The sequence below is a fragment of the Lupinus angustifolius genome, chromosome LG08 (assembly GCF_001865875.1).
Source record: "Lupinus angustifolius cultivar Tanjil chromosome LG08, LupAngTanjil_v1.0, whole genome shotgun sequence".
NCBI classification, from domain to species: Eukaryota; Viridiplantae; Streptophyta; class Magnoliopsida; order Fabales; family Fabaceae; genus Lupinus; species Lupinus angustifolius.
In genome coordinates this window covers 8170736-8281703 of record NC_032016.1, presented here as the reverse complement: position 1 = coordinate 8281703, position 110968 = coordinate 8170736, and the positions used below count along the sequence as shown (strand labels likewise).

Here is a 110968-nt window from a genome sequence, read left to right as displayed (position 1 = left end):
TACTTTTTATTTTTTTATTCATTTTAAAAAAAGCTGAAATATAATGATGTGTCATTACCTAATTGGTGTAAGGAGAGAAGTTATCTCCTTACACCAGGAGATACTTCATCCTCTTTGAAAAATGAATGGGGTGTTTAATTTAAAATATGAGGCTAAAAACTATTATCTCCTATCCTCATACTTTTTTAAATAAATTTCAAATCAAATAATAAATATTTAATTTAGTTAACTCTCCTGATATTCAATAAAAAAACTATTCAGGGACGTCACTTAATCCAACTTTAAGTTTTTTAAACTTATTTTTCATCATACCCATTAATTTTATGGACATTTAGTGGTTTAAATGTACCTACTAATTCAAACTATTAGATTTCTATATAATGATGACTAGGATGAGAAACTTACTCTTGAAGTAGGTGGATCCCTCCCCAAAACTATACAAGGTTATATTCAATAGCGTTTTTTGAGCGAGGTAAAAAGTGTGCATTTAATTGTACTCACTAAAGCAAACTTTGTTAAATATATACTTTCTAACTAAGACAATATATCTCATATACATTATATCAAACACATGAGAAACATGTTAAACTCCACTACATTTACAATAGATTTGTTAAATCACCAATGATCTCAATTACGTTCAATCGTTAAATATTAATTAATAACGTATTAGTAACGAGATCTTAAGCAAATTAGTAACGAGATCTTAAGCAAATTGTTCATTCTTTCTCCTCTCCTCCAATGTGCAAGTCTTTACAGAGTGTTCTTTTGTTCCTCAATGATCAATACAAGTTGTAAATACAAATAAAAAATGATATCTGTAAACAAAATATAAAAGTTATGAAAAAAAATACAAAATTAGCGTCAATTGAGAAATAAAATTTATCATTGTACTCAAACCATGTGTTCTAAACCAGTGAACCATATCCAAAAACCTAGAACATCATAGCTGTATAAGTTCACAACAAATAAAGATCAAACTATTAGTGAAGAGAAAAATAAATGAGCTAAAATAAGATAACGATTTATCTTATGCCTAAGGAGAAAAATCAAAAATTGATAATTTGCTTGAAGAGTGAAACTAAAAACAAAAGAGAAAAAAAAATGGAACTTAGGGAGAAGAATAAAAGTAAGAGAAATAATAAAACGAGTGATATGCATATTATTATGTGAGGTTTTGGTTTCGAATTTGAAAAGATTCATACTCACTAAAATAAGTGTTTAACCGCACTTAAGAAGTGATGTTAAAGATAACACCTTTTTACAATGTTTATTGTTGAAAAATTGATGTTAAATATACGAAGTATGACATTTAACTGCGCTTGTTTCAACAAACAGTGTTAAAACTAACACCTTTAACACCACTTGCTTCAATAAACACCATCAATGATCGTACATTTAACCGCACTCACCGAAGAAGTGTTGTTAAATATATGAAGTATAACCTTTAACATCGTTTGCTTTAATGAGTGTTGTTAAAGATAACACATTTAACATTACTTGTTTTAATAAGTAGTATTAAATATAACACATTTAATAGTGTTTGCTTCAATAAGTAGTAATAATTCTCTTCCACATCACATTTAACAACATTCAATGCATGACCTTTTGAATCGTTGTTAAATATTAATTATGGTATAGTGATTTACCTCTTCATTTAACATTATGATATTCTTCAAAATAACAAAATTTTAATTCAATTCCAATATGTATGAGTTAATGATTTATCAAGACAAAAAAGAAAGAGTGAGTTAAAGTGTCTAATAAAGACAAATAAAAAGCACAATGATAAATTAATCGTAAAAATAAGAAATTATCTTATAAAAATGATGAATAAAACATTTACTTTATGATAAAGAAAATACCTCACGTCTTTATAATATAAAAACTCATTACATTTAATTCATTCAAACCTTCATTATCCGTAAGGTAAAAACATGTCTGGCAAGGAAGTATTATCTGACCTATAATAGGTTAAGTCAGATTAGATTTTTTTCATGAACATGCAAGACTCATACTTTTTGAAAAGCCTAATTACTTTATCAGGTCAGACTTTAGGCTATCCAAAAGGCCTATTAAGCCTAACAGACTGACCTATTTAATTATATTATGCAATATATTTATATTATACAATTTTAATATAAGAAATATCATAATATATATATTTTTATTATAAAAATGTATACAAAAATATAATTTAATTGTTAGAGTTAGAAAAGTCTAATTAAAAGTATGAATATTAGCATATTTAAATGTGTATACGATGACATGTTTTAAAATTATATATTACTAGTGTGTACAGGCACTTCGTGCCTGCCGAACAATATTGCGTGGTATTATATATTTCATTTTTTATAATTAGAATATATTTGTTCAGTGTATTGTATATTATAATTTTTGCGTGTTTATGATAATGTATAGTTTAAGGTGAGAGATGTGATTACTTAATATGTTAGTGATGATTAATTATGATTATATGGTTTTTTTGTAAAAATTAAATAATGTGAATGGCAAAATAGGAAGTAAAAATCATACCATGTGGGAGTTACATCATGTTTTGACTTTATATATATTATAAACGAGTTTTTAAAAATACCATAGTATGTATGTAATATATATAGTGGGTACAAATATTATGGTATCCGTGCCCGTGGGTCCATTATTTATATGATTAATATATTATATTTAATTAAAATAAAAATACATTATTTTAACATTCATTACTTTATTACATTATGTATATTTTTTCCTTTTATTTTGTTTACATATTTTATTGAGTTTGGTGGTGAAACACCTACAAATATTATTACATGTGTAGAAATACACATATTTTATAAAGAAAATACATATTTTTTGTTAAGAAAATGAGAACAAAAATCACACAAATAGAAAACACCAATAAAAATGTACAAAAATAATTAAGTTCCATCTCATTTTAAACATAATAGAAATTAAAAATTCATTTATAAGATAGTAAACCCGCTGGTACGCGTTGTACCCGCGGGTACCCAGAAATACTTGCAAATACTCGCACACGGGTGAGTATGAGTAATGCTCTCCTATTTTGAAACGGGTAGCTACTACCCGTGCCCGTTGCCATCCTTAGTTTGGCCATGCACGAGGAATCAACATCTAGGCACAAAACTGATGATAATGTTCAAGATGGAGCTGTTCCTGCATACCCTTTTGATCGTGAGAATACGACCAGAGCAAAGGTATTCATACGTGCAGTAGTGAAAATGTTTATCTTAACCGATATGGTACAAAAAATGTTTCTTTTAAGTACTAGTAATATTACATGATTAACATTTCTTAACCTTCCTTCAAAATGTTTTTCATACATATACACATCTCTTTGCATGAATAAAATTAGGGGCCTGCATTTTTGTGGCTGGCTAATTTGTAACAGTAATTTCTTAAAGTATGGCTATGTGATTTTCTTTCTTGTTTCCAAAGCTATCTTATATTCTCTGTTTCTAGTGTCTTAGTTCTTTGAAAGCACTTTAAGGGGTGTTAGACAGTTATGTAATGATCATTGCCAAAAATTGATAATATATGCATTGCCACTTTGCAGCCAAGCAATGGAAGAGGATGGTCACAAAAGCTATTTATATTTCCGGCTCTTTAAATTCAGGGTTATGCTCATGTTCAAAAATTTGATGCATCTCACTTTTTATATGCTGATATGTACTCAAGTACAAGTATATTGTACTCCCTCTTATGTCCACTTTCTTTTGTCCAATATTATGTTCATATGCTCTACTAATATTGTGCATTTCAGTGAAGGATGGTCCAGTCTATTAAATTAATTGTTCATACAATCGTGAATTAGGGGAATGGTATGAACTTTATGAAGATGTTATTGTTTCTTATTTTATCTTGCTCTAATTTCAGGTGAATTTCAAGTAATGTGTGGGGTAAGATTGTTTGTGTTTCAATTTCAAGTAATTTTAACTGAAATTGATGTGTGGGTTCTTTGTGATAAATGCAGGTAAATATGCCCAAGTTACCAATAACCCAGAAAATGATGGTTGTGTAAATGCAGTTTTGCTTGTTTAAGATCACAAGCATATATAACAAGGATTGGACTATTCTAACTTCACTTCAAGAGCTGTGGTGTAAGTCTCTGCTACGATGTTCGCGGTCACGTTATCTGATGACTGTATTTCCATCCCAATGTTTGAGGCAAGGTTAAAAGTGAAGCATTTTTTGGGTATCAGATTGGAAAATTGTAATGTTCTTATTCAATCTCATTTGAATTGTTAGTTAAGTGTATTTCATTGAAATCCAAAGGAACTCATGTGAAGATGCAGGTATTTTATCTTGATGTTTGCTATTACAGTCAATACCCAAATGTAACTCCTTTTGTTTAGAATGTGAGAACTGATTAACCACAACACGATTATGTCAAACTATTCTTTGATGAATATTAATGCTTTTAAGATTCTCTGAAATTATTAGATCCGCATTCAAAATTCTTAAAAATCAAGTATCAAGTCATTTTTCAGTGTTTTGGACACCAAAAATGTCAAATAAAAATAAATGAATAAGAATGTTCAATGACATCTTTAAAAAACAATAAAGATGAAATCACAAACCTCAGTAGAGATTTGATGTAATCATACTTTAGGACTATTAGACCAAGTTCTTGTTATCAATTCTTTTCTATCAAAAACTTATGTCAGAATAAAAAATATTTTAATAAAACCAGTAGATAATTTATCTCTTTAAATCTATTAAGTATTTGACATTTGTTTTATTTTTTAGTTTTATAATAGATTTTAAAACGATTTTTTTAAAAGAAGAAAAATAAGACATATATTAAATACTGAATAAATTTAAGGAAATAAGTTCTCTCAATAATATACTTTATACTCAATTCATATTATCATCTTTATCTAAATATTTTTGGGTTTATGATATATTTGTAATATCCAATAATTTTAAAACTTTAGATAATAGTTAAAGTTTCATTCCAATAGGTGAACAACACTATAATGTTTTATTATAAAAACTTTATACTTGAAGATTTAGTAAAAAGTTAATAGATTTTCAACTATGTTAGATTAGATTTTGAAAGGAGAATAGATTTGGGATCTTTTAAGTATCTAATGATATTTGATGTTGTACTAGATGGTTTGTTGACTTTGTTCGAGGGAAGGATGTTTAACAATTAATATTTAATACTTAACAATTTAATTGATTCATTGGTAAATATTTTCAGGTAGAAAATGAGAATTTAAGAAAATAAGGGATTCAATGTCAATTAATATTTGGTACAAAAGAAAATAAATAAAGCCTAAGAAATGTTATTAAACCTTATGAAGTAACTGTAACAAGTGACAACCCTACTCTCTATCTTACCGGCGGCGACACCACTTCCACCACCCTGAAACCGCCGTAACTCTTGAAATGAACAACTTGAAGCTTTTCTCCGAAGTCTCTTTATCTCTTAAATTTGACTCCGACACCGTAACCATTCGTTTCTCCGCCTTCGATATCGAGCGTAACCGCATCTTCTTCCTCTCTTCTCACAATCACATTTACTCCTCTCCTCTCTCTTCCTTCCATGTCCGTACTCAACTATTCTATTTCTATTATTTCAATTTATATTTAATATTATGTGATTTGTTTCTAACATTATTTCAATTTTGCAGGAAAAAGGAGCTTTGAGCAAACGGTTATTTTCTAGTGATGAACATGGTGATGTTGTTGGAACCGTTGATTTGGAAAATGATGATCATGTTACTGCGTTTGATTATCTAATGGAGAAAGAATCACTTATTATTGGAACTTCAGAGGGACTTTTGTTATTATATAGTGTTGAAACTAATGTTACAGAAATTGTTGGGAATGTGAATGGTGGTGTTAAATGTATATCACCTAGTCCTGATGGTGAATTGCTTGCTGTTATAACTGGTTTTGGCAACATATTGGTTATGACACCTGATTGGGATTTGTTGTATGAAATGCCACTCCATGACGAAGGCTGCGACTTCGTAAGTAAGGACTTTGCACCCTTTTCCACATAGTTAATCTTCCATGTTTTAGTAGGATGTGTGTGTGAGTGTGTGTTGAGCAAAACCTCAATTGAGTTCTGAAAAGTTTAGTTGCTAGATAGGCCCTTGAAATAGTTGTCCTTGAAAGATTTGGAACAGACTTAACTTAAATTGACATTTTTTGTCATCAACTAATTCTGTAACATTTTGAATTTTTAATGGTTAGTGTCTAAATAAAAACTGAGTACTTATCTGGCGATACCATAATCTTTGGAGGATTGAATTAAGCTTTTACTCTATAAAAAATGGCATTGGATCCATACAAAATGCTAATTCCTACACTAACTCTTTATAAACTCATCATCTCACATCTCTGCATAGTTTTTACCATCTCATTTTAGTTTTTTAAACACTTATATTCGATTCTGCCATTTAAGCCTCACGGTGATGTGCACTGATATGACGTGTACCAAGCATGATCCTAATTCCTATTGCCTCTTACCATTATTATTCAGGGGAAATAACTCCCCTAAGATTTAACTTAATCACCCCGGAAACCCCTTATTTTTTAAATAGCTAAGGGGAGGTTAGTGTAATTACAATGACCTCCCCCGGAGGGAAGGTAAATGTAATGAAAACTGAATCTCAAGGGATATGAGAGATGTCAAGCCTAATTAAGTCTTATTATTTTTATATATCTGCTCATATAAATTCTATTTGTATGTGGAGACAATTCAAAATAGTGATCAGACTCCATTTTTAGGTAAAGGGCCAGAGCAGCACCATCTCTCTTGGCGTGGAGATGGCAAATACTTTTCTACAATGAGCAATGTGCAGGGTTCTGATTCACTGCATAAGAAAATTAAGGTTTGGGAACGAGATTCAGGGGTGTTGCTTGCCTCTTCAGAGCCAAAATATTTTTCTGGGGCAGTTTTGGAGTGGATGCCTAGTGGTGCGAAAATTGCAGCTGTTTATGATAGAAAAGCTGAAAATGAATGTCCCTCAATTGCTTTGTTCGAGAGAAATGGGTTAGAAAGAAGCAATTTTACCATCAATGAAGGAATTAATGCAGAAGTAAAAGTTCTGAAGTGGAATTGCAGTTCTGATCTTCTTGCAGGTGTTGTTGAATGTGAAAATTATGATGCTATAAAGATATGGTATTTTAGCAACAACCACTGGTTCCTGAAGCAGGAAATCAGATACTTGAAGCAAGATGAAGTCAGCTTCATCTGGAATCCAGCAAGGCCTTTGCAGTTAATTTGTTGGACTCTTGGTGGTCAGATCACAGTTTACAACTTTGTCTGGATCACGGCTGTTACAGAGAGTTCCACTGCACTGGTCATTGATGGCTCCAATATTCAAGTAACCCCACTGTCTTTATTCTTAATGCCGCCTCCTATGTATTTATTTAGCCTGAAGTTTTCTTCTCATGTCCGGGAAATGGCTGTATATAGTAAAAATTCTAAGAACCAGTTAGCTGCATTTCTTTCAAATGGTTGTGTATGTGTTGTAGAGCTTCCATCAATTGAAACCTGGGAAGAACTAGAGGGGAAAGAATTCAATGTGGAAGCCTGTCATACTGAAACGGTGTTTGGGTCCATTTTACATCTTGCATGGTTGGATTCCCATACACTATTAGCTGTTTCACATTATGGTTTCAGTCACAGTAGCGACTTGTTTCAAACCTCACCAAGCGAGGGCGGACTTCGAGGCTTCTATTTGCAGGAAATGGAACTAAAATGTTCAGAGGATCTTGTTCCAGGATTACTGACATGCTCAGGCTGGCATGCAACAGTTTCAAACCGGAATTCCCTTGATGAGCTTGTTATCGATATTGCACCGAATCCTGCTAGTAAATGTTCTGCTTATTTGCAGTTTTCCGGGGGGGAAATCCAGGAGTATGTATCAAAAATTGGCAACAGTAGAGGATCTTTAGAACAAGAACATCAAGGTTTTTCATCAACTTGCCCTTGGATGAATGTAGCCCTTATTGGCAGTGGTGGTCCTCCAAAACTAGTGTTTTTTGGACTGGATGAGACTGGCAGACTGCATGCTAATGGTGCGATAGTCTGCTACAACTGCAGCAGTTTCTCATTATACTCAAATTTGGATGACCAAGTTATCACCCATTTAGTTTTTACAACTAAACAAGATTTGCTTTTTATTGTTGACGTTGTTGATATACTTAATGGGGAGTTGGACTTGAAGTATGGGAACTTCGTCCAGCTTAATAGCAGAAAAAGAGAGGAAAAGGAGAACTACATAAATATATGGGAGAGAGGTGCTAAAATTGCTGGAGTCCTACATGGGGATGAAGCTGCCATCATATTGCAAACTACTAGGGGAAACCTAGAATGTACATATCCTAGAAAATTGGTTTTGGTTTCTATCATTAATGCCTTGGTTCAAAAGCGCTTTAGGGATGCATTACTTATGGTTAGGCGGCATAGGATAGATTTCAACGTGGTTGTTGATTACTGTGGTTGGCAAGCATTTTCACAATCAGCTTCTGAATTTGTAAGGCAGGTTGACAATCTGAGTTACATAACTGAATTTGTCTGTTCTGTAAAGAATGAAAATATCATTGAAAAACTTTACAAAAATCATGTATCTGTTCCCTGCCCAGTGGATACTAATGCTATGCCAGTTGGAGGACTCCAGCATTTTCCTGCTGGTAACAAGGTTTCTTCCATTCTGTTGGCCATAAGGAACGCACTTGAGGATCACTTAACAGAAAGTCCCGCTCGGGAGCTTTGTATTTTGACCACTCTGGCACGGAGTGATCCTCCATTACTTGAAGATGCTCTAAAGAGAATAAAAATTATCCGTGAAATGGAATTGTCTCATGCTGATGACCAGAGGAGAATATCTTATCCTTCTGCTGAAGAAGCTTTGAAGCATCTTTTGTGGTTAGCTGATTCTGATGCTGTCTATGAAGCTGCTTTGGGTCTTTATGATTTACATCTTGCAGCTATTGTGGCATTGAATGCTCAGAAAGATCCCAAGGAATTTCTTCCTTTCTTACAAGAATTGGAGTCTATGCCTACTCTCTTAATGCAATATAATATCGACCTTAGGCTGCAAAGGTTTGAAAAGGCTCTCAGACACATTGCTTCTGCTGGAGATTCTTATTATGATGTCTCTATGACACTCGTGAAAAAAAACCCTCAACTTTTTCCGCTGGCTCTTCAACTTTTTACTGATCCTGCTAAGAGGATGCCATTCCTTGAGGCATGGGGGGATTTTCTTAGTGATGAAAAATGCTTTGAAGATGCTGCAACAATTTACTTGTCCTGTTTCAGTCTAGATAAGGCCCTGAAGTCTTATCGTGCTATTAGTAACTGGAGTGGGGTGCTTAGAGTTGCTGGGCTCCTTAATCTGGGAAAAGATGAGGTACTGCATCTAGCTAGTGATCTTTGCGAAGAACTTCAAGCCCTTGGTAAACCTGGTGAAGCAGCAAAGATTGCCCTGGACTACTGTGACGATGTTAACAATGGTGTGAATTTGTTGATTAGTGCAAGGGACTGGGAGGAGGCATTGAGGGTTGCTTTTATACATAGAAGAGAGGACTTGATTAAGGCAGTGAAGAGTGCATCTGTGGAATGTGCAAGCACACTTATCAGTGAATATGAGGAAGGCTTAGAGAAAGTAGGGAAGTACTTGGCCCGCTACTTGGCTGTTCGAAAAAGAAGATTACTTCTTGCGGCAAAGCTCCGGTCAGAGGAACGTGCAGCGAGTGATGTTGATGATGACGCGGCTTCAGAAGCTAGCAGTAATTTCAGTGGAATGAGTGCATACACCACAGGGTAAGTATTTTTCATTGATCTTATAGATTTGCCTATATAACTTGCCATATGCAGAGCATCGATTTAATATGTTTGTGTATATAACTATGTATTCTGAATCATTTTTCTCACTATGAGAATGGTTTCAGCCTGATGACATGTTATAATAAACTCACCAATCAGACATGAAGATGCTCTTATATACAAAACTATTAGGGATTAAATATACAAAACTGTGTGTTTTTTATGAGAAGGCTCTTATACCTCAGTTTCTTCAATGTGAAAATAAATAAAGCCTCCTTATTTTGTCGAATAATAATTTAGTTCTAGAGAAAGAAAGACATTTAAGCAATATTATTGAATGGTACTTATTTTTCTTTTCCATAAAATAATATCAAATGTAATTTTTTACTCTCCATGTTATTGGTTGTATATTTATTTGTTCTGCTATACTTTGAAGTGTTGAAATCATTTCTTTTTTCCATTTCAACAACAGGACCAGGAGAAGTTCTGCTGCTTCTTTTAGCTCAACTGCAACCAGTAAAGCAAGAGACGCTAGGCGTCAGAGGAAAAGAGGAAAAATCCGTCCTGGAAGGTATACTGACATAAGATTTTCTTGTGCCCACACCCTTCATATACTGTTGTTTTCTTGGTCAGTGTTTTACAGATAGAATAATTGTGTTTTACTCGCCAATGTAGTGCTGATGAGGAGATGGCCTTGGTGGACCATTTGAAAGGCATGTCCCTGACAGTGGAAGCTAGACATGAGCTGAAATCATTATTGGTTACCCTCATGATGTTTGGTGAGGGTGAAACAGCTAGGAAGCTACAACAAATGGCGGAGAACTTTCAACTGTCGCAGATCGCAGCTGTCAGATTAGCTGAAGAGACAGTGTCTAATGATATCATCGATGAGTATGCACACACTTTGGAGCAATATACACGAAAAGTAAGGGACGACTTGCACAAGTCTGAGGCTTTCTCATGGCGGCTTAAAATTTTCTTATCCTAGGAGTGAGTGTAGCAAATTAACTTAAAGATCTTAATTCCTTAGTTTATCTTGGTTGTATCTGGATGCAATTTGAAGATGTTGCCATTTTTCCTCTAGGGCTTGAATCCATTCAGAACTATGAATGTAAAATTCCTCTAAATGATGTTCCTTTTGAGTTTGGACATATACATTAGCCATTAGTGTTGGCTAGTACCCAAGGAGAGTGGTTGTAACCAAATGTTTCTGATATCCCTAATGGTTTATGGCTTTTTTACTGCCAAAGTAATTGTAACCATTATAAGTAATTAGAGGTGAAGGCTTGTTTATTTTTGGATTTGCAAAGAATGTATGAATTATAACAAATTTTCGTTTTTTTAAACAAAAAACTTTTATAGATCAATCTTTTATTTCTACTGTCACAAATATTTCAATATTGGTCTCTCTTTAGGGTGTTTATGTCTGTTGAGTATAACTAATAATAGTTGAAGGTAAGTTTAAAATAATTTAGTAAGAGCTTTATCATCCTTTTAGTTAAAGTTATGACAAAAAGCATCGAGTCCGTACAAAATTTAAATTTTTACCACAACTCAAATAAGAACAAACATATAAAAGCACAGCATGTTATTGTTAGAGATGTTAAAGCTTAATGAATGAGTGTGAATGTATTTTCGTGTTTCATAATGAGTATTTTGTTTTTACACTATCAAGCTTTTATCAATATCAGTTTTACGAAAAACTCTGTATTTCTTTGGTTATTAAAAAGGTTACTGATTGATCTTTCTTTGTATGAGATGAACATCTCTTATACTCAATTTAATAAATTATTTCTTTATAAAAAATTGGAAATAAAAACAAAATATTTTCATAAACCTAACAAACCATAACAAAATATTTTCAATCGGTTGATGAAACAAACCTTAACTTTGTTAATACATATAAACTTTTAAAAAATAAAAATAAAAATATCTTCTTAAAATTTAGAATATATTATTTTATACATAATCATTATATCATCTATTATTTATTTATATATATATATTTTTTTGAAGAATCATATATCAACGATAAAAAGTTAATTTATAAAAAATGGACAATGAGTCACACGTTGCACCGCATAAAATAGCATCAATGTATAATGTAGGTGGTGTCTTGTCTGTATTCTCGTTCTTTCTCTTTTTTTCTTTTCTTTCTCACAAACCAATGTGCTGACTTTCTCTCTCTTCTCTCTCTCTCTCTCTTATCATTGAGTCATATACAGAATGGTGAACATGATGGAATGGCAGAAACAGTTGCAGAGTTTGCAGAAAAATGGAGAAATGATGTATGTTAAGGTGATGACAGATGAACAATTGGAAACTCTAAGGAAACAGATTGCAGTTTATGCCATCATCTCTGAACAACTTATTCAGATGCATTCTACACTTTCAGCTCACCATGATCTTGCAGGTTCTTTCATCTATATCTTCTTTTTCTTCTTTTCCTTTTTCTATTTTCAAGATTTCTTTATTTATGTGTTCATCATGTATGTCTAATATGTGTTCCTTTAAGTCTAATTGTTGTATTTCATTATTCCCGATCATTTATGATTTGTCAAAAATGAGATTATTTCGAGTAATGAGAAGCAAAAAAATTTAATTTAAATGTAATTAAAAATCTGTACTATTGAATTTTTTTGGTAGTCAACAATTCTATCAGATATTATCGGACTAAGACAAATATTTAACAAATATATTATTGTATTATACTTAAAAGGATAAATATGTTATTACATGTTAGATTTTCTTTTATTTTGAAGGATTTGTCTTCTTCATTAATGAAGAGGCTAAGTGAATAGTGGATCACAATCTACACTAGATTTGTGGAGTGTAATTGAGTTTCTCTGGTCCATTCGTTTAGTCAATAATCATTAGATTCGTCAAAGGACATTTATTTCAATTAGTTAAGCCAGCTTGATTCCAGAAATCAGAAAATGACAGTGCAAAATATCAACCATACTTTATTTCCCAAACATTATAAGGCACGTTGGATTTCAATAATGGACCTTGAAATCTTGTTGTAATTATGGCGATTAATCATTTGAGTAAATAGTAAATACCATTTTGCTTTTGCTTTCAAGAAAAACTAAACTTGATTGATTTTCCCCTTGCATTCTGCTTTTCTTACTCTTGTGTGAAGCATAGCTTTTAATTAAGTTATCCAATACATTTTCAACCGATTTTTTTGCTATTTTTTGTGGGACAAATACTAAATAGGAAAGAAGTTAGTACTCTAAATTGTTAAGGACACAAAATATGAGAAATTTTATTGGAAGCTATAACTTTCACATTCTAATATATTAAAAGTTAAGGACACAAAATATCAGAACTTCTCAGAATTAAATACACCCTTGAAAGTTAAGATTGTAAAGATTATATAGAACCTACAATGGAGAAATTTGTTTCCTTTATTAAGACCCATCATTGAAAAGATTGATGTTTTCTTTACCAGGGGTTAGGCTAGGAAACATGTACTGTGATCCATTGATAACATCTTCTGGCCACAAAATAACATCAAGACAAAGATGGACACCTACACCAATGCAACTTCAGATTCTTGAACGTATATTTGATGAAGGGAATGGTACTCCAAGCAAGGAAAAAATCAAGGACATTACTACTGAACTAAGCCAACATGGTCAAATTTCTGAAACAAATGTCTATAATTGGTTCCAGAATAGGCGTGCTAGATCAAAAAGAAAACTACAGAATGTGGCACCTGAATCAGAATTAGAGACTGAGGTTGATTCTAAGGATAAAAAATCAAAGCCAGAGGAAATTCAGTCACAACATATTGTAACTGAAAAGTTGTGCTTCCAAAATCCTGAAATATGCTCTGATTTGCACTACTTGAATACAGATTCTAATAAACCAGATTGCATGGTTCCATCAGATAGATACACAGGAAATTTCAACCGTGTGTCTCTTTATAATGAGGTGCTTTCAAACTCAAGTATGTAACTTTTTGTGCTTTCTTCCTGCACATGCATCTTCATTAGTAAAACAATGTATTGGGTAATTTAGTATATAGTATTTAGTAAAGTTCAATTTTCTAGTTCAAGTAAAAAAAATTATGGTATGTGGTTTTTTTCCTATTGTGTGGTTGTGAGCATCTATTAGGTAATGCAAAGAAACTAAGTTTTCACTAGGAATTGCAATATATTTATTATTTAAAAAGCTAACATTTATTGAATTCCTAAACCAGTGTCTAAGGACACAAATAGAAGAAAACCCTTGTTATTAGTTGTACCAAGACTTATTATTGTAAAAGGAAATGCTTGATTTTGCCATGTACTTTGTGTTCTTTGATAATGTGAAAATAACCTTGGACAACTAATTTGTAGATTCAAAAAGGGATTATATTTTCATATAGATGAGCCTATATCTGTTTTATATTTTGACCATGAAGATTGGTGTGATTTATAGCTCAAATTTTTGCAGGAAGTGATTATCTAGATGGAAAAATAGATCTACCTGAGAGCTACAATTTATACCAGCAAGGAGGAGACTACATTTAGTGTAATTTTTGTTTGAGCTTGTGTTGATGAGAAATCTATTGAACCTCTTTCTATAAACATATTTTATAATAGTTACTAAACATTTATCCAGAGAGTGGCATATAAATGTTACTTTATATTATGAAGTTGATTTATTGGTTGCACTATTTTCTACTTGTAAGTGTTGATAAAGATAAATATCTTCTTGCAGAGTCTCATTTGAGGATGTCCTAATAAAGTTTTGCAGATGTTAAATTTCAACTAAGTAATTGTATAACATGGTAATTAGTGATGTGATTAAATGTAAATTTAAGAAAATGGGGATCAGATACAAAGTGTAAAGTGCATCATCCTAATATACAATGTTAAAAAAGCTAAATTTTTGCAATTGATATTAACTCAAAATGTTTTATATATTTTACAAGCGATTTCTGGTAAAATCTATGAGAATGGGTCTTACATGCATTATCATTTTATTAAGGATTTAATAAACTGTACAATGAATTGGACTTAAAAAAGCAAGGGAGCATTGCCTGAGCTTTAACACAAATTTAAGGCCGGGACAATTTAAAGAGAAAAAACTATATGCGTATAAGTTTTATACATTTTGAATGTATCATTTACTATTAATATTTAATTACGATTGACTTTTTGAAAATGTAATCCAAATTAATGATGAATGATGAAGTTTATATATATAAATCTTTATACTGACAATATATAGATTTTACACTCTAATTTAAATAGATGAATATTTTAGTTTGAGTGTAATATTTATGAATTTCTTAATAGTTAACGATAATAAAAATAAATGGTATGAATGATAGACTCATAATATATAAAACTATTACAATTTCAGTACATATTTGTTTTTCTCTCTTGTAATGTATAATTTTGTTTAGTTGATGATTAGAATTTTAATTTAAATACTTACTCCATATCTTATCCATACATTTTATTTTGATTTAAGGATTGCCATTCAGTCCTTACTTCTACCATTCATTTGGGATTTGATCAATATTTTCTGTCTTTTTCAACTGTTGGATTATTTTTAGGGATGAAATTCCCAATAAGTTTCATAGTGGAATACTATGTATATACTTGTCCTAATACAACCTTGATACTGTCATAAATTTTACATATATAAGCATTAATTATTTGTGTATTAAACCATAGAGTTCATGCTTAGCTGACCCAGTTCCCTTAAACTTAATTCAACACATATTAATATGACTAATCCTATATATCAAGTTACTTATTTTAGATATTTCATGTAACTCTACTAGTTTTTGTTTATTATTTTTAAACCAGGGTTGTAACATTTTATGTGTGACAGAAAGATATGGCATGCCATTCTATTTCTGAAATGTCCAAGTTATATGGCATTAATCATCATGTTCAATTTAATCATCTATATCAACTCATTAATTCACTTTTTTATAGAGAACATACATATCCTACTATATATAAGAGTTACATCATACATGCCAAAAAACTATGTGAACCCAAATTATTTTTTAAATTGAACAATATTCTAATAATTCTTATCAACCAAAGAATAATTTTCAAATTAAGCATGATGGGTACTCTCCAAATACAGAAAATTACCTTCTAACTAATTAGCCTGAATAGACTTTAATATAAAAATAGGACTTATATAACAATTATCATTTTTTGTCACTTATTTTTTGCCTCTGAACACACTTAATTAAGCAGTGAAGCCACATTTTTTGTGCATAGTATAGGCTCCTTTCACACCAAACAAACTAGTCAAAGGATAATACAACGCATCAATTGAACTTTTTAAAGCAAAATGTTTGTTGTAACATCCAAATATGTATATACATATACAACAACAAAATTTGTAAGTAAGAATAGATATATAATTATATAGCATGTGTCAAAGACACAAAGTCTAGTGTGGCAATACGTTTGCACATACACATTCAGAAATGGTCAAGTATTATTACATTATCACTCTAATCTCAAACTAGCCATAACCATATTATAAATATCACATTTCTCAAAGTCATATACAACTCCATTTCACATCTTAAAAGCTTTCTTTCTTTCTTTCCAAACCCTAAACAAAAAACAAAATTTCACTTTTTTTCCTCTATAATAGTATTGATTATTAATTACAGTGATGAAGAGAGAAAGAGAACTTGATAACACAACCATGGCCAACTATTTGATGCTTCTTTCTTGTGGTGGTGAATTTGAGACAACCTATTCCAACTCTTCCAACAACAACAACAACAACAATCGTGTGTTTGAGTGCAAGACATGTAACAGACAATTTCCTTCATTTCAAGCACTAGGTGGCCACCGTGCTAGCCACAAAAAACTAAGGTTGATGGGAGAAGAAGGAAATCAAATAATGGTTCATGGTGATTCACCTCCAAAGCCTAAAATCCATGAATGTTCCATTTGTGGTTTGGAATTTTCAATAGGGCAAGCTTTGGGTGGCCACATGAGGCGTCATAGAGTGCCAATAAACTCAAATGGAAACATTCAAAGTTCTACTACAATGGTGATTACTAGTAGTAGTAGTAGTGTTGATACAAAGATAAACAAGGCTAATAATAGCAAGAAGCTTTTGTTTTTGGACTTGAATTTAACTCCACTAGAGAATGATGTGGAGATTTTAATTCCTCTAGTGGATTGTCATAATTGAAATAATGAATGATCCATAAAGCTTAAGATAAGTAATTCAATTTTCTTATATATTTAATGACAAAAATATTATTTTATTACATGTTATATTTTCTTTTGATTTTCAAGGATTTCCATCTCCATTAATAAAGAGGATCTATACTCGTAACTAATGTACAATATATATAATACATACACTTATGTTTCCTATTTGTATTTTTCTTATCGTTGATCTATCACACTATATTGTAAATCTAGTTGTTCATTTGTTGAGTATAATAAGAAATTCATGTTATTTCTGATGAGTAAACTCAATGTTATTCGGGTTTAACATCTCACATTATGTCATGAAGTTTTAGCAATTGAGCTAAGTCTTATAAACTATTTCTAACAAAATAAAGTACACATGCTAATTACTTGGCATATATCAACCCATCCATTATCTAATTTGAACAAATTGATCACTAACCAATGATTCATTTACCTATATTCAATACAAGCTGGCCTAATCCTTGACGCATTTAACAACTCATGTTGGATGCATTTACTTTAATATGTCATATTTTATTATTTTATATAGTTTTTGCTATAAAATATATGTTTTCTATGTGTTTGGCAAAATTCTCAAGTGTCAAATTTAAAAAAAAACTGTTTAGACTTTCAAAATAAATAAAAAAATTGTGTTTAGCGTATGTGTCATGCTGCTTAATTCTTCCAATGAGTTCTAATGGAAACTCACATGCTTTGGAAAAAGAACTATAAGGTAGTGTTCAGAATATTAGGAAAATTTAAATAATGTCTAAACGAAAGGCTTGATTTTAAAGTAAATGCATCCAACATGAGTTATAAGGTAGTGTTCAGAATCTGAACATGTTAAGGAGAGAGAAAAGTGGAACCAGGAAAGACAAATTTAGGGTAAGTAGAATGATTTAGCCTTTTTTCTTTTACCCTATTATTTATTGTTTTTTATTTAATATATTTTTAAAATATTGATCATATTCTTACAAAAGTATTTTATATCATATAAATATGTACTTAAAAACTAATATGTTATTCTTCAGAAAATTCGTTAGTCACCAAAGTATTGGAATTTGAGAAGTAACCAAACATAGAAATGCAATTTATTAATACATTATAGTTTTCTAATATATCATTTTCTAAAGAAAAATGACACCTTAAGAGTTCTCTTCTCCTATAACTGTATCCTCTTCGATAATGGAGGGTTCAATATTGGACGAAATTATGATATGTGACCTTATAAATTAGAGTTTATAATTTATATTGAATGAAATGTGAGTCTTTTGCTTATTGGCTTTGAATTGCTTTCTTAATACAAGCTACATTCTTATGTTTTTTTATTGCTTAACATTCTTCTGTACAAACGTTTATTTATATTATTGTATATCATAACTATAAATTCTATACAACTATCTTTTCAACTAAGCATGTATTGGATCCTGATATAGGATTACTTGTAGCAACTAAGCTTGTATTGGTTCCTGATTTTGGTCAAATGTAAGTGTTGTTTTTAGTGACTCATAACTTATCCAGTTTTCAGAGCATTATGGTGTCATTCCAGGCCGACTCCACCTAGTAGTATAAAGGTTTGGTTGTTATTATTTACAACTTATCCCATTTTTGGTCCCCGATTTCCATGTCATATGAAATCATATTGATGTTATATTGCAATTTGAGAAGAATTTCCTCTGTTCTTCCTCTGTTATATCCCATGACAATTTCCCAACATATGTGATATGTGCTATTGTATCCCTCCAAAATTTCTGGAGTGGAATCTGGTGCCTCATTGGCCCTATTAGATTTATATGGTTGGATTTTTCCAAAGAGTCATCCCTTGTTACCATATTAAATTTTTGAATACAAACTTACATTTTTAGCACCTATAAATAAGACAGTTGTCACATTCTTAATAAATTGAGAAGATAACTTATCTTCTAACACGAGGATATATTATTCTGATGTCGTAGAGTTTATATGTAATATTAAAAATTTACAAAAAAAAAAAAACATAATGGGTAATGTGCAATTCATTAAATTATGCTGTCTCCTTGAAGACCAGATAACTCCAAAATAGATAAAAACAACACAAGAGTCTCCTAAACATAAAGTGACAAATTCATCTTAGTAACTATTTTGTTCATATCATTTTCCTTTCTTACACATAAATATCCAAGCAACTACCATCTGAAGTTTCAATCCTTGGAGGCTTTCCCTTCACTAGCTGAATTACACTTTTTGCCACTGAGATTTCATTCACTTGACTTGTAAAACCAATAAATTTTATCAGTTTTAGATGCTCCAATTCTGTATATTTAACTGCTTGAATCAAGCATGATTTGGACCTTGGAGTTGAATAACTTATAGGATCAATCTGCACCCAACCAGTGATAGAAATGTCACAAAAAATAAAGCAATAAAGAGCATCAATTACTCCTAAGAAGAAACCTTACTTCTAAAAAAAGTTGCTCCAAGTCAGGGCATAATTTCAAGAAGAAGACCAAGGCATCAATGTTGTTTTGATCCTTATAGTTGTCAATCCACCATAGCTCTCTTAACTTATAGAATATAAAGTTCCCACTTGATAGAGAAATTGATGGCCATATCATTTCCTGCAACAAATTATGCATAAGAAAAATAAGAGACATCCTTAGTTCATGTTGTGGGGTACTACTTTTTTTACACATATTATTTAACTACTTATTTAATAGACTTTTGCTTTGAAAACAACAATGAATATATGTATAAGATTAAGATTTATGTGTATAAGGTTTCAGAATAAAAAAAGTGAGATAATCCTTCTGTCCAAAAATTACAATTAAGCAAGATAAGTGCATAAAACCAGCAACAGTAGATGGAAAATAATAGAAATAGCATACCTCAAAAGTCCATTCACATAAAGTAAGAATTTGAGAATTCTTTATTGTTAAAAGTGTTATATTAAAATCTTGAGACTTGAAGTTACTGCAGTTGGGGCCTAGTCTAAAATCAAGCATGCCATCATTCAGGTTGAAATGAGATTCTGGCCAAATCCAAGGAAGCGGTCCGCGAAATCGAAATGATTTAAGTTTAGAAGTTCTAAGATGCAATGACTTCAACTGCAAGCAATCTAAGATGGTTAACTTCTTAAGCTTTGATTCAGATTCAATGAACAAAGCCTGCAACCCATTGCACTCAATGATTGTCAAGTTTTGAAGATGGTCCAAGTTTGAAACTATAGAGAAAGCTACCTCACTTGTGAAATAGCTAACTGATTTCAAATAAAGTGTTTTGACTAAGAAACTTGGTTGAACAAGGTGATGAATGATATGATCCTTATTGAGCTTGAACTTCAATTCATATCTCCTTTCATTTTCATTCTTTCCATTTGAGAATTCAAGAAGCAATTTACTATTAGTTGCAATAGTTGCAAAAAGTGCATTGCTTTTATCAAAGTGAACTTGAAGCTTCCTTGGATGCTTTAATGGATCAAGCTCTTCAAAACAAGCCAAGAATTCAGCAACAACAACACTAATATCTTCTATAGCACCATATTTAACAACAACTTGGTTCCATAGGAATCTCCACCTAGTAGAAATGAGGCTGGTTTCTAGTGCAGATTCATTTGGCAGAAAAGAAACTATGCAGGCAAGAATTTCATCTGGTAACTTGCTAAACAAATCATGTACAATAGTATCTTCCATGGAATCTATAGTTTCAAGAAAAATGGATTAGGATTTATTCCACAAGGTGTGGAAGAGAATGGTAGCTAGCTTTGTTAGGAAGATAGAAAACATAGAATGGTGGTTGGTGGCTTCTCTTTATGGGAATTTATGAGCACAACTTCCATTCTATATTTGTCGGTCTTAGAGTTTATTCATTATGTTTACCAATTCAATGCTTTTCACATTATTCATTTGTTATTTCAATATATATGGTATATTTTATACCACTGAATTTGTTTGAACAATTATATTTATATTTGTTTTGACAAATGATGTCATTGGAACAATGTATTAGTTTAGTGATATAAGTCACTATTAGATTCTCAAAAAAATTAAAAAATAAAAAATTCGATTTCAGGAAGTAACACTTATTAGGAGGAGCAGTCACATACTTTGAAAGAGATTAATTATTTACCTATAAGGTTGAAGGAATATAAAAAACAACATTATTTCATGTATCTTCTTTTTGGGCATTTCATTTTTTTTACCTGCCCACTTTAAAAATCATTTTTTTACCATGAAAAAAGGAATTATCTTAGGAAAAATAAAGATCATTATTGGTGTTTTCTTCTTTAAGCTATTTTATGGCCATCTTCACATTAAAAGAATCTGACTTATGCTTATATAAGTTTAAATTATTGAGCTAAAACAACATGCTATAACAATATTATTAAACGAGTAATAATATATAGTACATGTAATAAATACTAAATACATATTGCAGATAAGTATTAGAGGTTGTAAATGCAACTTGAAACGATCTTAATTAATTAAATAATGACACTTATGGTTATATAAATGAGACCAAATCCTCTGTATTTGGGCGGCTTTTAAATAAGTAGTTTGTAACTTGGTCATATTTATAAATCATATTTAACACTTTTGACCTATCCTTTTTTTTCTTATGATTCACACGCCAAGGTTTTTCTTAGGAAAATTAATAATGATATTTAACACAATATTTATGATACAATGGTTAAGTTATTCTATTATTATATGTCCAAAGAAGATAGTAACAACAGCAAAAGACTCCACGCAATGAAGGAAAAAAATGATAGTTACCTAATCTTTTTATATTTGAGTGTGTATTGGAAGACTTGAGAGTTTATTAGGAAAAACGGCAAGAGCATGCATGCCGAATATGACCACATGGCATGGTCCATGCATGTCCAATCATATAATTTACTATTATAAATTTCAATATCATATGATATAAATGGTCTAAATTCAATAAGAAATTATGTGACTGTTGGACATGTGAAGCACGGATTCGCCAAACACCCTCACGTGTCAGTGTCCGACACGTATCCGACACGGATACGTTCGGATTCGTGAAAGATATGTAACTATAGAGTATCCAAAAATTAAAAAAATAAAATAAAATAAATAAATATTAAGACATGTATCCGATTCGTTTTCAATAAAATATAGGATATATGGATTCGTTTTAGGTAAAGTATAGGATATATAGATTCGTTTGCAATAAAATAGCATAAGATAGATTCGTTTCCAATAAAACAGGATAAATTCGTTTCCAATAAAACATGATAACATATATTCGTTTTCATTAAAATAAGATAAAATATATTTGTTATGGAGGGCAATGATTTTAGGATAGATTCGTTTTCATTAAAATAGAATAAGATAGATTTGTTACGGAGGATAGTGATTTTAAATTTCCATTATATTTTTTACTTTGAATATTTTGATTTACACTTATAATTTTATCATATTTTATGTGTTTTTATTATTTTATACGCGTATCCCTGAGCGTATTGTATCCTGTATTTTGGAAAAAATACGTATCGACGTATCAGATACGTATCGTATCCGACACACGTATCAGTATCCGTGCTTCATAGCTTTGGCATATATATGCATATTGTTATAAATCAACGGTGGATGATAGGTTGTACACAATTTTGTACACTGTTAATTCATAGATTTTAAATTCTTAAATTTATAAGTATTTCCACCTACATTTTGTTCAATTTGTCCTATTCTATCTGATTGGGAAGTTCTTTATTTGAAAACATCCATTTCTATATATTTTATAATTACTGATTAAAAATAAAAACAAAAAATATTAAATGGTTACAAATTGTATTAAAAAAGTATAACAAAAATGATGTGATTATGTTAGGAGTCCCACATTGAATGGAATAACATATTTAATATGGTACTTAAGTTATAAGACTCTTCCACCTAATAAACTAGTTATTTGGATTAAATTCTCCTCATATTCTTAAGTCCTAACTAATTATCATTGCGATAACAAAATTTACTCATAGCATGAGCTTCATCAATACTCCACATTTTACTTTCTTAGCTGTTTGGCTCCACCAAACAAACCAAACAAAAAAATTGCTATGTTGATTGGTTCAACAAGTAAAAGTTAAATCTAAAGTCTCCTACATATCATGAAGGGATAAAAAAAAACAATTCTTACTATAAAATTACAGAGAACTTAAAATGGAGTTGTGATCTTCATTCATTTTATTCATTCCAAAATATGGAGTCATTATTTGGAAGATATCCATGACCAACATCACCAAAAAAGCAGAAAAAAATAATCCTAGAAGTCAGTATTTGAAAGGGGTTGATGAGCATCATCGCCAATAAAGATATTATCATAAATAATAGCTGCAGCTGCTGAACCAATGAATGGGCCAAGCCAATAAACCCAATGATGAGTCCATGACCAACTAACTAAAGCAGGACCAAATGACACAGCTGGGTTCATTGATGCCCCATCAAATGCACCACCAACCAAAATGTTAGCACCTACAATCAAACCAATTGCTATTGGAGCAACAACACCAATATTACCCTTTTTTGGGTCTACTGCTGTTGCATAAACTGTATATACCAACCCAAAAGTCATCACAATTTCAAAAACAAGTGCATTCCATACAGACACACCAGATGATAGAGAGAAAGCTGTTGTTTCCTGCATCATACAAACCAATAAATAATTACTTTCAAAATTAAATTTAGTCCACAAAAATTGTGCATTTTTTATGTCACCATTGCTAACATTAGCACCAGTAATTACTAATGTAGCTAGTAATAGTGTTGACCCATTATCACCTAAATGATTAAAATCAAATGTTTTAAATTTTTTAGGACTCAAAAATTTTTTTTTAAACAATAGCCAACTATGATTAACAGCAGAGCGTTGGTCTAATGGTGTAAGGCCTTACTATATCTCCAATGTCAATTTTTCGAATTTGTTGGGAGGGACAGCTACGAACCCCAAAAGTGATTAGTTCCTTACTCAAAAAAGATGAAAAGATACTCTTGGTAGTAACAAAAGATAGTAAACTATGATTAATGTTTAAAGGTGAAGAATGAGTTGGGTAGTTAATGGTTACCATTCCACCAGTGGCAAAATTGAGAAGAATGCAAGCAACAACTGAGCCAAACAACTGTGCAATCCAATACAAAATACTTCTTAATAGTGTTATGTTTCCTCCTACAAATGCACCAAATGTGACTGCAGGGTTCACATGGCCACCAGAAATGTTAGCCCCAACAGAAACAGCCACAAATAGCCCAAATGCATGAGATAATGATGCAACTATGAGACCATCAGGAGTTGCAGGTCCATTGTTGGTAAGTTTGGCTGCCACAATAACCACCAACAATCATTAGAAAAAACAAATAGAGGATAAAAAAGTACACCGCAACCATGTGTCATGAATTCTGATTGGTCCAAAAATATCAGTTAACCCATCAGAATTCACGATTTTCACTCGGACGTGAGACACTTTGTGAGACAACATATAGTAAAATGAATTATTTAGTGTGCTCACTGTAAGCCATTCCAGAGCCTTGGCCAGCAAAAACAAAAATGAGCATTGAAAAGAACTCTGCAAATGCTGCTCTAATTGCAGCAGGGTGGCTAGCTTCTCTTGGAGATCCAATTGCAATTCTATAAACTGCCATTACCTCAGAAAAAAGAGAGAAAAAAAAGCCCTATGTGTCTTTTGATTTTGTTTATACTATTTTGGTTAAAGAGTGAGTGTGAGCATAAACTGTAAGAACTTTGTTTCCTCTTTAAATAACAGAATTAACGGCTAGTGAAACGGTCCAATTGTTTACCGGTAAAACAGTTGAACAACGAGGTTGTTCAGCCTACATGTTTGGAACCTGAAATCTATAATTGACTTTATGCTTTTGCCACATTTATGGCTGTCATGTCATATGCAGATGCCACTGCATGGTAGAAATTATTCAACCTTATAATTGTTAGACTCTAAAATAAACAATCATACATATTAAACCTATTGGACCAGACTGCGACCAGGGAGCCTTCAAGAGGCGTCACAAGTGAGACACCACATATTGAACCAAAATCTTAAAGCATTAGTTCTATGAGCCTTTCCTTCTTATAAACCCTTTCACTCCTCCCAACAAAATCCATTAAGAATTATGTTCACACAATCACTCATATAACTTCACATAATTTAATTTAATTGAGGTCAAATCACTTAAACATATGGCTTATAAAATTGAATAATGTTACTCTCACTGTTAAGGATAAAATTACAATAAAGAATATAATTAAAATAATAATAAATATTGAATGATATTATAAAATAACAATTAAAATATAACAAGACTCAAGATTAAAAGGTGTCAAATTACTCAAATATGTAAGAGGGAATATATATATTCAGCTTGGCAATGAATCTATTATCCCATTGACATTATCCAATGAAAAAACATGTTTCATTGTCATATTGTTATGACCACATGCTCTTCCTTACCACATCAAAATATATCAACTATTCCATATCACTAGTTAACCTCTACACCATTCTCAACTATGGTAGTTTCTTCTTGCTCTTTCACCTGGATTTCTCCATGCTTATCTCACAAGGTTTGTGTTCATGAGTTTTTTCATTACATTTATTTCACTAAGACCATGTTCTTTATACACTAACACAACTCATCTACTTAATTAATAATACACTCTTTCAGATAAAAAATTTGCTGCATTCAAATGATTTGCCTAGAAACACTGCAACCTCATACTCCAAGAATATCTTTTGTGCAATGGATGCAACTTCCAGTGAAGAAAGTAATAATCTCAGCCAAAATTCCTTTTGCAAAAGTGCTTAAATATATGCCTATGTTAACTATATCATAGTTATTATTGATAATCAAGTCTCTTGGACACCCTCATTAGTTTTACTTTGACTTTTCAACAAGTGTTTTAGTGTCAATGTTAGACATGTCAGAATAAGATGGAAGAGAACTTATGTTCAGAAATCCATATCATTTCTAGTTTTTTTATGATAGATAAGAATTGGATATTAATGTTATAGTTTAGGTGACACATTGAAGTAAGAACTTAATTTTTTGCTGTAGTAGTACCTAAGAATTTCTCATAATGTTGTCTAGTTATAGTTTATATTGAAAAATTAACATTTTTTCTAACATTTAGGCCACTGCCAGAGAAGACCACTATTGTTAGGTATTGGAGCTTTAACTGTAAATTTACAACCAACAACTTCACTCTTTGCTCAAGGTATATTCTTTGATAAAAGGAACATTGTTTATATGTAAAAATGTAAAGTGTCATAATAATAATACTCATTGTTGTGTAGAAATACCAAACAAATATCGAGCTTTTGTGGACTACACAGATGGGTATTCTTACATATATCCCTCAGATTGGAAGGTATGAAAACAATTATACTAATCCCATAGAAATGCTAGTTTCAGCCATAGACAACTTTCTAAAAGTCTGAACAATCTTCTTAGGAATTTGACTTCAGGGCTCATGATTCTGCATTCAAAGATGTACTTCTACAGTTACAAAATGTAAGGGTGAGATTTATACCAACTGAGAAGAAAGATATCAGAGATTTGGGTCCAGTAGAAGAGGTAATTGATGCTGCTGCAAATTATGTTCTAATATACTAGAGTCTAATTTGTACTTAAAACTAGTTCATATCTTATGCAGGTTATACCCTATTTGGTGAAACATAGATTTGCTGCACCAAATCAAAGACCAACAATATATGACATGCAAGAGGTATTTGTGCTCTAAATGAATACAATTTATTAGGCCTTGATGCAATGATGAAATAATAACTATTTCTGAATTCTGAATACAGAGATCAGTAGATGGAAAACATTACTACACAGTTGAATATGTACTTGCATCACAAAATTACTCCAGTGCCTCCTTTGCAACAATTGCTATAGGAAATGGTAAGTAACATACCCAATATATATCATGTCCTGTTATGCCACACAACAAGGAAATGAGATTGCAATTGTTTATCTATAATTTTCTGGTAGGTATGCAATATAGAATCATATACAAGTTTAGCTTCATTTTCCTTATTGCAATATGTGTTAAGTTACCAAAAAGGTGGTCGTCTAGTGGTGTAAGGTTGCGCTAGATCTCTATGATGACCAAAAGGTTAAGGGTTCGATTCTTGGGAGCGACACTTATTACAAGGGACAATCACGCATCCCAAAATGGATTAGTTCCCTACCCAAAAGGGTGAGAGGATACCCTTAATAGTACTAATCAAATATGTGCTAAGGGATGACAACGAGCACGAGCTGGCGCGGGTAGTGTTTTCCCGTTCCCAAACTCGTAATATTTGCGGGTACCCGTGCGGATATCGGACATTTACAGGTATCCAACTGGTTTTTTATTTTAATTATAGATTTATATAATTTGTAATAATTAATATGTAAAAATAATTATTATATGAATAATGTGTTATATATTTGATAAATTTGTGATAATAGTCAAATAGGTGAAATTTATTATGAAATAACAATAAAATATATGATATATAATCTTAAAATAATAATAAATATATATAAAAATTTAATTAAATATTAAATTCATGAGTACCATCATAAAACTCGTTCTCACCCATTAGTTATTTTTGCGGGTACCCGTTACGGGTATTTCCACGAGTACCCATGCGTCTCCACCGTTAAGTTAAAGTAGAAGTGTTGATTCTATATATATAATGGCAACATGTGATGGCCCTAATGCTAACTATTAACATGTACCTTGTGTAGGAAGGTATTACACATTAATTGTGGGAGCGGTTGAAAGGCGATGGAAAAGAGTACGAGATAAACTTAAAGTGGTAGCAGACTCCTTCAAATTACTTGACATTTGAAATTATATAAGGCAATGTGAGACATGTTCCAATTTCACTATGGTACAAGTTTGAAATGTTATGTATATCAAGAGCAAAATAAATTGAATGATATCATATATCACATCAATCGAAAACTTCTGTCATCTCATTCTTACATTGTATATAGAAGTGTTATATAAACTTATAATTATGACAATACACTATGAAAGTTAACCAGACATAATGTATAAAGAAAACTAAGAATGTAGTAACACAAGTAAAATACGTGTGGAAGCCTTCTAAACTATAAGCTATTTTTATTTACAGATGTTAAAACCATGTTGGTCTAATAGTATAAGGTTTCATTATATCCTCAAGGTTAATGGTTCAATTTCTGGGAGCAACACTTGTTGGGAAAAACAATAATATTACATCTGATTTACACATTCTACTATTGTTTTAACCAAAATCATTTTCTGGACACGCTACCACACTTGCCTTTTAAAAAAATATTTAGCTTTTTTCATGAAAGAATATATCACACACTACCAAAGATTCAAAACAGAGACAAATATCTTTATATCTTTTTATAATTTACTTGGTAAAAAAATATCTTTTTTATTCGATTCAAACGAAAAAGATTACTTATATTAGATAACCAAACATTAAAAGATTCAGAAAGATTGAGAAATAAGTGAGCAGATACTATTTATTGAACATCATATCAGAACTATACTTATCAGTCAGACATAGCAGATAAATATGAGTTCCTTTCACAAAAGTATAGACTTGGACATATTTAAACAACATAAGATTATTGCTCATAGCATGAGCCAGGGCCATTAGGAGCAGTTCTAGCATAAAAATTTGTGACAGGAGCAGCTGGAATCCCTCTTCTATTCAACAAACATCTGAAGTATTGCAACCGAGACAACGCAGTTTTGTTTATATTTCCTCCAGGACTAGAATCTATCTGACTCCACAAGCGTTCTGTTGGAAACAAGTATTACTTAAATCGCCAATCACACAACCCTTAAAACAAGTATGCATCGTTAGTGTAAAAAGTTTTACCCCGAGATCCACCCGTATATTGGTATCTTTGCATTTGTCAAAATATTGGTGGATGTCGGGGTAAAACACAGTGCATACGAATTAAACTCATATAAGAATGGCTAAGGCAAACAACCTAGACTTATCATTAGTAGGAAAGCTAACCTGCTGCAGCAGCTGCTCGAGGCCATATCGTTTGCAGAACATCCGATGTATCAGCGTTTTCAGCCCAAATGCATACTTCTCCTCCAAGTACAAGTTTTTGTTCAGAAGCTTTATGTATTCCTTCTAGCGGTTCAGCATTATAGACTACATCCCAAGGTATATCTACATGGTCAAGATACCAGACACCTTGGTTACTGAAAATGCACCTGAAACCTTTTGCCACAACTTTGGGACAAACACCAGGGCCCAACCTACACTAATTAATTGAAAAAACTTATTCGAAAACCGAGACATTTGGGTTTCATATCAAAATAAAACCTTAGAAAGAAATTCACCAGTTATGTACTACAGTTAGCGGATGGAGCTTAGTTGGAAAAGTATTGAAGGTTTCTTCCCTGAGAAGTTACCAAAGAAAAACTCGTATCAATGTGTCTATATTTCAAGAACGGTGCATAGTAAGTAGATATGATATTACATAGTTACAAGACAACAATACAGTAATTGTATTGTTCATGTGAATGATTTCAACAAGAAGAAAGGGATGGGAAGGAAAAAGCATACCCATGAGAAACATTTATCAAGGGTAAATTATGGATATATATGAGTCTTCTAATGCTATAAATGAACAGAATATACCAGTTTACAGGACTCCAGTTTTTTAAAAGAGCTATATCTTGGGCCTTCAATACGAAATATTCATAGGCATCTTCACCGGTCAAGTTGTAATTTTGAAGCCTGCACCATGGATATAATCAAAATGCATGCTGAATGTCACATTTGAACATTGTGCTTGATACAATGCAATAAATCAGACTCATAATTTTCTGGAAATTTAACCACCATCTCAAATGCTAAAAAACCAAAATTTAAAAATCGAGTAGCTAAATTCTTCAGCATGCTTCATAAGCAAATAATCCCAAAATTGATGAATTTAAAGTGATTACTGCTTTAGGGAACAAAAAGTTGTCATATGATGTAACAAGTGAGTATAACAGGTTAAGGTTGGTACCATTTCTTCACTTGAGTAGTATTTGTCCAGCAACCTGTCAAAATAAATTTAATTTCTTTGCAATTAACATTTATACATAATGGCAAAAAATTACACTAAATCATTTATATAAATCTTCTTATTACAAATGTTATGTAGTGGGTTTTCCACATTGATTTATAGAACTTCCTGAGTATTGATTTTAGGGGGTTTGGCTCTAGAAAAGATGCTAATTTTTTTCGGCAATGTGCTCACTTTGCGGTTTTTTAGACATTTGGTTGGAATAGAATGCAAGAATCTTCACATGGCATTGGTTTTGAGTTCATTTAGGATAGCTTAATTTTTCTAACTTCTCCCGTGTTTTACTTACAACCTTTTTAGAGGGGTGCCTTTGACATATCTGAAGAGGGATTGGCATGTTTTGCTGCATGTTTCTTGTTCTTAGTTTTTGTTCCACCTTGTATGCTCGTTCATTATATATTCACAGGTCACTCACATGGTCACTGTTACAGATTTTATTACTATAGTGATGGATTTTAAGCTGTGCTAATGATAAAAATGAGTATTAGGCCCTCACATAATAGCTTACGCTTTAAGTCAAGTTACTCAAGTAGTTCTCGACAAGTTGCAAGAAGAAAGCCATTTATACTCACCTGTATTAACTTCATCACCGCCCAAGTGTAATAGCTCAAATGGGAATATTTTTCTCAAATCTGTAAAGATAAAAAAGGAAAGAAGAATTAAGTCCGTAATTGATAAATTTGTACATCAGAGCAACTAACAAGGTGAAGTGGAAGATGAACTAACTCAGAGATGCACGTAAGTAAATCGATGCAAGCTCTATAGAAACTTAACCTGTTAGAATACCGGAAAGGACATCAAAAGTAAACTTCTTCGAAACATCTAGTGGCTCCCTACAGGAGGGTGATGGCCAAAGATCGGGATACCCAATTCCCCTACACAACAGTTGCCAAAAGGTGTCTTAAATTGTTGGTGAAACCAAGTAAAGTCCAAATTTATTAGCATAAATGGATTAATACTTGAATAGCTTTTTTCAGGAGCAGTGCTCGAATAATCAGACCAAGCAAACATGGAAGAGGAAAAATAATCAATTCTACGGTATTGTAAACAAAACTGTGAATTTAATGTCAAGCCATAAAACTAATAGGGAGCATAAATGGAGCACATAAGTAAGTTAGATACTTATATAGAAAGCTTCAACTTTTGTATGTTAAACTAAGTCTTTCTTGGAAGAAATTGTAGAACTAAAGAAGTTTTGCGGGTTTGCATGAGTCACCATTTTGAATGAATTGTTATAATACAAACAGGCTATTAGCTTAAGAAAAAAAATAGACCATAACAAGAGCAATACCATGATTCTGCATGACCAGGGACATCCAATTCTGGCATCACATTTATGCCTGTGATAAACCACGCAAATACTCATTAAATAGATCAACATAGATATTTTAATAGCAACAATAAATATTAATTTACTTTTATGAACTTGTCTTGCATGATACTAAGAAAGATGGAAGAAACAAAAGGAAAATCAAAACTGCAAAATGCTGTGAATAATATGAAACAGAAACTTCAAAAGGAATTTCAAGATATATCACCTCTCATTTTAGAAAAGCTTCATGTCAAAGGCATAGTGCAACATGAAAAGAGAACACAATATAGTCAGCCATAGATTAAGAAAGCAGTTGACTAAATAAGAAACTAATAAAAGGAAAGTGTAATATTATTTTGGGATTATGATAACATATTTTCCGCAGTAATAAAATTGACTAAAACTCCTAGTTCAAATTTTATGGAGATTGCAATATTTGTGAAACATTTATATTTTATAATACAATAGCTATAATCAGAATATTATATAGAACTGAATAGTTTGAGGCAAAGATGATTTTCTTGAAGACTTGACTGGTAATTTATTTCAGCTTCCTGCTCCCATAGGTAAATCCTCGTTGTGCAGGAAGAAAAACACGTTGGGAAAAAAGAAACAAAAATGTGTTTTTTTAGAAACCTCGAAAGCTAAATTGTTGGTAGGAGATAGAATAAGGCAGGTTCTTACTTGACAATTTCATATGCATCCTCAATTGTGTAACGTTCCAAGTCGGTATACGAGCCTTTCCACAAATTTGGATATGAAGGTACCTCAAGAGGAAACGACTGCTTGTCTATGATATGCCAATGTAGAACGTTCTGCCGAGTATAATATTTTATACCAGCGTTAGATGAAACAGAATATCATGGTATGCTAGTAAGGAAAGGCTTCTTTAGTTTTCAATTGTCACAGTCAGCCAAGAGCGGAGAAAAGGAAACTCGGAACATTTATCTTACAAGTTTGGCGTAGGACATAGACTCAATTATCTGCTTAATTACATCAATTGGTAAATAGTGTCTCGATGTATCTGCAAAATATATAAAAACCAAAGGTATGTATCAATTGCCTCGGATCATAGCATATAATCAGCCTCATAATATATACTTTTCTCATTTACAAAATCTTTACTCACCCAACAAGAGCCCACGATATGCAAATCTCGGTTTGTCTCGGATGGACCAGGGTGCCTTGTATATTTGTACTGTTTTAGTTGTATAATCAAAAGAACACAACTGGCTGAATGTCTGGTGCATCATAAAAGAGGCAAAGAAATCAAGGAAATGGGTCGTGCTATGTCCACAATGCAGAATGAGAAACACTAAAATTCAACAAAAGTTTCCTTTATACACACACAACTCAGTTGAAGACACATGCTATCCATAAGCCAATAGGTATAAATACATGTTTAAAGATTGACAGTATAGAAGTGTAAGAAAGAAATATGTTTTATCTAGCTGCTGTCATCTTAACCAGTAAGCATACCAAAAAAATACGAACCTAAAGATGAAAAATGGCGGTTGCACATTGATTTTGGAAGTTGTCTTTAAGAAGTAAAAAACACAAGTTATCGAGAAATATCTAATACCTACAACTCCTATAATCAGATATGAAAATAATGTCATCAAAGCATCACAAGTTTAGGAGAAAAAGATCAGGTTAACAAGTTTGAGCAAATTGAGTTCCAAATTCTATACATACCTCTAATCCACGCAATGCGCCAAAAACTGTTTTTGCCTACAATAAGTAAAATTAGCAAATTAGAATGTTGATGGTCATCTAGAAATCACTATATCACATAAAATCATGTTTTTAATTAGAAAAAGAAAAAGAATAAGCCACTTATTGTACTTTACTTGTTTCAGTACAACAATATAAGAAGTGAAGCACATGACCCTATCTTAGTCTGTATTAAAAACACTTTGAAACCCAAAAAAACAGAACATTATAATCAATAAGTGCAAATAAGAGTTACCAATGCTGATATATGAAATATAGTATATGTGTTTAGTGCTTCATTGACTTGTTCTGGCACATAAAGCTATGGTATTCAATTTAATAAATAAAAACAGGATATTCCTTCAAACTTAGAAAGGGATTGATATATTATATGCATATAAGAGTTAAACATCAGTGTAATATAATCAAATATTGAAATAAAACCATAAAACCAAATCATACCTCAATTTTGACTTCCCCAGCAGCAGAATGCACCTGAGCTTTTGAAACAAACAAACTATAGCTTTCATCAACTCCAAGTTGAAGCTACAGCAAAAATTCCCACTCTCAAAATTAAAACTTTATCAAAACCCATAAAACAAAACCAAAACAAAGCAAAACCCATTTGAGAAAAACACAAATATACACATAAAATAAAATAAAACCACCTCTTCACTGTAGGAATGAACAATGATCTTCAATTTGGCAACATCATAAACAGTCTTAAATGTTGTGACCAAACCATAACGATCAGTGTTTTTAAAAACAATCCCTTTGTATCTATCAAAAGCAGCTCTGAGAATGGGAGAGAAAACAGCATTTCCAGAAAGAGAGAGTTTGGGATCAAGAGAGAGAGACTCATTACCAAAGGTGAATTTTTTAGGCAAAGGCCAAATGAAAGGAAGTGAATTGAATGAAAGGGGTTGTTGTGGAGTTGGTTTAACAGTGATAGCAATAGTTTGAGAAGAAAGAAATAGTGGAAAAGAAATGAAGAAAAAAGTGTTAGCTGCAACTATGAACCATGTGGGTAGGGACCACAAAACGTTCATGGTGGTGGCTATGTTTGAAGAGTTTGAACTTGAGAAGTAGCAGAGAGAGAAGAAGAATAAGAAGAAGAAGAATGGTTGGGGTTGGAAGGGGTGTGCTACATAAACAAAAGAAGATGAAGGTTAACGTGACTAGTGAAGTGGTTAAACCATAAAGCTCAGTTTCTAAACACTCTTCCACTCACAACAATCTTACATGTATTTGTTGTCTCAAGATATATTTAAGATTCTATATTATTAAAGAGAAAAGGTGTTATTTTTAAATTAGTCTTAAATAAAAATGTTATTAAAAATATAAATATAATATATAATTGTCTTATTATTTTGCTTCTTTGCCTTATTTTGTACAAAATTTCTCCCTCTCTATTGTTGAAGAGGAATTACTGACTAATCATAAACCATATACCAAATTTATATCTAACACTGACACCCAAAAATTGACAAGAGAAAATATTGAGATCATATGAACTTATACATTATTATGGGATCACTTAACAATCATTATAATAAATAATATAATAACGATATATGAATTTTTATTCTCGATACATATATATTACACTTTTATTAAAATTTTCAATTTATATATATTTTTAAAAATAATACATGTACTTCTTAGTGGAACATCCATATTTGTGCTCCACTAACATAAGACACCACTCATAGTCACGGGTATGGCTATTAAAATTAATAGTTACTAGTGGTATAATTTTAGTAAAGTTGGATAAGAGCTGGTAATGTTTTGAACAAGTTTTATTGTATTATTCTCAATTATAGTCTATTGTCTTAATATTAAGGTTTGAACATTGAGATGAATAAGATAAGATGAAGAAGTAATAGCAGCCTCTCGATTGGATAAATGATCAGAGACATATTTTTCTATATAAATGAGAATGGGATCAACTGTCCCATTTTCTATATATCATTGTATTCCGAGTCAATTAAAAATTGAAACCTACATAAAAAGAAAAATAAAAAAATAGACAAAAACATTTTATACTATTTGATAGCATATGATTTGTTTGAGATATATTGACGAAAATTTTTTAGGATAGAGGATTCTGGTTGCTAAATGAAGGACAAAGATCACTTATCCCATAATTTCTTTGTACACATGTCTTACATCAATCAAAGTTCATAAAATAATATTAAAATATTAATTTTTAGTTTTATAATTTTTTTTTAAATGAATGAATTTTTTCATTCACTTAATACATCAAGTAGAACATGAATGGGATATATTATCTCATCCCTAAATAAAACATGCTCAGCGTTGTTCTTGTTGTTTACCGGGAATTGAGAAGATTCCATCACATGTTATCTAAGGTAAATTCAAGAAACTAGTCACGATTAAACTTCAATACTATGTCTAAATAAATACTTCATTAACTTTTGAATCAAATTTCATCTATTGAAAATTGGGAGAGAGGTGTGGAAAAAAGTGGGAAAACATGAAAAAGTCTCTTCAGGTTAGAGATTTCTTCTTGTAAGGGGCAAAGATATTAGGGAAAGAAATATTTTTTACGATTGACAAACGACTTTAAAATCAAGAGAAAGCCGAATTGAATTTTTAGAAGTCTCATTTATTTTATGAGAAAAAATACATCCAATAATAATATTATAATTTTATATATTGTAATTGTATCATACACCATTCATATTATATTATTATTGTCTCTTACAAAAATACAAATTAATAATAGGTAATGTGTATAAATTGTTATATAGATAATGCATAAATATTACGGTCTTATTTTATTTTGATTTATTACTGTTTTAGTTAATTAGACTAGTCTTGTAAGGAATAATAGAGATTAGTTGGAAGGGTAGAGAAAGAGAGAAACGTGAAATGATTAAGAAACACTTAAAATTAATATTTTGTTAATGAATATGATTTATAATAGAACATTATATCATTGTTTGATCCATATGTAGTCAACCTTATATAGTAAGATAAAGACTTGGTTGTGATTGTATTCATATATAAGATACTATATATTGTTTTTGTATTATAGTTTAGTTTTTCAGTTCTAAGATATATATGTTGGAAAAATTGAAGTGTTAGACATTAATGAAATAGAAAAGAAGAATGAAGCATAAAAATGTTTAGAAGAGGACAGAAATGGTGATGGAACAAGGGTGATAACATTATTCAGAGATGGTGTAATAATTATATATTGTGGGTACTACCATCCGCATTATTTTGTATTCCCTGTCGTATGAAGTTAGAAGTGATGATAGAAATGAATGAATAATGGATACCACTTCATTTCCTCAACATCTAATTCTTCAATCTTGGATAAAGTCTCAAGTGGAGGAGAGAGTCATAAGGTGGTCTGATGGTGAAAGGGTGATCGTAAGGAATGGAGTGTAGGAGTTTGTGGGTTCGTGTCTCACCATCAACAAAAAATAAGAGTTATAAGATGGTTGATGATATGGTGTAGGAGGTTGATGATCCCAGAAATCACGTGAAGAGGGTTGGTCATTATAGAAATGTCATTTACAATCTCCTCTAATCTCTTCCTAGCCAATTATCATTTATCTCCCACGTGCTACTCTTGGTCCCACTCCCATCACCCTCTCTCACTTTATATTTTCTTCTTTTTCTCTTATCATTTTATTTCTACCACTTTTATCACCAATATCTTCACTTATACACTTGCTTAATACAAACTTACTTTAGGATCATGGCAGATTCTTCTTCTTCTTCTCATTCTCATTCTCATTCTGCTTCATACATTCGCATGGTAAGTACTAACTCTAAGTATTAAAAGATCTATTTGAACGTAGTCATATTATATATATTTATATATAGGTGCAGCACCTGATCGAGAAGTGTTTGATCTTTCACATGACAAAAGAAGAATGCATGGAAGCCATCTCTAAGCATGCAAATATTAATCCTATTATAACATCCACTGGTATGTATATGTAGGTTACTCTATACTATCAAAAAGAGTTACATTCATGTAGGAGAAAAAAACGTATTATATCCTGTAAGATCATCTATATCTTTGTTTTCATTATCCAATATATATATATATACCTTGTACCAAAGAAGCTAAGTAAACACAGGCATGCACGTGCATATGTTGAAGTTAAATTGTAACATTATAAAGTATATAATATATGTGGTAACATGCATATATGAATAAATGTTGCAGTGTGGAATGAGCTAGAAAAGGAAAACAAGGATTTTTTTGAACCATACATGAAATCAAAGAATAATAAAGAGGACAGAATGTCCCAGGAAGAGACAACACGAATGATTCAGAAGATGATATCAAAATCAGAAGAAGACTAATATTGAAAATGAAGCATCATTTGTGTTTTACTATAGTTTAATTGGGTACTTGTCTGTCCCATGAAACCGGCCAAATACACAAAGGCTAGTCTACTATATATATGGTGGGTGAACCGGGATTTCTGTCCCGAAATCTTCCGTCCTCATGTCCCAAGCCAATCACATAAAAATGTTATGTTATATTTTTTTTTAATTTTCTTTTCTAGTATGTATCAAATTTTCATTGGATTGGGACATAATGTGACACAGAAAAGTGGGACAGTTGATCTCGATTTATGGTGGGTGGTCCCTCTATCAACTTTCATTGTTTTTATGCTAATTATCAAGTTCTTATATGACATTTGAGCACTCAATAAATCCTCCTTACCAATTGCTTTTCTAATTTAGAGTTTAATGTTTAAACAATTACAATAAAAAGTTTGTTAGATATTATTCATTATTGATTTATATATTAAATATCATTAACTATTAAATAAAAATAATATACAAAAATTGTGAATAATGATGTAATTATTTTTTTTACAGATGCTGTATTAAAATTAAACTCTTGAAATTTTACCTACTTAATAATATAACTTATCAACCTTTTAATTCTATTTCACATGTGATGAAACTTTTAGATCAATGTCAATAGTAGTGTTAATATTAGAAAAGAATTAGTTTCAATATCCGAGAGGTAAGTTATCATATTTATTTTTTATATTTAAGGGTAAAATTATCTTCATCTTATATCTAAATAGTAAAAGTATCATATTATATTATTTAATTCTTTTTATTTTTCATATATTTTTCTCCCACGTACCCACTAACCCTTAGATGTGTATAACTTGTCAATTGGGTTTCAAGTACAACGGGTTAAATCATAATATATACATTTAACTATATATATTCTCATTACATTTATGATATTTCTTGACATTGGATGGATTTATGACTTCTCCAAATCTAGAAGTTTAATTATCCATAAAAATGACGGTGATTAAAGAAATAGGAAGTAATAAAAACAGGAGAAATATTATAATCACACCTTCAATTATTAAATTATCTTATGGTAACAGATGAATTCCAACCAATAATAAAGAAGAGTGTAATATATATGTAATGATAATATAAATATTTATACACAATATTATTCATTTCTATTATTTTATTTAAAAGTCAACAATGATTAAAATAAATAATGAATGATATATTAACAATGTAAAAATCTCTTATACTATCAATGTATATATCATTTTCTTAATAAAGAATGTTGAAGAAAAAAATGTAATATTTTATAGTATCAGTGTAAAAATCTACATTGTCAATGTATATATCTTTATGTTGTTGTTGCATAACTCATATTCATATTTAATCATCATTTATTTTTAAATATAAGTAATACAAATGAATGATAAATAATATTAATTGTGTAAATCTTTTGACTGACAACACATAAATATTAAACTCTTTGTTTATCAAAAAAAAGTTCATATACTAAATATCAAACCCCTAATATCATACTTTACAAAGTCAGTTATTCGAATATTACACAAGTCTTGTTGGTTTTTCACTTGTTTTACTCAATACCATTATTGAAAATGTACCACGGCAGAGAAAAACAGTGATTAATTAATTACAGTGACTTTTATTTTTAGTATGAGGAAATGAGGTTCTTGTAATACTCTAGCAAGTTGGGCGATAATAATAAAGTCTGCACAGTGTACTGTTGAATTTAATAAGTTGTTACCCTTCCGTGAATAAAGACTTATTATTTCAAACAGTATCTCAAATCATGTATCATACCAATGACATAACATATCAATATAAAAATTTATTAATTTTTTAATTTTTGTTTCAATATTATTAATATGAGACATGGTTTAAAATAACATATCTTTATGCCATGCATTTAGTGTTAACATTAAATCCATGAATAGGTTTAATTACACTCTTTGTCCTATTACATTATGGTTAGGTTGAGATTAGTTAAGTTTTGGGTTTGACAGTAATAACACAACTACCAGTGACAACTAATAGCTGCAATGTTGCATCAGAAATAAACACACCAAGAAACCACATTTATTTGATACGGGAACAACCCTCTTGAACATGATACATGGTTCAACCATAGTACTTATTAGATGTTCATAAACTTTAAAACTTAGAGCCACTCATAACTAGAACCACTTCATGGATTAACCTTGTGTTCCCATCCAGCAATAACATGTTCCTTTGCTGACTTAGTTTTCTCAAATGATTCTCTGGAAAAGAGCAACTGCAACATAACACAATTATCCATCAACTACTATAATGTAGTGAAGAAATATTGAACACATAATGCAAATAGAATGTGGACCCCTCCAAGTTGATGGAAATATACATAAAGATGCATGTGGAAATAGTCATCATGTCAAAAGCTAGAATAGCAGAGGATAATAACTTTGATTACTTATTCAGGGATTGCTTATAAATTATCAATACTTTTGTCATCTATTCTTTTCACAAACTTTATCTTGACTAAGTATATATTAAACTATCAATATTTTCATCATTCTGAAGCAACACAACAGAAGCACTTGGCATGATACCAATCAAAAAACCATGACTTATTATTAACTACATACCTTGACATAGTTGTGGACATGAGCTAAACTTTCAGGAATAGTCCAATTCTTGAAGTGACCGAGTGCTGTGACTAGATGGTAAAATTTTGGTGCCAAACCCAAGTCAACAACAGTGACCTTCTCCCCAGCAACATAAGGACCCTAACCAAAACTCTAGCATATTAGCATAGCTATTAAGAGAAACTAAACAATAAAACTTTAAAGAAAGGTTTTTTTTTATATACATGGGCCTTAAGATGATCATCCAAAGCTTTCAATTCAACAAGCAGTGCTTGTTCTGTTCCATCATTTGGGTCCTTACTTTTCACAAAACTCACAAAAGTCCCAAATATGTTGCTTCCCCTGCAAGTGTAAAGATAATGTACAGCCAAATTCAGCAATGTTTGATGAAGAAAAACTCTTCAATTGAAATCATACCTTCTTAACAATTAGAATAAAACATAAAAACATCTTCTGAAAAGAATATTATATACCAAATATAAATGGATCATAAAAAATAAAAACAAAAACATATTCTAATGTTAAGTCAACTTACAAAACACTCTTACTATTACAAAATCAAAAACAAAAAAGATTCTGCATATGTTAAGTCAACAGGGTCACCTTTTCATGTTAAGTCAACAATCAATATAACAGAATTAAGTCAATTCTCCATAGTCCCAGATAGAAAATATATATATATAAAAATAAACTTTGAAAGATAAGAATAAAATAAAAGGGTGAAAGGTAGATACACAGAGGCCAATTGAGGAGGAGTGAAAAGAGAAGGATCTGGGTATTTTTCCTCAAGAATCTTAACAATAACATCAGAATCAGGAACCCATTTGTCATCATACTTAAGCACTGGCACCTTCCCTTCAGGATTCACTTTCAAAAACCTAACCCCAGAAGAAGAAAAAGCAAACTTGTTATGAACCCAAAATGCCCAATGCAAAAGAAAAGTTAGAAGAAAAAACTCAGAATAAGAATATAATACCATTGGGGTTTGTTGCTGATATCAATGAGATGGGTAATGTATGAGATTTTCTTCTCCTCCAAAGTTAACAGCACTTTTTGTGAGAATGGACCTGAAAACCAAAACCAAGTTATAAAAGAAGAAGAAGAAGAAGAAGAATAAGCATTGTAGAAAGGGTAAAAGAAGAAGGAAGGTACAGTCTCCAAGAACGTTAGGAGCATCAACTGCAGCTTTCACAGCAACCTCTAGAGCCATTTGGGAAGTGATGAAGATGATGAAATGTGCTGTGCTGATGAGTTCTTATTATAGTACTCGTAGATTTACTTAGTTGCTTTATTTTTACTTTAAAACTATGCTTGTTATGTAACTTTCTTTTTCATTTATGGTAGGGATGAAATTTGGTTAAGATGTTTTTTATAATTTATTATAATTCTTTGTTCAATAAGAATAATTGATAAACATCATTTTTATTCTTATTTGATTTGTAACCTATTTCACAATCTGCCCACATTTTTACCACAAATATAGCAAAATACTAAAAATAATTACTTATTTATTAATTAATAAATTAAAAATTGTAATAATTTATTATAAATATTAGAAATTAATTATAAATAAAAATATATAATTTTGTTTTCGGCATACATGTACTCAATAGAATTTTTGTTTATGGAATATAAGTTGGGGTTTTTCGTTTTTTTTTTAATTTTTGTTTTTGGCAAATTTTAATTTTTTTTAATAATTTTGGATTATTTGACGTTTATGGATATTTTGATGTTTTTGGATATGGTTGTGTTTGTATTTATTCATGAATTGTGTATTTTTATTATTTTTCTCCCCTCAACAATGAATATTCTTATTTAACCACTTGTGTTCTTATTTAAGAACAAAACATAAAGAATAAGAATACCACAAAACACAAAGAATGAGAATACCACAATAGAAAACAAAATAAAAATATTTTATTCTGGTAAGAACAACCTTCAAAATAACCATTATAGATGCTCTTATAGTACATTGGAACCATCATTTATGTCTTTTTTTTCTTCTTCAAAACTCCATATATGAGATGTCATTTTCTTGGGATTATGGCACACTTTTTTGGGTATTTGTTTATGGAAGGAATAGTATTTCAGAACCTTGATTTGGTTCTTTTTATAGCCACGATTTTTTCCTGTGCGGTGGCGAGTTAGAATGAGGATTTATTGTTCTAAAATATATTTTAAATTATATCCTACACAAACTAATTACAATAAAATAAAAACATAAAAGTAACAAATATTAAATATTATTTTTTTAATTGATATAAAATGTTATTATTATTTTGTATGGGTAAGGACCAGGTTTGGAACATGATAGCTTTAATCCACCAGTTATGTCCAATTATAAAGTGAAATCTGATCTGTAGTTTAACTTTTTGTTCAGATAGTTGATGGTAGTTACACAATCCCATTTCTTAAGTAATCACTTTAATTAGGATTTTGAATACTTTAAGAAATCACATTAAGAAACAAATAATAACCATTAAATGTCACTTTACACTATCAATTTTTTTAACCTCTTCTCAAAGCCATGTTGCCCCAACATGGGCCGATCAATAGCAAAAAAATTGTTTCGAAATGAGATTAAAATTAAGAGAAAAAAATGTATGTATTCATAATGTTTAAATTTTATATACTGTGATTTCGTAAATTTACACTCTAAAGTTTAAGTTTTAAACTAATTAAGGGTAACATATAGTGTAGAATAGTAGAAGAAAATATCTGATGTTAGTAAACATAAATAGATAAAATCATATGACAATCAATTAAGAGGGAGGTGATAAAAAAAGAAGCATATTCCACCAGATATTTTGCACCGAAAACTTCCAAAATATTCTGAAGCATGGACACTAGAAGTTAAAAACACTTACACAAGATATTCTTTTATGATTATAGTATAAAAAGTAAATTATACTGACACCCGATAAGTTTTAGTGAAATTACACAAATCATCCATCACTTTTCTACACCTACACAAACCCCCTAATTTTTATACTTTCGTTACACTGACCACCATTGCATGAGAAATAAGTGTGATTTTTTGAACAAAACATGGTATATTATGGAGACAAGTCCAAATAATATATGAGTCGATATATCTGTATTATTTTTGGTTCATTACGGATATAGTATAAAAGCGATTTAAACAATATCTTTTTAGAAATGTTGATGCATTTTGTAACAAAAAATAATAAAGATACATTGATTTGTATATTATTTGGATCTTTTTCTCATAATATATCATGTTTTGTTTAACTTAATTGCATTTATCACAATTTTTGTTTAAAAGATGATATTTATTTCTCATGCAATGATGATCAGTGTAATGAAAGTATAAAAACTAAGAAAGATTTGTGTAGGTGCAAAAAAATAAGAAGTATTTTGTGTAATTTCACTAAAACTCAATGAGTGTACTCTATTATAAAGGTCACCGTTATCAAACTGAAAAAACGTGGCAAATAAAGATCATCACATTAGGAAATATACAGTGTATAGTGTATGTAACATGCACTATTTGTCTACAACCTAATATTTATTTTTTTATTATAATTGACTCTTGAAAAAGAAAATATTACAAATAAATGATACATATAGTAATTATGTATAAATTTTTACATTGATATTATACTCTAATAATATTATATCTATTCTAGTTGTCATGGAATGATAAAAACATGATGAAATAGGTAGAGGGGTGAGAATATTATTTTTGGCACTACTAATAGTATTCTCCCACTTTTTTGATAAGGAATTAATCCTTTCAGGATTCATAGCTACATCTCTCAACAAACATCATTTCCAAGAATCGAATCCTCGACTTTAGAGGATGAAAATATATGAATAAAATTAGATGTTATATTGTTTTGATATATGAGACATTGATGGGCTAAAATTAGGATTAAATGTGAGGATATGAGGCCTCTTCATTTATAACTCATTTCATCATATCTATACAGTTCCATTATTCACCATTCATTAGGCTGAAATTATTAAATATCTTATCATGTTGTGAGCCATGGTCCCAGCCCCTCTTTTACATAGGAGTACATCTGCTGTCTCATACTTTGTGTTACTCTATGTATTTATGATTGGTCAGAAAAATACTTAATAATTAAATTTTAACTTAAATATATTTTTTCTGACCAATCACAACTCATGGCACATAGAGTGTCACAAAGTGTGAGACAACATATGTGTACCCATTTACATGACCTCCGCTCACAATTGCATCATTTTTTATAAATAAAAAAAAAGGATGACACGTGTAATCGCATTTGACACAAACAGACCAAACGACATTAGGTTTCTGGAATATATATATATAGATATATTAAGTATACACTTATTTTTATATTTAATGTAAGAGTATTAAATGTATGTAATGATGGTGTAAATATGTATACATAATCAGTGTATTATCTATCATTCATTTGATTTTTTTTTTTAAAAGTCAATGATGGTTGAAAATAAATAGTGGATGATGCAGTGACAATATAAAAAACTCTTACATTATATATATTTTTTCCTCTTATGTAATATATATGTATCTAAATATTTATACATAGTTAATATATCATTCACTGTCTCATCTTTAAAAATGAGATAACCAAAAAATATGACCACTATATAAAAAATACGCCTTTAATGGATTTATTAACATATGATTTGTGATGCAAGCTAGAAAATTCCTTTTAAACATAGCAATGTTACCTTTATATCTAACATACTCTTTTAAAAAAACTAGGGTCATTATATAGACCACTTATAGTTGTTAAAGTGGAGTAAAATGTTAATATTTTTCACCTTATTCATGCACACAATTGTATTCTCACCATTTAAAAATTAGATTAAATTTGTTGTTGCAAACTTCCTTAAGAAAAACTCTAGAATGTTAACATTTTCTTATTAAACAATTTTTTTCACATAGTTTAATTGAAACCAAAATGTGATTTTTCCTTTGCTGATAAAACTACAGTTTATGGCCAAACTTCATTGGTGTCCTTCTACCAGAAAGACAAAATATGAAATATCATATTCGTTTCACTTTTATCAATCAAGTCGTTGTAGTATAGTGGTAAGTATTCCCGCCTGTCACGCGGGTGACCCGGGTTCGATCCCCGGCAACGGCGTAACTTTTTTATTACTTCATTTTTTTTAAATTTTGGGTCATATCCTTCGTTGGGTTCAGAGCAGCCCAATAAGCCCAAATCAAAAGAAGCTGAAAACAGTAAAATTTATTACGGCATGCTTTTTACCAATTACCGTTCTTATCGTTTTTTTCTTCTTCAATTTTTACTGATCAAGCATTGATCCAAATTATTTCTCCATGAGCATCACGTGATGCTCTTTCTTCTTTTTTTATGTTTGTGTTTTGCTTTTTTAACGAATTTGAAAAATATCATTTCTCCATGAGAAATTGTTTGATAGAGAATGATATAACTATAATGATATATAATGTTGAGGCTTGATATATTTAAATGGACTTCGAACCCAGTGTTAAGGATGGAATATTATTGTTAGTTTCTTTTTTTTATTTTGATTGTACTTATGATGTATTATATGGATTTTGTTGCATGAGTTTTGTAATAGATCAGAAATTCTCTGCCCTAAAAATCCTATCTCTTTCTCCTATTTCTATCTAATAAACTTATACTGAGTAATATAATTTTGTTTTTTATAATTTATTATCTAATTGAATAATATATTTTAATTGATTTGGGAAGATATCCAATTTCCATTCTTTCTAGTGAATTATATACCTTATTTTATGTTCTGTGCATTGGTTTGTTGGATGTAACTATAATTTTTCATTAATAAAATTTTTACTTATAAGAAAAAGCTTCATAGTAAGATTCTCAAGTTTTTTCACCATACACAAATCCAAACATCACAATGTGAAAGCCAATGACAAGAACACTAGACACTGCATACTATTCACTGAGTGAGGAAGACATTGAAATGCAGAATGGTGTCTACTCCATCTGTGGTGTGTTGATCCTCCTGCAAAAGGGTATCAAGTGCAGCATATCCTCTTGCATTCTCATACTTACCTGTCCCACCAATCACTGCAACCTCAGATTCATGTGATGCAGTTCTATGAACCCCAAACAAGCTTATGGTATCTTCCACAACATGATCATGATGTTCACCATCAGCACCATGCAGCAACACTGTTACCACAATGCTTTGGCTACTACCATCTAATGAGCTAGCCAAGTAGAACCCTTGTGCTCTTCCAATAACAGCAGAACCTAGCTCATGCCCTTCAGTTAACTGGTCATCAATCACTGTCACTGATCCAAACATGAGCTTTTGAATTGTAAACCCTGCTGGAAGGTTACCTGCTGATACAAATGGTTGGTTGTTTCCACCTGTGACAACATTGCCCGTGCCTCTATTTTGGAACACTGTGGAGGATTGAGAGCCTCCAAGTCCTACAAGGTTTGGGAGGTTGTTGTTTGTGATGATGCCGTTGAGTTTAGGGTTTACTAGTGGGATTCCTCCAGTGATTGGGAAGAGGTTGTTGTTAAGCGTGGAGAATGGTAAGCCTGTAAGATCAGTGTTTGCTACTATTCCTGCAACCACTCTTGCTGATGGGTGAGACCCTCCAAGGATATCATGCATGAAGAAGGACAGTGATGGTTCCTTTCCCACTATAACTGGTGTTTCATTAGGGTTAGTAGTGGTTGGGACTTCAGCTTCTGGTTGTGGCTGATTTTGAACTTCAGCTGGGGCAATTGGTTCTGGTTCTGGTGGGTCAACAACATTGGCTTCTTCATCAATGTTGGTGTCGGTTGGTGTTTGGCCACTTGGCAAAGTGGTTGTAGGGGATACCTGGGGTGTGGCAATAGGACCTGTTGTTGTGACTGTTGGAATGGCTGATGCTAGTGGTTGTGGTAGATTATTGTCAATGACTTGTGGTTGTTGCTCCACTTCATCTAGGATTCTGGCAGAGTTGGCAATCAAGAAGGTTGTGGTAAGGAATAAGAGGTAGATAGTGGCTTTGATAGTGCTAGAATTGAGGAGAAAAACATTGGTCATTTTACACACAAATCTTGGTTTTTGTTGTGTTAGAGAGGAAAATGTTGTTGTTGATGATTCTGATTTCTGGTTGTATATATATATATATATATATGGTATATACAAACGTAGGTGGGAGTCTCTAACCAATCCTCAAGAAGTGGAGTTGATACTATAAAGTGGTTGGATGTTCTTTCCACTAGGGTTGTGCTTTTGTTGAAACAACTCTACAGTAGTATTGTCCGAAGGTCACAGTGTAGAAGATAGTTTGCCCTTAGCAAGGTCACTAACAAAGGGTACAAAACTTGTGGTTCCATTTTTTTTTTATCGGTAATGGTTAGTATGTTAGTATTTTGTTGTGGTTGAGATTTCACTCTCAACCTCCTACATCCTACCATCAACCACCCTTATAACTCTCATTTTCTATTGATGGTGGAATCGAACTCACAACGTCCCACTCCATTCCTTACGACCACCTTATGATTCCCTGCTTGTACTTCCATTTAATATGTGAAGCAGTGATTTCTTGCATGAAGGAGGACTATTCTGTATTTTTTGGAATGAAATATGTAAGGCCTAAGTTAGCAATTTATTTTGTAATTAATCTAAATTTAATTTTATCACTATGCTAGTGGATGTGATATTACTGAGTTTTATTTTAACAAAATTTATTCATACGATAATGAGATGTTTGGTTGTTAAATATCCACTCCAAATAAATGATAGCGCTGAAAATTTGGCCTTTCCCTTTATGGAAAAGTAGATTCTGTTGACCCAACAGTTTTTCAAAATCTAACGCAACATTAGTGTACCTATCAAAGCAAGTTGAAATAACTATTTTCTTGTACCACCAACGTTATGGATGAAAGATATGTTTGTGAAAAAATATCACGTATTGAAAAACCATTCATAATTGGGGTTTGTTATTGAATTTGTCCTAAGTGTCTTCTCAACTGATGTTAATTGGATTCACTATGAGATAATGTTGATAATAGTTTAACATACTCTCCTATACCAAGAGTTGAAAGTGCTTATAAAAAAAAGAAATTAAATGTAATGTGATGAAATTTTACCTTTAAATGTAAAATATTTTGGTATGGGGATGATTTTTTTTCTGTTGATAACTAGATTTTACAATTCACCTTATATATACTCCAATTTTTAATAATACAGTAACCATAAGTCCAAGAAGAAAAAATGGAGCCGAAATAGATCCAAAGCAAGAGTAAGTTTATTAATTAACCTCAAAAGAGAGAAATTGACTTGAAATTATATCTTTTGAACTTGTAGCCTTAGCTGAATCCATGACACACTAGAGATCAAATAACCACAACATTTTTCTAATAGCTCTATTCAAACCTTACCATATAATAATGCACATTGGCCTTTATGGTAAAAAAAATAAAAATCAAAGGGCTAAATATCCTGTTTAGAGTCTCTTACTATATCTTCATTTTGTTCTTTTTGCTCTCTCTCTATTCTTGTATTTCCATATTGAGATTTATCATCTAGCCACTTTGTAATATCTGAGAATACAATGTTCAAATTTTCTGATGGCTCTCCATACAATAGACCATGCCACATTCCAGGGTATAGTTTTATTGTCTTGTCTGAACTAGAGGCCACTTCATATAGTTCATTGCTAACTGATTTATCTGTCACTTTATCTTCTTCACCATGTAGAACTAGAAATGGTAGTGAAACCTAACCAATGTACAAAAGGGTCACCATTTTTGCATTAAACTCATTGAGTGTCATCAACTTTAAGGGTTTAGCATTGAAGAGATTGTGTTAAAAATGTGACATATACCTCACTTAAGCTTTGCTCAATTTCTGTGCTAACCCTTAGAAGTTCAAAGGCTGTTTTCAAGCGAGGCTTTCCTTTGTAGCAATATGGGTTAGCTCTAATCTTCAATACATCAAGAATAATATTATCATCTATTACAAATGAAAAGAAAATGTATCCATCCGAAAATGTATGAATTCTATATTGTCATTGTATTATTTAATATTCATTTTTAATTGTCATTGACTCTTCAAAAAAGTAATACAAATAAACGATGATAATTATGTATTAAATGTATATAAATCTTTATGCAGATGATACATAGATATTAAGCTCATTACAAATTAGGTGAGAATGAAGTGCAGGTATCTGTCACCATGCATGTATTGAGTATGAAGTTAGAGTGATCTAGAACCTAATTTAAATTATGAATGAATAGTTTTGGATTAAAAATTGTGTAGATACCTGTTCTCTGATTTCAGGGACTTTAAAAGCAAGATCAATGATATCTTGTGTTGGAACTATTCTCCATTTAGGAATCATTTTGCTAAGTGCACTCAATATACCAATCATCACAATATTTGGTCTCATTTCATCTGCAATCTACACAATATTTCATTTATTATAATTACAATTTGAGATTGCTTTCATGTGAATGCAACAAAGTCAACAAATAGTAAATGTAAGGTTTGGTTCAAAAGTAATCATAAGTAATCATTGATTATAAAAAAGTAGACTTTAATCAAGCTAATCACACACCAACTGCAGAAAAAACATTAATCTATAATTTTGAGGTCACTTTCTTAAGGCAAGGTCTTCTACATGTGATGGGACAACTATTGCAACGGTTTAGATTATGTACCACAAAATAAAGGTAAGATTCCTTCTAGATATCAAGGATTAGTGATAGCCAAAATGTCAAATAATGATATTCTGGACCGGTTCATTGAATATAATTATGTTCCATCAACCAATCAATTGAATTATATAATACATAAAAGTATATCATGAGAATGATATTTGTTGGGAGAAACAATTATACACCCAAGAAGAATTAGGTCATTATCAATAAAGGTTAGAGAATATATTTGAATCTAAATTAAGGGTACGTTTAAAAAAGTTTTCTAATCTTTGAACTATTTTATATTTTATATAGTAATAACTAAATTAATTAAACTTTAACAAATTGTAGTAACTCTAAAAGCAAAAATAATTCGATTTCTTGAGATATAATTTCCTATTCTACATGGTAAAAGAAAATAGAGTAAAATTTTGGTGGAAACGATTTAATAAAAACAGGTTTTGATGCTCTATTACAATTTATTAGAGATTTCTGAATTAATGTTATTAACATATAAGCACAAAATTGAATTACTAGAAATAACGCTTCTCCTTTTTTATAGGACATGGATATTTTTTGTTAGCATAAGAAGCAAGGACGTAATCTCTGAAACCATAACAAGTAAAATGAAAAATCTACGTCAACGTCCACATAATTGATTAGATTCGTTTTTTTCTTAATACGCCAAATGTACCTAACATATTGGAATAACTAGATAGTAAAATGAAAAACATTGAACAATAAGGTAAAGGTTCTAATATGTAGAAACATTGTAAGTGTTTTTTGTATGTTAATTATCATTTACTTTTAAACAAAAGTAATATAAATAGTAGGAAAATTTTACACTGTTAATGCATAGACGTTAAACTGTAAGATAAATGCAGGAGAAACAATGGAGTGAGTATTTTGTTTTTTATGATAGAAGACTAACTATAGTAGAAACTGAATGATAAGTAATGTGTGATGCAAATATTATACATGTTTTGGAATACATTTATCTAACAATTATTATAGAGCATAACAACAACCACAAAAATGGTAAAAGAAAACGAACCTTGCACATTGGTGCAACCAAAATTGCCCCATCCCAGTATTCTGGCTTTTTCCTATGCAATAAGAGAGCCACAGCTCCACCCATGGATTCCCCTAACAAGTACCTCATCTTTTTCTTATTCTCTTCCTTTTCTATATATAAAAAATTAAATTATTTAAGCATAAATATCATTGAATGATTACTTATATCAAATACTTAAGAAAGGACAAATGTGCTACATCATGGGTTTGATAATGTGTTCAAAACCATTAAAGAATACAAAAAAAGTTAATGGCATGTAACAAATTCAAATAATGACATATAAAGGTGACAAGGATATAATGACTAAAAATCGTGTATTATTCATATCTCGGACCAATGAAAACATTGTTAATGAGAAGAGAGAAACTGACCAGAAATGGTGGTAAAGTAGTGGGAACAATCGTTGATGACATCATCAAAGTTATTAACAAGACCTTGAAGACCTTCTGATTTTCCATGACCTTCATAGTCCAAACCAAACACTGCAAAACCTGCTTTTGCAAGCCTTCTTGCTGTACCTACATGATTTCCAATAATATTCATAATTTCATATCAAATCCCATATCATAAATGACCATAAATATATATATATATATATCAAGGTTTTTAATTTGACTCCAAAAATATAATTGAGGCAATACCATGTGATTATAATAAACGTATTGTGACAATAACCCAAGTTATATACTTTATGTGTGAATATATAAATTCTGGAGAAGAGGGAAATTAAATTAATTACTGTTCATGGTGATGCTGCATTCCATGGCATAGCCATGGCAGATGAACACTAAAGCTTTTGGAGCTTCATTCTGTGGAAGCCACCGGCTTGCAAAAAGCTTAAAGCCTCTAGAATTCGTTATGAATTCCTGCAAAAATATATACACAATTTGTTATCATTCATATGAATAAGAACATTAAGATTCTATCAGTTTCTTTCCATTAATCTTTGGTTATGAATTTAAGCAAAAGTCTCATAGAGAATGATTGATAATGGTGTGAAATATATATACCTCTTCATATTTGATCTCAGTTTCAATGGCCTGAAAATCAGAAAGCAAAAATAAAACTAAGTATAAAATAGGATTAGGATTTAAGAAATGGATAATTGTACACACATAAAGAGAGAGGGAGAGAGAAACCATATATGTGAAGAATTGTTGATGTTGCTCCTAAACTTTTGCAGGGTCTACTTTTTTTCCTTTGTTATTCTATGGTAGCAGATGAAAAATATGATTTATATAAATAGAGAGAGAGAGTCTTTGAATGAGTGTGAAGATATTAGTGCATCAAAATTAGGAAATCAAGTTTGGGATAAGATAGAATGTCATTACCTTCTCTAATTATAGACTACACTAGAAGAGAAAATAAGAATAATATTTTGTCTCAATTGTCAATAAAAATATGTTAAGTTAATTAAAAAATTAAAATTTATTATTTTATATTTTTATTTGTGTGAAATATGATTAAGGATAATCGATAGAAAAGGAAATAATTTCATTTTGTCAAATTTGAATGAAACAAATCAATTTTTTAACAAATCAACAATATTTAATTCCAAAGAAAGAATTTAAATTGATCAATAGAAAAGGATAAAGAAGGTTGCATCTTGTCATGACCTTACTCTTTGTATATTTATATATGCAACTTGCCCTTCAGTTTAGTGGACTTTTGTGTGTGCTTATAAAGTTGACTTTCAAGGAAATTAAATAGTTTCCCTTTTTATTTACTTCTTAATCTAAGATATATTCGATACTATTACTTCTTAATTAGGTAGAGAAAATTATATCGAGACATATATTACATGTCATGTTTAGTGACAAATGCAATTTTGTTTTTTTACAAAAGTTTTTCTCTGTTAATTATTATTTTTAAATTTGCAAGAATGAGAATGCCTTTTACTTTTTCTTTATGTAAAAGTAGTGACAAAAAGCGCGTAGATAAGGGAATAAAAAATAGGTAAAAGATAGGGGCTGGAAAAAGTAAACACGTTGAAGTGTTTATTCAATCTAATTATTATTCTTATTTAAGGGATAAGGATAAACGTGGAAGTGTGTTATTCCTTATTGGGTGGGATCCATTATTTATCATTTATTTTCCATATTTTATGATTAGTCTCAAATCTCAATGCTTTTTATACAATACTACAGCTCTACAAATAGCAATAGTTTAATTATTACTTAATCAGTATATCAATAAATACGGTAGGAGTTTCATCAAAAATATTTTTGCAATGAAAGCAACGATTTTTTAATAAAAATAAAGGTTAAATAATTTCTATAGGTTAGAAAGAATCTTTATTCTTCAACTATAATAAAGTATAAAGAAAACAAATATATGCACAATACTATATAGTTAATTACCATTGACTACAATCAGTAAAATCATAGTTGATGTAATATTATAATATATATATATATATATAACTATATATATATATATATGTGTGCATTTTAAATATTTAAGTTTATTGCACTATCAAGGTATCACATTTTTGTATAACCAAATATGTTTTTTCACTTCTTTCCTAGTAAGGAACTACTCTATTTTGAGATATATAGTTTGATCTCAATAGATGTCGTTCTAAAAAATCGAATCTTTAATATATTGGTTTATCTAGGATAAATAAGGTTATATGTCACTAAAACAATGTCTTATTGGTTATCATGATATCATATGACAATGTATGTTTTATTGTCCTCTATTCATGCCTTATACAAGTTGTATTATCTTTATTCAAAGCTAGTAGTATACTTATGCGTTCACACGAGTCATTCCGTATTGCTTCTGTTAAGTTCAAATCAACACATTACAAAGGCATAAAATAAAAAATAACTCAGATTGAAGAATTTGAAAGGATAAAATATGAGATATGCATAAGGTTATTGGGGAGGAGAAATTTACCTATGAAAAGTATTGAGAAATGGTGAGGAAAGTGAAAAAATGTTAATTTATGACCACAAAAAAGTAAAATGAGTAAATGAACAGAGAAAAAATGATAAAAAAGTTATACGCGAGTTCTTCAGTTTGTGAAAATTTTATCTTTAAAAAATTATAAAATAGAGAAATTGTGAGGAAAATACACAAAATGTTAACTCGTGAAAAGAGTAAAATGAGTGTCTCAATAAAGAAAAGGTGTTAAATATTTTAAAATTTGATGAAATTGGAGAAAGATGATGACATAAGAGATGAAAGATGAAAATATAAAGAAAAAAATATGTGGTTGAGAAATGGAAAGAAAGACGAAAATTTTCGTAACTGTCGTGTAACTCAAAGAAATCGTAATTAACAAATAAAGTTCGAATAGAATTAATAAAATTATGTCAATTGCTTCATTACATTTAAAAATAGTAAAATAATTATTAAATAAAATTTATAAGATGTGAATAGATAAAAAATTAAAATTGAGTCAATATGATTAAAAAAATACTCTTAGTTTCTCGTATGTTGGTATGCTAGTAAAGTGGATCTAAATATATCATCTTCATAACAAATATGAACAATATAGTGCTTTATCATTATTTTCAAATATTATCATATTTTATTTCCATTTTTATTATGCATAATGATATAATAAATTTAGGAATTTATCATAGTAATAAAACACAATAATCAATATATTATAATGATTATTAGGATATATTTGATTCCATAAATTATAAGAAAACAATTTTGAATAGATATAGAGTAGATTTTCCTATTGAATATTTTTTACATTAAAAATAACTAGTAATATAAAATTTCTTATACTATCAGCATAATATATACACGTTAATTAAAATTTAATTTTAAATAAAATTAATATGCATTGTTGATCTTCAAAAGTAATTTTTAAATTTCTTCAATTATATCTCAAACATGCACACAACAAGTATTATATCTAAAATCAAGAAATAATAAAGATATATGTATGTGTAATTTGTATGATGAGATCATTATGCAATAAATAAATAAATCAAGAAAAATGAAGAATATGAGTATGGACACATAAATGTATTAAGATTTATGTGATATGAAATCAGTTGAGATTTGATATACATAATAATATAAAATTACAAAGTATGAGAGTATGCTTCAATAAACCATTGTTTAACTTTATATTGAGAAGTATATATATAAGAACAAAAAGGGTTTTGTGCGTTTATTAACCAACATGCATGCTTCTTCTAACAAAATAAATGTATAATAATTATTTGGGTTCCTAATAGATTGTCCTTTGAGAAAATAAAAAAAGACACACGAAGTGGTTAACTCAATAAATTATAAGTGAAGATTCAGAAAAAGTCAAAGAATAACATAAAAGTAGTATTATGAGTAATAATTTATGTATAGTTAGTAAATAAATGATTAAAAGTAAATACTAAATTATGTAGTAAGTTAAACTAATATGTAGTAAATTAAATTAATACATGCACAATGTGATAAGTTAATTTATGCATAATGACTTCCTAGATTTAGCAATTTAGCAATATGTATTAACATAATGTAATAATAAACTCATATCAACATATTATGATTATTAGGATATGTTTGATGCAATGAATAATATTACTTTAAAATGATTAAAAAATAATGATAATGAAATTATAAGAAAACAAATTTGACTAGGATAATTAATTAGAAAACGATGAGTGAAGGATTAGGCAAACAAATCCATGAATGATATTAACTTGTTATATAGGAATTTCTTCAATTTAATAATTAAGTGATTTAAAAAATGTGAATCAATTGGTTCAAACAAATCCATAAAATATCAATGAAACTTTATAATCAATTAGAAATAATTGAAATTTGAAAAAAAAGAACAATATATAAAGAAAACAACAGTAATTTTAGTACTATCAAACATATTTCTCACAAGGAAAAAATGTTACTCACAAAAAAATGATCTATTACTTTATTAGTAAGAGAAGCAAGTGATCCCACTATACAATTTACCAAGAGAATTCCACAAGTAACATATGTGAAATTATCAGAGAATCAATTTTTATTATTTCATCATCCCAAATAATTTATATATAGATAGTAGATGACAATTAAATTTAACGTGTCCTATACAATTTGGCACATGTATTTGTTGTCCATTTTTTTATTTCATTGTCCCATACAATTTATGGTATCTTCATATGGGATTGCATCATTGACTAGTAGAGCCACTTGTTACAAATTTGAAGATGAATGATAAATGTCTAGATATTTGCATTTTACATTCCTACTTGTACCCAATTTGTAGACAAGTCAGAAGTCTAGAACCACCACACATCAAACTTCACCATCTCATAAAAGAGAAACAACATCATACCCTTAAATTCAACTCATGGTATGAGAATAAGAATAACTCTAAATATAATAGAAGGGATGATAATTTGATATATGATATAAAGAGAGTGAAAAATAAAAGAAAATGACCCCTACATATTCTTAACATGAGTGACTCTACTAGATTGGAACTTTTTTATACATAAAATCTGATACTAAAACTTTGTAAAAACTCTTTAGTAAATTACATTGATACCCTTTAAGTTTTAGTGAAATTATATAAATTACCTAGATCTTTTTGAAATTTACACAAACTATCCCTAGTTAGATATATACATTACACCGACTACCCTTATAAGAGGAATAATTGTAATTTCTTAAATAAAAAAGGGAGACATATATAATTAAATCAAACAAAATATGATATACCGTGAAGATAAGTCCAAATAGTATAAAAGTCGATGTCTATTCATTATTTTGGTTAGTTACAACATAATAGAAGAGCAATTTAAACACCTCATTTGAATTATTGATGTAGTTTGTAATGAATAAAAAATAATGAATTGACATCAACTCTCATACTGTTTGGATTTGTCTTTACATTATAACATATTTTGTTTGACATAATTACACTCATTACTATTTTTGTTTGAGAAATTACACTTATCTCTCTTACATGGGTAGTCAATATAATATATATAGATAATTAGGAGTAGTTTATGTATGTTTTAAAAATGTCTGAATGATTTGTGTAATTTACTAAAATTCAGGGGTCTCACTATAATTTACTTAAAACTCTACTATGGATGCCCTAATATATCATTAAATTTTATCTTCTAAAGAAAAAAAACATTAGGTTATGAGTTTTCTAAAGCCCATTCTATTATACTCTTGTTACTTAGTCATTATCCATTTTTGAAATGGGCCTCTATATTCATGTGCAGCCCAGTAATTCTAGACCTAAAAACACAACCTTATATATATAACAAAAAACCCCATTACCCCAATTTTCAGATTAGGGTTTGTAGAAAGAGTAGCCGCAGAAGTACAAGCTACAGCAATGGGTAATCTTCAAATCCATAATTTCTTCAATTCTATTCATTTTCTTTATTCCAATTTCAGTTATTGATTTCGAATTTGTTTTGTTAAGCGAGGATCAAGGTTTACGAGTTGAGGCAAAAGACCAAAGCTGATTTGTTAAGCCAGCTTAAGGATCTCAAGGCTGAGCTTGCTTTGCTCCGTGTTGCTAAGGTCACTGGTGGTGCACCTAACAAGCTCTCCAAGATGTAAAAAATCGATTTTTTTTCCTCTGGATTTTAACTTGGTTTGTTTATTTTGCCTATGATGTGTTTGTGTTTATGACACTGTTTTTATTTTTGTGGGTTGTAGCAAAGTGGTGAGGTTGAACATTGCACAGGTTTTGACCGTGATTTCTCAGAAGCAGAAATCTGCATTGAGGGAAGCTTATAAGAACAAGAAATACTTGCCTCTTGATCTGCGCCCAAAGAAGACTAGGGCTATTCGTAGAAGGCTTACCAAGCACCAGGTTATATAATGTTTCTCTTGTGCTTATGGATTATTCAAGTGCTTGTTTTGCCATCTGATTCACTCTTTTGTCTTTGGTAACTAGCTTTCAAAATGGATGTTTTCTTTGACCTGCATAAGTAGTTCATGTTTAGTATTTTGTTTGGTACCTTTTCAACATAATTACACTCCCTTTAAAGATTTAAGGTTCATACTGTAGTAGGTTAGAAGATACCATTTCTTATATAGTAATATCTTTGGAAGCATCTTACAGCAAATGTTGTAAGATGAAATTAATATAAGCTTAAATTAAAGGAGATATACTGTTTAATGTGTTATTGTAAAGAATTAAAGATAATCTTAATCATAACATTTATCTGTCTACCATGTCATTATATGTATAATGATGGGAAGATTCTAAAACTAAATCTAAAGAAGTTTAGAACATAGTCATGAATATTGAAATTATCTATTAAATGTATGATTTTGTTGTGTTTGAGATCGGTATTACATGCACCTGGTGATGACTATTTTAAAGTGTCAATGCTGATACTCATATTGCTTAAATTGTTACATTAAGTTTGTCTTTGTTATGAAAGTAATTAGAATATAAATAAAAGAAGAAAGCAATTACAGTTTTCTGTTTGAGTTGAGGATGTAAAAGATTAATCTCAGATTGATGTGACTGTGGGATGCTCTATAGTTATGTTTCGGCTTGGTGGAGGCTAGTCATTGGAACATGCTTATTTTTGCTTATAATATTTCTTCTTGTTAATGCAGCAATCATTGAAGACGGAGCGGGAGAAGAAGAGAGAAACATATTTCCCATTGAGGAAATTTGCTATCAAGGTGTAAGAGTAGAGCAATCTTATCTATTGATTGGAAACTTACATCCCTCATAGCTGATGAGTTTTGATACTTTCTAATTTGTAGTTTCATGTTTGTGTTAAATTTCATATCTTCGGACCTGTGGTTCTCTCTTTAAGCTACCAGGTTATTGTTTTTTACCATGTGATATTCTAAATATGGATTTCAGTTAAAATTGATCAACACATTAAGTTTTTCGCTTTACTTTTATTCACAGTATTTTAGTTTTTTACTGTAGTGTGATTGTTAGAAAATGTTTTTAACTTATCTGTTGCCAATGTATTCACCCTTCCCCTATCCTTGAGGTCTCATGACATTACATCTGTTATCCGACAAAGCTGTGTCATTCGATGTACCGTTTGTGATTAGTTGAAAAAATATATTGAAGTTAAAAATAAAATAATTAAATATTTTTTTGACTAATTATAAGCCGTGACATATGAAATGTTACACATTTTATGTCGGAAGATATCCACTCATGTCTCACTTGAATCAAGACAAATTGGAAACATTTAATATTAACATTCATAAATTCAACTAAAATTGTTGGACCACAGCTGTAACAAAACATTAACTTCCAAATGTCTTCTTTTTGTGCGCATGACTTGTAATTATAGGATATTGGTATATTTTGCTCGATAAGCTTTGCATGGATCCCGAATGTGTAATGGTTGTGACGTTCAGAACTAAAAATTTAAATGTTGTGATTTGATATCTAAATATTATTACCGAATGTCATTTGTAAAACTTCACACGTATTTTTATCAATGCCCCCTCATGGCACTTTAGCCCCTTTAGAAAGCATGTAATCAGAATCAGAATTAAGGGTCAAGGTATTCTCTAATTAATGAATTTACTCTTGCTTATTTTACATTTGAATTTGTTCCATGATTGTTTCATCCATTATAATAAAGTTGGAGAATGACTTCGTTACTCGTTAGTAACACAATGTCTTCACCTGACTTAGATATTTTTAAATAACCAATTAATGCACCCTAATAAGTGGGCCAAGAGTCATATGAGTTTGTGGCCATGTATTGTGGCTGCTGGGTTTGACAATATAACTAGGCAGATGAAGTTTTATTGTGATAGTTGTGCAGTTGGTGTAAATTTTTTCATGTTGTCATCACTTCATCTACCATTAATTTATTTTACTTTTATTTGAGAGTCAATTATTGTTAATAAATCAATGATAAATGATTTGCTAACAGTGTAAAAAAAACTTATACTGTCAATGTATACATATTAAATCCTACAAGTAACAGTAAAACATCAGCATGACACTTTGTCTTCATGACTCACTCGTTCACATTCTTAAAAAAAAGTGACATTGACATATATTGTTTGGGACCATATTCTAATTGTCTTGCTTGGCCACCACCTAAATATATATTGTCTAAAGGAAATAAGAAAAGAAGGCATATATTCATAGATGACTCCAAAGTTCAGATAAATATTCCTATATTGAAGAATACAATAAAGATAACAGTACTAATAGAACTCAAGGAATGACAAAGCTAAGCATTGTCTTTGAAATTTTGTTGATGTATTGTCGATGGTGTTCCTGAAATTGCAATGAATTTTATTGAATATGGTCTACTGGCCTAGAAATGGATTGCCAACCAGTACATAATTGGAGGATTTCCCTGAAAGAATCTGCAGCTGTTTCCATTGTCCATGTTGGGTAATATTCACTAGGGTGGAACATTGATTCTTCCTTGTATTCTATAGGTGAGCAAGGTTGAGCACCATTCAGGAACATGTCTCCTTCAGATATTATAAACCCAGATTTGTGCTCTTCCTTATCTGCAGCCTAGGGAACCATTTTTATCACAACCATTAGTAGACATCTAGGGTGTAAAGTGGAAAATACTAATTATTTACTGACATAATATTTTGGTAGATAAAAGTTTTGAATTGGGATAGACACCCCCATACAAGGTTAGGGAAGACCATCAACCTCAATAAGGATTTATAGTAAAATTTACATATTGCCTACGAGTAGGAGAATTGAATCGAGGTCACAACGATGAGTGAGCGGAAGGTTCAACTAGATGTGCCAACCCTTGACGGCATTTACAGACATAATTTAAGAAAAAGGTCATAGCAAACAACAAAGCATGTTCCAAACACAATGTTGCAAAATTGTCTAATCCAGGAAGCATAACCAATTAATTACATATCCAGGCTTCAAAGTAGAACCAAGACAAATATTCATCTCACAAAAATTCATACCAAAAGGATTGAATAGTGATATTTAACAACGCTCCTTCCTTGGGTTATAGATGAGTGCAGAAATGAGCAATGTATTAAAATAGAGTAAATTTGAGTATGCGATATATCATGAAGGTCCCTGATCAACGATGATAAAACAAGCAGCAAACATGAAGTGAAGAGAAAATTATTCTACCTTCTCAGTGTAAAACTCAAAAGTCTTTTTCTTAGTTCCTGCTTCATATATGTTGCATTGAGAGTATATCTGTAAAATGATATGAAGAAATCAATTATTTACACTAATCTTGTAGAGAAGTTAGAATGCAAAAAAAATTAAAATGCTAATGATGATTGTGAGGAGCATACTCACCTGGGACTCAACACTAGCACAAACAGCATATATTCCCCAGTTTCTGGTGTAATTGTTGTATAGATGAACTTTTCCAAACCTCACACGAGGTTGTCTTTGCCGTGTTCCATCAAAGAAACAATGATGAATAGTCACCCGGATGCATCTATCACCAACATGAGATGGATCAGCTCCAATCAGCATGGTCTTGTCATGCTGTGCAAAGTAGCACCTGGTGCCAAAAGAAACGTAATTTGTCACAGTACAGCACATTTGATCAAATCCCATTTTAAAATGCAGAAATGATTATAAACCTACCTAGATACTGTAATATCCGTGCTTTGTCTTGTAATGTCTATCAGCCCATCATCATAATCACGAAGGCTGCATCGATCTATCCATATGTGCCTAGAATTTGGTTTTATTTGAATGCCATCCACATCATGACCCCTACCACCCTCAAACTCAAGGTTGCATATAATTATGTGCTCACATTCTTTCAGCCTCAAGCCTTTACCAGTCAGTTTTATCCTCTGGCCTCTGCCATCTACGGTCTTATAAGATGACACACTCAGATATGATGAAAGATGAATTGTGCCTGAAACTGCGAAAACAATCCATAGAGGCTCCTTTCTACGACATCCTTCACGAAGAGACCCAGGACCATCATCTGAAAACAAAACACGAGCAATACATGATTACAATTTACAAACCACAGTTCAATTTAGCAGCAACTCTTAACACTGAAAAAATCAACAAATATCTATATATAAGGTGATTCTGGTGCAATGTTAAGATTGTTGCTTAGTGACTATAAAGTAATACAGAGGTAAGATTGCGGACATCTACTCCCCAAACCCTGATAAATCGGATCCTCATGCAACGGGCCACCATTTTTTAATTTATATATAGAGAGACAAAAAAAGTAAGATACCTAATGGATACCGATAAGACAATCATTTATGAATATTGGCACAATCTCACTTTTTCCATAATCCATAATAAAAAGTCTCAAAAAATCCTAAATTTGAGGTAGAAACATGTAAGCAATTGGAAAATCTAAGCACACCCATTTGCAAAGTGATAAAAAAGAAGATAAATTTAGGAAATTGGAATGGAATGAAAAAAGGAAGAACCTGAGAGGGTGGTGACGGAATAGAGAGGACCGTTGAGGCCACCGATGGCGAGGTAGCCGAAACCCTCGGCGCGACCGGCCATTGCCCTCAAGGTGGAATCAACATCACTGTATGGTAACACCGATCCCATCTTTGTCTTTGCCTATCAAATAATATCTATTCACATTAGTATTATAAGTGGGAAACTCAACTTTTAACTGTCCAAACTGTTTAACAAGTCAACGTGGAAAAATACATAGATGTATATCAAATCAAAAGGACACGGAACACGAGATTGTCTCTGGTACGAGGATATATAGGTAGGAAATAAAAAAATAAATTACGGATCACAAGAATGATTCTATTGGGCCGGCCCATGCCCATCTAGATTTTCTAATTATAGGCAGTGATGGTGTTTGGAATGTCATATCAAACAAGGTGAGCCCATCTTACATGTTAAAGTTGAGCCTTAACCATGCATCTAATTTTTTCCGAACATTTTTAGATGAAACACATGCTCGTGAACTTATATTACTTTAGTACAAAATATCACAGATGCAGAAGTAGCATCCAGAGAACTTATTAAAGAAGCTTATGCACGAGGAAGCTCAGACAACATTACTTGTGTTGTTGTTCGATTTGATTTATCATGATGTAAAAAGTTAAAGTGTTTCATAATTTCTCCATGACATATTTCTTAAAACTTGTGTTTTTTGTGCAATATTTATTAAATATGTAGAGAATAACTAAATTATTTGTTTTTAAGTTAGATATATAGATGTTGTTAACTCATCATATTCTTCAAGATTTTTTTTATCCAAGACTCCTGAAGAAAATTATTTTGCACAAAGTTTCAGTGTTGTTGGCACTTTGTTTTTTACAATCTAAAGTTTACATCAGGGAAGGAAGAACATTAACTTCAAGAATGATTATAGTGAAATTATATATAGATTACTAACATGAAAATTTTGATGATTAAACCAAAATCAGAACAGATATGAGCCCCTCCTGATTTGTATGAAATAATTGCAGTTTTAATAAAGACAATAAATAAAAAAATTGATATTATTAAAATGGGAATAATCGAATTGCCATATAGAAAGACAGTTCATGGCCTCATTTTTCAATTATTCCCTATTTTGTTCTTAGGAAATAATTTAATTGTATCACTGTTTGTTTTTGTTCAAATAAGAAAATATCGAAAAACAAAATGAAAGTAGTTACCCATTATGTAAAATCAAGTCCTGAGAATGGAATCTTTACTCTTCAATTAATAAGGCATGTCTCAAAATAAATCAGATAAATATTCTTCTATGGTGATGGCGCAGATAAAACCAGGTAAATAAATGGGTATCAAACATAAACCAGAAAGACTCTCGTTGGGCAAAAAGAAGAAAAAAAATTAGATTTCTTGTCATTCTATAGTATACTTCAAGTTTTTACGAAATATTTTTTTTATGAATCATACGCTAAATAGAAAATGATATATCAGGTTAAACTATAAGATAGACTTGGTTTATAAGTTGTGACATAAGTTATTTCTTTTGATAATTTAATAAGAAATTATATCATTACTTAATACTAAATATGATAGGGGACATGTGTAAAAAACATAGACTTAGTAACACAATAAAGTTGACGAATGTTTATTTGGCTCCATATTCATTGTTTGTTTAGACTTTAATCTGACTTCAATCATGACTAATGTCCATATATTATTATATTTATTTCTTAACAAATTAAATAAATTTAGAAATTGTAAGAAAAATCTAAACAGGTTTCTCTTTCTCCTAGTGCACTTCCCCTATTTCCTCCTACTTTCCTTTCACTTTTATGTTATCCATCATCACATGATCAAAGCAACTCTTATTATCCATAAGCCGAATGTTTAGTAATATAAAATCCTACTAGATCCCATATCGATGATTCAATTATTAGAAGGAATATTTATTAAATGAGACAAATACAAACTTTAAAAGAGATTAATTCGTTAGTACACACTACACTGATAGTACAAAAATAATAAAGCAACTCTTATTATCAACTTCTAAATGCTATAGTTTCTTAAATTAGATCCACACATCTTTTCCATTTCTACCATGGCTTCCAATCTCAACTCACCAGGTTTTCTCTCTTCATCCATCTTTTCACTTCACTCTAAATTTCATTCCTTTTCATTATTTCAAGTTACCCCTTTTTCTAAATTTTCCATTTTTCGATTACCCTTTTTCTTCATTCTCTGTTTCATAGTTTTTTTTTCAGGAGCTCAATCTCAAAGGGAACCCATGACTCCAACTTCTCCAACCTACAACAACCCACTCTCCGAAATATCGCCGTCTCCGTCACCGTCATCAGCGACGGCGCCGGCTCTGGTATTATCAAACTCCGGCAAGAGAATAGACCAAGCTGGGAAGAAGAAATACGTGAAGCAAGTAACGGGTCGCCATAACGATACAGAGCTTCACTTAGCTGCTCAAAGGGGTGATGTTGGTGCAGTGAAGCAGATCCTTCTTGATATTGGTTCTCAGATAATGGGAACTGTGAACGATGATGGTGGTGGTGGTGGTGGTGGTGGTGATGTTGATGATCTGAAGGCTGAGATTGCTGAAGTTCGTGCTAGTGTTGTGAATGAAGAGAATGAACTTGGTGAAACTCCTCTTTTCACTGCTGCTGAAAGGGGACACCTTGATGTTGTTAAAGAGTTGTTGAAGTATTCTACTAATGAAACCGTTTCGAAGAAGAATCGATCCGGGTTTAATCCCTTGCATATAGCTGCTAGTCAAGGACATCATGGTAGTAACTAACTCTTTCTTTCAATTTTTGTTTCTATTTGTATCTGCTGCTTTTTTGTTTGATTGTGGTTTGACCAAGTAGTTTGAGGATATTGGAATTAGTTTTGTAGTCATTGCTATGAAGTAAGTGGAAGAAGTAACATTAGCATATGAATGTAGATTTGTCATCTATCAACCATGTTAGATGAGTTGTTATATTTTGTTGGTCAAGGTATCAATGAAAGAAAGTCAACTGTTATGCTATTGATGATGGCCTTCAAAGGAAAATCAATTATCTAGTTGTGTTAGTTGTTTTGATTGTGAGCGAATTTGGTTATTGTTGTTCACTTGTTCTGGTCCAAATTGAACTAACCAAGTAGTTTAAGGATATCGGAGTTAGTTTTGTACTCATTTTTTGGAAGATATCTTCGCTAAGAACTATGTGGAATAAACTTAGTATATGGGAATAGATTTATGGTGTAGATTAGGCCCACCCATTTAGCTTTATATCGGGGCTTTGATTTGTAAAGTTAGGGTTTTAATTTGGGAGTTTTTTGGGGTCTAAACCACAGATATCCTCCACCAACCGGAGGCAATCCTGCTCGATCCAGGTAGGACCACTATGGGCGGGAAAACTCTCCCTACCAAATGCAGCAGCATTCCCAGGGGCTCAAATTTGGGATTATTTCGTTATTTAGGGATTTCATTCTATTTTCGATTATCTTATTCCAACATAGAATATGAGCAGTTTTTAACTTATATTGTCATTTTTAGGCCTTCAGTATAAACAGTAAGACAGTTTTGCTGATTGATGAATAATTTAATATTTGATTTCTCAAATTCTGAGAGCATCTGAAACTTGTATATAGTTTGGGTTCATTTGCGCATTGTTTTTTCATTGGAGCTTTATTTATATTTCTCACTCTCTGGTTTTTTTGTTTAGTTTTTATTTTTTAAGGGAGGATGTCTTATCCTCCTTTCTTGTAATCCTCTTCCTTTGTAATGCATCTCTTTCTCTATAAAACATAATGTCTGGCTTATTTGGGTTTCGACTGTCTGGCTAATCGGCTTAATCCTATAGGATGTGCAGCGTTGATTTGTTGGTGTATGATGTTCTCATCTCTCAGTAATTTATTGTGAGAACTTTTTCTTCTCATCCATGTAATCCATAGTAAAATTTCATTTGCAGCCATCGTTCAGGTTTTACTGGACTATGATCCAGGATTAAGCAAAACAATTGGTCCATCCAATGCCACTCCACTTATAACTGCTGCAACAAGAGGCCACACGGAAGTGGTGAATGAACTGCTGTCAAAGGACAGTAGCTTGTTGGAAATCGCTAGATCCAATGGCAAAAATGCATTGCATTTAGCGGCTCGTCCGGGTCATGTAGAGATTGTAAAAGCCTTGCTCATTAAGGATCCACAATTGGCACGGCGAACTGACAAGAAAGGGCAGACTGCATTGCATATGGCTGTAAAAGGGCAGAGTTGTGATGTGGTGAAATTGCTTCTTGAGGCTGATGCTGCTATTGTTATGCTCCCTGACAAATTTGGTAACACTGCATTACATGTTGCTACCAGGAAAAAGCGAGTAGAGGTATGTCATAAGTTTGCACAATTTTACAATTTACAAGTACCAACACCATACATGTGTAGGATGAGGTAATAGTTATTTAGTTAGTTGAGCAAATGGGGTTTATTTACACCACATGGATAGAGATACTTTATCCCTAGTAGTAAAATATTTAGTCTTATTTGCCCCATTGCTGGATTAGTGTACTAATACCATATGCTAGCATCGGTGTGCTTCTTAATATGCTAATGAGGCTAAACATACATGCAACCCCCAACCCCGAGAATAATTTTTAAGCATCTATTATAGTCCTTCGAAAGGAAAATATAATATTGTGGCTTCTCATTTTCCTGCACAGATAGTGAATGAGTTATTAAATCTGCCAGATACCAATGTTAATGCATTAACCAGAGACCACAAAACAGCCCTTGATATTGCTGAAAATCTTCCCCTCTCTGAAGAATCATCAGAAATAAAGGAGTGTCTCACTCGATGCGGGGCACTTAGAGCTAATGAGCTCAACCAACCGAGGGATGAACTGAGGAAAACTGTTACTCAAATTAAGAAAGATGTTCACACCCAGCTTGAACAAACCAAGAAAACCAACAAAAATGTTCATAATATTTCCAAAGAGCTAAGGAAACTCCACAGGGAAGGAATTAATAATGCTACAAACTCGGTGACAGTGGTGGCTGTGTTGTTTGCTACGGTTGCTTTTGCTGCTATATTCACTGTACCTGGTGGGGATTTTGATAGTGGTACTGCAGTGGTTGCAACAGGTACTGCCTTCAAAATCTTCTTCATCTTCAATGCTATTGCACTTTTCACATCTTTGGCTGTTGTGGTTGTTCAAATTACCTTGGTTAGAGGTGAAACTAAAGCCGAGAAAAGGGTGGTGGAGGTGATTAACAAGCTGATGTGGTTGGCTTCTGTGTGCACTTCAGTAGCATTTATTGCATCTTCTTACATAGTCGTCGGTCAGAAGAACAAGTGGGCTGCGATTCTGGTTACAGTAGTTGGAGGAGTCATAATATCTGGAGTTATTGGGACAATGACTTACTATGTAGTGAGGTCTAAGAGAATGAGATCAATGAGGAAGAGGGAGAAGAGTGCTAGGAGGAGTGGATCCAACTCATGGCATCATTCCGATTTCTCCAACTCGGAGGTTGATCGAATTTACGCTATTTGATTTTGAACTTGCAACCTTGGTGGATCAAAATGAAGACCAAATTATGGTGAAAAAGACATGTGACTTATTGCTTTAAGAGTTCATCAAGAAACTCTAATGCTTGCATATTGTGTGGACTCAACAGATTTGTTTATTCTGAGTCTGAGCTGCTATTGTAGGATCATGACAAATTGGATGAAACCCTGATCATTATTATAACCATTAAGTGGTGATCTTCTGGAACAATAAGCAAAAAACAGTGCTTTAATTCTCAATTTATGTATTAACATATTATTATAAAAAAATATGCATGCCATCCCAGTTTGTTGTTGATTATTATTTTTGTTAACACAAAAAAAGGATCAGTAAAAAAAGAAAGAAAATCATAGCTCTACAACATTTTACTTTATCTTGAAATTGCTCATCCATCCATGAAGAATTTGGAGAATGAAGAAAATAGAAAGGGGTCATTTGAGAAAACTATATGTAGATTATGGTGGTGAATTTTCTATAGTCATCACGTGATTGAAGAAAAATTCCAACATCATAGGTATAATAGCAGCCTAGCTGAAAACAACAACACGTGCATCCATATTTCAACTTCACTTTTGAGAGTTGTAAAGTGCAACCGACCAACAATGATCATGGACTTAGAATCAGTGTATTAACAAATTAAATAATCCCTATTAATCCGAGCTAAGGCTTAGAAGCTGAATATTATTGGAAGATTTTCAAATTCCTCATTTGACACTCTTGGAAAGCTCTTTTGATGAGAGAATGCCAACCCAGTGAAGGGACTAGGTTGGTGTTTAATATAAGGAATGTGTTCTTTAGCATGTGATTTTTGAGGATGTGATGCTGGCTATAGCAATCATTCACTAAAAAATATGAGAGTGCAAAGATAAGAATATAGAAGTATTTTTTTACAAAAAAGTCATATTTGGGTAGTGTTGTAATATTTTTGTGGGCTATATATATCTTTGGATGTTTTAACTTGTAAGTGTAGAATAAAAAACTGCACCAAGATCAGGAAATCTCAGCCTGTGATTCTTTTTCCATGCAACAAGAAAGGACCCCAGGAAGGTTACAGAACCCTAGTTAAGAACCAGCCTATATATATATATATCCATCCAAGTCCAGCTTGGTTCCAGAGACAGCTAGACTTGGTCCTCTACCATGAGCTTGTGACTTAGTTACATGGGTCGCAATACTAGTTTTGGTATGCGGTACCGTTCAATACTATTTGTCATTTTTTACGTTAGAATTATAAGACTTCTTTTATAAGGACTTGGTAAGTCGAATTTAGCAGGTTAAATAAGGGACAGTAGCTATGCTTGTGATGGCTACATGTGTGGGTCAGTGTCATGGACCCCAAATGGCTTGTTGAGTTGGCTCCTAATTTCTTCAAAGTAGCAAATGAGCAATGGTGAGAATGATAGAATCTCATAATTATACATACAAATATGGTAGATTAATAGTAGAACACAAATAAATACAAGGAAATAACTCTTTCAAGAAAAAAATGATGGTTCAAGGGCTTGGATCACCAGGCATTGTGGGATGGCAATGCTGTAGCATGTAATCCTTCCACTGTCAAGAGCCAGAGGTGTTCGCTGCTCTGTTAAACCAGCCTTACGCTATGCCCTCTAGTCTAGGAGTCATGACACCTAAGCCTTCACCTAAGCACCATGACTCAACTCTCAACTTGGAACGGGCAAGCCAACATGGTGCAACAACCACCCCAACCTAGACAAATCATAGCCATGTTCCATCACCTTGATGCCCCCACTTGGGTTACAAGCTAGAGTTACCCAACTCGGCAACCTCACATGCTTGTCAGAAGCTTATAAACAATGATTTACATTAAAGATTGCTCTATGTGGTACCAAGATAAGGTTGAGGTTTACAACAAAAAATGCTTTATGAAGGTGTAATAACGCAGCCACTTACCCTCATATTTTTTTATCAAGCCATATATTTTAGTAATATTATTAATTTACATCCATTTCTCTCTTCTATTCTATAACTGTTAACCTGATTCCTCAACAAAAAATAATAGTTCTGTTTTGATTACACCACTGGAAAGAGGCTTTTGTATTATTCCAAAACCTTTGTAGAGGTGTATAATATATACTTCACTCTTTTGCTTTCTTTAGCTCCAAACCTATCAAACTTATGGTAACATTTTCACTTAATTTAAGGAATGATATATAACCAGCATACCTATAAGATAAGTAAAAGAAATCGAAAAAGAACCACATGAAAAGCTGTTTGTCACCTTGTCTGGATTGAAGGATTTCTTTATAGGACAATGTCTTATAGTTTCCAATGAAAGAAGACAAGTGGGTTTCCATGATCATGATCATTGTTACACATTATTTATTTAAAAAAAACATTTTTTTTATTTGAGAAAATTGGTATATGACAAGACAATTGCATATTAGTAGTTGTAGATATTGTTATATGTTCTACTTCAACAATTGAGTTCTGATATTCACATTAATCTTTCACTCATAAGAAGGTGAGCAAAATAACTATTTTGATGAATTGAACCATAAATCGATCGAATTAAACCATATAAAATCAAAATATATGGTTTGGTTTTTCATACTGATTCAAAAACAATTTTAGTTCAGTTACACTTCTAGTTTCAGATACACTATAATTTAGTCTGAAAAGTGAACCATACCCACCCTGCACTTGTAATTTCATGTTCATGATTGATAACTGAATTGTAGAATAAAGAATCACATGATTAGTGGTAATTATTGTGCACACTGAAAGTGGAAAGTCAACACTACCTGTTTCCTAATATAGAAGTGAGATTTGTATACAAGTTATATATTGAGGTATAAAATCCACATGAAAATACTATGCTCAAAGAATTGACTCATAAGAAGCCATGGTTAAAACAAACTTATGAGTCAAACTTCCACCAGATTTTTATGCTTTAGTCTAATACTTTAATTAGCCATGGTTAGATTTTTATACAGATACTTAATAAGCATTGATTAAAAGACTTTTACTTTGGAAACAAGAACAGTAAACAACATATGATTAGGATTTAATTGAAGTAATGATGCAATAAAAAAAGGGTTGAGATAAACATTTTCCATTTCAAAAGTTTGTACTAGTGAATTAGAGCTATCTTTGATCAAATTGGAAAGGAAGTGTAAGAAGATAACATAGTTAAAGCTACTTTTGTGTAGTCCTTTTTCTATCAACCCCTGCAAAGATCCTCTCTTTCTTGATCCTCACATACTGAGTTTCTTGAAGCAGATAATGAGTAGAATCCTACTTCACTTGCATTCTTCTTTGAAGAGAACATTTGCTGAGACTTTTTGCAATGTGCAATTGCACCCTGAATGGAATTTTCTATCTCTGAACTTGCACTGCTGCACCTTTTCAGAAACTGACATTCATATGATTTGTTTGAAACTGAGAATGAAGTTGAACCAGATGATGATGATGATGTTGATGACTTGTTTCCGGAAAAAAGTTTGATGCCAACTGAGAATGACCTTCTATGTTGATTACTTCCATAGTCATTGTTCTTTTCTTTGTAGCTTCTCATGACAGAATTTGAGGGCATGTATTTGTCCCTATGAATTTGACCATAAGGGTTTTTTTTTGCCACTACTTGCACATGCTTATTTAGATTTCCCCTAGCTTTTGAAACTGAACATTCATCAGCAACTTTTGTTGAGGCTGCATAGGATTCATAAGAGCAACCAGATTTTCCAAACAAAGACTTAAGATAAGCCCTTGAAGCCTTCAACTTTGAGCCTAGTGATGATTGCTTTAGCTTCTTAGTCCATGACTTCTTCTGATTTTCAACCACAAACCCACTTGCATTATCTGTTTGGTATTCAAGGTTATAATACTCTTCAGGGCTTAGTTCTCTACTAACTTGGCAAGACTCATTTGGTGAGATATTGCATGATTCAAAAGGTGTGCCTGTGATTGGTGAAGGGTATGTAGTAGTGTTTAAAGGGGTGCTATAGAACTCTTCAAAAACATCTTTTTCCATATCAAAAGGAGTATTTGTGGAGTTTTGCAAGATTTTTTCAACCATTTGTAACCTAGGGGGAAGGTGAAGAGGCAGAAGCTTTCCTTTGTAGAAAAGTTCATCAGCTGGAGAAGTTGTTGGTTCTTTCTCTTGAACAATAGAGGCCATTTGGAACTCAAATTCTCTAGGCTGAGAATGAGAATTTGCAGAATGGCAGAAGAAGTTGGAGTATGAACTAACCTCCATGTCAATGTAATCATCATCAGCATGATCACATGATACAAATTTTGAAGCCATTTCAGCTTTTCAGGTACACTACAACACTAGTATTTTACTTTTCTTCCTGTGTGGGATAGTACCTAATGGTAACTGAGAAAATAGAAGGGAAGTAATGCTTTTAAAAGTGTAGAGAATGGCATATTGAATAACAAATATCCGTTGTCCGAGAAACTATGTCCCAAATTTTGTCCCACACCAATAATAATGAAACAAGAATAGAAAAAATAATGAACGATTAATTTTTTTATCGACATAACATATTTTCATTGTTACGAGACAAAATCGGGGACATGGTTTGACACAACAGATCGAAAAGGCAGTATAGTGGAATTAGTGGTACTCTAGTTTTATTTTATTCATTTTTTTACATTTTCAAGTATATCTTGTCTTGTCATTATTGGAGGAGCTTGTCTGCTAACATCCAAATGCAAAATTAAAAGTTGATTATTAATTTTGTTATGGGGGAAAGCATTGACCCACAGAACATAAACTTTGTTGCTTATGTCTCATTGGGATTGCCATTTTTATACTATTACTTTTGCTAATGGTAACTAGCATGATTTCCATTACTTAGTTTCTTTAGAAATCAGTGATGCAGAGAAACTGACCCAAATAAATTTAACATGGGCTCAGGCTAGTTACTAGCTATAGTGTAATTAGCATGACAAAGTCTTCTTCTTATAAACCTTGAATTAAGATATTACATGATGATTGTAGCTAGAGCCATTGACTTTGTTTCTTTGATATAGTAGAATGTATAGAATTCAATTGGCCTAACCTTAAAACAAGGCAAATATATTAACTTTAAAACCTTCACTAGGATTTGAATGATAGGCTAATATCACACGGGTGAATAGGCAAATATGTTAAGGGGGCAATTTTGTATCTCAATATGTTAATATTTTGATACTTTAGTCAATTATAATCATATATATATATATATATATATATATATATATATATATATATATATATATATATATATATATATATATATATATATATATATATATATATATATATATATATATATATATATATATATATATATATATATATATATATATATATATATATATAAGAATAATGTATCTCCTAACTTATCTCCTCTAGCCAGTAAAAATGTGACATGTGTGTTATTATGTTTATTTTTAAAAATATTTTTGTAGAAAATGATGAAACATAACACATGACAGATTTCACTAGCAGGAGGAAATAACTTATCTCATTATATCAGATTTTCAATCTTTTTTTCATTAGCATCTCCTGGTCTGGTAGTAACTAAAATATTTGTCCTAGTCTCATAATGTGACTGAAGAAAAAAAAACAGGTCTATGAATTGAAGAGCCATTTTTGGAATCTTCCTCAACAATATCAAATTCCCATACAAGCAAACTCAGTTTCGTGAGCATGATGTGTCTCATGGCATGCCTTTCTGCATTCATATACAATTCATTGTGATGTAATTCATTGCACCAAACTTAATCTAATCAAGAAAAAGGACAACACTTCCTGTCTGCACTTGATTAATGTCATCAACTTCTATGTATTACATTCTTGTACTTTTTTTTACTGGATTCCTGGTTCTGTTTTAGTGTTTTTTAACACACTTTAGCTTTACTTTTGCACATGTGGGTAAACCTTTTAGTACTAGAAACATTGTCACCTTTTTCATCATCTTTTCTAATTATTCATGTCTCTATTTAAGTGGTAATGTGAGTGAATAAAATATAGGTAGTGAATACAATGAAGAAAAATGAGATAAAAAAGAGGTAACACTATGACCCGACAAATGATGGTGGGAGAAGGAAACTGAGGCCGGAATGCATGCAAAGCTCAAGACTTTGGTTATATTCCTACCTACTTTTTGGGTTTACTTCCTTTTTTCAAGTTTTAGTCACAACCTCTCTTTTCTCATCTTTTGTTGCAGATTCTTTTTGCTAATGCCATGAAATACACCATCTATTGGTTCACTTCAATATTTCTTTATAATTCTTGCACAATTGGACTTAAATTACTACTGCTTGAGAATTCTTATTACCAACTTAAATTACTTGCCTTTTGAGAATACCAACATTTCCTTATGGTCTTCTTGTTGTAAGATGTACCGCAACTTAGCTAAATATAAATAGATAATAAAGTATCTCCTCATATCAAGAAATAACTTATATCTTTTAGTCAGTAAAAGTATGACTCATGTTTTGTTTTAGAAATATTTTTATAGAAAATAATTAATTAGGACACATGTTTTGATTTTATTGGCAGGAGATACATTATTCTTATATAAATATTACAAATAAACTATTTATCTAACTCACTACTGCTTAAGGCCAACATGAGACAACGTTTTTAAAAAAAATAGGGACAACTTAAAAAAATTGTAGGAACTGAGACTATAAATCCACAAGTTAAACCAAAAAAAATAAAACATGTTATCAATGTGGATGTTAGGTAGATGAATTATTTATACAAGTACCGATAACGAAATTAACAAAAAATGGAAGAGTGCATTGGCAGCTACTACAAAATTCGAAGTTTTGTTGGTTTGCATGTATGGTTAAGTCCACTGGTAAAAACTGATACTACTAGGAGATAACAGATAAGTGTTAATGGTGTGGATATAATTTATTTTATTTTCCACCGAAAAATATTAGTTATTTTTTACATGAATCGAGTGCATGAAAAATAGAAGGTTGAAAATTGGGTACATTGTTATAAAATGGAAATGAGACAGACCCATCTAAACACTGTCCATCTATGTACACTAAACTTATCCTCAATTGTAAAAGAAAAAAGAAGAAACGAAAACTTAATATCCCAAGTTTAAATTTACAACCAAACTGTTAATTCACATAATTTGATAACAGCTTATTACAAATTCAGTACTTTACATAAGAATCAAGAAATTATACCCTTCAAAGTCACAAAGTCAAAGGCATTAACTTACACAAATTTCTATAATAGCTGCATCTGCTTAATTATAAAACTTACAACAGCAAGCATTTTTGGCTCAGAAAAGGATTGGCCTATTTACTTGTTGCAGAATTATTACCAGAGACCAATTCTCTTTCAATCTCATCAAATTCCCAATCACCAATTTCCTCTGCTAAGTAGTCTTGACTAACATTTCCAAACTCGGATTCCAGCTTAGCTAATTCGGCTTCATGGTCGAATACCTGATCTGCCTTAACTGAATGTGATTTCGGTTGTTCATCTCTCTGTGTCTTTGAAATCTCAGTAGTACCTTGAGGTGTGGCATCAGGCTTTTTCTCAGCTGGTGGTGTTTCAGCCTCTGCGTTTGGACTTTCTATTTCAAGAATTGGTCTTTCAATAAATTCAAACTGAGTCTGTAACTTTTCAATGGCATCAAACAGTTCTTTAACTTTCCCTTCATCTTTCCTGGATGAGTGAGCCCAATAAGTGAAGTCGAACGGAAATGATAAATTAGAAAATAATGTAGTACGGGAAGGAAGGAGCTTGAGGCAAAGAATTCTTCAAATGGAATTTGTGAACTGAGCAAACGGTAAGATGTTCTTTACCGAGGGGAAATAAAAAATGGTTTATAACAATGTACCAAAAGATCGGTTTGCATAATGAGAAAAATTTCCAATTTAGAGTTGGATTTACACATGAGATTTAATCTGAACCTGAAAAGGTGATTTAGAAAGAAAATAGAAACCTGGAAAACTTCCCCTGTCGAGCAAAAAACAGCTGTTTCATCTTATCCACTACACTGAAGGTGGTAATAATCTGAAATGAAAGAAAACCATCAGTCTGAATATACCATTGCACTGCTGTATCACCTTTAGTCCATAGACAATGAAGCATACAACATAAAAAAGATATTGGGGTCAAGCATTCCAAGTGGACAGCTAGAACTTGCACAATCCAAAAAGTTAATACCAAAAACTAATCTCAGGTCAAGGCATTAATGTTTACAGAAGAGTCAACAATAGGACAGCATTTCTACAAAGCCACCCAGGTAAGAAATGAAAATAAGCGAGGACACAGGTATACTTTTCAGGAGTGATTAAAATTAGTCACACTACCTTGGCTTCATAAGTTAAATATTCCTCCTCAAGGTTTCTCCTTGGACTTAATATGTTTGAATCCTCGGCATCTGCACTGGACGTCATCTCTAACCTGTATCCTCAACAAAAGTTAAGACAATAGTAAATAAATAACCATAAGTACATACACATACACACAATCATATATATTAAAATTAAAGAGTAATACTTTACATGAAAATATTAACCACTTGAACATATACTAATTGTTGTTTAAATTCTTTGAACAGTGTGTGAATCTTCTATATTGTAGATGCAAATTTGGCAAAATTGGAAAGCTTGAATAAAATGCTGAAAACTAAAAACTACATAAGGCTAATAAGCTACTCTGTGTGATTGCCTGCATCTATTAGTTGCAACTTTCTCCCAAACTCGTGTAGATGCAAATTTGCATTAAAAATTTAAATGATGTGTTCATAAAGAAATTCCACACAATTAAATGCCAACATGGACAACAAATTTAAAACAAACAAAAAAAGGGTATTACCTCTTGCTTAAATTCTTGAGATTAACAACAAATGTTTCGATATGACTGATACAAGGCTCTAACTCTTTCTGTGCACGACATAGCAGGTCATACATATTACTAATGGGGGAAAACAGGGAAGCAAAATGGAGTATCTAATTTGACATCCATATCTGAAACAGTAAAGAAAAACCAATACCTGGTACGCAGCAAGAAGTTGAATGGTCAAGTTCACAAAATAGTCCTCGTGTTTCTCCAATTCATCACTTCAAAAACGCAAGAATAAACAAAATTACTAATTCATGACAAACAGAGAACAATGGAAGAATAATTATATTTTCTATATATTGAAGATTATTGTTGGTTAGTATATGTGATGTTGGATTTTGAGCTGGGCCTACTGTAGTACACACTTGCAGGCCTCCCTTTATGTGTGTGCTCGTGTACACTAGAGCCTGATCACTCAGATTAGACTCTCCGAACCTTATGACTTAGTCATTAATTGGCCGTCATTACTCAAGTTCAGTAGGTTGATATACGCACTTGACCTGCTTCTCATTAATTTCTGCACTTGACTGCTGAAGCACCCAAGTATCTTCCAGAAAATCAATCCAGGTTTTGATAACATTTGCTTCAACCCTACATGAGCTAATTGATTTTGAAAGTTCATCTTCCTGTCAATCAAGGTCAAAACAAAATTTCAGACAACTGGATGGTGAGAGTAACACTGTATTAGGCAATGTTATTTAACATGATACCAAGCCAGAGGAAAAGAGATGTCCAAACCTTTATCTTCAGGTGTTCAACTATCTGATTGTTTGCTTCCTCAAACTGGTCCCTCTCTTCGCTCAAATTCCACAATCGAGCTTGTGCAGCAGCCAAAGAAGTATTAACCTACACCTCATAATTCATAAGCAAGATTTCAATGATCTATAAATTTATAATTAATAAAGGCTACACAAACTGATATAGTATATTACTAAGAGATAATTAAAATGAGGATTCATTTTGATAAAATAATAAGATAAACAAGCACTTCGGTAGTAGGACTGTAGGAGTTAACTTTTAGTCTGGAAGAACAAAATTTAACTTTCGTGTACTTAAGCTGACAAATCTTAATACCTAAGCAATTCAATATTTCCTCCCCAAGCATCACATCGATGCTTAATTTACAAGGAAGTATAAGGTAATTGGTAAACTAAACTGTGGAACATGAGGTAATAAATTTTAACTATAAAGATAACAAATATTCCTTAAAAGGCAAATGATATTGGCTATAAAGCATGAGGTGTCCCGGTGTCTGACACGTGTCCATGTCCAACACTGCCCAGACACCCCTCCAACATGTGTTGGACACCCCTACTCAGTTGTCCAATTTAATAATATATTTTTTGGCTTGGACACACTGACACGGCTCTGGCTTGGACATCTCAAATTAGCTTGGACGCCTCCCAAAACACTTGTCTAATAATGTTAGTCTATGATTCTTAGAGGCCTAGAATATATATGAATGTAAAAATGTCATGTGGAGTAAAGCAGTTTAGTATCTCATCATTAAAAATGATAACTATATTAGATTACATGTAAAGATCTAACAGATATGAAGAGAAAATAGCAGGGAACGTCTTAGGCAAGAGGTGAAGAGTCCAGATGGAAATTTCAATGCTGTCTAATTAACCAAATAATACAACAATTTAGCACCAGAAATGCAAACATGATGCAGGATTTGAGATTAGTCATTCTATAGAGCAAAATATATTCAAGTTGCAGAAAAGCACTCAGATTTTCCCTAAACCGTACAGTTTTATTTTCAATTATTCATACCTAAAATATTACCATGCAAGATAAATAGACAACAGTAAATGTCATAAAAATCACATGACATTATTATATGTCTGCAATCATGTTACTATCCAATATACCACCCCTTCGCATCGTTCAATAGAATATGGCTAATACCTTTTTCAGTTCAGCTTCAAGATCATCTTTTTTCCGTTGGAGCTCAGATATCTCCAATGCCAGTTCCTGAAAACAACAGTGAAAAAAAAATTAGCTGTCCTGCATCAGATGGAATACCTAGTACACAAATCAGATCTACCGTTTCAATTCAACATGGTCACTGACTGCTATGAACACAAAGAAATCAAGCATCTTACAACAGATTAGTCAACATCCCTGCCCCCTGCCCTTATAAAAAGGGATTAATCAATTGAAAACAATAAGTGCATAAAGCTTTCACTGTGACCCACCATCAACATCATATATAGAGTATGAAAAAAGACGAATATGACAAACAGAACCTCTTAGTCATGAATGCAAATGATAACACATTCTAGAAAACCCCATCTTGCCTATACTATACAGAAAAAAGGTGTGTGCATACAGATTATGAAGGAAAAGTTAAATATAACGGTTTCTGATACTAATAAACAAACAAGCACCTATATCGAGATATATCCCTCAAACGGTCATATTTTCATAGATTCTGTTACACTGACAATTTAGACATGCATAGCAACAACAGCCTAGTCAGATAGACAGGAACAGCCACAAAATCACATTTGAAAGGTAATAAATTCCCCATCAAAACTGCACTTAGTAATAAATGCAATGCTGCCCTGCTGAAAACAATACCTTCTCCTTTTCACTAGCTTCCCCATCTTTAGTCACACGAACTTTTAATGCTTCCTCTTTCTGTACTCTGTCGAAATATTAAAAAAAAACAGAGAAGGATATGGGTTTACTATCTGTTATCTGCAGCAAATTATTTTAAAAAAAATCACTCTAACCAATCAGTATTGCTACTGACAGATGACTAATCAGAACAGATCATACCAACCAATATTTGAATTTCAAGAACTTGCAACTAGTTTTGAAGCAAAACAACAAAATCTCTGACCACCAGATTTCCAACTATCTCTAAGAACCCAATATCACAGATCAACTTCACCCATATGACTATATCCCAGTAATGCAGGCAGTATAATCTAAAAGACATGAACTCACAATCCAAAATATTTCAAAAATGTCGTTTAGATTCGATAGTGAACCTGTTGTAGCATCTCATTATTCTACAGTGTTGGATCAATTTGTTTTTAACTTGCAGGTTATATTTCAGTGCTCAAGTATTTCAGCTATTTGCTATTAGGGTCTTAAAAGTGGGTAGTTAGTTGCATATAACCTATGGTTGTTGGCTAGTGGGATCCATTATTAATTTCTGTCACTTATTTGAATTATTATTTCTGGGCTCTAATTTCAAGTGGCCGGTTTATTTAATTTTTGAGCCTTTAATTTGGAGGTTACTTGATCCCCAAGTTAGACAGGTACTTGGTAAGTAATCTAACATAAAACTCATAATTTGACAGTCTACCTGTTGTCTAAAATACGCTTTTCAGCTTTTGCAGCAGAGTTGGCAAGAGATTCCCTTAAGACCTTCAGCTTATCAACCTACTTATAGACAATATAGTATATTTACAAACATAAAATAATAGAAAGAAACTACTCCACTATATTTAGTTAAAAATATGATTGAAAAAATATAATCAAAACAGAATATTCCAACTAAGACTGACATTATCATCAAAACAGAATACCCTACAAATGCATGATCTAACAAACCCACTCCCAATAACAGAAGCAAGAATATGTACTCATGTAGGATTATCAGCTCTTGTGGTCCCTCATGTGGAACTATGGTACGTGGATGTTTCATTGTTCATAAGTTTGCAAATTAATAGAGAACAGAATGTGGAAGGAACCATTAAAATCAAAATGATAAGACAGAAGCTAAATTTTGCCTTATATGGATGTCATGTAAAGGAGATGCATAAAATAATAAAGAATTAAAAAGATAAGCATAAACTTTTCTGAGATGATTGATAGCTAAAGAAGAGTAATTGTAAAATTTAGATATGCAACAAGCTCTTTGTACCATACTTCCATTTTAGTTTTACTTTCTCTCAATTTTTTATATATTCATAATTTAGTTTACTGAATTCAAGGTAAAACACTCTTATTTTAACTACACAGTTTAGATAGAAGTGAATATAAGTTGTACCTCTAATTCTCCTTCATCCTACCATCATACCCTTCCCAAAGAAACTCTTTAAGGAAAGAATTGTACCTTTTGGGCATGAACTTCTGGAGAATCCCCGTTGCTCAGGGTTTTTTTCTTCAGCAATAGGCCTTCCAGTCTGGTACAAATTCGTATATGTGCAAGGGCTCCTTTTAAAGCCTGCAAAACAATTGGTTGGTTCTACTGCATTTTTTTTTATTTCAAAACATGGAAAGTTATATAAATAAATTAAACAAGTAAACAAAAGTGTGCATTTCATGAGACAACCAGACATCTGTAGCGTTTTACTCTAAACATTGATCACACAGTTCCAAATATTTGTGTTCCTGGTATATAATTCAAAAGAGATCTCTAAACTCTCATGGTGAATCATAAAACAATGAGAACATTTTCAAGCAAACAAAGTATCTAATAAATTCAATAAAATAATTAATATATATATAGAGGTGAGGAGGGAGTGGGGAGAATAAAAGAAAAATGTTCCACAGGAATTAAAGGAAGTGCTAAAGGAATTTAGAATCTAATAACACCCCAGCAGCTGCACAAGTTCCCCCCTCCCCCTTCCCCACCAAAAAATTTCCAATAAAAAACACCTCTTCCTTAAAGAAGAAAGGTAGAAACTATGATCATGGGGTCGAGGTACTTTGAGTTCATGCAGCAAAGTGACTAGTAAAATGAAATCTCTTATTCCAGGTCATATCAAGAGGCTAACTAAAAAAATAAGTTCACATGAGTTTGATCCTAGCTTCCTCCAAGCAATGCAAAAATTCATTACTGTCCAAAGAAAGGCTACACAGAAAGGACTATATGATGGAAACACACCTCTAGCATTGCAGTTGTTACCTCAGCTGCTTTATGATTATCATCTTTGTTTACAGGTGCCTGTAAAGTTGTTATCTCATTGAGCTTTTTCTTAAGACTAGAGGTCTCATAATCTATTCTGCAGTCAGAAAGCAAAATAAGATCTAAAGTGAGGTAGAGTAGAGCCCAGTTTTCCCACTTTCATATTATAGCAGCAAATTCTTTTATTAATTAAAGCAATACATTGACCTTACTAAAAATTAGCCATAAAAATTATTTTGTAAATTAATTGTGATTCTAATGTGCAAAACAATAGTGATCATTGTTAGAGAAAGGCTAACCAATTCAGTAAAACAGTTCACCAAGACACAATTCAAACTTCAGATCAAAACTCAAAACTTGGGTGTATAGCATTGTCAAGAACCAACTCTACCAAAAGCTTAAGTTGTTGGGTGAAGGCACATGAATGGTTTATATATCTAACATGTCCCTTCACACAGTAGCCCTTTGGGCTTGAAGCATGAACTGTGCACAGACCCATAATACCTTGTAGTATAGTGGTAAGTATTCCCACCTGTCAGCCGACTTGTTATTATTGTATAAGAATGGGGATGACAAGGATCAAAGTCCTAACCACCTGGTCATAGAGGCTCTAATACCATGTCAAGAACCAACTCTCCCAAAAGCATAAGATGTTGGGTTAAAGCACATGGATGATTTTATATATATAATAACAAGCATAAATGGTATGAACAAATTGACAATGGAAACCACTTGCTTAATTCTGACCTTCCAATATCAGAATTGATTTTCAACCCAGTGATGGCACCTTGTGCAAACTGAAGTAATTCCTCCCGTTTCACCTGAAAAACAAGGTAAACAATATAATTAAAGCATAAATAAACAAAGAATAACCCACATCTACACCAAGTAATTGCAAGCACCGCTAGAGTTACCATACATTCAAGATTTTAAGCATACCCACTATCCACATGATTTGAATGAAATTATTTTATTATTTAGACGAGGGTGAGCCTCGGCGCAACAGTAAGGTTGTTTGCCTTATGACCTGGAGATCATGAGTTCAAAATTTGTAAATAGCCTGTCCACTTGCAGGGATAAGGTTGTGCACACCTACCCTCTCCAGACCCTATTAGGTGGGAGTTTCAAGGACTGAGCCACCCTTTTTTATTATTTGAACACATGATATCTAACTTTACAGTAACTGTAGCTTCAGAAAAGTTAGGTCACCATTTAAATTGAGTTACTACGAGTTGATTGGAATTGTGTACAAATTATATATGCACAAAATTTTGTTAGAAATCCACAATTTATGTTATAATATTCTGGTTTGCTTCCAGTGTTAAATCCCTGATAAAATATAAAGATTGATAAAAAAATTAATCGCATTTCATAAATTTTAAAAATGATGTACTGGAAAAATGTTCAACTATATGAATCATAATGCAGTCAAAGATCAGAAATAAGAACCAAATCTTGGAGATAGTAAGATAGGACAAGTTCCAAATATGGTTATTAATAGCAACTCAGTAATATAACATCTAATATCACTAAAAAATAATTTTTTGTCCAAATTTTCCAGACAACATTTTAGAATTAAAAAGTCTTTTCGTATACCATAAAATTAGCTTGCTCAATTTAGATATTTTCAAAATTCAAACTCACAACTCGTTGAAGGAAAACGTTGCTACTCCAAGAGTTCAAAACGTGTGAATTTGAAATTAAAACTTGAATGTGAATGATAATATAAACACATCGAGCAACCTCCAAAGATTTCATTAAGTCATGATCACAACACCCAAGAATACAATTAATATAAGAGGTGGGAGTAAACATAGGAAGCTTTAATTCTGCAGAATATATCTAAATTTAGATATGAGTGAAGTAATAATCACCCTTACCAGCACTTCATCTTGATAGCTTGAAAAGGCTGTTGCCAGATCTTGCAAGCTGCTTACTATGGCATTATGAAATTCTTTTCCACCAGTAAGACAAAGCCTGCATAAATGAGGATGATTAGAATAGGATTTGGCCTAAATTCAGCTGAACTGTGAAATATTAGAGGTTGCAATTCATGCCATAACATACTGTCTAGCGGGACTAAAGTAGTTTCTCCATAAAATGAAACAAAATTTTAAACTAGGAAAGCAAAGTTGCTATTTCCACAATTACTAATCATTTATTATATCAAGCATGCAAATACATCATTTTGATGTGTCTGCATGACCCTTATACAACGCACTGATGGCACGTGTCCATCATCCACCCATATATGGCCAAATATTGAAAATACCTTTTTCAGCTCGGACAAAGCTGGACATGCCCATTTAAAGTTTGAAATAGAGAAGTTTCTTTTTGTACTACCAATGGTATCTCATCACCCTTTTGGGTAAGGAACTAATCCCTTTCGGGGTGCATGGTTGCCCCTCCCAACAAGTGTCATTCTCAGAAATCGAACCCTTGACCTTTTGGTCATCCTGGAGATCTAGCGCGATCTTACACCACTAGACCAACACATTGTTGGTAAATAGAGAGGTTGATTCTGTATTAAACTTTTAAGCAGTTTCTAATAATAAAAATAAATAAAAAATAAGGCAGATTTGCTTTTGTTTTGTCACATACATACTACTTTCACTTGCCTCATGTCCTCCACTTTTTCATTTTATTCCCCCCTCCTAAGGTGCTCTATGAATCTTTTTCCTTAAACTTCAATTATATATATACCCATAATGTTTGTGTCCTACAGTTTTTAGAATTCAGTGTCCAAGTGCAGTGTTTATGAATAAGCACCAAAGGGTTTCAAATCTAGGAGTGGTCACGTGTGAGTTAAGAAAACTGACATCAAGAATGTTAAGTGCACATTCTCATGACAATATAATACCACATACATGTTGTCAATTGCAAACAGCAATGATATATTCAAGATGTGTAAAAAACTAAGACTCACCCAAACATCTCCAGGAGAAGGGAAACCTCTTCCTCAATAGGAGCTTCAATAATCTGAGGAATAGAAAAGAGTTAACCCTGCAGTTAACCTCTATTATCAGCGGTAAAAAAAATTGACTTGTGCGGCACAATTATCTTCTTTTATCATTAAATGATAATATATTAAAACAATAAAATTCAACAACTATACATAAAAGAAAACAAATGAACAAGAGGATATGATCAACGAGGTAAAATAAAAGTATCATGATTCACACAAAAAAAAGGTTATGAAAACATAGTGATATAACAAAAAAATAGATTATTATTTTGGACAAATTCTTGGACTATTTTATAGCATAAAAATTAAAGAGAATTATGTTTTTAAGAAAAAATCAAGTAAAATCATTTTCAACTAGGAACAATAACACATTTGAACTTCCGACTTTGCCAACCATTCTTTTGGATAATACTCCTAATTTTTTATATAAGAAACATTTTTCCCAATAGCTCTGAAATTTTATATCATCCTAATCCTAGTTCCTAATAAATGAAATTGATGTATAATTATCTACTTCTCAATTTTTGAATCCGTAAACAGTGCACGTATGATTTATGAATGTCGAGAATTGATTCCACCCCACCCACAATCAAGAAGGGGGAGAAAGCCACACAAACAATATGTGATATCACTTTAAACTGCATGGGCATACATACTTTAAAGCTTGAAGATCTGAATCTCAAGCTTGCATTTGGGCTTTTGCCAAGTTAATGCCATGCTCACTCCACAAATCTACTTGAAACAAGTTATTCTTGTTGCAACCATATAGCTAAGACTTCTTAAGATACTACAAGTTTGTGCTTACAGAGTAAATAACAGAATATCTACATTATATACTTAACATAACATATCATGGGAAACTCAGAATAATTGTACACAAAAATTGAACTAATTAGAAATACCATTGATAGTGTTATACCCTCCAATGCATGACTTTGAAGAAAAACATCACGAAAGTTTAATGGTTCGCCTCCAACATCACTATCATAATAAAGAACCTGCAAAGAACCGACATAGAACAAACACAAACAGCTAAGTAAAAGAACAGCAGAGAAAAGTTCCTCCAGCACTGTAATTTAATTGAGAGAAAAATGACAGAGAAAACAACCCAACAATCCTAATAACAATAAAAAAAAACAGTAACATCAGGAAAACAAATAGGAAACTGTTCTTAAGTATTAGACTTCATTTATGCGTAATAGAAAGCATGAGGAGGGCCTCAATACACCATAATATCAGAGACTATTAAAATTATAATCAAATCTCCAGAAACTTGAGTGGAGTGTAATATCCTAAAATCAGCTATACAAAACTAAATAATTGCATTTGAAGTATATAAGTGAAAGTTACTTACCATAGATGGTCTGTTAGGGTTCTTCTTTGCGTCTTCAACGGCAAGGTGCTGCTCAAGAGTCTTCTCTTTGCCCTCAGCTGAAGCTTCGGATAATTTCTCAATCTCTTTAAGCAATACAAGCCATCTTCTAAGCAACTGTACTCTTTCAGGGCCCCTATAGGAAATAGCATCTTCTTCCAATCTTTTAACTGTCTGCAAAACACTTCTAAAATTTCGAGCTGCCTGTGTGTGCACATGAAATGAAATGTGCATTGTCATCATTCTCATATTAAAACATTACACACTCTAATTGTAATAGAGCACATTGATTGCAACCAGAGAGTGCGGAAATTCATTGAGTTCTCTAAGAGCAACTCTCAACTCTCTTGGTTTTCATTATATGGGCCCTACCATGCTACCTCATCCCTCTTTACTTTATGAAAAACTCATATACTACACTAATATTGAAAAATCAATAAAGAAGACAATAATTACTTTTATTTCATTAAAAAAATAATTTTAAATGAAAATTGGCCAGTATATCCGGTACAGTTTAATTTAGAACCGGCCAATATGACCAGTATGATTGCATGGCCAGTATAATTGTTGTATCATACCGGTATTGGGACTGTTCAACCGGGCCGGCACAAACCGGGTTTTACAACACTGGAGCCAATAATTAATTAATTTGGGATGTTGGTTATAAAATCATTAATTATGTCTAACGGTGGGTCCTATAATTAAGGGCAGCCTGTGGAGGGCATAGAAACTCTGAACTACAATTGGATACACTCCAACATACATTTTGCCTCTCCAACTATGCAACTCTGAAGCTTTGAACAATCCATTTGGAGATGAACTACGACAGTTAATTTATGTAATTTGAAACATAAACAGGGTCCTCATTACTATTCACCAGATGATAAAAACGGGGTGGTTTCTAATAAAGAAAACCAAACAGTTGAAACAAAAAATGAGATAAATGATGAAGTCACTAAAAATACAAACTAGACATCAATTTCAGCTAACACTACTGCATTACGATAATCACTATCTCATAAGTTGCAAGTAACAATCACATATCTAATTGGAAACAGAAAAAAAATAGCAAATATAAAAAAAAGTATATAGAAAAAAACGGGAAAATGAAGGAAATGGAGTGTGAAGGATTATACAATACGATCATGAAGGATTTTGGCGCCCTCGGCGACGGCTTGGCCGGCGTGTTGTGCGACGGTGTCGGCGTAGTTTTTAACGGTGCGAGTAAGGTTGTTATTGTTGCCAACCGCTTTGCTGACCGCAAATTTCAGCCAAGACATGTTTTCTGTAATTCGAATTAGAAGAGAGTGTGAACGCAAGTGCAATCAAACAGATTTAGGGTTTCAATAATTGGAAGTGAAAAGAAGAAGAAGAATAATAATAATAATAAAATTTGTGTTTGGAATGAAGACGAAGAAGGAGCATGTGAATTCTGCTGAGGATGAAGACGTTAGTTTAATTCTCAATTCTTTGTTTTTGATGTTGGGCTCTTGGTTTTTTTATGGCCCATTAGATTGAAAACTATAGTGGCCAAAACATTTGGTGTCTACAAATTTATGCTACACCCAATTTGGTTAATGGAAAAGGTATCTTACATAATTTGGGTTACAAAAATAGTTGAGTTGGATAATAACATGTCTATTTTCTAATGTAATGAAATGAGTTTTGTTATGACTCCATCATCTATCATTTGTTTAATCATGTTTTGAATTAGGATTTTAAGTTTGTCTAATAATTCAAAACAGTCCTAGATTTATTTAATAACCTCCTTATTTATTGGGGCCTATTGAGAGAGGAAGTTTGAAAGATGAAAATATTTATATATAGTGATTGATGATTTGCTAATAGTATAAAAATATTATATTGTCAATATTTACATATTAAATCGTTGATATATTCCACCTTCTCAACTTGCATCTAAATGAATAGTCAAATATTTTTTTGCTAACTTTACACTCACATTTCCCTGATTCATCAATCTTCCACAGTTGACCCTTATCCTTAATAAAAAATTGTTGTTATTATCATTGAGCCCGGGTCAATTTGGATGGCGTAAACATATCTCAATCTAGATTATTGCTTTGTTTTTCTTTTTGGTTTCCTACTAGTATCCTCGTACCGGAGGCAAATTCTATCCGAACCGGGAACATCCACAGGTACGTGGGGTTAACTCTCCCAACGGACATTTTTTTCATTCACAAGATTCGAATCCGATACCTTACTTAAGGGGAATCAAGCATGTACCGCTTGATGGGCTAAGACCATGCTTTGTTTGATGGGCCAAGATCATTATTTTGTCAATGAGTTAGGAATTAGGGGTCAATGCATTAAACATGCAAGATCAAGATTTGAAGACTTGAATTCAAGTCTAAGCAATATGCTTTATAATTCAGTCAATTTATATTAATTCTTCAACAAAACCCATCAACATCACATGCAGCCAGCTGCAGAGTATTGTCAATGATACTCACTATGAAAGTGGTTTTAACTAATATAACAAATTAAAATATTAAACCATCTTATTGGATCTTGTAGCACATTACAAATCATATATACTTTATTGAAGTTGCATTAAAAATTACACTTGATAATGAATTACCATAACCTACATTTAAAGAATAGATACCCCACAAAAGCAACAAATATCACATATTCTCAAATGTGTCTCATTCCCTATCCTACACCAATCACATTTTGGCACACGAATAAAATACAATTTTAAAAATAAAAAGTAACATTCTGATCAGTCTAGAACAGAGAGAATGAAACACAATTCAGGACAGATGATATTTGTCGGCATTAAAATGATTGATTATTCATTGATGAAATGACAGTTAGTCCTAATCTGACCATCAGAGCCAGTTAATGGAGCAAGCATGCTCATCTTTAACATTGTATCAGAAAAATCTTTCTTAAAACGTCCCATGTTTCTGCTATATCTACTTACTTGACTATCTGTTTCACCTGATCCATTCACAAATAGTTGTTGGTCTGAGTGTACAAGACCCTTCAAGTTCACCAAGTTTTGGTAATATGCATTGTCAAATGTTGCTGGAGTTTTTGGATCAAAAGGTGAAAAATTATCATCACCACTATCAAAGGGACATGCTGCTTGAATTGCTTTTGCATAAGATGAATCTATGTTGGTCTCATTATAAATCCTATCTCTGAAAAATCTGCACCTCACTTGGCCTATGGTGTGAGCTCCTGAAACATTAGTTTATAAGTAATACACTTGTTAACTATATGTGAATAATGTATCTCCGGCTATAAGGAGATAAGTTATCTCATTCAATTAATAAAATCATGATATGTGTCCTATTTAATTATTTTTTACAAAAATATTTCTAAAACTAAACAAAACAGTACACATATTATATTTTTACTGGCTGAAGGAAGTAAATCATTTTTTGGTATAAGAAGATACTTTATTCTCGATTAGAAGATAAGTGCATGTGACTTTTTTTCAAGTAATGTTGTAGTTTTGGTTTAAGCTTAGCACAATGCAGTAAATTATATTAAAGGGGGTATAGTTTACCTGATAAAGTAACCATTTCTTCAGTTGTGAAACCTTTATTGGAAAAAGCAGTGATAAGGCCACTAAGATCCAAAAATGGTGCAGGCAAATCTGAATTAGATTCACTTAAACTTGCAGTGATTGAGTCTCTTCTGCCTAATGCTACATTCCATCTTTGTCCACCAAGCTGAGATAATTGAAGTTATCATTACTATACATCATATATAATACACAAAAGAACCAAATCATGTCGGTATTCATTTGAAACTAAATTTGTTATTTAATTTGAGAAACTTGGTTTATAAACCAAATAAATCAAATTTGAGCTAGAAATTGAGTTCGTTAAATAAACGAGTCGAACTTAAGTTGAATATAGTTTGACTCGTTATAAACAATCTTATATATATATATATATATAAACCTATAAACAATATTTCTTTAAAAAGATTTATTATTTGAGTTAATGAACCAATTCGAACCGAGCCGAACTCGAGCTGAAAAAATAACTCGTATCAAACTCGAGTCGAGTTTCAAGCTGAACCGAGCGGAACTCTGGTTTGACTCGGCTCATTTCCAGCCCTAGGTGTAAGGTGCCACTAGTCGCTAGATCCTCAGGATAACCAAAAGGTCAAAAGTTCGATTCCTGTAAGCGACATTTGTTGGGAGAGGCGGTCACACACCCCAAAGGAGAATAGTTTCTTATCCAAAATGGTGAGGGGCTACCTTTGGTAGTACCCAAAAAAAGCTACATGAATCTTAATTAAATTGCATGTGTTAATGGTTATTTATTGTACTTACAGCACCAACAGATTCACTTGCAGCAATGGCTAGAATATCAGCACAAGAAACAACACCAGGGCATGATTCCTCCAATTGAGATTTTATGTTGTCTATGACTTCAAAACCTCTCAAGGAGTTAGCATTTGGAAAAGAATTTTTCTCACCAGTGAAATTTGATGTGTCATCTAACAATACTGATGCATCACATCCCTGTATAAAACATAATCATAGTTAAACAATGTATATTACATTTTTCTACTATAGTTACATGCATAGTTATTATTAGTTTTTGGTATTTAGTAATTAATTAAGAAAAATGAAAAAAAGTCTACTATGAAAACAAGATTACAAGATGGTGCAATTTTATTTGAAATGATTCTAAGCACAACTTCATACTACATTTTATACAAGTAGCACAATAGTCACATGCTGAATAATATTGAAACTCATGCAGCAAATGAATAATGAATGAAATAAAACATGCCTGAACAAAGCAATCATGAAAATGGAGTCTTAGCAAGGATGCACCCATTCGAGTCTCATTGGACACAGCATCATCCACTGCTTTAGTGATAATTTTAACAGCTTTTGGACATGTTTTATCATAGAATTTAGTTGATAACTGAGCAGAAGCTACTCCAATAAGACATGCAAATATCAATAAATGCTTGAGTTTGAAGCCAGAATTTGCAGCCATAATAGCAAAATGGTTCTTTCTACAAAGTAGCACAAAATTAAATGAAGAGTTTTAAAGTTGTTGGGTGGTTATAGCCATGAAATGTTACACTTATATAGAACTAAAAGGTTCAACTTGCACCCTATAAGTTTTTTGTCTATCTCTTTGTCCATATCCTTTGGGTCAAACTCAATCATATTTATAAAATGAAAAAAAGGCAAATTTGACTAGAACAAATTAAGGAGAATGAAGCTTCAGAGTGGATGCAATTCATTGGGATAAAAAAAACGTGTATAGCAGTATAATATCAATTGAAATCCTTTCTTCAAGAGTCCAGGATAAAGATTACAATACGTGACACCGATCAAATTTTAATAGATATGATTTTAACTTATTTTTCAATAAAAAGTTAAAATAATGAAGAAGAAAATTCTCGGTATATTCTAATACTGTAGAGGAATTGAACTCGTTGTGGTAACCAATTCTGACTTTATCAAAGTCCTAGCAGATTTCATTGCAAGGCTGGAAGGTAGAGGCATATGTTAATAAAGTACTAGTTTATGATACATTGTCAGAATGGTCGGGTTCCTATCTTTTCTGTATTTTTACGCTTCTGCTCTAAAACTTCATATATAAGTTACTAAATGATGATTTTGGGTTAATGCAAATGATTTAATATGTATACACACTGACAGTATAAGTATTTTTTTACAGCAAATCCTCATCATTCATATGTTAATTAGTATTGGTTTTCCAACAAAAGTATTACAAATCAACGATGAATGATATGCCGACAATTTAAAAAACTTTATACTGTTAGTGCGTAGATTTTAAACTCTAGTAAAATTTTATAAAAGCTAGTGTGATCAATAAAAAATGATTCTTTAAAAGTTACTGATCATGTAAGAATAATATATAATTAAATATGAAATTTTAAACCATATAAGAATAAAAAATTTAATGAAAATTGTTATGCAGCATGTGCCTTGGAAGGTTGTTCGAGTAGTTGACTATGAAATGTTTGCATCTGCATCTTTGATCTGAATAATCCGAAGTTTGAATTCAAGCGCAATAGGGGTAGCACGCATTCACATAGCACTTCCTATGGGATTACATAACTTTCATACTATCTTTAAAATAAGTGTATGGCATTGTAATCATGTTTAAACTTCCCACTAACATCAATATCCCTCCATCAATGTAAGCATAAAAGATTTAATGTGTAAACTAATGGTATAAATATTTTTTACATTGTTAGGAAATCATTCACCATTGATTTATTAACCATCATTAACTCTCCAACAAAAGTAATACAAATCAACGTTGGATGATGTTCAAAAGAAAGTTCAAACTAATCCTGCCAACGTACATGATTCATGATTTAAATCATGTTGCTTCCAATCACAACATCTTATTCATCATTGTGAAAATAAGGATCCACCAGAATGGGAAAAAAATAGAAAAGTAGCATAATTCAACACAATAGTAACAGAAAACGAGAGGTTACATAGTTGGAAACATCTGGGAGAATACAAAAGACCTTCAAATTGTAACCAGTAAGTATCAAATCCTGCGCAATTATAAGCATCTTGAGTTGAAATTCGAAAACCGGGCAACAAAGTTTACAGCAGTAAATGACATGGCAAATTTATAATCTCTGTAGACATCATTGGCCACAGGAAGAAGGGAGCATGAGCTTGTATCCTATTTCTTGTCTGTCTAAAACACTGCTCAATGCATATTGTAGGGATGATGATGATCACTCACCAAAAGACTTAGATCAAGGAAGGATAATGATTTCTAATGAAAAACACTTGAAGACAATTCAAACAGCTTCATCTTCTACAAAGTTGACAGCTTGGTCCCAATAATGAGGCACACCAGCATCCACAAAAACTTTACGCGCAGCTGCTTCAGTGATGCATTCATGAACACTGAACCTACGGAAGCTTGATTTGGCAACATTTCCTTGCCACACCAGAACACACTTATTGGCAGGCTTGTCATCGTCTGAATCCTCAGCTTCTTCTGTCTCTTTTGAAAAGTCACTCCAATTAATACGTTTAAGCATGAGTTTCCCATACCTCTTAATTGATTTGTTTCCACCTTCAACTACAACAACACTAACACCATCACATATCACAGCACATCCAGTTAAACGGTTCTCTTGGGCATTAACATCAACTCTAAAGCGAGCCTTTGGATGTGAAAGGTCATTAATCCTATAAAGTGAGACAAGTGTCTCTAGTGCATTAGCGTCATCAAACAGCTTTCTTTCCTTCTTCTCCCTCAACTCAGCAGGTGTAAGCTTGCGTGCAATATTCCTATCAATGTGAGCCTGCTCACGCTCAGCAGCAGCACTGCGTATTTCCTTTTCAACCCGAGTAGGATCTTGAGTTGCTTCAGAGCCGAGTACTTTCATTAAATTGCTAATCTTGACCTTTGGTTTTGGGGGTTCTATGACGCCCTGTCTTATCATCTCTTGCCTATCTTTCTCCTTAGCCAAACGCCTTTGTGTCCGGAGTTTCTTCTGCTCTTTCTTGGTTAGCTTGAGGGGTTGAGGTGGTGGGGGAGCAGGCTCGGCAGGTGGTTCAATCGGACGAGGATGCTCCACGTAAAAATTGATTTTGTCCATTTTCACTTTATCTTCGCCTATGGTTCCATCAACAATGTCAACATAATTTCCAGAATGTAGAAGAGGCATATCCCTGGTAAATTCAGACAGTAAAGTTAATATTTATAGACACAATGAATGAAACAGGGGATAACACAAAAATTGTTCGGATTACATTTTCTGATTTAATATTCAGAATTTAAGAATAAATTGTGAATTGCCTAAATATGGGGAACGCTGCATTCACAAATATCACTGGTTTATGGTCAAATCAGATTTACAGGCCATGAAAAGGAATTTTCAGTGTTTCTATTCAACCAGTGTTGCCCATGGCGGATGGCGGCTGCCAAAATTCAGCCATGAAGGCGTTGCGGGCAAATGGCGGACGTCATCATGGCGGTTGAAAAAATAAATAAAAAATATAACATAATAGGAAAAAAATAATAAATACAATAATGAGATGAGAAGACTAGATAAAAAAATAAAAAAATTATTTTTCTGTTTAAAAATTATTCTACAAAAATAATTTTTCTGTTAAAAAAAAAAACAGATAAAGAGATGAGAAGACTAGATAAAAAAATAAATACAAATAAGGAAAAAAAAACTTAAAAAACCTATGAATGGTGGTGGTGGTGGTGGCGGCAGCGGTGGTGGCAGCGGCGGCAGTGGTGGTGGCGGCGGCGGCAGTGGAGCAGTGGAGGAGGAAGATGAGGAAGGTGAGGAAGTTTTGAGAGAGGGAGGGTTTTAATTTTAGAAATAGAAATATTAGGGTTTTAGTTCTAAAAAACATGGACTGGGCCCAAAAAAACACATTTGGGCCCAATTTTTTAAAAAAAACTGCCCAGAAACATGAATATCCGCCATTCCCGCCATGGCTCCGCCACCGCCATACCGCCATGGCGGCTTTTTTTGACAAAAGGCGACGCCATTGGGCAACACTGTATTCAACTGGCAGTTTAATAGCCCCTTTTCAAACAGCAACAGCCTCACTGGTTTATTTCAGTTTGTCTCAGATAACATCCTAATATTAGAATTTTTTACAAGGAAAAAGGATATAGTGGTGGAGTACAAGGGAATAGGGATAATAAACCTGTATACAAAGAATGGACCAAATCAAGCTAGAGATGGTACAGACCAATTACTATTGAAATTTGATACAATAAAAAGGGCCTAAGCACCGTTGAGCAAAAACTAAGACCCTAAGGGTTTGTTTGCGAATTGGTTTTTAGAGGGGAAGGAAGGCTTGAGAGTTTTTAATGTAACACCCCAGCCTTGACAAGTTATCCATCACCATGAATCGACTGAGCATGCCACCTATTAGCTTAAATACTCTCTATAGTATTTTATTCCCCCAAGAGGGGGCCTCTACGATTCGAACTCATGACCTCAGGGACTTATAGTCATTTGTTCCATTGAGTCGCTACCACTAACAAATGACTATAAGTCCCTAAGGTCATGGGTTCCAGTCACGAGGGCTCCCACTAAGGGGGAATAAAATACTGCAGGGAGTATTTAAGCTAATAGGTAGCACACTCAGTGAATTCATGGTGGATAACATGTCAAGGCTAGGGCAGTGCATTAAAAGACTCATCTTATAAGTGTATTTCATGGCTCTCAAGTCTTTCCATTCCCTCCATTGCCCTCCAATCATTAACTCCCAAACAGACTCTAAGAGTCTATTTGAACATCAATGAAGGAGAAAACGGTCAGTTGGTGACTCACATGAGCAAGAGAGGAAAGGTAAAATGTAATAAACATGGGGACTTTATTCTGACTGCCAACTAACATGACAGCAGGGGAGAGGAGAAAGCAATAACTGCATTCTGTTATAGGGTGAAGGTAAATGTAATTGTAGAGGCTCAGGACAACTACAGAAATTTAAGTTTCAGTGGGAGAGACCAATCCTCTCAAAAGCTTGGAGGCTATCATTTTGTTTGTGCAATTCCCTTTCGGTTTCTACATATGTCAGACCCATCGAGTTTTGATATCTCCCTGATATTACCTCAAAAGTGTGTGTGTGTGTCTATATATATATATATAGAGAGAGAGGATGCATTGACTCCAAGATTAAGTTTAAAGGGTAACGATCAACTTCTCTATTGAAGAAATGTGAGCCTTAAAATAAAAATAAATTGAAGAGTGGGATTTTGGAGTATGTGTTCAAAACAAACTCTAGGAGTAACTTGATCCCGATATATACTCACTATTTCTTGTTCTTAGTTGTGTTTCTGAATTCTGATCCTAGTTCCTATCACTTTCTTATATTATCATCATTATTATCACTAAAAACAATAGAAAGGATAAAATGGTACTAAAACTTGCATATATAGCGTACTTGCTAAAACTTTCTTCACTCCTTAAATTTATATGATTCTAATAACACCCCAACACAATTCCTACACATTGTCACTTTCTCAAAACACACTACTTATTTAAAAGCCAGTAGGCCAAGTAAGAATAACTTACCACCATTCAGTTTCTGGAATTTGGTCCTTGGGTTTTTCTTTAATGACTCTCTCTGTTGTTATTTCTATTAAGTTTGGATTTATATCAGGAGCAGCCTTTGCCTTTGCCAATTGTGCTTGCTTGGCTTTCTGCTCTCTTGCTTGAGCTTCTCCAAATTTACTCTGCAAGAAACCAAACAACAGCAAAGCATGTATAAGACAATTGAAAGAGTATAATGGCAAGCAACTAGAGAATGGGTACCTTCAGTTTTATTGCTTCAGCATCTTTTGACCATTTTCCTTCTATTACGAATTCAAGGCTCGACTTCTTTGGTCGCAGGAGCTTTGTTTTGTTGATACCCATCCTTGGATCAAAATGAGGATTAGACTCAGGATCAACATCCAATACCGGTTTTAGTATTTCAAATGCTTCTTTCTTCTGTTTGTTAATGTTGACCTGGAATGTTCAGACACAGATTCTATGATTAAGATAAAAATCCCAAGCAGAAGCAGATAACTAACAGAAAGAAATAATTGAGAAAAGTAAACACCTTCAATGTGCTAAGGCTGCTAGGCTTAGTCACGTTAACAACATTTCCGTGTTCATCAATTTCCCTTCCCTGGGCATCAAGACGAAGAACAGGGGCCTTGGTGGGTTTCTGCGGGATACCAATATCTGTTACCATCTGGCCAGGGAACATGTTTATAAGAGGAGCAAATTGTGGATCTTGACGAAATCCCATCCTAGCAGCAAGCTCCTGAGCACGCCTGACAGCTTCATAGTTGGGTAGATTTGCAACACCAGCATCAGTTGCTCCACTAGATTGAGGATTTGCTAAAGTAGAAGCCACAGCTGAAGGAAAAACCGGCATATTCACAACAGGACCTGAAGAAGCTGGAGTTGCAGATTTTGATGCCAGTCCAGCAGTTAGAGGAGGCACATAAGATTCATCCTTTGAACCCAAATGTGTGCTTCCTTGTGAATTAGAAGTCGAACTCTTATTCAACTGTACAGCCAATGGCACAGAAATTAATGCATCAAGAGTAACATGTATAAATAAATAAGTTTAATTATGGCAAAGTAAATCAGGATCATCAAGTAGTAATTAATGAGAAATATCCAATTGACAAAAGATATGTGTGACCATAAATAAAGCACAACTTGCCTGAGGAATTTTCTTCAGCTTCTCTGCCAACACCTTCTGCATTTGTAAAGCTTTCTTAGCTTTAGCTAAAGCATCAAAAGATAGGCTTCCAGTTTTTCCAGCTGTTGAAGAAGACCCATCTGTACTAGATTTTCCAGTAACCTCATGAGACCTGGTAATACTAACTCCCTTATTTTCATTTGTGGTAGTAATCGAAGATACCTTGATAGGAGAGGAAGGATTTAGGGACAACGGTGCCTCAGGCATACTCTTCAGAACCACAGCAGGCAATGCTGAGGCAGACCCCTGAAGGAGCAATGATAAAAACCAGTAAATGTGTGTACCTCCAAAATATTCCAAAAGGAAATACATGAGAAGGAATTAGAAACAGGTCAGTACCTTAAACGGAAATATAAATCACAATAATGTAAGGATAAGATAAGAAAACATATACCTCTTAAAAACCAAGAGTGATTGAACCTATCAAATAATCATATACACGAGATAGTCACTCTAGCTCAATATTGATGGATGCACTATACACTGAAAGGATTCTCATATAGTTTCTCAACTCAAGTAAATTAGCATGCTTGATGTAGTTTCTCAACTCAAGTAAATTAGTATTCTTATTGGGAAAACCTAAAATGAGCTTATTTTTATGAACTTTTCTGAAAGAAATTTTGAAATAAGCTAAAAAAGCCATATAGTAAGGTCATAAGCTTATTTTGTAAGCTGTTTTTATAAGCTCCACAGAACTATCAACAAGCTCATCCAAACACCTCCTAATTACTATGAACGCCTTCACAACAGTAGCATAAACTAAACAAGCCTGTGATTTGAGGTGAAATTCAAAATTTGCATCAGTGTATTGGCAATGCTATGAACGTGAGCACTCCTATAATTTTTTTTATCGGCGAGCACTCCTATAATACAATATATTTACATCTACGAATCAAAAGATTTCACCTAAAATAACAAATATCAGGATAATCGAAGTGTCGGTAGAACTCACATTTTGAAGAGAAACGTTCCCATTGGGAGAGGAAGAGGCCTGGGCACCATTAAACTGTTGTTTCCCATCTTGTTCTTCTTTTTCAATGTGAACATCATCTTCCTTCTTAACTTTATCCCCAAATTTCCTCCGTTCCCTCTTTCCCTCACTCTTATTCTCAGAAACCCTAATTTTCTTATCCTCTAATTCCCTATCCTCATCACTGTGCTCTCTATCTTTCCTCTTATGTGAATGATGCGACGAAGAGTGGCGTCTCTCCACTGAACCTTCCCTCTCTTCATCGCGAACCTTGTTCCTACCTTTGCTTCCTTCTCTCTCATCTCTATCGTAAACCCTATCTCTGCTTCCTTCTCTCTCTTCCCTGGATTTGTGGTCGCGTTTGAGATTCTGATCGGATGAACGGTGATGGTGATGGTGGCGGTGGGTGGTGCGGTGCTTGTGATCGCGATCGCGATCGGAGTGTGAATCTCTGGTTCTCTTTCGGGATTTGTCTCCATCTTCCATTTTAGGGTTTTGGAGATTTCTTTTCCTCTTTCTCCTTCCACTCTTTCTCTTTTCCCAAATATAATAATCTTATTCTTATATTTCTATGGGTTCGGATTTTAGTGGGCTTCATTGGCCCAATCCAATAATCCAATTCGTTCCAACCTATCAAATAATCCTAAAAATAGATTACTAATTTTTTTTATTCATTTAAAAATATATTACTATGACATTAAGTGAGTGATATGAGGTTTGCTTTATGTAAAGGCAAATCTCGCATCCCAATACGAAACGACCACTTCGCGGACACGTGCGATAAACATGCTCGAGTATTATCAGCTAATACTCGATCGGATATTATAAATCGCCCGATCGTAATATCCGATTAAAATTTCGGATTTCGGCATTCCGAGTGAAAAATATTTAGAAAGTAGGTATGGGTGTATTCAGAGTCTATACTGACTCGAAATGAAATTACAAAGCCAACGGTGCGATCGGAATTCGATTCCGAGTTACGGAACTCAAAAACCACTTTTTGAGCCGTACCGGGTGGATTTCAGCCCCGACAGTGGTTCAGAACCGACTATCTCCGAAAATTACCAATATTTAACATAAAATAGGAAATAAAATCATAAGACTAAAATTCAACTAGAGTTTCATCTAATTCTTTACCTAAAATTCCCAAAAATTCATTTTCGAAAATATAATTAGTAAAAATATTAATAAAATCTTATAATTCAAACTCGTAAAATTCACGGTGTTACATGCAACACACAAGCGGATAGCACCTCCTTCAACTGATTTTTGAATTAAATGCTGCATTGTAAAATAATAGAATGGACAAATTGAGTATTGAGCCTTATAGAGAAAGTGTCTTGTACCCATGACCATGAAGCCTTAACAAAGCTGCAATGAAGAAATAGGTGATTAGAGTCCTCCTCAGAAGAGTTACAGAGATTACACTTTGAGGCTAGAGTCATGCTTCTCTTTTGAAGGTTTTCATCAGTAGGCATTTTTCTAAGCATAATCCTCCAAGTAATGAAATATTTTGAAGGAGGGATAGTGAAAGACCAAACCTGCTTGCACGAGGGATTGGAGAAGTTATTAATGATATGAGCAAAAGCCATCTTAGAAGTTAGCACACCATCAGAGGAATGTTGTTAGACTAATTTGTCTTGGTTGGTTGCTCTGGTGATGTTTAGAATCATAATAGCTAATTCAGGGAAAAATCTGATCAGTAACCCAGGCATTAGCCATTTATCATCAATGGCAAACCTTTCTCTATAGAAAGTGGCCCACTGCAGATTAGAGGTTTTCATGTCCCAAGCCAACTTCAGTAGAGCTGCTTTGTTCATGGCCTTGATTGAAATCTTATTACTAATTTTTTATTCATTCTAGTGGTGTAAGGCTCGCTGGATCTTCAGGATCAAAATGTTATGATTTCAATTTATGTGAGCGACACTTGTTCGGAGGGGCAGTCACATACCCAAAATGAGATTAGTTCCTTACCTAAAAAGAATGGTGAAGGATATCTTAGTATTACAAAAAAATTGAAAGAAGGGAAATTAGCAATGAAATATTACGTCACTTCCAACTTCAAATGAAATATTAAATTGTTTGTGTTTGATGACCTTGTTTCATTCTTATTTCTTAAGCCATTACACTGTGTGATTGTGATTGTGATTTTAATCTTTAAATTTATGCATATGTAAGAAATGTTATTAAGAAAGATGTTCCTTGAAACATTTAATTATGTATTAAGATATAATTATTTTACTTACTTAGTGAGAAAAACATTTTAAGAAGTCAAGCATTTGAAAGATAGAAGGGAATATAAAATGAATACACATAATAAAATAAAAAGACAAGAGGAAGAAACAAATAAATAATATAATTCAACTTTGATTATTTTGAGGCAATGGGATCAAATGAAAATAACAATGTTTTTATTTCATTTAGTTTCACCTGTGTTTTTTGGGGGGGAAACACAAAATTGAAGAATGAAATTAACTTGATTTATCCTCTCTCATTCACTAAAACATAACATTATTAGGCTATTAAACTCTATTACTATTATATAGAAACTTGTTTAGAAGGATTAGAAATTTAGATATTAGACATGATATAAATTAGAATTAGATTCGGGTTATACTCTAGATTGTCCCAATTGAGTTGGCAATTCATTATTTTAAATGGAAACGTTTTTACAATTTAGTATAAGTACTAAGATTTCTTGTATTTTGTATCATATGATAATAATATTTACATTAACATTACTATAAATACTAAATTCACCTTTTTCTCTTACTTTAATTTTTTATTTGGTATACATATTTACATTTTGTCCATCATTATTGACTATAAGAAATAAACATCCCTAAAGTTAAATTTGACCCCGCTTACCCCACTTATTTGGTCAACACTACCCTAGATATTTATGGTCTAAATTTATTTTACCATAGCATTTAGAGTCTCGCTTGTTATTCTTTTGTGCAAAAACTTGTGTAGAATTTGTTTATTATATATCCACCCTTGTAAAGTTCTTTCAATTTCAAGGCAGTGTGGAAAAAAATGTCTTAGAAAAAGATAATCAATCTAAATTCAAACAGACATTACGTCAGATGTCATAATTAACAACGATCATTTAATAACGTTTTCTTAAACGACGCTATTAAATATGAGGCGGAAAAACATCAACATCGCACATTAAAACAATTACTGTCAATCTGGATAGATGGGAGCGTTGGCTTGATTGATGTTTTTATTATTACTACTAAAATAACTTTATGGTCAACCAAAAAAATAAAAGTAAAAATCACTTATAGCAATGTTGACAAAGACATGGTCCTCTTTAATCAAGATCTATAAGTAAACTTTATAATATTTATGATGAGAAAAGTGTTATCAACTTTAAAAAGTAACCATACCCAAATAGAACCTAGAGAAGAAAGAACATAGCATGGGCCAAAGCCAAACACATAAGACAATGACATTTAACTAGATGACCAAACACCTTTTGAAACAAATAGTAGCTTCACGCAATATACAATGTGAATGAAAATCATAATCTCATAGGTCATGGAAAATATGAATATATGAATGAATTACATGCATGCACATGGTTATACCCAATTTCTGTTTTGACTTTGAATGAGTGATATAAGAAGGAACAGAAACCTTCACTACAAATTTATGTATTGGTAAGAGTTAGATTGAAAGTTGGTATCAAAAAGTATGGGTAGTCCTATCTATATTAACTACCATGCATATTTCTGCTTTTTTCTCATGCCTCATAAAAGAGTGATGTTTGGTTTCTCTATTAAGCTAATCTTTTATTTTAAGTTATATTTTTGTAGGAAGTTACTTTTCATGGTTGTCAATGGAAGTGTGAACTTTACAAATTAATACTCATGCGTAACAAGAAAATCAATTTGCCATACTCATCAATAACCAATTATTTTTTTTTAGTTTTATACATATTTGCCATTGTCAATAGTAATGTTATTATATATTTGGAATGTTAATAGTACAAGGAATTATTACACAGTTTGGGACTGACCAAATTATTGATTTTTTTGATAAAAAGGCATATTATTTTAACTTATTAATGTGCAATCAATGTCTTAGATACCAACAATGTATTTGTATAGTAGTATAAGATAATGCTAGATTTCAGAATGACCAAAATGTTAATAATTCAATTCATGAAACCGATATTTGTTGATAGGATAATCACAAAACCTAAAATTCATTAATTTTTTACTTATATGGTGAAATGATAGTTGATAGTACGAAAAAAAAGCAATGTATTAGATTTGTTCAAAACCTCATTTGGAACCATGCAGTAATTTCCCAAATAGCCCTCCCTGCACCATATTGATATTAAAATATTATGTTTTAAGATGGATGTTAACAAGTGGCCTAAAATTATTGATTAAATAAGTAAAAGGAATAAATTTATTCAGAGAGATAATGCATTTAATATATATAGAAACATTAAAGTTTGAAATTTTGGTTGACTTATATATTCCTTAAAAATGTATCTTTAACCCAAATACTAATATACTCCCCTTATATCCATTAATCACCGCCATAAGATTTTATACATATTCAGCTAAGTTTTTTTTCCTTACCATAAATGATATATCTTATTTTATAGATAATGAATTAATTTTTCTTTGAAATGTTAATATTTTTTATTTTTTAAATATTTTGGGATCTAGTTGAATTTTATATTATTAGATCAATATCTTATTGGTTTTGATTTAATTAGTTTACCATTAAAGTATACGACCTACTTTATGTTTTTTCTGGCACAGACAGCTATGTATATTTAATCGATCAAAGTGTCGATCTTCTTGACCTTATCTTATACACTAAATAAATAGAAATATTAGAAATAGAGACGACAAATCAAATTATTCCTGCATGCCCAAAATTGAATTTCAGAAAAGGGTTGAAAATCAGTCATAAAGTGGGCAGCAAAGTAGCAATCAATCACGCAACCATCCCTAAGAATTTCATGTGCCTTTCCGAATAAGAAATGTTAGTGATTCATTTACTTCCAATTTAAGTTACATTAATTATTTTAAATTCGAATCATTCATTTTCTTAAATCTAATAGACCAAACAATTGAAACTTATGATGAGAGAGAAAACTTAAATAACCTTTAAGTTTAACTTATTTAGTTAGTTGGATTTAAGAAAATGAATAATTGAGATTAAATTTAATTAATGTAACTTAAGTAAACAAACAAACCTCCTCTCTCAACATAAGTGATAAGTACATAGAATAATAGAATGAATATGGAAAACCAAAAATTAGTAATAAGTTTTTATACCTAGCCGTCTCAAAAACACCAATCCAAGAGTACTTGCGTTCAAAACTTTTATCTTTACAAAAATTTGTATATAATACGTTATATTTGTAGACAAATATATTTTATAATTTTTTCATACTATCATTTGAAATTAAATTTAATTATAATTAAAATATTAAGATGTTGTCAGGATCTTATTGGTGGTCTCAGTATGGTTTTGTCTCCACACAAATCTTTTTACTTTTTTTTTATCTCTAGTCAATGGTGCGAATATTCTGTTTTACGTTTCTGCCAATTGCATTGCATGCATGGATGAAAAGGCATTGCCATTATTGGACTATATAATTTGATCCATCAACTTCAATTTATTAATATAATTGATTCACTTGTTACTGTATAAATATATCATGCATGCAGCGATGTACAGTTACTTGCTGACGAAAAGTATAATTCTTTGAACATTTATGAGTTTTCTTAATAGAGGAAACATGATTTGTGAATAACCAATGAATTGTTATGCATGTTATTTTTTAACAAGTACTTAAAGAACCTTATATTTATAAATAAGTAATGTTTCCAGAGGGTGCGTTTGCTTCATTTAGAATCATAATTGCTAGAAAGTGATTGTAAAATTGTAAAGTTAGGAATAGTTTAGAAATTGAAGTGAGTGAGAACAATTGTTTATTGATAGATATGAGAACATATAATATGAATTATTAAATCTTATTTCAATGACTAAGATTAAAATATTCATGTACATGACTATCATGTTATTAATAACTAACTCTTAATTCTAATTATTGTGTATAATTATAAGACACAAATTTTTATTTTCATAATTTTTAATGAGAAATATTCTTACTTTAGGAACAAACTCTAATAATTAAAAATAAGACAAATAGTCGTGGCTAATCTTAAAAAGTGTTTAAGGTGCAGTTAGATGTAATTGAAATTTATTAAGTAATAATACAATAAAAGAAACATATATAATTATATTAAAATTTTACAATGTTATATTAATGCCAAATAAAAAAAACATTACTTAAAATGTTGTTCTTAGTTCTATTAAATACTGAAGTTGATCATTTTTTAATTATCTGATTTTCAATATAAGTTATGAAGACCTAAAGAGTAAGATAAAACAAATTAACCAAGTAAAATATATTTATTTTGCAGTTATTCTACGGCACCCTATTCTTATTCCTGTGATCTATGCCTTATTTTCGATACGTATATATAGTCACAATGAGTGTGATTGTTCCCATTTTCGATTTTTGTCCATCACAAATTATGTTATATTCATACTTCCTATTGCAAAAACACTCCTTTGCTTAAATAAATACCCCACGCGTGTATCTATCTTTTCAGGTAAGTGCATTAAATTGCATTGCTGGCACTAACCCAATCAAAAGGAACTCCACTTCAGCAAGTCATCTTTCATACTGGAGGCAATTCCGTTTGAGTCGGGAATATCCACAAATGTTATGTGGGGCTAATTCTCTAAATGAGTATTTTTCCATCAACGAGACTCGGACCCGAAACTTTAATTAAAGGAAATCAAACATATACCACTTCAACAACTCATTTTCACCACTACCCATCTAGAACCACTTAATAATTTGTAGTAATTAGGTCATGTTTCATCTTGAAAACCCAGTGATTATTAAAGGCCAATCCAAAAATGAATCATAGACTCATTAAAAATTTACCACTCACAAGTGTATATATCATTGAAACATAGAATGAAGAAGAAAAACCATATATATAAATCCAAGTGACCGAGGATTAATTAACTTCTACACATGAAGTGTGATATCATAAATCCATATTGTATTAAACGCTTACGCCAGCCAAAGTAGATGAACGCCCAACCTAATTAAGATGAAGTAAAATAGGAGTAATGTGAATGACCCATAACATAAAGCCATGTGTCATGAATGCATCAAATAACAAATCTTCACATGTTCCCACAGCCACCCTTATGTAGAGAAGAAAGAAAACAACAACAAATAATAAAGGAGACCTGCATAGAGAATAACCGTCTATCTTAAAATGAGTATGTCTTTATATTTCGGAGATAAAAATGTTAATTTATATTTAAATAATTTTTCTTTTTAATTCAATGATATTTTCTTATTATACCAATAGAGGAAAGTTCTATAGGAATCGGAATAAGTGATCCCATCAAATAAGTGATGAATTAGGATTTGTAGGTCACCTCATAATACCTAAATATTAAATTTCAAAAAAATGTTATGAGTCAAAACCGCATAATAAATACCACACTCTCTCCCTCCAATAATCTCAATATAAGTGTTCTTCACCTTGTTGTTTCTCTTCATAATAAAGTTTTATCATACGCCGTTAACTCACGCCTTCTATAACTGCATAACGTTAACTAACTGTTCCAACAAACAATGTCTTCTCGCATTGTAGCGGAGAATGCATTCCCGGTTAACAATACGGCGCCGTATTTTGGTCTAATGGAACTCGGTGATGTCACGCGCCGCCCTCATTCCGGTGAATCTTTGACACTCGGGCAGCTTCTCAAGCACGTCGGAGATGTGCAAAAGGAAGCCTCCGGTGATGGTAGTGAGACGCCGGTGCACCATACACTTCAAATATCCGATGGTGGTGATGGAACTGATCACCGTGCGGTTCCGTTTGTACTTTCGTTTAGTAATCTCACCTACAGCGTCAAGATTCCGTGGAAATTGAACTTCTCTGAAATCTTTTCCCGCCGCCGGAACCACCACGGTGCGGCAGCGGTGGCGGTGGAGCCAACAATCGGAGAGAGTACTTTCACACGGAGCAAGATTCTGTTGAACGACATCTCCGGCGAAACACGTGACGGCGAGATTATGGCGGTTCTCGGAGCAAGCGGTTCAGGAAAATCCACACTGATCGACGCGTTGGCGAATCGAATTGCTAAAGGAAAACTGAAAGGAACCGTTGCACTGAACGGTGAAGCATTGGAATCGCGTCTTCTGAAGGTAATCTCTGCTTACGTGATGCAAGACGATCTTCTCTTTCCAATGCTCACCGTCGAAGAAACTCTAACCTTCGCCGCCGAATTCCGCTTACCACGCACTCTCTCAAAATCGAAGAAAAAGGCTCGCGTCCAAGCCCTAATCGACCAGCTAGGACTCCGAAACGCTGCGAAAACAATCATCGGAGACGAAGGCCACCGCGGAGTCTCCGGCGGTGAACGGCGAAGAGTCTCAATCGGAATCGACATTATCCACGACCCGATCCTCCTCTTCCTAGACGAACCAACCTCAGGACTTGACTCAACAAGCGCGTTCATGGTGGTGAAGGTTCTTCAAAGAATCGCTCAAAGCGGAAGCATTGTAATCATGTCAATTCACCAACCTAGTTACCGAATCCTAGGCCTCCTTGATCGCATGATTTTCTTATCTCGCGGCCAAACCGTTTACAGCGGTTCTCCGTCACAGCTACCGTCGTTCTTCGCCGAGTTCGGCCACCCTATACCAGAAACCGATAACCGCACCGAGTTCGCATTAGACCTAATTCGTGATCTAGAAGGTTCCCCTGGTGGAACAAAAACCTTAGTAGAGTTCAACAAATCATGGCAGAGCATGAAAAAATCACAACACCAAACACTTCACACTACAAATCGTTCTCCTGAACAAAACGGCATGTCGTTGAAGGAAGCTATAAGTGCAAGCATTTCAAGAGGGAAACTAGTTTCTGGTGCAACTAACACCAAAACAAACCCATCATCAATGGTTCCAGCTTTTGCAAACCCATTTTGGATTGAAATGGGAACACTTTCAAAGCGTTCATTCTTAAACTCAAGAAGAATGCCAGAGTTATTTGGAATGAGATTAGGCACAGTAATGGTAACTGGGTTCATTCTTGCAACCATGTTTTGGCAACTTGATGATTCACCTAAAGGGGTTCAAGAAAGGCTTGGTTTTTTCGCTTTTGCTATGTCCACCACTTATTACACTACCGCTGATGCACTCCCTGTGTTCCTTCAAGAACGTTACATTTTCATGAGAGAAACTGCATACAATGCTTATAGAAGATCCTCATACCTTGTCTCACATGCTCTTGTTGCATTGCCTGCATTGGTGTTCCTATCTTTGGCTTTTGCTGCAATAACTTTTTGGGCTGTGGGTCTTGATGGTGGGTTTCTGTTTTACTTTCTGGTTATACTAGCTTCATTTTGGGCTGGGAATTCATTTGTGACGTTTCTTTCTGGTGTGGTGCCTCATGTGATGCTTGGTTACACTATAGTTGTTGCTATACTTGCATACTTTTTGTTGTTCAGTGGGTTCTTCATTAACAGGGATAGGATTCCAAGTTATTGGATTTGGTTCCACTACATGTCTTTGGTGAAGTATCCATATGAAGCTGTTCTTCAGAATGAGTTTGGTGATCCTATTAAGTGTTTTGTAAAAGGGGTGCAGATATTTGATAATACTCCACTTAAAGCAGTGCCAAATGCATTGAAGTTGAAGCTGTTGGAGAGTATGAGTAACACTTTGGGAATGAGGATTACAAGCTCAACATGCTTGACAACAGGTTCTGATGTATTGCAGCAAAATGGAGTGACACAATTGGGAAAGTGGAATTGTTTGTGGGTCACAGTGGCTTGGGGATTCTTTTTCAGGATTCTCTTCTACTTGTGCTTGTTGGTGGGAAGCAAGAACAAGAGGAAGTGATTAATCATCATGTTCTTTATTACTTTGCTATTAAACCTATGATCCAAATTCAAGTTTGTTTGGCTACTTATTACTATGTTTGAATTCTATATTCTATTTGTTAATTACCTTTGTAATATGTTTCTTTGCAATTTCTGGCATTATGCTACAATAATGTAATATTCATTTCCTTAATTGTTTGTCAATTTGAATAGTGAATGAACTCATTGATCAAATGCTATTTTCTTAACTCCACCAGCTATCTATTAGGGAAAAAGAAAAATATATATTTCAGAATTTGCTAATGACAAAATTTCGGCAACTAAATAGTAAATTTGATCTCTAAATCAGTTTAATCCATGAAAGTGGATTCAGTTAATCAAAAACTAAACATAATTTCTGTTAAGCTAAAGTGACAAGTAACTACATTATTAATTGCCAAAATTACTATTTACTCAATTTTGATTATGTTTGTGTAATGTTTTGATGCATCTAACCAAAAGATGGCCAAATGAAATAGGGAAAATGACATTTTCACAATGCCCACTGCCATTATTTCCATTATTTCTTACTTATCCATTATTACGAAGCATGAATATCAACAAAATCATGAAAACATAATTACAATATTAATATTTTTGGGATAGAAGATGTAGTCCACATTTTCCTTAAAGGAAGTATATAGCTGCTATATTTATATTATAATATTATGTCAAACTAAGTAAATTCTAATATACCTAATAATATTATATTTTCTTTCCTCTTTTGTAAGGGCTTATTTCAGAAACAACAAACTATATCTTCTCATGGAAGTTGGATTTCACCCTTTTCTCAACTTCTGCTTTTTAGTAAAAGCACAACATAACCAACAGACATGCAAAATAAAACAGTGAGAATGGTATTATCATACTATTTATGGTCTTATTCCTTTAACCTACATTTTGCTTGCTTAATATTCATTAATCAAACTACGTCATTGAATATAATGAATAATTGGTATGATTATGCTCAATCAAATAATCGATAAAGCATGATTTAATCTAGATTACAAGTTTCACATTATTTAGGTTTTGCACTTTTTTGTATCTCTACTCAACTTTTGGCTCAAAAGGTAAAAAGGGTTGATATAGAAACAGGAGTAAATAAGAGGTCAAAGTAATGGGGCCCTTAATGTGACAAGAAGGGAATGTGTGCTCATTAAAAGAAGTCAAACTAGTGGTGGGGGCATTCAAAGACTACAACCGACATTGACTTTTCAATCGATATATAGGGGTGGTGGATTCAAATTGTTGAAATCTTATGATTCTTATACACATATATGAAACAAAGAGTGCAATGTCATCCAAATCTCTGATTTCTCTTGGGACTTGCGTTTTCACTCTGATGGGAAGATGAGAAAACTAAATTGATTTGGTGTGTTGGGCACCATAACCATTTCTTATGTGTGTTAACTTATAGAGTTCTCATTATCCCATATGGGTTAATCTAACAGATATCTATCATTAAGTCCATATCCGTTATCAAACTTTTAGAAATCTAAGAGGAACTAATAATTAAATCACTTATAATGTAACCCCATAAATAAATATCTGATATAATTATATCAAATATATGACGTCCACCTTAAAATTTCTAACATGAATAACATATTTTTTTGGTAAGTAAAGTATGTATTCCAAGTCTTGACCTAGAAAAACAAGTGTTGTTATATTGTATATGTTTTCGACTTAAACATAAATGTATCATGCATGGGATATATATGAGTAAACCAAAAAAGTAAAGTAGTTATGTTTTTAGCCCCTCATATTAAAAATTTAATGAACATATGGCTAACTATTTTTGGCTCCTCATGTTAAAAATTTAATAATTATATCGCTAATTAAACAGAACACCAATGCTATTAACTTTCGGGTCAGAAGCACCAACATCATTTTAATGTTTAGAAGATGTTAACCAAATATTATATGAGTTACCTTACCTTAGGTAGGAAAAGGAAAAATATTGTCCAATAAACTTGGATATGTTATTAATTAATTGATGACAAGATTGCATATTATGCTGTGGGTTACAATTTGCATATTAATTTTATCTCGTAAAGTGGGAGTGAAGTGATTGAAACAAAGGAAAGAGAGAGTAGGACAGATAGCACCATCACCATTGTTTGTTCTCCTCAATTTAATTATTTATTTTCAATTCTCATTCATTTTTTTGTTTGAAATACGATCTTTGCATGGGACACCTAAGTATAGATAAATAAAATCATATAGAACACGAATAAGATATCACGTTACATTAATGATAAAATGGTTTGATAAAATGCTCAATTTCTTTGGTTCATCGTAATCATTTTTCATATATATAAAACTTAATCATACCATGTTTCGAGTTACTTGAATGATTACCTATGTAAACTAGTTTAAACAAATGAATACAAAATACTAATACCACGACGTTCATACTTAAAAATAAGCAAAGAACATGAAAGAAAAAAGAATCCAGGTGGTGTTATTAATATCTTGTGAACTAAATAATGTAATACATTTATAGTCCTACCCTTAACCGGAAAAGAATGGTAATAACTAAGAACAAACAATGCTTTTGACTTTTGAGGCCATTTTAGTTTGAATTCCTTTTTCACTTCCATATTATATATTACCTTACTATTCAGTAATTTGACACTAAGTTACACTAATTTGACATTAAGATTCCTGAATCATGGGGCTATTGTAATTCAATAGTCAAAACTGTTGGAGTTGGCTACAAAGTTGGCCTTGCAAAGAAATCATTAACAGCAAGATTGGCATCTCCATGGGCCACGGCATCCTCCGGCTCCGGCACAAACAGAGTAGATGAAGATGCCTGCAATTTGAACATTCCTTATAAAATCATTCATATGCTAAATTATTCTGCTGAGCTTTAAAAGGATTGGGAAAAAAATATTGACTCTATCTAGCATAGCACCTACAAGAGAGTAAGAAAAAGGGTAGAGCTCGAACGTACTTTCGTATCAAGCAGCATGTCTCCGTTGTTATCAGTAATTATGCTGGCACCATGCGCTTTCAACCATTCTAAACACTCTTCTAAACCATCTGTGTCTTTC

The 110968-nt window shown here is 32.2% G+C and overlaps 19 protein-coding genes and 1 non-coding gene across 31 annotated transcripts in view; 8 read left to right on the top strand and 12 right to left on the bottom strand.

Annotated features, from left to right (window-relative positions):
* On the top strand, positions 5295-11117 carry LOC109354488 (elongator complex protein 1). 3 transcript variants are annotated; one of them, XM_019597027.1, is made up of 7 exons: positions 5295-5571; positions 5658-6003; positions 6763-9805; positions 10281-10379; positions 10484-10798; positions 10893-10918; positions 11004-11117. In XM_019597027.1, the coding sequence occupies exons 1-5, from the start codon at positions 5413-5415 to the stop codon at positions 10794-10796; spliced, it is 3960 nt and encodes a 1319-aa protein (XP_019452572.1). In that variant the 5' UTR covers positions 5295-5412; the 3' UTR covers positions 10797-10798; positions 10893-10918; positions 11004-11117. The 3 variants fall into 3 exon arrangements, with proteins under 3 accessions (XP_019452572.1, XP_019452570.1, XP_019452569.1); XM_019597025.1 differs by having other exon boundaries at positions 10893-11117; XM_019597024.1 differs by having other exon boundaries at positions 10484-11117.
* On the bottom strand, positions 11670-20788 carry LOC109353874 (F-box protein At2g39490). The gene is made up of 4 exons (XM_019596234.1): positions 19857-20788; positions 19431-19589; positions 19140-19351; positions 11670-11715 (listed from the first exon to the last, which is right to left on the bottom strand). The coding sequence occupies exons 1-4, from the start codon at positions 20658-20660 to the stop codon at positions 11670-11672; spliced, it is 1221 nt and encodes a 406-aa protein (XP_019451779.1). The 5' UTR covers positions 20661-20788.
* On the top strand, positions 11938-14520 carry LOC109354672 (WUSCHEL-related homeobox 8-like). Of its 2 annotated transcripts, none has more exons than XM_019597327.1 (3): positions 11938-12221; positions 13260-13763; positions 14252-14520. In XM_019597327.1, exons 1-3 carry the CDS (start codon positions 12035-12037, stop codon positions 14326-14328), a joined length of 768 nt encoding a protein of 255 aa, XP_019452872.1. In that variant the 5' UTR covers positions 11938-12034; the 3' UTR covers positions 14329-14520. The 2 variants fall into 2 exon arrangements, with proteins under 2 accessions (XP_019452872.1, XP_019452873.1); XM_019597328.1 differs by having other exon boundaries at positions 11939-12221; positions 13263-13763.
* LOC109354674 (aquaporin TIP1-3-like) lies at positions 23159-24716 on the bottom strand. Its single transcript, XM_019597329.1, has 3 exons — positions 24497-24716; positions 24056-24306; positions 23159-23631 (listed from the first exon to the last, which is right to left on the bottom strand). Exons 1-3 carry the CDS (start codon positions 24627-24629, stop codon positions 23257-23259), a joined length of 759 nt encoding a protein of 252 aa, XP_019452874.1. The 5' UTR covers positions 24630-24716; the 3' UTR covers positions 23159-23256.
* LOC109354485 (photosynthetic NDH subunit of lumenal location 1, chloroplastic) lies at positions 25433-27969 on the top strand. The gene is made up of 8 exons (XM_019597020.1): positions 25433-25566; positions 25668-25767; positions 26134-26217; positions 26297-26370; positions 26454-26576; positions 26656-26727; positions 26810-26906; positions 27741-27969. Exons 1-8 carry the CDS (start codon positions 25513-25515, stop codon positions 27842-27844), a joined length of 708 nt encoding a protein of 235 aa, XP_019452565.1. The 5' UTR covers positions 25433-25512; the 3' UTR covers positions 27845-27969.
* On the bottom strand, positions 28492-34262 carry LOC109354484 (beta-hexosaminidase 1-like). Its single transcript, XM_019597019.1, has 15 exons — positions 33783-34262; positions 33577-33660; positions 33097-33132; positions 32531-32642; positions 32355-32425; positions 32086-32216; positions 31628-31644; positions 31381-31429; positions 30864-30964; positions 30662-30721; positions 30030-30063; positions 29657-29755; positions 29356-29415; positions 29021-29271; positions 28492-28795 (listed from the first exon to the last, which is right to left on the bottom strand). The coding sequence occupies exons 1-15, from the start codon at positions 34161-34163 to the stop codon at positions 28620-28622; spliced, it is 1662 nt and encodes a 553-aa protein (XP_019452564.1). The 5' UTR covers positions 34164-34262; the 3' UTR covers positions 28492-28619.
* Positions 36840-37574, top strand: LOC109354487. Its single transcript, XM_019597023.1, has 3 exons — positions 36840-36907; positions 36976-37081; positions 37325-37574. The coding sequence occupies exons 1-3, from the start codon at positions 36848-36850 to the stop codon at positions 37462-37464; spliced, it is 306 nt and encodes a 101-aa protein (XP_019452568.1). The 5' UTR covers positions 36840-36847; the 3' UTR covers positions 37465-37574.
* Positions 39492-41357, bottom strand: LOC109354486 (glutathione S-transferase DHAR2-like). Its single transcript, XM_019597022.1, has 6 exons — positions 41223-41357; positions 41047-41137; positions 40805-40948; positions 40295-40412; positions 40071-40211; positions 39492-39721 (listed from the first exon to the last, which is right to left on the bottom strand). Exons 1-6 carry the CDS (start codon positions 41278-41280, stop codon positions 39635-39637), a joined length of 639 nt encoding a protein of 212 aa, XP_019452567.1. The 5' UTR covers positions 41281-41357; the 3' UTR covers positions 39492-39634.
* TRNAD-GUC lies at positions 45125-45196 on the top strand. The gene has a single exon. It is a non-coding gene; the product is annotated as a tRNA-Asp (tRNA).
* Positions 45912-47166, bottom strand: LOC109353681 (dirigent protein 24). Its single transcript, XM_019596033.1, has one exon. It carries the CDS (start codon positions 47106-47108, stop codon positions 46002-46004), a length of 1107 nt encoding a protein of 368 aa, XP_019451578.1. The 5' UTR covers positions 47109-47166; the 3' UTR covers positions 45912-46001.
* LOC109354605 (caffeoylshikimate esterase) lies at positions 48297-52068 on the bottom strand. Of its 2 annotated transcripts, none has more exons than XM_019597216.1 (8): positions 51929-52068; positions 51800-51829; positions 51529-51655; positions 51161-51307; positions 50769-50899; positions 49339-49476; positions 48898-48996; positions 48297-48791 (listed from the first exon to the last, which is right to left on the bottom strand). In XM_019597216.1, exons 1-8 carry the CDS (start codon positions 51929-51931, stop codon positions 48504-48506), a joined length of 963 nt encoding a protein of 320 aa, XP_019452761.1. In that variant the 5' UTR covers positions 51932-52068; the 3' UTR covers positions 48297-48503. The 2 variants fall into 2 exon arrangements, with proteins under 2 accessions (XP_019452761.1, XP_019452762.1); XM_019597217.1 differs by having other exon boundaries at positions 51800-51830; positions 51932-52068.
* LOC109354606 (60S ribosomal protein L35-like) lies at positions 56998-58640 on the top strand. The gene is made up of 4 exons (XM_019597218.1): positions 56998-57109; positions 57196-57331; positions 57435-57591; positions 58350-58640. The coding sequence occupies exons 1-4, from the start codon at positions 57106-57108 to the stop codon at positions 58422-58424; spliced, it is 372 nt and encodes a 123-aa protein (XP_019452763.1). The 5' UTR covers positions 56998-57105; the 3' UTR covers positions 58425-58640.
* Positions 59765-62298, bottom strand: LOC109353363 (probable pectate lyase 4). Of its 2 annotated transcripts, XM_019595598.1 has the most exons (6): positions 62136-62298; positions 61318-61669; positions 61021-61231; positions 60847-60915; positions 60017-60249; positions 59765-59971 (listed from the first exon to the last, which is right to left on the bottom strand). In XM_019595598.1, exons 1-5 carry the CDS (start codon positions 62263-62265, stop codon positions 60019-60021), a joined length of 993 nt encoding a protein of 330 aa, XP_019451143.1. In that variant the 5' UTR covers positions 62266-62298; the 3' UTR covers positions 59765-59971; positions 60017-60018. The 2 variants fall into 2 exon arrangements, with proteins under 2 accessions (XP_019451143.1, XP_019451142.1); XM_019595597.1 differs by having other exon boundaries at positions 59968-60249.
* On the top strand, positions 64121-67961 carry LOC109354482 (ankyrin repeat-containing protein ITN1-like). 2 transcript variants are annotated; one of them, XM_019597013.1, is made up of 4 exons: positions 64121-64238; positions 64377-64907; positions 66075-66484; positions 66819-67961. In XM_019597013.1, exons 1-4 carry the CDS (start codon positions 64214-64216, stop codon positions 67647-67649), a joined length of 1797 nt encoding a protein of 598 aa, XP_019452558.1. In that variant the 5' UTR covers positions 64121-64213; the 3' UTR covers positions 67650-67961. The 2 variants fall into 2 exon arrangements, with proteins under 2 accessions (XP_019452558.1, XP_019452557.1); XM_019597012.1 differs by having other exon boundaries at positions 64143-64238; positions 64365-64907.
* LOC109354481 (probable membrane-associated kinase regulator 4) lies at positions 70618-72169 on the bottom strand. Its single transcript, XM_019597011.1, has one exon. It carries the CDS (start codon positions 71932-71934, stop codon positions 70849-70851), a length of 1086 nt encoding a protein of 361 aa, XP_019452556.1. The 5' UTR covers positions 71935-72169; the 3' UTR covers positions 70618-70848.
* Positions 74713-87135, bottom strand: LOC109354480. 5 transcript variants are annotated; one of them, XM_019597008.1, is made up of 20 exons: positions 86844-87135; positions 85690-85911; positions 85238-85333; positions 84300-84349; positions 83251-83350; positions 82118-82191; positions 81350-81467; positions 80576-80686; positions 79823-79899; positions 79087-79153; positions 78412-78477; positions 77239-77346; positions 76996-77126; positions 76652-76718; positions 76474-76541; positions 76310-76314; positions 75966-76057; positions 75596-75666; positions 74924-75315; positions 74713-74871 (listed from the first exon to the last, which is right to left on the bottom strand). In XM_019597008.1, the coding sequence occupies exons 1-19, from the start codon at positions 86985-86987 to the stop codon at positions 74943-74945; spliced, it is 2040 nt and encodes a 679-aa protein (XP_019452553.1). In that variant the 5' UTR covers positions 86988-87135; the 3' UTR covers positions 74713-74871; positions 74924-74942. The 5 variants fall into 5 exon arrangements, with proteins under 5 accessions (XP_019452553.1, XP_019452551.1, XP_019452550.1 ...); XM_019597006.1 differs by having other exon boundaries at positions 74713-75315; positions 83251-83347; positions 84297-84349; XM_019597005.1 differs by having other exon boundaries at positions 74713-75315.
* On the bottom strand, positions 88509-90780 carry LOC109353642 (cationic peroxidase 1-like). Its single transcript, XM_019595978.1, has 4 exons — positions 90489-90780; positions 90023-90214; positions 89246-89411; positions 88509-88914 (listed from the first exon to the last, which is right to left on the bottom strand). The coding sequence occupies exons 1-4, from the start codon at positions 90699-90701 to the stop codon at positions 88520-88522; spliced, it is 966 nt and encodes a 321-aa protein (XP_019451523.1). The 5' UTR covers positions 90702-90780; the 3' UTR covers positions 88509-88519.
* On the bottom strand, positions 92129-98449 carry LOC109354478 (U4/U6 small nuclear ribonucleoprotein Prp3-like). The gene is made up of 7 exons (XM_019597003.1): positions 97896-98449; positions 96905-97189; positions 96290-96745; positions 96001-96195; positions 95761-95921; positions 92424-93388; positions 92129-92391 (listed from the first exon to the last, which is right to left on the bottom strand). The coding sequence occupies exons 1-6, from the start codon at positions 98397-98399 to the stop codon at positions 92506-92508; spliced, it is 2484 nt and encodes an 827-aa protein (XP_019452548.1). The 5' UTR covers positions 98400-98449; the 3' UTR covers positions 92129-92391; positions 92424-92505.
* Positions 105503-108063, top strand: LOC109354479 (ABC transporter G family member 1-like). Its single transcript, XM_019597004.1, has one exon. The coding sequence runs from the start codon at positions 105616-105618 to the stop codon at positions 107887-107889; it is 2274 nt and encodes a 757-aa protein (XP_019452549.1). The 5' UTR covers positions 105503-105615; the 3' UTR covers positions 107890-108063.
* The window catches only part of LOC109354477 (SAC3 family protein A), a 9727-nt gene continuing 9106 nt past the window's right edge, over positions 110348-110968 (bottom strand). For both annotated transcript variants that reach the window (XM_019597002.1, XM_019597001.1), the window contains exons 13-14: positions 110869-110968; positions 110348-110727 (exon numbers count right to left, since the gene is read on the bottom strand). The exon at positions 110869-110968 is cut by the window's right edge and continues 136 nt beyond it. In XM_019597002.1, the coding sequence (XP_019452547.1) occupies positions 110626-110727; positions 110869-110968 (202 nt within the window). In that variant the 3' untranslated portion in view covers positions 110348-110625. The remainder of the gene's footprint in view (positions 110728-110868) is intronic.

Coding starts and splice junctions, on each gene's coding strand:
- LOC109354488 (XM_019597027.1), top strand. CDS start 5,413: ATGAACAACTTGAAGCTTTTCTCCGAAGTCTCTTTATCTCTTAAATTT. Junction 6,004..6,762: donor CGAAGGCTGCGACTTCGTAA/GTAAGGACTTTG, acceptor CTCCATTTTTAG/GTAAAGGGCCAGAGCAGCAC. Junction 9,806..10,280: donor ATGAGTGCATACACCACAGG/GTAAGTATTTTT, acceptor TTTCAACAACAG/GACCAGGAGAAGTTCTGCTG.
- LOC109354672 (XM_019597327.1), top strand. CDS start 12,035: ATGGTGAACATGATGGAATGGCAGAAACAGTTGCAGAGTTTGCAGAAA. Junction 12,222..13,259: donor AGCTCACCATGATCTTGCAG/GTTCTTTCATCT, acceptor TGTTTTCTTTAC/CAGGGGTTAGGCTAGGAAAC. Junction 13,764..14,251: donor TGAGGTGCTTTCAAACTCAA/GTATGTAACTTT, acceptor AAATTTTTGCAG/GAAGTGATTATCTAGATGGA.
- LOC109353874 (XM_019596234.1), bottom strand. CDS start 20,660: ATGGAAGATACTATTGTACATGATTTGTTTAGCAAGTTACCAGATGAA. Junction 19,590..19,856: donor TATGTGAATGGACTTTTGAG/GTATGCTATTTC, acceptor AATTTGTTGCAG/GAAATGATATGGCCATCAAT. Junction 11,716..19,139: donor AGTTGCTTGGATATTTATGT/GTAAGAAAGGAA, acceptor ATTTTTTAAAAG/TTTATATGTATTAACAAAGT.
- LOC109354674 (XM_019597329.1), bottom strand. CDS start 24,629: ATGGCAGTTTATAGAATTGCAATTGGATCTCCAAGAGAAGCTAGCCAC. Junction 24,307..24,496: donor AGGCTCTGGAATGGCTTACA/GTGAGCACACTA, acceptor TTATTGTGGCAG/CCAAACTTACCAACAATGGA. Junction 23,632..24,055: donor ATTTTGCCACTGGTGGAATG/GTAACCATTAAC, acceptor TGTATGATGCAG/GAAACAACAGCTTTCTCTCT.
- LOC109354485 (XM_019597020.1), top strand. CDS start 25,513: ATGGTAGTTTCTTCTTGCTCTTTCACCTGGATTTCTCCATGCTTATCT. Junction 25,567..25,667: donor CTCCATGCTTATCTCACAAG/GTTTGTGTTCAT, acceptor ACACTCTTTCAG/ATAAAAAATTTGCTGCATTC. Junction 26,371..26,453: donor TATATCCCTCAGATTGGAAG/GTATGAAAACAA, acceptor CAATCTTCTTAG/GAATTTGACTTCAGGGCTCA.
- LOC109354484 (XM_019597019.1), bottom strand. CDS start 34,163: ATGAACGTTTTGTGGTCCCTACCCACATGGTTCATAGTTGCAGCTAAC. Junction 33,661..33,782: donor TTCATTCCTACAGTGAAGAG/GTGGTTTTATTT, acceptor TTTTTGCTGTAG/CTTCAACTTGGAGTTGATGA. Junction 32,643..33,096: donor GCGCATTGCGTGGATTAGAG/GTATGTATAGAA, acceptor ATGATGCACCAG/ACATTCAGCCAGTTGTGTTC.
- LOC109354487 (XM_019597023.1), top strand. CDS start 36,848: ATGGCAGATTCTTCTTCTTCTTCTCATTCTCATTCTCATTCTGCTTCA. Junction 36,908..36,975: donor CTGCTTCATACATTCGCATG/GTAAGTACTAAC, acceptor ATTTATATATAG/GTGCAGCACCTGATCGAGAA. Junction 37,082..37,324: donor TCCTATTATAACATCCACTG/GTATGTATATGT, acceptor TAAATGTTGCAG/TGTGGAATGAGCTAGAAAAG.
- LOC109354486 (XM_019597022.1), bottom strand. CDS start 41,280: ATGGCTCTAGAGGTTGCTGTGAAAGCTGCAGTTGATGCTCCTAACGTT. Junction 40,212..40,294: donor ATGATCATCTTAAGGCCCAT/GTATATAAAAAA, acceptor AGTTTTGGTTAG/GGTCCTTATGTTGCTGGGGA. Junction 39,722..40,070: donor ATGTCCACAACTATGTCAAG/GTATGTAGTTAA, acceptor GTTATGTTGCAG/TTGCTCTTTTCCAGAGAATC.
- LOC109353681 (XM_019596033.1), bottom strand. CDS start 47,108: ATGACCAATGTTTTTCTCCTCAATTCTAGCACTATCAAAGCCACTATC.
- LOC109354605 (XM_019597216.1), bottom strand. Junction 50,900..51,160: donor CTACTTTACCACCATTTCTG/GTCAGTTTCTCT, acceptor TTTTATATATAG/AAAAGGAAGAGAATAAGAAA. Junction 48,997..49,338: donor TCCCTGAAATCAGAGAACAG/GTATCTACACAA, acceptor GATGTATTGAAG/ATTAGAGCTAACCCATATTG.
- LOC109354606 (XM_019597218.1), top strand. Junction 57,332..57,434: donor CCTAACAAGCTCTCCAAGAT/GTAAAAAATCGA, acceptor TGTGGGTTGTAG/CAAAGTGGTGAGGTTGAACA. Junction 57,592..58,349: donor GAAGGCTTACCAAGCACCAG/GTTATATAATGT, acceptor TTGTTAATGCAG/CAATCATTGAAGACGGAGCG.
- LOC109353363 (XM_019595598.1), bottom strand. CDS start 62,265: ATGGGATCGGTGTTACCATACAGTGATGTTGATTCCACCTTGAGGGCA. Junction 61,232..61,317: donor ACGGATATTACAGTATCTAG/GTAGGTTTATAA, acceptor TTTTGGCACCAG/GTGCTACTTTGCACAGCATG. Junction 60,250..60,846: donor TTGAGTTTTACACTGAGAAG/GTAGAATAATTT, acceptor ATGGTTCCCTAG/GCTGCAGATAAGGAAGAGCA.
- LOC109354482 (XM_019597012.1), top strand. CDS start 64,214: ATGGCTTCCAATCTCAACTCACCAG. Junction 64,239..64,364: donor TTCCAATCTCAACTCACCAG/GTTTTCTCTCTT, acceptor TCTGTTTCATAG/TTTTTTTTTCAGGAGCTCAA. Junction 66,485..66,818: donor CCAGGAAAAAGCGAGTAGAG/GTATGTCATAAG, acceptor TTTCCTGCACAG/ATAGTGAATGAGTTATTAAA.
- LOC109354481 (XM_019597011.1), bottom strand. CDS start 71,934: ATGGCTTCAAAATTTGTATCATGTGATCATGCTGATGATGATTACATT.
- LOC109354480 (XM_019597006.1), bottom strand. CDS start 86,987: ATGTCTTGGCTGAAATTTGCGGTCAGCAAAGCGGTTGGCAACAATAAC. Junction 85,912..86,843: donor AAATCCTTCATGATCGTATT/GTATAATCCTTC, acceptor GTGCACACACAG/GCAGCTCGAAATTTTAGAAG. Junction 78,478..79,086: donor AAGCTAGTGAAAAGGAGAAG/GTATTGTTTTCA, acceptor TGTTGTTTTCAG/GAACTGGCATTGGAGATATC.
- LOC109353642 (XM_019595978.1), bottom strand. CDS start 90,701: ATGGCTGCAAATTCTGGCTTCAAACTCAAGCATTTATTGATATTTGCA. Junction 90,215..90,488: donor TTCATGATTGCTTTGTTCAG/GCATGTTTTATT, acceptor TGTTTTATACAG/GGATGTGATGCATCAGTATT. Junction 88,915..89,245: donor AGAAATGGTTACTTTATCAG/GTAAACTATACC, acceptor CTAATGTTTCAG/GAGCTCACACCATAGGCCAA.
- LOC109354478 (XM_019597003.1), bottom strand. CDS start 98,399: ATGGAAGATGGAGACAAATCCCGAAAGAGAACCAGAGATTCACACTCC. Junction 97,190..97,895: donor GGAACGTTTCTCTTCAAAAT/GTGAGTTCTACC, acceptor TTGCTCCTTCAG/GGGTCTGCCTCAGCATTGCC. Junction 95,922..96,000: donor CTGAAGCAATAAAACTGAAG/GTACCCATTCTC, acceptor GGTTTCTTGCAG/AGTAAATTTGGAGAAGCTCA.
- LOC109354479 (XM_019597004.1), top strand. CDS start 105,616: ATGTCTTCTCGCATTGTAGCGGAGAATGCATTCCCGGTTAACAATACG.